This window comes from Stenella coeruleoalba, assembly GCF_951394435.1.
Source record: "Stenella coeruleoalba genome assembly, chromosome: 1".
In the NCBI taxonomy this organism is placed as follows: domain Eukaryota; kingdom Metazoa; phylum Chordata; class Mammalia; order Artiodactyla; family Delphinidae; genus Stenella; species Stenella coeruleoalba.
This window is the reverse complement of record NC_137169.1, coordinates 8987488-9126551: the sequence shown is the minus strand read 5'-3', so window position 1 is coordinate 9126551 and position 139064 is coordinate 8987488. Positions and strand designations below refer to the sequence as shown.

General features: G+C 52.9%; 6 protein-coding genes and 1 long non-coding RNA gene across 17 annotated transcripts; 4 read left to right on the top strand and 3 right to left on the bottom strand.

Moving 5' to 3' along the window:
- The first annotated feature begins 25487 nt into the window (after positions 1–25487).
- Positions 25488–26521, top strand: NPPB (natriuretic peptide B). The gene is made up of 2 exons (XM_079942042.1): positions 25488–25665; positions 25925–26521. Exons 1-2 carry the CDS (start codon positions 25540–25542, stop codon positions 26372–26374), a joined length of 576 nt encoding a protein of 191 aa, XP_079798168.1. The 5' UTR covers positions 25488–25539; the 3' UTR covers positions 26375–26521.
- Positions 26522–35123: 8602 nt separating this feature from the next.
- On the top strand, positions 35124–35891 carry NPPA (natriuretic peptide A; the record flags this gene model as incomplete). Its single annotated transcript, XM_079945732.1, has 3 exons — positions 35124–35243; positions 35342–35668; positions 35829–35891. The coding sequence occupies 3 exons, from the start codon at positions 35124–35126 to the stop codon at positions 35889–35891; spliced, it is 510 nt and encodes a 169-aa protein (XP_079801858.1).
- Positions 35892–39056: 3165 nt separating this feature from the next.
- On the bottom strand, positions 39057–67683 carry CLCN6 (chloride voltage-gated channel 6). 4 transcript variants are annotated; one of them, XM_079924392.1, is made up of 25 exons: positions 67395–67444; positions 66756–66921; positions 66545–66604; positions 61476–61541; positions 61054–61119; positions 60416–60482; positions 58522–58628; positions 57773–57899; positions 57054–57121; positions 55980–56038; positions 54982–55114; positions 54061–54174; positions 53621–53787; positions 52956–53082; positions 52298–52348; positions 50156–50282; positions 49741–49894; positions 49437–49596; positions 49240–49346; positions 48055–48241; positions 47100–47257; positions 46787–46943; positions 45072–45179; positions 44802–44927; positions 39057–42044 (listed from the first exon to the last, which is right to left on the bottom strand). In XM_079924392.1, exons 4-25 carry the CDS (start codon positions 61485–61487, stop codon positions 41964–41966), a joined length of 2463 nt encoding a protein of 820 aa, XP_079780518.1. In that variant the 5' UTR covers positions 61488–61541; positions 66545–66604; positions 66756–66921; positions 67395–67444; the 3' UTR covers positions 39057–41963. The 4 variants fall into 4 exon arrangements, 3 of the variants coding, with proteins under 3 accessions (XP_079780518.1, XP_079780516.1, XP_079780517.1); XM_079924390.1 differs by lacking the exon at positions 66756–66921 and having other exon boundaries at positions 67395–67683; XM_079924391.1 differs by lacking the exons at positions 52298–52348; positions 66756–66921 and having other exon boundaries at positions 67395–67681.
- Positions 67684–67742: 59 nt separating this feature from the next.
- Positions 67743–81100, top strand: MTHFR (methylenetetrahydrofolate reductase). 6 transcript variants are annotated; one of them, XM_079924421.1, is made up of 13 exons: positions 67879–68262; positions 68695–68806; positions 70178–70423; positions 71582–71820; positions 72679–72789; positions 75562–75755; positions 76474–76724; positions 77014–77148; positions 77325–77505; positions 77749–77931; positions 78743–78844; positions 79720–79839; positions 80206–81100. In XM_079924421.1, exons 3-13 carry the CDS (start codon positions 70191–70193, stop codon positions 80422–80424), a joined length of 1968 nt encoding a protein of 655 aa, XP_079780547.1. In that variant the 5' UTR covers positions 67879–68262; positions 68695–68806; positions 70178–70190; the 3' UTR covers positions 80425–81100. The 6 variants fall into 6 exon arrangements, with proteins under 6 accessions (XP_079780543.1, XP_079780545.1, XP_079780547.1 ...); XM_079924417.1 differs by lacking the exons at positions 67879–68262; positions 68695–68806 and adding an exon at positions 67743–67864; XM_079924419.1 differs by lacking the exons at positions 67879–68262; positions 68695–68806 and adding an exon at positions 67744–67864 and having other exon boundaries at positions 70181–70423.
- Positions 81101–81348: 248 nt separating this feature from the next.
- On the bottom strand, positions 81349–103157 carry LOC307198644 (uncharacterized protein C1orf167; the record flags this gene model as incomplete). Its single annotated transcript, XM_079945721.1, is given in 26 exon segments — positions 81349–81441; positions 81683–81741; positions 82469–82608; positions 82966–83035; positions 83038–83074; positions 83078–83156; positions 83505–83637; positions 85669–85787; positions 86566–86977; positions 87122–87233; positions 87939–88116; positions 88963–89289; positions 89880–90046; positions 90131–90305; positions 90874–90941; positions 91924–92010; positions 92014–92120; positions 92515–92736; positions 92739–92800; positions 94926–94980; positions 98569–98701; positions 99916–100074; positions 101041–101442; positions 101484–101824; positions 101827–102009; positions 103088–103157. Coding segments are annotated over 26 exon segments (3990 nt in total).
- Positions 103158–111438: 8281 nt separating this feature from the next.
- On the bottom strand, positions 111439–126444 carry AGTRAP (angiotensin II receptor associated protein; the record flags this gene model as incomplete). 2 transcript variants are annotated; one of them, XM_079920803.1, is made up of 5 exons in its annotated part: positions 111439–113638; positions 115151–115325; positions 116167–116272; positions 118582–118616; positions 126181–126444. In XM_079920803.1, 5 exons carry the CDS (start codon positions 126442–126444, stop codon positions 113535–113537), a joined length of 684 nt encoding a protein of 227 aa, XP_079776929.1. The 2 variants fall into 2 exon arrangements, with proteins under 2 accessions (XP_079776929.1, XP_079776930.1); XM_079920804.1 differs by lacking the exons at positions 111439–113638; positions 118582–118616 and having other exon boundaries at positions 115147–115325.
- Positions 124429–128505, top strand: LOC307186123. Of its 2 annotated transcripts, none has more exons than XR_013828252.1 (3): positions 124429–125677; positions 127761–127861; positions 128408–128505. It is a non-coding gene; the product is annotated as an uncharacterized lncRNA (long non-coding RNA). The 2 variants fall into 2 exon arrangements; XR_013828253.1 differs by lacking the exon at positions 124429–125677 and adding an exon at positions 126566–126700.
- Positions 128506–139064: the final 10559 nt, after the last annotated feature.

The window sequence follows — 139064 nt, the reverse complement described above, 5'->3', positions numbered from 1 at the left end:
ATGTGTCAAGAATTGTGCTGAGCAGTTCACAAGCATGATGTCACTCAATCATCATGAAAACTCCATAGGGCAGACATTCTTTTTACACCCATTTTACAGACTGGGAAAACCGAGGCTGGAAGATCCTGAGAGATTTGCCTAAGAGCACACTGTTGGTGGGTGGTAGAACTGGGATTTGGACCTGCGTGTGTCATTCAGACCTCCAGAGTCCAAGTTCTACTCCCAATGACTCACCTACTAGTGTTCCTACGAATCACATGGTCCTGACGAATTATTCATTACAGTAAAAACCGTCCTGCAGCAAGCAGCCTGGGGTGGTGCTTACTTACAGTGATTGTATGTTATTTAGCAGAGTTATGTTAAAAATGTTAATGAGGGAGTTCCCTGGTGGCGCAGTGGTTAAGAATTCGCCTGCCAGTGCAGGGGACACGGGTTCGAGCCCTGGTCCGGGAAGACCCCACGTGCCGCGGAGTAACTAGGCCCGCGGGCCACAACTACTGAAGCCCGTGTGCCTAGAGCCCATGCTCCGCAGCAAGAGAAGCTACCGCGACGAAAAGCCCGCGCACCTCAACGAAGAGTAGCCCCCATTCGCCGCAACTAGAGAAAGCCCGCGTACAGCAACAAAGACCCAATAAAGCAAAAAAAATAAAAATAAATTAATTAAAAAAAACACAAGAACTTATTTAAAAAAAAAAGGTTAACGAGCAGCAACCCAATGAAACTTCTGGAAACTGTAGCCTTACTTCAAGGGACCTGCCGAATGCTAGGGCACCTGCCCCAGAAGAAGTAATGGAAACATGATCAGAGGCTGCCTGCAGTTGGACAGGTCTGAGCTCCACGGTGGACCCACCCCTAGGAGCTGTGTGACTGTATTAGTCTGCTAAGGGCTGCTGTACAAAGCACCACAGACTGGGTGGCTGAAACAACAGAAGTTTCTTGTCGCACAGTTCTGGAGGCTAGAAGTCCAAGATCACGGTGTCAGCAGGGTTAATGCCTTCTGAGGGCTGCGAGGGAGGGTCTGTCGTGTCTCCCCTGGCTTCTGGTGGTCTCCTGGCAATCGCTGGCATTCCTCGCTTGTAGATGCGTCACCCTGGTCTCTGCCTTTAGGTTTGAATGTGTGCATGTCTCTGCACAAATTTTTCCTTTTTTTGAGGACGGCAATCCTATTGGATTAGGACCCACCCTAAAGACCTCATTTACATTTGATTATCTCTGTAAAGACTTCCAAATAAGGTGATTCTGAGGTACTGGGGTTTGGGACTTCAACATGACCATGACAGTGACCTTGGGTGAATCAGATATCAGCTCTGAACCTCAGTTTCCTTATGTGTAATATGGGGTTGGTAATAATCCCTCCATCGCAGAGTTTCTGTTTAGAAACACAGCCCCCAGATCATAGTCGGTGCTCAGGAAAACAGCCACTGTTATTTCTTGTGTCCTTCCTAGGATGAGATCCGCCAAGGGACTGCTAGTCAGGCTGTACCTGAATCTGATGCCTGAGGGAAGGGCGGGGCCTGGCGCCGTGGGGAGCCAGCCCTGGGGAGATGTTGCGGTAGTTTGTTGGCCTTTCCCCGAGGCATTTCGTACCTGAGGGTAGGATCCCTGCCCTGCTCAGGTCCAGGCTCCCAGGCAGTGCGTGGACTTGGCTTTTGCATCTCTGGGTGAGGCATTTGGAGGTCCAACTTCCAGGCTTGCCCCTGTGTTGTCCAGCTCAGGGTTTCTCAGTCTCAACACTGTTGGTATTTGTGGCCAGAAAATTCTTTCTTGGGGGGCTGTCCTATACACCGTAGGGCGCTTAGCAGCGTCCCTGGCCTTTACCCACTAGAAGCAGGTAGTACCCCCTCCCTAGTTATGACGACCAGTAACGTCTTGGACATTGCCAAGTCTTTCTGGGGTCAAGACCACAGCCCTGGTCTAGCTGGCTGCCTTAGGAAGGGCCAGGATGCTTCTGCACCTCCCTGTACAATCAGAATCCCACACAGACCAGTCTGCAAGTAGGGATCTGAACAGCACTGGGGACAGAATACCTCCAGCACGGAGGACCCACTCCATGTCCTGAGCAAACTGTCCTTCCTGATCCTGCGGCTGCAAGCCTGGCTCCCTGGGGTCATCTCAAGGTGACTGGCGCTGGCCTAGGCACGGTGGCCAGGGCTTGGCTGTAAACAGGCAGCAGGAAGCCCAGAGCAGGGGTGGGCTCGCAGAGGCCGGGCCAGGAGTAGGTGTGGACACAGTGCTGACAGGCCCAACTTATCAGGACTATAAGCCCAGGCTGCAGGCGAGCGGGTCGTGGGCCTTTATCAGCCGTTAGAGTGACAGAGTTTGCAACAATTCTGCTGGCCGCAGGTGCTGACAGCCAGGAGCCCGGCCCAGCGCGGCGCAGCTCAGCCTCGGGTTCCCACTACAGGGCAGAAGGTGCACATTGCAGGGACAGGACAGGAGAGGAGAGGACGGCAAGGATAAAGAGAGATGAGCAGAGGACTTGCTTTGTTTCCTGCTTTTCTTGTCTTCAAAGACTTCAACTTGTGTGTACAGTTTCAAAGCTGATGCCTGCTTACTAAAACAAGTTACATTAGTTTAAAAGGGGTGGGACGTGTTGGGGCGCATTAGACAGAGGCCGGAGGAGATGAGTGAGAGAAGGGTGGGGAAGATGCCCCAGGACAAAATCCGAACCTCTTCCCCCACCCCGCCGCCTCCCTGATCTGTCCTGCAAAGCTGGGCTCTGCCCACTTCCTCCTCCCGTGAGTGAGATGCTTCCCTTTGGCGTGTAGAACTGGTCAGAGCCTGTGGGACGTGCTCAGTAAATGTTAACTAGTTCTTGGCGATTTCGGACGCGTGCAGCAGTAAGGGGCAGCGAGCAGTAGCTGGAAGCGAGACCATAGTTCCCTGACCAGGAGTCCTAACCACTAGACCACAGAGGCCAGCAGCTAGGGCCTAAATCCCCAGTTCTTGCCTGCCTTGTCAAGGAAGAATTCAGGCAAGGAGGCAGAAGGTAAAGAGAAAGGTAAAAAGTTTATTGGGAAAGCAAAGTACATGCGGAAAGACGCACGGGCAAACTCAGAGAGAGAGTTTGCGCCTTTGGGAAGTTTAAATCCTTTATAAGGGGGTTGTTTTCTGGGCTAAGCCAGGGCATTTCTCTCTCCTCATGTGGCCTCAGGGCTTTTCCAGGTGGGCTTGAGACAGGCTGGGACCTGGGACCTGGGGCCGTTCTGTTGCAGAGCTTGCACCTGGGCAAACGTCTCCTTGAGCAACAAAATACAGAGAAACTATAAGGGACTAAAAATAACTGCATGCATGCATAGTTGGGGCAAATTATGGACAACAAGATACAAAAAGACCAAAAAAAAAAAAAAAATAACCCAACTGCCACTTCTGAAGAGCTGGGAGCAAAAATCAGGTGTCAGGAGCAAAAGCAGGGCACTGCGCATGCTCCCTGCACACACCACCACCAAAGGGGCGGGCAAAACACCCAAACCACCTCTCCAGCCCGACCCCTGGACACACCCCTACCCTCATGCCGTATAAGGAAGCAGCTGGCCCCCACCTCAGGGAGTGAGCAAGGGAAATTGTTACTCGTTTTTTTCTCCTCCCTGCTGCAGCAGGGGCCTCAATAAAGCCTTGCCTGAATTTCTTGTCTGGCCTCTTATCAATTTCTGTTGATTGGGGAAGGCCAAGAATTCTGATTGGTATCAGGCTAGTTTGAGCTTCCTCACAACATGGCAGGCAGTCTCGGGGCTGTCGGACTCCTTACACAGCCGCTCAGGCCTCCAGTGCAAGTGTTCTGCTGGGCAAGCAAAGCAGAAACTCCTTCAACATTTTATGACCCAGCCTGAGAAGTCACAGAGCTTTACTTCTGCCATAGTCACAAGCCTGTCCAGGTTCAAGAGGAGGGAACATGGACCCACTTTTCAATGGGAGGAAAGCATGGAGGGTGGAGGATCATGTGGCCCTCTTTTGAGATTCAATCTAGTAAGGGGAGGCACTGAAATCTGAATGCTGGCAGGCTGGCTCCTGGACCCTAAACTCTGCCTTGCTGTACTGTGTTGTCCCATTAAAGGCTAAGTCCGCCAGAGACCTAAGGCATAAACCTAAGGACGCGGGAGCCCAGACCAAAGACGCTTTGCAAATACAAGATGCCCGTGTCCTTTCTTGGGGCTGCTGCAACAAAGTATCACAAACTGGGTGGCTTAAAACAACAGAAATTCATGCTATCACAGTTCTAGAAACTGGAAGGCAGAGGTCAAGGTGTCGGCAGGGCCACGCTCTCTCCAAAGGCTCGAGGCTCTTCCAGCTTCTGGTGTTTGCAGGAAATCGTTGGTGTTCCTTGGTTTGTAGACACATGGCTCCAGTCTCTGCCTCTGATTTTACATGGCTTTCTCCCTGCATGTCTGTCTGTATCTGTGTCTCTCCTCTTCTTATGCGGACACCAGTCACGTTGGATTTAGGGCCCATTCTAGTCCATTACGATCTCATCTTAACTAATTACATTTGCAAAGATGCTATTTCCAAATAAGGTCACATTCTGAGGTTCTGGGTGGAATGAATTTTAGGGGACACTGTTCAGCCCAGTGCAATGCCCCTTTCTGATTTTCCTGTCATACCCTGGCTGTCTTCCCGGTCTCTCTCATTGCTCTGCGCAGCCTTTTAAATGCGGGAGCATGGCTCCAGGTCCCGGCCACGCCCAGGAGGATGCAGCTAGCCCGCATGGGGATGGCCACCTTCCCTGGGGAGTAGCATCGGGAGAAGAGCCAGCCAGGGCGACATCAGTGCCCTGCCAGCGCCTCCCCTACTTCCCACAGTGGGGCTGTCACAGGGCCTGCTTCCCGCACACCCAGCCCTGCTCCTGCGTCTGACCCTGCCCAGCACAGGGTGTCCTCTCCCGGAACGGCTCTATTAATATCCCTCATGTGGACGTTCCGGGACGGCCATTCATGAGCTCGTCCTCACGTGTGGGCCCCCCCAACACCATTCATGAGTGTGACCCTCCAGGCTGGGCTGTCTCCCTCCTCCTCTCCTGCTCTCTCCGTTCTCTGCTCCTTCCCTCCCTCCCCTGATCTGTTTCCAGAGCGTCTGCAGGATCTAAGCCACCGTGTGCTTATTCTTGACAATGAGGCCACCGAGTTAGAGGCACTGTGTTCACATCTTATGCTGAATGAACAGTGTCTGCCTGTGTACGTGCCCCGCGCAGCCCTTCCCAGGGGCTTCAGTGTGAAAGGCGCCCCCTGCAGGTGTGCGAGCAGCAGTGGGAAGCCACTCTTGGCCCCGTGTGCAAGGTCTGCTCTTTCACAGGTGTCCGTGAGGATCCCTGATCCCATTCTCCTGACCCTCGTGAAGAGGCCGTGAACTGCTGGAGGGCCGGCCGCTGGCTGGCATCGAGATCCATGAACAGGCTCTTAGCCTCTAACTCAGTGAATCTCATTCTTGGGCGTTTATCTTGAGTAAAATATCTAAGACCGTGGCTCTCAGTAAGGTGCAGTTTTGCCCCCAGAGGACATCTGGCAACGGCTGGAGACATTTTTGGCTGTGACAATTTGGGTAAGTGGGCAGAGACCGGGGTTGCTGCTAAGTACTCTACCACACGTGGACAGTCCCCCAACCCCAACAAAGGATTATCTGGCCCCAAATGTCTATAGAACTGAGGTTGAGGAACCCTAATCTAAAAGGACAAAAAGCCTACTTAGTTAAAGACTCTTATAGCAGCATTATTGAAACTAACAAAAAAAATCTACACGCTATCAAATTAGAAAATAGTTCATTATATTCCGAATATTAAACTCAGAGAACTATAGAACAGCCAGTTAAAAAGATAACTATGACAGCTCTTTGGAAACACAGAGAAGTAAATTAAAATTATACATGAATATTATATGTAATTATATATATGAATTCCTCAAACAATTGAATGAGCATTACTGTGTGACTCACCGATTCCACTCCTAGGTATATAACTGAGAGAGGCGAAAACGTATGTCCACAAAGAAACTTGTACATGGAGGTTCATGGCAGTATTATTCATAATAGCCTAAGGGGGAGGCAACTCAAATGTTCATCTGTGGACGAATGAATGAACAAAATAAACAAAACGTGATATGTCCACACGATGGAACATTATTTGACTACAAAAAGGAGTGAAGTACTGATATATAATGCTACAACGTGGATGAACTTTGAAAACATTACGCTAAGTGAAAGAAACCTACCACAAGGGGTCACAGAGCTTATGATTCCATTCATATGAAATATTCAGAATAGGCAAATCTATGGAGACAGAAAGATTAGTGGTTGTTTAGGGCTAGAGGTGATGACGGGGCGTAGGGGATAATGGCTAAAGGGCCTGGGGTTTCTCTGAGGTGATGAAAAAGTTCTAAAATTGTCTGTGATGATGGTTGCATATGTCTGCGAATATACTTAAAGCTGTTGAATGATACACTTTAAATGGGTGAATCGTATGGCATGTGAATTACATTCAAATAAAGTTGTTTAAAAAATACAGACACACATGGATTAAAAGATGTAAATGCAAAAAGAAAAGTAAACATATATATGCATCATTCAGTCGTCACGTGTTTGGCGAGGCCCCTTCCATGTGTCCAGCCCTGCACCAGCCATTCCTTGTGCACCTGACTCATATCTTGTGCAGCTCCCACCCCAGCGGGGGAATCAGACAAGCCATGGATAAGGAATTATGCTCCTGTGTGAGGAGCCTGTCCATAGAGGTCCATACCGGTCTCTGGGAGGAACAGGGTGGGAGGAAGCAAAGCTAAAGGAAGGTGAGGGGTGGGGTGTGAATGGCAGGGTCAAAGCCAGGGTCATGGTGAACATGACACCAAGCTGAGCTGTCCAAGTCATTGTGAAGGGCCCGGGGACTCAGGGCCTGTCTGTCAGTCAGTTCAAGGGAGCAGCTTGTGCTGCAGAGAAGAAAAGTGGAAAGTGAGATGGGCCAAACTGTGGAGGGACTCAGGAGACTGGGTAGGAGGTCTGGGTAAAGATGAGCAGAGAGCTGGGGGCAATAAGACCAATAGTGGGCAGTGGGGCATGGAGGGTTGTAAAGGGTTGAATGGTGGCCTCCAGAAAGGTATGTCTGTGTCCCAGCCCCTGGAACCTGCAAATGTGACCTTACTTGGGAAAAGGGTCTTGAGATGAGATCATTCTGGATATGGGGTAGGCTCTCAGGCCAATGACAGGTGTCCTTATAAAAGAAAAAGAGAAGGTGATTTGAGACTCAGAGACCCAGAGGGGAGAAGGTGATGTGAAGCCAGAGGCAGAGATTGGAGGGATGTCGCCACAAGCCAAGGAATGAACGCCTGGAGCCGCCAGAAGCTGGAAGAGGCCGGGAAGGATCCTCCCCTAGAAACTTCAGAGGGAGCGAGACCCAGCCAACACCTTGCGCTTGGACTTCTGGTTTCTAAGAATGGTGAGAGAATCGATTTCTGTTGTTTCAAGCTGAGGAATTGGTGGTACCTTATTTTGGCAGCCCTGGGAAACTCATGCTGCAGTGAACATGAGGGAAGGCGTTTTCTCTCATCACCATCAAGTCATCCTCAAAGCTAGAGATTGGGTCTTGTTCACAGTGGAAGGTCCACCATCGAGGGTACAGCCAGGGGCCAGCTGAAACTGTTGCCACTCCAGTTATTTTAACAGCAAGAATTTAACATATAAAAATGTTAATTAGGCATGAAAACCTGAAAAATTAAGAGAACACTGGGTGTCAAGGAGGGAGACAAGAAGAAGCTGTGCCCCTGGACCGGAGTAACGAAGGGTTGAAATGATTAAAACTAGAAGTTGGGAGGAGGGGCCCCATGGGGCTGGGACCCAGACCCCTGAGGAGGATGGAAAAGAAGCAGAAGAGGTCCTTGGGGCCGGCTCTTTGGAACAGGCAGGGCCACACTGAGTGTGAAATCATGAGTCAGAGAGCATCCCTCTTTGGCCTTAAACACCCCATTGGCCCCATCTTACTCGGAATAAATTTAGCCTAAGTCCTAACCAGAAGGCTCTGCTCTGTCCAGCCCTCACCACCTCTCTGAGCTCATTTCCTGTCTCTCTTTTCTCACCCACTCCACTCCCTAATGCTGGCCTCTTTGTCATTCGTGGACATTCCAACACACTGTAAGGCTGCCCGACCCACTCTTCCTGTAAATATCATTGGGGCACCCTCTTCACCTCCTTTAAGTCTTTGCTCCAATATCACCTCCCTGATGAGTTCTTCCTGAGCTTCCTGCTAACAACTCAACAACCCCTAACACAGCCGTCCCTCTTCTCTGCTTTATTTTCCTCCTTAGACTTATCACCTTCTAATATACTAAATATTTCAGTTATTTAGTTTTTTTAAAATTTATTTATTTTTATTTTTGGCTGCACGCAGGTTTTCTCTAGTTGTGGCCAGTGGGGGCTACTCTTCATTGTGGTGCATGGGCTTCTCATTGCAGTGGCTTCTCTTGTTGTGGAGCACGGGCTCTAGGCGCATGGGCTCAGTAGTTGTGGCTCGCGGGCCCTAGAGTGCAGGCTCAGTAGTTGTGGCGCCCGGGCTTAGTTGCTCTGCAGCATGTGGGATCTTCCCGGACCAGGGCTCAAACCTGTGTCCCCTGCATTGGCAGGAGGATTTTTAACCACTGTGCCACCAGGGAGGTCCATAGTTATTTGGTTGTTTTGGTCTATCTCCTTCTATTAGAACATAAGCTTCCAGGACTTCTCTGGTGGTCCAGTTGTTAAGACTCCACGCTTCCAGAGCAGGGGGCATGGGTTCAATCCCTGGTCTGGGAATTAAGATCCTACATGCTGCTTGGAGCGGCCAAAACAAAACAAAACAAACAAACAAAAACTCCCCCAAACCCCATCATCTTCCCAAAGACAAGGCTTTTGTCTGTTTTGTCCATTGCTGTATCCTCCACACCCAGAAGAAAGCAGACATTCCATGAATGTTTGTTGAATGAATGAGTGAGTGAGAACTGTGCCCAGTTTAAACGCAGCTGCTATAAAAAGAGAGCGAGTGGCTTCTCACCTCTGAATGGCCCGGCTGCCTGGCCTGCCCTTCCCGCCCTTGTCAGGAAGCCGTCTGCTGGGCTTGCTCTGTCCTGGACAGAACTTGAGACTGGCCCGTCACTCCTGACCTGCGGCAATCTAGTGCCTCCAAGCCCCCACCAGCCCCGTCCAGCAGGAAGAGAGTGAGGTTTCCTGGGAGGTGTTGGCCAGAGCCTGCCAGCCCAGGGAGGAGAGCTTGGTACAAAGTATGTGTGTCACCCGTCACCCTCCGAGCCTTCAGGTCCTAGAAACCTTGTGGGAGATGGTGGCTGAGAGCAGGTGACAGGCCAAAGGGCTGCCTTAAAATAAGTTCCTCGCAGGACCTTGTGACTGTCCTGGCTTCTTCTGCCCCATTTTCGGGCCTGGGGTGTCTTCCTCCCCGTCACACAGAGGACTCAGCTGAACCAGCCCTGACCTGGACGGGCTGTGAGACTTGTCTGAAGAGCAGGTACAGCAGCTGTAACCAGGAGGAATAAGCACCCAAGGTCAAAAACATTATGTGATGATGATGGCGATGAAGATAAAGGGTATCCGTGAGGGTGGTAGCAGAAAGCAGCCGACTTAGAATAATTCCAGGAGGTTTAATAAAGGGGGCTCTTGGGACTTCCCTGGCAGTCCAGTGGTTAAGACTCCACACTTCCAATGCAGGGGGCGTGGGTTCCATCCCTGGTCGGGAATCTAAGATCTCATATGCCCCGTGCCGTGGCCAAATAAAAAAAAAAAGGAGGGGGCAGTGTATGAAGGTGTGGACACAGAGTATAAAGGCCTGCACACAAGCACTATTTACAATAGCCAAGACATGGAAGCAAACTAAGTGTCCATCCACAGAGGAATGGATAAAGAAGAGGTGGTACATATATACAATGGAATATTAGCCATACAAAAGAATGAAATAATGCCATGTGCAGCAACATGGATGGACCCAGAGATGATCATACTAAGTGAAGTAAGTCAGAAACAGAAAGACAAATACCATATGATATCCTTTATATGTGGAATCTAAAATATGAAACAAATGAATTTATTTACAAAACAGAAATAGACTCACAGACATGGAAAAGAAATTTATGGTTACCAAAGGGGAGGGGGAGAGGGATAAATTAGGAGTTGGGGATGAACATACACACACTACTATATATTAAATGGATAACCAACAAGGACCTACTGTATAGCACAGGGAACTCTACTCAATATCTTGTAATAAACTATAATGGAAAAGAATCTATCTATATAAAACTGAATCACTTTGCTATACACCTGAAACTAACACAACATTGTAAATCAACTCTATTTCAATAAAAATTTTTTTAAAATAGTAAATTAAAAAAAAAAAAAGGCCTGCACACAGAGGAACCACGGAGAATAGCGTCCAGGGGAAGCAGCAGTGTCTGGACCACCCCACCTAAGCTGGAAGCAGCCTGAGACCGAGAGGGGGGGAGGGGGAGGGGGGTGCCAACCCTAAGAGACGGGGCAGCTGGAGCTGGCAGACAACATACCATGGCCTCCCTCTCTAGTCTTACTCCCTGGGATATTTTGTTGCCTCCACCACCGGGTGGATCCAACACGAAGCCAGAGGGCATGTAGGCCAGTCCATAAAAGTCGGCCTCCTGGGGCACTGAGCAGAGTGAAGGATGCCGGGAAGCTCCACAGGGGCACAGTGAAGATTTCCAGCACAAAAGGCAGCTATAGTTTATCAGGAAAATGTAGCCATCAAATAGATGAACTCAGTTAATACCTCTAAAGTATACTGGCAAGCTTACCAGTGAGCGCCTGCATTCACACCCCTACACACATCCTCTCCTACGTACGTAAGGTCTACAAAGGACGCACATACAACCACACGTGACCCACTTCTTCAACATTATTAGGAGACAGAGAACTCAACAAACTGAAACTTACCTGTAAGCCCCAAACACCAAATTCCAGCAGAGCTACTTTGCCCTTGTAAATCTGTGGTTGGGGACAGCGGAGGAGGGAGGCTTAAAAGATTCAGTAAAAAGAGGAGGACAGGAAGGGGGAGGACAGCAGAGCTCATGGACAAAGTGTAGACAGAGTTGTTCCTAGAAGGAGTAAGTCCAGCTATGTGTCCAAATACTGATCCTGGGTCTGGGACCTTGTGGTTCACGGCATCAACTACAGGGAAGGGGCTTGAAAGTGAGTAGGTCAAAGGTGGCAGCTTTGGGCTTCCCTGGTGGCGCAGTGGTTGAGAGTCCGCCTGCCGATGCAGGGGACACGGATTCGTGCCCCGGTCCAGGAAGATCCCACATGCCGCGGAGCCGCTGGGCCCATGAGCCGTGGCCACTAAGCCTGTGCGTCCGGAGCCTGTGGTCCACAACAAGAGAGGCCACAACAGTGAGAGGCCCGCGTACAGTAAAAAAAAAAAAAAAAGGTGGCAGCTTCGATAAAGCAGTGTTTTTGGGAGAGAATCCCATTAACAGACATGGTGGCTTATCTCCAAGATGCTCGCCATCAATTCCTGCCCTTCCTATAGATGCATGCCTCTCTCCCATTGTATTAGTTTGCTGGGGCTGCTGTAACAAAGTATCACAGATCAGGGGGCTTAAGCAACAGAAGTTCATTGTTTCACAGTTCTGGAGGCTGGAAGTCCAGAATCAAAGTGTTGGCAGGGTGGGTTCCCTCTGAGGTCTGTGAGGAAAGGGTCTGCTCCAGACTCTTCTTGGCTTGTATATAGGTGGCTGCAACTCTTCACCTCCTCTTCCCTCTACACGTCTCTGTGTTCAAATTTCCCCTTTTTATAAGGACACCTGTCATATTGGATTAGGGTCCCCGTGAATGATTTCATTTTAACTTGATTTTCTCTGTAAAGACCCTATTCCCAAATAGGATCACATTCTGAAGTACTGGAGATTAAATTCTGAGGCGACACAGTTCAATTCATAACCCCCACTGGGAGGTGGAATCCATTTCTCCTTACATCTGAGGGGGTCTGTGACTGTTTTAACCAATAGAAAATGATGGAGGACACACCATCCAGGCCTAGCTTATCAGAAGACTGGCAGCTTCCACCTTGGGACCACTTGCTGTGGGGAAAACCACTACTGCTGGGAAAGCTCAAGGTGGCCACACGGGGAGGGAGATGGACTCGGCTGGCCTCCTTATTCCAGCCGCTCCAGCTCAGCTAACAGCAGTGAATGAAGTCTTCAGACCACTCATCTCAGCCATCATCTTTTTTTGTTGTTGTTGTTCCTGCTGCACGGCAGGCGGAATTTTAGTTCCCTGACTAGGGACTGGGGATCGAACCCGCGCCCCCTGCCGTGGAAGCACGGAGTCTTAACCACTGGACCGCCAGGGAATTCCTGTCGCCTCAGCCATCATCTGAGGATAACCCTTTGAGGCACCTCAAGTGAGAGCAGGGAAGCGGAGCCTCATCAACCCCTAGGACCAGGAGACACAATAAAATGATGGTTATTTTAAGCCCCTATATTCTGTGTGGGGGGGGCGTTGTTATGCAGCAAAAGGTAACAAAACGATAGAGAAATGGCCCTTGGAGACGCGGCAGTGACTAGAGGGAAGTAAGGGGGTGTTAGGGTTGAACTGTGTCCCCTCAAAATTCGTATTTTGAAGTCCTAACCCCAAGTACCTCAGAATGTGACTGCATTTGGAGATAGGGTCTTTAAAGGGGTGATTAAACTAAAATGAGGTCACTCAGGTGGGACTAATCGAATAGGACTGGTATCCTTATAAGAAGAGGAAATTAGGACACAGACATGCACAGGCAAAGACCATGTGAAGATGCAGGGAGAAGACGGCCATCTACAAGCCAAAGAGGGAGGACCTCAAAAGTAACCCACCCTGAATGTAACTTGATGCAGCCACTATGGAGAACAGTATGGGGGTTCCTTAAAAAACTAAAAATAGAACTACCATATGACCCAGCAATCCCACTACTGGGCATATACCCTGAGAAAACTATAATTCAAAAAGAGTCACGTGGGCTTCCCTGGTGGCGCAGTGGTTGAGAGTCTACCTGCCAATGCAGGGGACACGAGTTCGTGTCCCGGTCCGGGAAGATCCCACATGCCGCGGAGTGGCTGGGCCCGTGAGCCATGGCCGCTGAACTTGCGCGTCCGGAGCCTGTGCTCCGCAACGGGAGGGGCCACAACAGTGAGAGGCCCGCATACCGCACAAATAAAAAAAAAAGAGTCATGTACCACAATGTTCATTGCAGCACTATTTACAATAGCCAGGACATGGAAGCAACCTAAGTGTCCATCGATGAATGAATAGATAAAGAAGATGTGGCACATATATACAGTGGAATATTAGCCATAAAAAGAAAGGAAATTGAGCTATTTGTAGTGAGATGGATGGACTTAGAATCTATCATACAGAGTGAAGTAAGTCTGAAAGAGAAAAACAAATACAGTATGCTAACACATATATATGGAATCTTAAAAAAAAAAAAAGGTTCTGAAGAATCTAGGGGCAGGACAGGAATAAAGACACAGATGTAGAGAATGGACTTGAGGACACAGGGAGGGGGAAGGATAAGCTGGGATGAAGTGAGAGAGTGGCATGGACGTATATACACTACCAAATGTAAAATAGATAGCTAGTGGGAAGCAGCCGCATAGCACAGGGAGATCAGCTCGGTGCTTTGTGACCACCTAGAGGGGTGGGATAGGGAGGGTGGGAGGGAGACGCAAGAGGGAGGGGATATGGGGATATATGTATACGCATAGCTGATTCACTTTGTTATACGGCAGCAACTAACACAACAATGTAAAGTAATTATACTCCAATAAAAATGTTAAAAAAAAAAAAAAAAGAAAGAAACTCACCCTGCAGACACCGTGATCTCAGGCTTCCAGCCTCCAGAACTGAGAGAAAATAAGTTTCTGTTGTTTGAGCCACTGAGTCTATGGTACAAACATACCTCATTTTACTGTGCTTCAGATACTGTGTTTTATATAAATTGAAGGTTTGTGGCAAACCTGTGTTGAGCAAGTCTATTGGAGCCATTTTTTCAACAGTGTTTGCTCACTTTGTGTTTCTGTGTCACTTTTTGGTAATTCTCACAATATTTCAAACTTTTTTCATTACCCTGTTATTTGTTACGGTGATATCTGATCAGTGATCTTTGATGTTACTACTCCAAGTAGATTATGACTTGCTGAAGACTCAGATGATGGTTAGCATTTTTTTTAGTAATAAAGTATTTTTTAATTAAAGTATGTACATTTTAAAAGACATAATGCTATTGAACACTTAATAGGTGATGGTATAGTGTAAACGTAACTTTTATACGCACTGGAACACCAAAAAATCTGTGTGACTTGTTTTATTGCAATATTCGCTTTATTGCTGTGGTCTGGAACTGAACCCACAATATCTCCCAGGTCTTCCTGTACTCTGTTATGGCAGCCTGAGCAAACTAATACAGAGGGGAAATTAAGGATCTTATAGAAACTAAAGAGAAACAAGATGAGCCAACCCCTGTTCCTTCCCCCATCCCGCTACCAACATCCATTTAAAAACTGCACAATACTGACATAAAGTGTGTTTTTGAACTAAGAATCTGTCCACATAATACCCAGGAATATGAAAAATTAATCTTGCTTTATACAGACTTTAAAACCCTGCAATAAAATACAAAAACTAAGAAGAAAAATGGACACAAAACAGGATGAAATGCAGTGAAAGTTGCTTGAATTCAGGAAAGACATTGAATATAAAGACAAAATCATATTAGAAATGAAGAATAAATAACAAGATGCCCAGAAGCAGATAGATTCAAATGAATATTTTAAAAACACATTGAAGAAAGGAGAGAGAGAGAGAATGAAACAAAAAAGTAAAAAGGGAAAAAGTGGTTGAAATTGAGATGGGCAAAGAAAGTCTAACATAGAGATAATTGTAGCTCCTGAAAGTAAAAACAAAACAATGCACCATGATTAATATTTAAAACCATAATGCGAGAAAATCTTCCTGAAATAAAAGAAAACTTAGATTTCCAAAAAACTGAGAATTGACCTGAAACCATCAACTCCAAGACAGTTACTGATAAAATTATTAGAAAAAATCATCAGGTCACTCAGGCTAAAATAATACACTGAATTATTTATGAGGGTAATAAATTAGGCTATGATCAGACATCCCAAGAGCAACGTACAAAGCAAGGCAACAGCAGACAGAGCGACATTTTCAAGAGACTCAAGGAAATAAAGTGTGAGTCAAGAACCTTCTGTCTAGTCAAGTTGTCCTTCAAGTATAAAGGGTATTGAAGAACAGTTTTGAAATCAACGAATATAGTTAACAGGTGCCCTTTTGGAGAAATCTGCTAGACAGTTAACTTGATCCAACCAAGAGGTAATTGGGAAAACCTAGGTTGAAAAGCTGATGGTGAGCATTTAATATATTTATATGCAGAGCAAAAACTAGAACAAAGTTTGGGATATGGGTGGAAGAATAGTACCAATCAATAGAGAGGAAGTTTAATATATCAAAAGACACTATTTGTACATTTCAACGCACATTAATATGAAAACCTAGATGAATAGATAAATTATTAGGGAAATGTGGTTTTCCAAGATTAACTGCGACTGAGATAAAATGAAATTTTAAATAGACTTATTTCTATAGAAGAGGCAGAAAAACTTTTCTACAAACTACCCCTGCAAAAAACCCAAAACACCAAAAAAACAAAACAGAAAACAAACAAAAAACCAGTCCCATATTGTTTCATGGGAGAAATCCTACCACAACTTTAGAGTCAAGATAGTCCCAAGGCTCCATTCATTGTTTCAGAACACAGAAAATTAAAGGAAATTTTCCATTGTTTTTACTGATATAATTCATATCCAAAAATTTAACCATACATTTAGAATGTTCATAAGGATGTGCAACCATCATGACTAGTTCCAGAACATTCTCATCACCCTGGAAAGAAACTCTGCTCCCATTAACAACTATTCCCTGTTCACCCTCTTCTTCCAGTCTCTGGCAACCACTAATCTCCTTCTGTCTCCATGGATTTGCCTATTCTGAACATTTCATATAAATAGAATTACATAATATGCGGTCTCTTGTGTCTGCCTCTTTCATTTAGCATGATATTTTCAAGGTTCATTTATGTTGTAGCAAGTATCAGTACTTTATTCTTTTATGAGTAGATAATATTCCTGTATGGCTATGCTATGTTTTGTTTATCCATTCATCTGTTGACGGACATATGAATTGTTTCCACTTTTTAGCTATGATAAAACTGCCAGCCGCCTAGCACAGGGAGATCAACTCGGTGCTTTGTGACCGCCTAGAAGGGTGGGATAGGGCGGGTGGGAGGGAGATGCAAGAGGGAGGAGATATGGGGATATATGTATATGTATAGCTGATTCACTTTGTTATAAAGCAGAAATTAACACACCATTGTAAAGCAATTATACTCCAATAAAGATGTTAAAATTTTTTTTTCTTTGGTAGATGTTACCTAAAAAAAAAAAAAAGCTGCTATAAACATTTGTATACAAGTTTTTGTATGGACATATTTTCATTTTTCCAGGGTATATGATTAGGAGTAGAATTACTGGGTCATGTGGTAACTCTATGTTAAATTTTTTGGAGAGCCACCATAGTGTTTTCCAAAGGAGCTTCATCATTTTCCATTCCCATTAGCCACGTAAGAGGGCTCTAATTTCTGCACATCGTTGTCAACCCTTTTTATTTTTCTTTTTAAAAAATTATAGGGCTTCCCTGGTGGTGCAGTGGTTAAGAATCCGCCTGCCAATGCAGGGGATACGGGTTTGAGCCCTGGTCCGGGAAGATCTCACATGCTGCGGAGCAGCTAAGCCCGTGTGCCACAACTACTGAGCCTGAGCTCTAGAGTCCACGAGCCACAACTACTGAGCCCGCATGCCACAACTACTGAAGCCTGTGTACCTAGAGCCCGTGCTCCACAACAAGAGAAGCCACCGCAATGAGAAGCCTGTGCACCACAACGAAGAGTAGCCTCTGCTTGGCGCAACTAGAGAAAAGCCCGCACACAGCAGCAAAGACCCAATGCAGCCCAAAATAAATAAATAAATAATTTAATTAAAAAAAATTATAGCCATCTTAGTGCATAAAGTGGTATCTCACTGTGGTTTTGATTTGCATAATATGTATATTGTCTTTGGGGAAATATCTATTCAAAATCCTTTGCCCATTAAAAGAAAATTGGGTTATTTGTGTTTTTATTGTTTTTTTAATTTTTTCTTTTTTAAAAAATTTATTTATTTTATTTATTTATTTTTGGCTGCATTGGGTCTTTGTTGCTGCACATGGCTTTCTCTAGTTGCGGTGAGCAGGAGCTACTCTTCATTGCAGTGCACGGGCTTCTCATTGCAGTGGCTTCTCTTGTTGCCGAGCACGGGCTCTAGGCGCCCTGGCTTCAGTAGTTGTAGCATGCAGGCTCAGTAGTTGTGGCACACAGGCTTAGTTACTCCGCGGCATGTGGAATCTTCCCAGACCAGGGATTGAACCCGTGTCCCCTGCATTGGCAGATGGATTCTTAACCAGTGCACCACCAGGGAAGCCCTGTGTTTTTATTGTTGAATTGTAAGAGTTCTTTATATATTCTGGACATTTAAATATACGATTCACAAATATTTTCACATTTTCTTGATAGTGTCCTTTGATGCATGAAATTTTAAAATTTTGATGAAGTCTAACTTATCTACTTTTTCTTCAGTTGCCTGTGTGTTAGGTGTTATATTTTACCTAACCTGGGAGAGAGAAAATAAATGTGGCAAAATATTAAATACTGGTTTTATCTGAGTAAGGGGTATGTGGGACTTCTCTGAATTATTCTTGGAACTTTTTTTTAATATATTTTTTATACAGCAGGTTCTTATTAGTTATCCATTTTTTACATATTAGTGTATATATGTCAATCCCAATCTTTCTTATAAGTTGGAAATTAGCTCAAAATAAAAAGCAGCTGGCCTTAGAAAGCCTTCAGTACACTGGGAGTGTAGATGTCATGTGGTGTGATGTGTTTGTGGTATAGACAGGTCCATGCATTCCTATAGCCCCCCTGAATGGCAGATACAGGCCTTTTGCCCATCTCACAGTTGAATCACTGCCTTCCCGTGTGACCCTGGGTAGGGACCTTTATCTTTCCGGGCCTCTGTTTTCCCATCTGTAAAATGAGGAGAGGGGCCAGAGGCTACATTTTCCAGGGCAAGGGTGGAGATGCACTGGGGAGAGGAGGAAGAAGAGAGCTGGGGGGCAGTGATGGCCAGAGATTCCTTTCAGCAGCAGCAGCTCCTGTTTTTCGGGGGCTGACCTGACCCAGGGTGGGTTTTTTTTTTAAATAAGTTTATTTATTTATTTTTGGCTGTGTTGGGTCTTCACTGCTGCGCGCCGGCTTTCTCTAGTTGGGGCGAGTGGGGGCTACTCTTTGTTGCAGTACGCGGGCATCTCATTGCTGTGGCTTCTCTTGTCGCGTCACAGGCTCTAGGTGCATGGGTTTCAGTAGTTGTGGCGCACGGGCTCAGTAGTTGTGGCTCGAGGACTCTAGAGCGCAGGCTCAGTAGTTGTGGTGCAAGGGCTTTGTTGCTCCGCGGCATGTGGGATCTTCCCGGACCAGGGCTGGAACCCGTGTCCCCTGCATTGGCAGGCAGATTCTTAACCACTGCCCCACCAGGGAAGTCCCCCTGGGGTGGGTTTAAGGGAGGGATGAACTTAAACTGCATCCTATTCTTTATTCCGCTCCTACCCAAACATTTCCTTTGCCCAGTGGGAGTGGAACCCTGTCCCAGGCAAGAAGGTGATGGTGAACTAAGTGTGCGGGAAAAGCAAACTCCACCCTGATCTGATGCTGAGCAGAAAGTTCTGAGAAGACATTAAGCTGTTTGACTACAGAAGTTTTCGAGAATGCTCGCTTGCAAAAGGAGCCCCTCAGGACCAAGGGCCAAACATATGCCACACGCAGTTAGTTTAATAAATGTTTGGTGGTGAAGATGTCAAGTCCTAATGTGAAAGATCTCTAGGGAGAGATTCCACAGTCTTTCTGGCAAGGACAGGATGGAGGCTCCAAGTGCCCTTATCTAAGATTGAGCTGCGGGAAGCACAGGGCGCAGAGATTAGAAAACAACCAGCAGGACTTCCCTCGTGGCACAGTGTTTAAGAATCCATCTACCAGTGCAGGGGTCACGGGTTCGATCCCTGGTCTGGGAAGATCTCACATGCTGCGGAGCAACTAAGCCCGTGCGCCACAACTACTGAGCCTGTGCACTAGAGCCCGCGAGCCACAACTACCGAAGTCCGCGTGCCTAGAGCCCATGCTCTGCGACAAGAGAAGCCACCGTAATAAGAAGCCTGAGCACCGCAACGAAGAATAACCCCCGCCCTCCACAACTAGAGGAAGGCCGCGCGCAGTAACAAAGACCCAACACAGCCAAAAATAAATAAATTTATGTAAAAAAAAAAAGAAAGAAACAACCAGCAGAGCAGACAGAATTTCTTAGAGCTGGTACCTGCGTGGCGCTCTCCCAAGCGCTGTATGCGGGTTAATCCCTTTGATCCTCACACAGGACCGTATTGTTCCCATTTTACAGAAGGGGAAGCAGCGGCACAGAGAGGTTCGTGACTTGCTCGAGGTGGCACAGCGGTATCTCTTAGAGCCGAGGGTAGGTTGGTGCTAAACCTCACGCATCCCTCAGCCCCACCTCCGCAGGCTGGGTGCGGAGGATGAGGCCCCCGTGGGATGCGGCTTCCACAGAGCCGGAAGCTCAGTGACCAGACAGGACTCGCATCAGGGGCTGGGGTCGTGAGCCTGTGCTCTTTCCTCTGATACAGGGGGAGGGATGGGGTGGGGGGAGCCTGCGGAACGATGATGACCACGAGTAGGGGAGGTGCGTTGCAGCTGCCGCGGCCCCGTAATTAGCCGCTGGGGCTGGGGTTCGGCGCCACTGGGCACGACCCTCTTGACCCTCTGAGCCAAGGGCCGCGCTGTCCCCGCCCCGGGGGGCCGCGAGGTGGCCAAACGTGGGATGTCAGCGCCTTTGAGGGCGAGCTGCGGGGGACCCTCGCAGTGAAGGCAGGCACCGGGTACCCAAGGGCCGCCAGGTGGAACGGGGTGCGGGCGCTAATGAAATTTGGGGAATGCCCCGCTCACTCTGATTCCCACCTCCAGCACCTGCGGACAGAAGAACCCCGTGCAAGGGAGAAGCGCGCAAGCCCCACCCTCCACTCCCCGTCTAGTGCTGCCAGGCTGAGCACGTAAGAATATAGGACGCCCAGTTAAACCTGAATTTCAGACAACTAGGGACTAACCTTTTAGTGTATGTGAGCCCCAGTCTACTGGGCTGAGCTGCGCCAGCAGGGATTCCGCTTGTGGGAGAGTCCCGGAGTTGGCATCTGGCCTCAGGTAGATACTCATTAATGCTCTCTCTCCCGTCCAGTCTAGATAGGAGACGTTGAATTAGGGAGTCCCAGGCGTGGGGACAGACTCTCCCAGCTGGGCACAGGACACAAGCCTGTCCATGGTCAGCTCCTCCCTCTGAGGTCAGCTGCTTTCCCCCAGTCAGCCAGGGTGGGCCAGGGAGCATCCCTCCAGGGGCTCCCCGACATGGCTGTTCCCCCTGGAGCCCAAACCAGTCCTTTAGTTGGTGACCCACTCAAACCAGACAGGCTGAGTGAAGCCAATGCCCCCATCCCCCCCTTTGAGGTTAAGAGCGGCATCCCGGGAGGACACTGAATGCAGACCCCGTGTCTCTACTGGATTAGCAGGGTCAGAGAGCAATCTCACACCCATTTCCAGGCTCCTGGCTCTGAGCTGAGGTAGTCCTTTGTCTCTTCTCCTGCAGGAAGGAGGCGAGATTCCTGGATCAGGAGGACCTTGGGAGGGAACCGCCTCAGGAGGCAGAGGGACCACTTTCCCATGGTGTCTCTGGCTCAGCATCACAGGCTGCACAGATGTCTGCTGGTGGGTGGGAGGTCAACATGTGTCCTTAGCCCTGCTTCTTAAGGAGCCCTCTTCAGCCTGCTGAAGGGGGAGGTCTGTCTGCTCATTTAGACTGTAAGCAACTTGAAGCCAGGCTTTGGACCTTCTAATTCCTCCATCTATCCCCACTGTGCCAGGACAGAGCTCCTGTAGGATGTGTATTCTGAAGTGTACCTCTCATCCTTCCTCCTGCATCTCTCCCACCAGCTGATCCAGCTCTGACTTTCTAGGCTTTTGGAAAGTTATTGAACATGTTTTATGTTTTCTGTCTGACTATGGGGATAAACTCACATTACAAGAGGAGAGATTTAAATTAGACAGTGCTCAGCAGTTTTGTCTGCAAAGGCTCTAGACCTTGGGCTGTTACCAAGGGCTGAGATATTTTGTTCTCAAGATACATTTCTAAAAGAAAGGCATGCCGTTTCTTTCGGGGACTGTGTCGGTTAGGAATCTTTGAGACAGAAGTGATAGAAATCTAACTTAAATTGGTCTAGGCAAAAAAGGGGGGAATATTTATAAGTTCACATAACCAAAGAGGCCAAAGCAGACTGACTTCAAGCATTGCTGAGTCCAGGGGCCCCAATGATGTCACTAGGATGTCAGCTATGGGGACAAATAATGAGTACTATACTTTTTGGAAGTGGTGGAAGGGATAAGGTGACCCTTTCAGAATTCTTTTTTCCTTATGAGGTTGTAGCAATGTGAAGGAGAGAGGAAAGAAAAGAAAAAGAGAGAGAGAGAGAGAGACACTATTACCCTGCAACACATAAGCAACCCCTCCACTCTAGTCAGATGCTTTGAATATTGCTGGCGAGGCTGCACATGAGATGGGAAGAGTTAATAGCTCTTTTCTTTCAGGCTGCCAAACTCAGAGCTTCCTCTGTTAACCATCAGTCTAGAGATTCACTTCAAGAGCAGAGAAGATCCACACACTCAGACTGGTTTCTAAAGGACCCCGAGCACGCACACACACACACACGCGCGCGCCTATCACAGCTGTGAAGGATCTGATGTCCCTCTGCAGGTGGTTTCTGGCTTTTGGAGAAGGTCTAAGGGTCACAGAAGACGGAGGTATTACTGGGGGCTGGAAGCTGGCAAGCAGACCTAACCATGAACTAGGGGCAGTTGACTATAAGAACACTTTTGTGGCTGGGAGAATTCCTTGTCTAATTCCTTCTTTCTACACAGGGGAAACAGAGTGCCAGGGCAGAGAAAGGACTTGCATAAAGCCACTCAGTGAGACAGCAGTGGGCAGAGGTTGGCCACCAGCTGACTCCTGGGGCAGTGCTCCTTGCTTCCTCTTTGCTACCCCATAGCTGCCCAGGGCTGGGCTAGAGATGGGGTGAGAAGGGAAGCTGCAGTACAATTGCAGCTGGGCCATTCTACCTGACAGGCCCAATTGCCCCAAACATTTCCTTCCCTGCATCTTTCTTCTGCCAAGAGCCTAGGTGCTATAGACTGAATGTCTGTGTCCCCCACAAAATTCACATGTTGAAACCTAACCCCCAGTGTAATGGTGGAGCCCTCATGAATAGGATTAGTGCCCTTATAAATGAGACCCCAGGGAGCTCTCTCACCCCTTCTACCATGTGAGGTTACAGTGAAAAGAAAGCTTATGAATGAGGAAGGGGGCTCTCACCAGACACTGAATCTGCCAGCACCTTGATCTTATATTTCCCAGTTTCCAGAACTAAAAGAAATAAATTTTTGTTGTTTCATCCATCCAATCTACGGTAGTTATTCTATTACAGCAACCTGAATGGACTAAGACACTGGGGGTTGTAGTTGAGCAGTTAACCAGTCCCCCAGCTTTGCCCAGAACACTCCTCATCTTCCCTGTCATGGCTGATTCATTCTTATCCCTCAAAGCATTAGCCCAGAACCACCTTCTCCAGGAAGCTCTCTCCTCAACGGAGTGTTCCTGCCATGTTCCCAGAGCACCCAGGTCTCCGTGCTGGATCAGTCACCACGTCACCCTAGGGGCCTGTGACTGTGTCTGTTTCTCTCCCTACACTGTATGCTCCTCAAAGGTGGGATTTGTCTTGTCCACTCTGCATCCCCACCTCCCAGCAGAAAGCTTAATGTTTTTTTTTGTTTGTTTTTTTGCATAAGGAGTGTGCACATTTTTTTTTTTATAGAAGATGTTGGGGGTAGGAGTTTATTAATTAATTAATTAATTTTTGCTGTGTTGCATCTTCGTTTCTGTGCGAGGGCTTTCCCTAGTTGTGGCAAGCGGGGGCCACTCTACATCGCGGTGCGCAGGCCTCTCACTATCGCGGCCTCTCTTGTTGCGGAGCACAGGCTCCAGACGCGCAGGCTCAGTAGTTGTGGCTCACGGGCCTAGCTGCTCTGCGGCGTGTGGGATCCTCCCAGACCAGGGCTCGAACCTGTGTCCTCTGCATTAGCAGGCAGATTCTCAACCACTGCGCCACCAGGGAAGCCCAGAAAGCTTAGTTTTACCTGCACAGTCCCATTTCATCTCACAGCAACCCTATGAGGTGGACATGAAAAACCATGAGAGATGAAGCAACTTGCTTGAGTAGCAAAAGACTGAGGTGGGATTGAATCCAGGCAATTTGATCCCAGGGACTGGACTGCAGACCACCGTGAGCCCAGACCTTCAATGAAGACTTGCTGAGCGAAGTGAGGGTCTTCCTTCTTCCTTTGTAGCCAGCACGGCCAGCAGCCAGCACCCCCTACCTAGGGTCTGATGCTGGAGAGAACCAACACTGCCGCCACAGCCCCCTTTATGGGGGAGGGTCATTAAGTGCCAAGCACTGTGCTCAGGATTTTACATACGTTGTAGTAGTTTCCTATTGCTACTGAAACAAATTACCCTGAACCTAGGGGCTTCAAATAACACAAATTTATTTTCGTACAGTTCTGGAGATCTAAAGTCTAATATGTATTTCATTGGGTTAAAATCAAGGTGCTGGGGCTTCCCTGGTGGCGCAGTGGTTGAGAGTCCGCCTGCCGATGCAGGGGACACGGGTTCGTGACCCGGTCTGGGAGGATCCCACATGCCGCGGAGCGGCCGGGCCCATGAGCCATGGCCGCTGAGCCTGCGCGTCCGGAGCCTGTGCTCGGCAACGGGAGAGGCCACAACAGTGAGAGGCCCGCGTACATTAAAAAAAAAAAAAAAAAAAAAAGTTAAAAATCAATTTAGATGTAAAAAAGAAAAGAAAGCAGATTAATTTCTCTGAGCTCAGTTTTCTTATCTGAAAAGTGAAGAACTACAATAACAATTTTCTCACTCAATACCTGGAAGATGCTATTTTTCAGGCCAGGTTTGCTTAGAAGTCTCAGCTTCTGCCCTTTGCTGCCTCTTTCTCCACTTCCGTCATGACACATTTCCTTTCCTAAACCATGCTGCCCCCTCATCCTGCTGCTTCTCAGCACAAGTTATCTGGTAGGGGTGGTGACATCGGTCATGCACACTTTAGGGGGGATTTAATCTGCAGTGTCTCTTCCCAGGGCCATTTTTCTATGGAGGCCCTTTTGTAATCGCAGACAGGAGGCGCAGACCACCTGCGAATGGGAATGAGATCATGGCCGACCAGGTGAAGGAGGCCTTGTGGAAGGCACTCCTTCACACCCTTAGTGTCCCACCAAATAGATAACCGTCTTCCAGTCATCCTTGTTTTTTCCGTTATGTTGGCTTGGTGGGAGAGAGGAGGTGTTGGCACCTGCGGGAGCTGTGATAGAAGCATTCCTGAATGACTTCATCTCTGGGCCTTGCCTCTCAAAATTCCTGTCAAATCAGCTCTACACTTTAAGGGATGGAAGAAGGGTCAGCATTCCAGAAGTTCCTTGTCATACCCAGACTTTTAATCAGGTGACACTGGAGAATTAGCATCCTAGTGCAGGAGGTTGTGAGAGGGCGGAGAGGGGTCTCAGACGTCTCTTGCCCCTGCCCCACGCTTGTCTTTCTGGCAAGACCCACGTTGAGGAGAGCGAGTCCTCTTGCGTTGTTGGCTCAGAGCGATCAGAACCACGGACAGCGGTCAGAGCGCCCGGAAGACCCGCCGCCGAGCAAGGTGCGGAGAGTTACAGGCGGGGAGGGAAGACGCGCTGCGGCGCGGGGGTGGCGGCTGGGCCTGTGATTTCTCTGAGTCACCCCGTGCGCCCGGCAGTTGCGTCGGGCCTCTGATCGCTGGGGTTCCCTCTGCCCTCTCCAGGAATGCGGGGGGGAGGAACGAGAAAAGAGACACTCTAAGGCCCCGGGGTTTTTGCAGGAAAGGGGGAAGCGAGAGACAAAGGACCTATAGCGGTGTCTACCCAACCCCGCCAACTCCCCCCCGCCGCGCGCTCCCGTTGTCGGCCAGGCCCATTTCTATACAAGGCCTGCTCTCCCCGGCCTCCACCCCTCCTCGCGGAGAGGTGCATTCCCCCGCCCTGAGCTCAGCGGGCCGGGCCGGAACGCGCCGATAAATCAGAGATAACCCAGAGGGGCAGGGCCGGCCCGGCTCTCAGGACGGGGGATAAAAGGCCGCCGTTGCCCGAGGACCCAGCGGGTGAGACGTGAACCGGGACCCAGCGCAGCGGCAGCGGCGGCAACCTCTCTCCGCCCCTCCAACGACATGGACCCCCAGACGACGCTGCCCCGGGCGCTCATGCTCCTTCTGTTTTTGCACCTGTCGCTGCCACGCTGTCGTTCCTACCCGCTAGGTGGCCCCGGCCCGGCCTCGGAACTGCGCGGGATACAGGTGAGCGCTGCCGAACTGCGTAAACCCGGCTCGCCGGGAGGGCACCGACAGCAGCAATTAACGGGTCCCCACCTACCCCCACCCACCGTCCCAAGAGGTCCCCACCCTCCCCTGGGAATTAGTGATAAGAGAGTGAGAAAGCGGCGAGGCTGGGTGCGGGGACCCCCGTCCCCAAGGCGGTCGGTTTGCCTTGGCGCCATCGAGAGCGGCTGGGCCCAGGTGCGGGTTCCTGAGGCTCCGCCTCCCCCACCCATCGCAGGAACTGCTGGGCCGTCTACGAGGCAGGGTCTTGGAGCTGCAGGCCGAGCAGATGGACCTGGACCCCCTTCAGCAGGGCCACGGCCTCGCAGAAGCCTGGGAGACCCGGGCGGCCGCCCCCGCGGGGCTCCTCGGGCCCGGCAACAGCGTCCTCCAGGCCCTGCGGGGAATACGCAGCCCCAGGATGATGCGCGACTCCGGCTGCTTTGGGCGGAGGCTGGACCGGATCGGCTCCCTCAGCGGCCTGGGCTGCAATGGTGAGCACCCACCCCCATTCCCACCGCGTGCCGCCTTTCTGGGTTTGAAGTCTCGGGACCAAACTTTGAGCAAAGGACACCTGGATATCACTCTTTCTTGCCGTCAGTCCTCAGGGTCAAGGAGCGCCTTTCTGGAAATATTAAATTTTGACAACATTCATTACCATGCCTGTGAGTTCCCACCCACCTTCTAACCCCCTCCTGCCTCTCTTACCAAAAGGGGCAGAATCACCTTAGGATGTAACTCGGTCATCCCATGAATTACATCCGTGTAATTCGGTCAATTGCCTTGGCAGCCCCTTCTTGGCGCAGAAAGAGTATTAAACATTTTTCCTCCTGGTTTCCCCTGAACTGTCTAGAGCTGCAAGGGCGGAGGGCAGGATCACCAGGGGGACGGCAATCCCCAGTTTACAACGAGGAAAGCAAGGTCCAGGGAGGTAGAGTATTCCAAAGCCTCAGACATCCAGATGGACTGAAGGTGGCACATGGTGAGGGGGAGCTCAAGTCCTGCCTGCCTCCCGCCCAAATGTAATCATCACTCTCTCTCTTCCCCACACAGTGCTGAGGAGGTATTAAGAGAAGGTCCTGGCGGCATCCGATTCTCCCTCAACCCCCTGCTCCCCTTTGAAGCAACTCCTATTTATTTTTACTTATTTATTTATTTATTTGGTTGTTTTATATGAGATGGTTCTTATCTTTGAGCACAAATTTTCCATGATGAAATAAAGTCAATATTATAGCTTTTTCCTTTGAAATTGATTTGTCTCAGTGTTCTAAAAAATAATCCGTCATTGAAGAACAGTCAAACCCTGTGTTTTCTTGAAGATCCCAAAGATGTCCTAATGGTGGGGCGGGGACACAGCTTCAAGGGCTGGTCAAACAGTTGGGGGGGTGGGGGGTGGTGGCTGCTTTGCTTTAAGGGCTTTTCATGCTCTGAAAGGTCTCTAAATATCTCAAGCACTTGAGGCACTTCCCAGAAACTACTTTTCAGAGGCCGGCAGTTTCTCCCTGGGAGTTGAATGGGCCCTGATGTATTCCTGTGACATGAGGGTGTGTGTCAAGGTATCTGCCCCTTGACAGTAGCCTTCCCTTTGCCTGGAATTCTGCCATTAGAGGCCCTCTCCCTGTATTTGTCATTTCCAGAAGCTCTCAGAGATTGGGGGCGCTTTGTGTGTGTGTGTGTGTGTGGTGTGTGTGTGCGTGTGTGTGTGTGTGTGTGAGAGAGAGAGAAAGAGAGTGAGAGAAGGAGATATGCCAGCTTATTTGCATTCCTGATGGGGGTGAGCCCTCCATCTGCCCCAAACCTCAGGTTCAAGTCTTCAATTCCTGATGTCATCCTGGAAAGGCGGCTCCTAAACCCTGAGTTTAATAGCATTTTCATTTCCTGAGCCCATAAGTTTAGAAGTGCCTGAAAGAGGCCCAGCATTTCAGGGTGCCTTCCTTCGGGGCCCCACATCTTCACTTCCTCTCTGCCTTAGAGGGAGAAGACCTTTATTCCAAGGCAGAAAAGGAGACAAGCACTAGAATCCTACTGTGTTGCCTTAATCAGCAGGGAGTCCTGGTAGAGGTCACTGCCCTCTCCTCTCAGGGTCCTCCTTCCCCTGCATCTTGGATTCCAGGCATCCCAGGTCATGCTGCAGAGCTCTCTCCTGCTTTCAGGCTCCCAGGCTTCAGCTCATGCAGTTTCCTTTGCCTAGAATGCCTTTTACGATCCCAGCTCTGCAGGAGGACAGGACTATTATTATCCCCTCTTTATGGATGAGAAAACTGAGACCCAGAAAAGGGAAGCATCTTACCTGAAAGCATTCAGCTGCTAAGTGCCAACACTGAGGTTTGAGCAGAGATCCACGTGACTCTCTTATGGCTTTTCTGCTGTTCTCATCTGATGTTTCTTTGAGTGAGAGGGAAAGAGAAGTGGTGGGTCTTCGTGTTATTTCTCATTTTAACCCAGTGTGCATTAGACATATCTAATGAGATTCAGATTTTGAAGGTAAGGTTTTAGGACCAACTTATTTTCCAATAAAACTGTGAGCCATCTTTGCCTAATGTTTTTTTTGTTTTGTTTTGTTTTTTTGGTGCTACGCGGGCCTCTCACTGCTGTGAGTTCTCCCTCTGTGGAGCACAGGCTCCAGATGCGCAGGCTCAGTGGCCATGACTCACGGGAACAGCTGCTCCACGGCATGTGGGATCTTCCTGGACTGGGGCACGAACCCGTGTCCCCTGCATTGGCAGGCGGACTCTCAACCACTGCGCCACCAGGGAAGCCCTGCCTAATGTTTTTGACCCAGGACAGTAATGAGTAATTAGCACAGTTAACATTTATAAAGACCTCACTATGTACCAGGCCCAGTTCCATGAATTCATATTAGTCCTTGCAACAACTATGCAGGAAGGACTCTTATTATCCTTCATTTTACAGATGGGGAAATCGAGGCACAGAGAGGTAATGTGACTTTCTCAGGTCCCGCAGTTAGTAAGTGGCAGAGCCAGGATTCAAGCCCACGCATACTGGTCCAGCAGCCAGGCCCCTAACCACTGCACAACCCAACCTTTCCCAAGCCAGTGAATTAGGCTTGCTGGTGGGTTGGAAGTTCCCCCTCTTAATGGCATCACTCAGTTCCCCATTTGGGGCTGCTGCGTATTGGCAACTTTCTCCCCCTGCTCAGGTGATGAAGACAGACCTCCTCCCAGAATGCCCACTCTACAAACCCAGCCAGCACTTCAGAATTCTTCCAGCTAAGTCCAGCTCTTCCATAAGTAGGGCCCAGGCAGTGGAGTCTGTATGTATGATACAGATATATCCTGTTACTTGAACCTTTTCCCCAAGCAAAAGTCCAGGAGAGAGGACCCCAAAACAAACTGTGAAGGAAGCAAATATGTCTTCTGGAGGATGGGGAGTGGGTGGCCTGATGTACCCAATGAAGTGACAGCTCATTGAGCTCCCCCTGTGTTTGGTGTTTGGGGCAGTGCTGTGGCACATGCATCATCTATGGGTGCCCTTTAGAACCAGCCCTCTCTCACCTGTGACCCTGGCCCCTTCAGACACATCCCCATGTAGCTATAGCCATGGCCTTGTCCTCCCTGACTTTCCTATTATCAAGCTCGTCCTCCAAAGAAGCTGCCAGATTACGTGTCTCCGTGGATCCTTGTCACTGGAATCTACCCAGAAAGACATGTTGGTGGACACAGGCCCAAGGATGCCTAGCCCACGGCTTCACAGCTGGAAGGAGCTTCGGTAGAGGGTAGACTGGCTTTGCTGGGTCTCCAGTTTTGAGGTTACTGAAGTCAGGACAGTGTTGGGCCTGAACGCTACATCTCATGTCACTGATGCTGCATTCCCCTCTCCATCCCTCTCGTGGCAGCTTTGACTTTTTGTTTGGCCACGCCGTGCGCCTTGTGGGACCTGGGACCTTAGTTCCCCAACCAAGGATCGAGCCCAGGCCCTCAGCAGTGAGAGCACAGAGTCCTAACCACTGGACGGCCAAGGAATTCCCAGCTTTGACTCTTCTGAGAATGATTTGTGGCAAGAAAGAAAAGTGCATTCTTTCCTCATGCAGAACCAGGTGTAAACAAAGTCATGAACTTGGCCATTTGTCTTTGTTCGTGTTGCAGTTCTCAACCTTCTATCCCTGTCTCTGTAGGATTTTTCATGCGATCAGTGCTTTTCTACTAAGTGGCCCGTTCCTCCCGTGGGGTCAGGAGCCAGGCTCCATACAGCTGCCTGGGCATCCTGGAACATCTCAGCCATGGGACCTTGGCTCCCACCCTTGTGCCCGCAGTGTCTTGTCTCTGGCACTGCCAAGTACAGCCCCTGCCCTTGCTGCTTCAGTGCACACGAGCCCCAATTTCATCCAGCAGCACTGTACTTTCCTGCCCGAGGACTTTCTCTGGCAGCCAGAGTCCACTTCCTGCGGGCAGGCAGGAAGTGCTGGGGAATTGACACGGACCAGGAACAACACTCAGTCAACACCAAGAGAGCCCTCTGTTCACAGGTGGTGTGTATCTTTCACTGGTTACTGGATTTCTCTGTGGGGGGGCTTGGGATTAAGCTGCAACTGCCCACGGTGATCCGTGCAGCTAAACTCCTTCTCTCCCTGGTCACTTCCCCACCCTCCTGCCAGTATTTCCTGGGATTATCTCCAAAATAAACTACTTTGCTTGAATACTTGTCTCAGATTCAGGAGAACCCAAACTATGACACTCCCGAATGAGTAAACCTTCTCCCAGGGCTCCACCCTTGATGACTTCAGCCCTTGGAATCTTCCTTGACTCCGTTCTTTGGCTGGACCACCCAGGCAAGTACCATGTCCACTCCTCCTTCCTTCCCTCACCACTCATATTGGCACACCAGCTTCCTAACTGGCCTCCCTGCCCTGAACTCCTCCATCTGGTTCTTCCTGCATCGGGGGAGAGAGCAGAACCTTCATGCCTTAGCCAGCGAGTGACTCCCCCTCCCTGTGAGGCCCCTAGGGAGGGCAAGGTGCAGGGGTGGGCCCTCATGTATGTCCTTGGGTGGTATGCTGGAGGGGGTGTTTGTGAATCACGGTCATTGTGGATGTAATTAGTTGAGATGAGGTCATACTTGAGTAGGGTGGGCTCCTATTCCAATATGATTAGTGTCTTTATAAGAAGAAAAGAGAGAAACACAGAGAGGGAAGACGGTCATATGATGACAGAGACAGAGATTGGAGGGATGCATGTACAAGTCAAGGAATGCCAAAGATTGCCGACAGCTTCCAGAAGCTGCAAGAGACAAGGAAGGATCCTTCCTTACAGGTTGTGGAGGGAGCCTGGCCCTGCTGACCCCTTGATTTCAGACTCTAGCTTTCAGAACTGTGAGACAATACACTTCTGTTGTTTTAAGATACCCAGTTTATGGTACTTGGTTACAGCAGCCCTAGGGATCTAATGCAGTGCCCTCATCCTTTTCTCTCTTTGTAGACTGTTCAAAGGTGCTGGGTTCCACAGAGCTATTTGGAGATGTGCAGCACATCCAACCAGCTGACCAACCAACCACTAAGCTGTTTTTGCAAAGCTGTGACCAGCTTGGTAACATATCGCTTTATATTTGCTCTTTCTCTTTCCTTACCTGTGGTGGGCAGCCTCTGAGATGGCCCCCATTGATGCTCATCTCCTGGTATTCACCCCTTGGTAATCCCCTCCCTCTGAGTATGGCTGGACATTATGGCTCACTTCTAATGAACACAGTACAACAGAAATGATGGGGTACCACATCTAAGATTAGGTTACAGAGAGATGATGGCTTACATAATGTTTCCCTCTGTACCTAAAGGAAGTCAGCGGCATCTCTGTGGAGAAGTCCACGCAGTAAGCAACTGACATCTGCAGCCAACAGTCAGTGTGGACCCGAAGACCTGCCAACAGACACATGAGTGAGCTTGAAAGCAGACCCCCAGCCAAGCCTTGAGATGACCGCAGCCCCGGCCAACATCTTAACTGTAGCCTGTGTGAGCTCTGAACAAGGGGCACCCAGCTAAAGCAGAGCCAGATTCCTGGTCCACAGGAACTATTAGATAATAGATGTATAGTTGCTAAGGTTTGGGGTAATTTGTCACGCAGCAGTTGTTGACTAATACACTATCTCACTTCCCTTTGCTCCTCACTCTTACTTCCCTTGAACTAGAACCCTCATAAGCTTTAGCAAATCAACTCATCTTGGGCCTTTTTTCCTGGGGAAGCTGCCCCCAAATTCCAGTCTCAGTGACCTCCATGTTGCACCAGAGAAACAGAACATCGTTTTCAAAGTCCAAAGCAATCATTCCTAAATACGCACCAATGTCCTACCAACTTCTCCCAACTGGGGCTTCTGCTTTAGGCTATTTAGGTCTAACAGACTTGTCCCATGAATGTGATGGGTTTTTCACACCAGTTCTGCCCACATGTGACGTTGCTGGGCCCTCATGGCTCCCCGAGGTAGCCCACAGCATCCCCACGGAGAGTCATGAAACCAAACTCGGCTAGAAACTGGAGTTACCCCATTCTGGATCCTCCCACCCACCTGCAACCTTTGTTCCATCATATGACTAAGATGACTTCTTTCCAGTGATAAGGAAATAAAGTCTTTTGATTTTTCAGCTACTGCGAGAGGTGGAGGTGGAGGGTGGGCCTGGTCTTCCGTACCTTTTGCTTTTCTTCTCTCTCACTCCCACAGGCTGGCTTCTAAACACCCCATTAAATATTAACTCCTCCACACATACCCCCCGAAGTGGAACAGGGGCACGAAAATGAAGAGAAACTGTACGTCAAGGCATTTTCCATTTCAGGGACGAGTCAAAGGCTTTAAGAGGGTTGGGCGGTAAGTGTGTTTGGGGATTATCTGTTTGCCCTGGGCCCTGTTAGTGCAGGGGGTGGTGCTGGTCCTATACAAAGTCAGGGCAATAAACCTAAGTATTCTTTTTTTTGCCACCCACCTTCCACAAAAACCCCAAAACAATAGAAGAAACTCAACAAATGACACTCGTGCCCCACTCTAGTTTCACTCTGGAAGACGAAATGTAACTTTAATAAAGGGAACTGGGAAAATTCTGAAATTCTCCTTCTGGAACCTTGGACGGGATTTCCACTTTTCCTTGGGCCACCAACAGACTTCAGAAGTGGCTCAGGACGCAGGAACCGCATCAGCCCCCAGAGGCCAAGCCGTGGCAGAGGCCACCCGCCACGATGTCCTTCTGGAAGTCTTGCCTGCATCAAAGGTCTGTCTCAAAGGGTATCTCCAGGAGACAGGCTGTGTGACGCACGCAGCGCGGAGCATCAGTTCCCCCAGGGTGACTGCTCACTGAATTCTCTTTGCTAATAATAACACTGCCACCCCAGCTATTAAACTGTGAGCACATTCCAGAGACTCTTCAGGATAGAGCGGTTCTTTGCCCCCAGCGCTCCTACTCAGAATTGCGCTCATTTCAGATTTCAAGTTGAGTTTGGCCAACCCAAATCTTTTCTCCTTTAGAATAAAACCCCCCCAAACACCCCTCATGACCCCTGGCCCCGTAATGCCCGGATTTCCTGCCTTTTCACTGCGTAACAGCCTCTATCTCTGATCAGCCCAGGAGTGAGCACAGTTGGGGGAGGGTCCGGCCAGGACAGAGCTGTCATTCCACCCACATTTCCTGAGCTTCTACAGGGTAGATTGAAACACGTTAGGTGTGTAAATAGGTCATGGGGCTTGGATGTGGTGCTTTCCTGAGATAGTCCGCATACTTGCAGACTTGCCAAGCACGCAAAGCTCAGTCCCAGGGCAGGGGGAAGGCGAGGAGGTGCTCAGAGGCAACCTGAGAGGCTGGGATTAGGGTGGTGTTTAATCAGGAACTGAGACTAAAGGGCTTGTTAAGGAACCTTCGTGCAAAGAAGCAGCGGGATCTGGGAAGTGGGTGGAGAGTACAGGCGTTGGCGTCAGACCTGGGGTCCGAGTCCTGGTTCTGCCGAGTGACATGGGGCAAGTGACAGATGCTCCCAGTCTCAGTTCTGTCCCTCTATGAATGGGGACAATACTACCCACCTTCTGGGGCTGGTGATGAAAAGGAAAGAATCCATCTAAAGCTCTCAGCACGGTACCCGGCACATTCCAACCAACCAGTAAGGACAACCATTGTGAGCATCGTGCAAATATATAGCAATTCCCACTTCAAACTACGTTCACATATTAATAGCTCTTATGAGCCTCACGGATGAGGAGAACAAGGCCCCAAAGATGTATGCAGTTTGGCTTGTTTGGGGCTGCAATGCAGGGCTCTCATCCCTTCAACTGTAGTGTTTCCCCCGGATACGTTACATTGAAGAGTGTAGAGCGTTAAGTCCAGTGCTTAGTAAGTGGAGGCCACTCATTACATGTGGACAGGCTCGCTGCCTGGTACTTCTCTTTTGGGGACCAGGAAAATGGCGGCTTCAGTGGCTCATCCCTTGCCTGGCCTTGGAGAAGGACATGGGAGGCATTAAGGGAAATTCCATGGGTCACAGCTGCATCCCACCTCGCTCCAGCAGCCAACTTCTCCACGGGAGCTTTCCCGGCGAGATGTGAGGCATTACAAGCTTCAAACCAGAGTCTGAGAAGCAGCAAACTTCTATAAATGAAAATGCTGGTATCCTCTTAGCGCCAATCTCCCCCAGCGCCTTGGGGGGAGCCGTGCGGTGAAGCGGGGGAGCTCTGCAGAGGAATGATCGCGTTCCCAAAACTTTTCTTGTGTTTCTATTTAGGAGTGGAGTTCTTGGGACAATTTGTCACATTTGGTTCTGACTTAGTATGCTAAAAAATAACTCCCTCTTCACCTGACCACTGAGAGTGACAGCCAGGTGTCAGGACAGCACTGTGGAGGGAGAGGTCTGCCCTCGCTGCCGATGAGTCAGGTACGAGGCCAGCTCGAGCATCTGGACTAATTTGTCCTGAGCTGAGCTGCCGGCTGCCTGCCATTTCCTCCCCTCCCGCCCTTATTTGGAGTCCCTGACAGCTGAGCCGCAAACCAACGGGGGAGCTGGGCGCCGGCCAACCGTCACCCTCTGCTTCCCCGCGTGGGTCCGGCTGCTGATGAGAAAGAAGCCTGAGGCATCGCTGTGAGATAACCAAGGACTCTTTTTTGCTCTTCTCACACCTTTGAAGTGGGAACCTCTTGAGGCAAATCAACAAGAATGTGGCTCCTGCAGCTGGGGGTCCCGGGCTCGTTGGAGCTGCTCAAGGCGGAGGGGCTGTGACGAGCTGGCTGGACTGATAACTTTAAAAGGGCATCTTCTGCTGGCTCCTCGCTCAGCTGCTTTATCGCTGCAAGTGACAGAATGGGGAGGGTTCCATCCCTCTTGTGCTCTCAGAGAGCCAAGGGGCTATAAAAAGAGGAGGCGCAGGGCAGCTGGGAGACGGAGACGGAGGAAGGCCACGGGTGGGAAAGCAGAGAGAAGAGTCAGCAAGCACCAGACCACCCATTGACCGACGCCAGCATGGGCTCCGCCACCATCGCCGCGAGCTTCCTCCTCTTTCTGGCGTTTCAGCTCCCAGGGCAAACCGGAGCGAACCCCGTGTATGGCTCTGTGTCCAACGCAGACCTGATGGATTTCAAGGTAGGGCCAGGAAAGGGGCACGGTCTGGGATGAGGGGGCTTTGTGATGCTGTGCCAGGCAGTGAGACGTCTCCCTTTCCCTGTTTTCCTTTTGTAAAGAACTTGCTGGACCATTTGGAGGACAAGATGCCTTTAGAAGATGAGGCTATGCCCCAACAAGTACTAAGCGATCAGAATGAGGAAGCTGGGGTCCCTCTCAGCCCCCTTTCTGAGGTGCCTCCCTGGACCGGGGAGGTCCACCCAGCCCAGAGAGATGGGGGTGCCCTTGGGCGTGGCCCCTGGGAACCCTCCGATAGATCTGCCCTCCTGAACAGCAAGCTGAGGGCGCTGCTCGCTGCCCCTCGGAGCCTGCGGAGGTCCAGCTGCTTCGGGGGCAGGATGGACAGGATTGGAGCCCAGAGCGGACTGGGCTGCAACAGCTTCCGGGTAAGAGGAACTGCGGATGGAAATGGGGTGGGCGGGAAGGAAATTGTGGTTTTGTTGAGGTTCAAACCTTGTGAAAGAATACCACCAGGGGACGCCTTCAGCAGGAAAGGGAACAGCACAGAAGCTTACTCCCTTTGAAATTTCTGTCCCAACTGGGTAGGTGCCCCATGAGTCTCAGAACCATGATACCATCCTCAGCTACAGTCTGCTGAGAAAATGCTAAGAGGAAAAGAAGTCACTGCTAGGAGCACCGGGAACTTAATATGTTCACGGGGCCAAGTCACCTGTGTACGGCTGATGGGCAGTTCATGGCCCTCGAGGAACTGTCAGATCCCGAAGGATGGGAATTTACCAGGATTGACTTTTACTAGTTTCTAATGGGCAATTTGTTTACCAGTTCGTGGAACTCAGAGGGTCGTCAAGCTGGAGCGGGGGCTGGTGGGAAGGGAGCACGGTCCTATGAAACTGACTTTCTCCAGTGGAGGCAGGTCACCAAGTCAAACATGTCTCTGCTCTCTTTGTAGTACCGAAGATAACGGCCAGGGAGGAAAAGGCGGGCCAGGCCCCCGGCAGACTTCAAGAGACCCTCACCCCCTGGGATCTCTCATTCAACTTTGTCCCATCTCGTTGCCATCAGGTTGAGTTGTGACGAGTGTCCTATTCAAACATCAGCCTCCTGTCAACATTTCTCACATTTTATGCTAAATGTAGATAAAGTGGTTTAGTTGTGGCTTCTCCACTTCTCCCACCCATGCGTTAAATTTTAATCACCTGTTACTGACATCGGTTTGAAAATGAATAAACTTCAGCACCACGGACAGAAGCTGGAGGCTTGGTGTGATTTCTTTCATTTCCTGGGGAAGGGAGGTCAGCCTGATAGTCCTTGTCATTTTACCTTTTGTCAAAGAGAATAATGCTCAGTTCTTTTCTTCCTCCTTTTTTAAAAAAATAACAAACTTATTTTGGGGAGCAGTTAGAGGTTCACAGCAAAATTGAACAGGAAGTAGAGATTTCCCACCTATCCCTGTCCGTCCCACGTGTACATCCTCCTCCATTATCAACATCCCTGCCAGAGTGGGACATTTGTTACCATGGATGAACCTGCAACGACACATCATGATCACTTAACGTCCATAGTTCACATCGAGTTCACTCTTGGTGGTGTACCTTCTATGGGTTTGGACAACTTCGGCTTCCTTTCATTTCTCCCTCCGTGAGCATGGTGTGTGTGTGTGTGTGTGTGTGTGTGTGTGTGTGTGTGTGTGTGTGTAGGGGTCGGGTCTCAAACCACAGCTCTCAACTTGCTCTCACTCATACTGCAGCCTCACCATGGATCCCGAAAAAGCCCCTGGAGACCAAAAGGGCATTTATCTTTCTATTCAGATTTGCTCACATTCAGGGCACTTATTTATTGAAAAGAAAACGTACAAACATCTGGGCTTTTCTTCTGGTTACATCGAACGTAGCTTGTACTCAATATGACACTTTTTGTACACTTAGTGTTTTTTCGTTACTGTTATTATTATTAATTTTTAGAGGCACATATGTAAAATAAGGGCACTAACTCTTCTCTGACACCTTTTGAGAGGTAGTGCGCCAGCTGAGTGAATTGCACTTTTAATCTGAAGAAGAGTAGGCAGGATATTTGGGTTTAAAAGCTGAGCAAAGTGAAGAAAGAAATGTTTGCTGTGCTGACAAACTTCACGTTTATGTGACTTTGGGGCACTGAATTTAAAAATTAGCCATTGGCTTTCCCAAATTCAGGTCCAAGGTGTTTGGACTTGTAGGTTTTACTAAGGTGGGAGCCACTGGAGAAGTTTTTTTGTATCTGCTTCTGAAAAGGGTGCTGCCCAGAGCAGAAGGTACCAGGCCCTGAGTTCACCTGCAACATGAAGCAGGGCGCTGACCAATTTTCCCAGCCGTTACCCCGACACCACACTCTTCGGATCAGATTCTACGACACTCCTCCGACAACCCTCCACCTTCGCTTCCCCACGCCCTTATTCATGCTGTTCCTTCCACCTAGAATGCCCTCTGTCCAGAGCCCTTGAGACCGTTTTGCTCATTTCTCAAGGTTCACTGAGAATGCCACTTCTTCCCTGAAGCCTTCCCTGACACCACATGCCCAGGACAAATGAAGCTCTTCACTGGCAGCATTTTATAACTATCATATAGCTATTATCATAGACCACAATTTGTCTTGGTATGCAACTGCGTCTGTGTCCCTGAACTGCAAGCTCCTGGAGGGTCAATGCCCCTTCAGCAGCCCCTGCAGCACGTGGCACTTTGGGTGCTCTATAAATGTCGGTCAAATTGTCTTGGTCTGGTACAGAAATTGAGAAAAGAGGAAATAAATTAGCAACGTGCTCTTTGTAGAGGGAAGGGGAGGCCAGGAGTGAATTGATGGTTAGAGAGGGAGGTGGGGAAAGAACAGTAAGGTAACCACTTCTCATAAAGATGTTCCTTACGTGGACTCTGAACGCAGAGGGTGGAAAGCCAAGAACAGAGGACTAACAAGGACCAGGAGGGTGGAGAGCAAGGAAGAAGGGTCTGTCCAAAGCCGGCTCCTGAGGTCCGGCACTGGGGGAGTGGGAGCTGCTGAGAGGAGAGGAGTGGGGACCTGGGCTCACTGCCAAGGTGTCGCAGTGACACAGCGGGTGCTCGCCAATGGAATTCACTGAACGTGCCAAATACCTTAACGCACAAGAGACGCCCCTGGAACTTAGAGGACCCTCAGGGATGGGCGGAAGGGGGGATGGGCGGAAGGGGGGATGGGCGGAGGGACCTGAGCCGACTGAGACCGTTTGCCACTGTGGAGTGGCAACGCGAGGCAGGACAACTGGAGACCAAGAACATCACGTTTCCGGCGAAATAAAATGTGAGCAAAGAGCCGTGGCAGGTGGCAGCGACGGAAGCTGGTTGCAAGGGCTAAACGTCCTCAGGCCCAGCACCAGGTCCATTTGTTCTGGTTGGACATCGGGGAAAGCTGCCTGTGGGGCAGCCTCCTAAACGCAACACCAACAGGAACCGAATGGCTTCTCCACCGACTGCTGCGGGAAGGAAAGGCTGGAAGGACAGGTGGCTTTATAGGAGGAAACGACCTGTAAACTAGGCCCAACAGCATCGATGTGAAGGGGGAACAGGAGACGGGGAACACCGGTGGTTTTTGCTAAAATCCTCAGGACTAGACAGGTTCTTATACTAAGGTGGTAAGTGGCCCCCTGCGGATGAAGAGTCCTGCTGGGAGAGCTACAGAAAAAGACCTGAGACTATAAACCCCTTCCCCAGCTGTGCAATTTTTACATATTAGAAAGAGAGAGGGAGTAAAATGAAAACCAAGTATGTGCCACTCTAAAGAGAGTGCACGGTGGAGACAAGACGATGACAGAGATGAAGACATTTTATTCTGACGTTACAGTTATAGTGAGAACTTCCAAGTTCCAAGAGTTCAAATAAGGATAGAATTTTACAAATTAAAAAAAAATACAATTTATATACACAGTAGAATTAGCTAACATTACCACATAAACAAACAGTGCAAACAGAAAGGAAGCTGCTACTGTTGAAGTGACCAAGGTCCACGAGCCGTGGGGCAACACTGCACGTCAACACTGCAGGCCTGGGAGGGCGCTGCTGGCCTTTCCGGAGGCTTTCTTGTCCCCCCAGGGCCGTGTCAGTGCGTGATTTTGCATCAGAAATGTCATATGGTCAGCTGGGTCAAGTATACAAGTGTCCATTCCTGTCCGGAACTGTTAGTTAAACAAGGTCACAAGCAAATCGTCCCCCAGAGCACAAAGGTCCCCCAGTCGGGTGGGGACTCTTGGCCCCCTCCCCCATCACCTCGGCCAGGGAAACAGGAAACCATCTCTAGCCAACCCCAGCCCCAGCCCCCGAGGGTTTCTGTTTATCCAGGTGCCAGGTTCACCGGGAGGTGATCAGGCTGGCAACAGGCGGGATGTTGAGATGCAGATTTCTAACAGAAATCAAAGGAGGGAGGCTTACAGTTATTTTGTTACAAGTGGAGCCCCTGGAGCCCCGCTTGTCTCTGGGCTTGTCTGGAAAGGGCAAGATGCCAGGAGAGGACAGGAAATAACGTGCCTTCCCAGAGGGGCTGGGTTTGGGTCCTCCTTGGTGGCCGTCCAGTCCGTTCTGGGGGAGGGAGGCGTTTGCTCTCTGCCGTCTATCTCTGGGCTACACTGAAGGGAACAAAATATCTGGTGACTTAAACACGACGTGATGTGCAGGAGGCATAAATCCCGACACCACTCACCCAGGGTGTCCAGGAGGCCAGCAGCCTGCGACCCCGCCCTCTGGAGGTGGGAGATCCTCAAGCAGGACCTCAGTGCTACCAATTTCAGGAGAGGAAAGGAGAGGGAAGAGGAAAGCAGGTTCCTGGTATAGGCGGTCATGCCACTCGCCTGACTTGGGCATTGGTTTGCTTCTCAATAAAATAAATAATGCGGTCAAGTTCCGAATGCTGCCTTAAAATACTGGCAGCTGGTTGAACGCAATCACATTTAGAAGGGCTTGCCCTTTGGTCCTTGTGATTTCCCGAACTACTTACTGGGAGTTTCATCTGTGTTTCATAAGTCAAGTGCACCCAAGGAAGTTGAAAATTTTATAGGTCGAAGTAATCTTGGTCAAAGAGATTAAGAAAATGGAGGAATGGAGGGGCCAGAGTCATTGGCAATGATGCTGACGCAGCCCCCCGGCATAGGTGGAGTTGTTCCCTAGAGTGTGTGGAGCGCAAGACCTGAGCCAGCAAAGCCGGGCGGACACTCACTCCCCAGGCTTAAAGGCGGCAACAGAAGTCGGGAGGCTGAGGGGAGAGAACTGTGTTGCTGAGGCCTGGCACTGACGTCCTCAGGCAAATTCCATGATTAAAAACAAACAAACAAACAAACAACTAACGTAATGCAAATGAATGCCACCTTGACCCTCAGAGCACATCTGCCACATGGTTGCACGATGGGCCTAAGATGTTGCTAAACGTGTAGAGAGAGCACAAGAGGAAAGTAAGCGCAAATGCCTTCGGGTGCCCGTTCAGAGAGGACCAACCAGCCCAAAGGGAAACTAAGTCACTGAAAGGGAGGGAGGCTTCCTCCGCTTGATGTTAAAACCCCGGGGCACGTGCTGGCAGGAGCCACCTCCCTCTCCCCGCTGTTAACCCCTCCTGAAGTTTCCACTGCTGAGCCGCTCGGTAGGCTGCGGATGGCCAGCAGGAGGCCAGTGAGAAGTGCTCGCGAAGGGAAGACACCCTCTTCCTCGAATAAACATCTGCTGTACTGTCACACTCTGGCTTTTTAAGCCACATTGTGGACCTGTGAGTGGACCTGGCTCAGGATTCACTCCTTTCCATCTTCTGAACAACGGCACCATTGCCCAGAGTCAAGTGCAGCAGCTTATCTAGGGGTGCCCTGCTTTTAGGGGTGATGCCAAGATCCTCTGGGCTGGGGTTGCTTCACCAGGAAGATCCAGGTAAAACGTAAGGAAAGTTTAGTAATTCCATGGAGAAGAAAAGGACCAGGGTAAAAACGTGGCACTCGGAGACCACGGGTAATTTGGAAAATGGAGAGGAAGCCGAAATGCTGAAACCTAGGGCAGATGTGAATCTAACCCTACCGTCAGAGTTACTGTTCAGGAACTATTAGCGGGGTTTGAATGCTTTGTGCTTCTAGGGCTCTAGATTCACAGCACAGCGGCGAGACCAGAGCACCAGCTCACACCCAGAAGCAGAACCTCCCTCAAAATGAACTGCTCAAGATGTCAACTTCAGAGTCCCAGTGAGGGCGGGCCTCCCTGAAACAGGCATAGTTTCCTCAGGGCCCAATTCCTCAATTTAGTAATTGACTGAATTCTGCAACTGGCATTCCACCCAGTGTTTGCCTCGGTCAAGGTCCCTCCCATGATGGTTTAAGGCAACAGCTGGGTTCCCTAGGAAAGGAGCAAAGAGGTGGTGGGGAACCTGCTCCGAGCGCCCCCGCCAGTGGGTGAGGCCTGACTTCCCTTCTGGTCCTGGTGCTAGCGGGGAGGAGGGGCTGGGGCCTGTGCCAGCACTGGATGGGGGCGCGCAAGGGGCAGGAAACGGGAAGACACTGGCTGAGGTCACACAAGTCCAGACCCTGATGGCTTGACACCACCCCCAGGAGCTCTGACGGCAAAGTGTTCGATGATTGCAGGCTTTCCAAGCCAGCGGGCGACTGGGAATCTTCCTGGCCAGCCATGGCGGCGGAGCCCGAGCTGCAGCTCCCGGAGAGGACGGGCTGGCACGTGGCGGCGAGGCCGAGCCGGGCCGTCATAGGGTCTGGTAGTGCTGCCGCAGCCGTGCCTGCAGAAACTCACGTGTCAGGTTGTGCCGTGTGATGACCCCAACGATCTAGGACGAAGCAAAAACAGACCCAAGTCACCTGCAGAGTGAACCCCACTGGGACGAAAACATGAGGGACAGGAGTGGACAGAGCTCGCCCGGCCCGTCTCAATAAACGGCAGGGCCAGAATCAGGTCCTGGAAGGACGGGGACAGGCCTGACAACGTGATCAAGACACTCATTTCAAAGGCCACCTAGGGCTTCTCTGGTGGCCCAGTGGTTGAGAGTCCGCCTGCCAATGCAGGGGACACGGGTTCGAGCCCTGGTCTGGGAAGATCCCACGTGCCGCAGAGCAGCTAAGCCCGTGAGCCATGGCCGCTGAGCCTGCGCGTCTGGAGCTTGTGCTCCGCAACAAGAGAGGCCGCGACAGTGAGAGGCCCCGCGCACCACGATGAAGAGTGGCCCCGGCTCGCCGCCACTACAGAAAGCCCTCTCACAGAAACGAAGACCCAACACACCCAAAAATAAATAAATAAATAAATTTATTTTAAAAAAAAGGCCACCTAATTTCTAGATGGGAACGAGATAGACACAACTCGCGATCGCAAGCTGGAGGCCAGTGGGATGAATTCAGCTCCCAACGGTTTTAGTTGGGCCGGCTAGAATCTGAATGTGAATGTCTTTTTAAACAGGGCCCACGCTCTCTAGCTTCTCAGCCACCACACGCAGCCTGCTTGGCGTGCCTGTGCAAGACGCAGAGCCCAGGGAAGGCTTCTGAGCGGCGGTGACCCCTGCTCCAGCTCAGAAATACCATCTTTCAGAGCCACCTGGGATTTATAATAACACATATCTGGACTTTGTCCTAGTTCCTGGCACAAAGCTCTCAAAACTCTTGGCACTTCCTAAGTGATGAGTAATAAGGGTGCCTTATTATTCCTAACAAGCCCCTTTCAACCACCCCAGCGTTTATGTTAATGAAGTAACTTTTAGAAAGCCCTTTAAGGATGGAGGCTGGTTTCCCAGGGAACCAAGTGGGTGACTAGAAGATTGGAGCTTTCATTCCCACCACCCCCTCGCTGTGGGAGGGGAGGGCTGGAGGTTGAATCGAGCACCAATGGCCAATGATGTAATCAATCATGCCTATGTCATGAAGCCTCTATTAAAATCCCTGAGCTACAGGGTCTGGAGAACGTCCAGGCTGGTGAACACGTAAGGTGCTAGGTGGTACCAGAGAGGATGCAGAGCTGGGCACCCCTTCCCATTCCCACATCCCTTGCCCGGTGTATCTCCTCCATCCGGCCGTTCCGGGGTTACTAAATTATTGTTTACTATAAAAGGATATAAGTAACTGTTTTCCGGAGTTCTGTGAGCAGGGGGTCATGGGAACCTCCTATTTACAGCCAGTCAGTCAGGAGCACAGGTGACAACCTGGACTTTCCGTTGATAACTGAAGTGGGGGGAAGGCGGATGTGATGAACAGTCTTGTGGGGCTGAGCCCTCAATCTGAGGGACCCGACGCCGCCCCCAGCAGACAGCGCCAGGGCCGAGGTGAGTTTAGGATGCCCAGCTTGTACCCAGAGAACCAGAGAACTGCTTTGTGTGGGGAACACCCGGCCTCCTCCGCCAAGCCAGTGACAGACGCACAGCAGAGCATGAGAGTCCAGAGAACCAGAGTCTTCCCTAAACGGGTATTTTCCGCAGCCATCGCAGTGACTCACAGCTGTCACTGAGGTGGGTGTCCCACACCATAAACTGCGTTAGAACTGTCAGCGCGGCTGTGTTTCAAGGAACACGATTTGACTCCCTGCCACTAAATCCGTGTAAGGACACGCCGTGCCGTCGGAGGGCCTGCTGTGACCCTCACTTTGGAGAGCCGTCACTTCCTGGAGGGCAACGAGGCGACACCCACCGAAAGCCTCAAACAGGTGACCGTTAATGGTGAAATTTAACTAGATATTGCACAACAGAGGACAACTGAATGAGAGACCGGACTGCCATGCGACGGAATGCTCCCGAGCTGTCAAAGTATCCCAAGTGAACACTTTCTGCTGTGGAAAGTCATTTCCTATAGATTAACTGAAAAATTAAGGTATTAAACAGGATAAATAGTGTTAACATCTTCACTAAACCTTGACATATAAAACCTCTATGTCTAGACACAGAGGAAAAAAACAAGATATACTTTGAAAAGTTAACATGGCCGCCTCTACAGAGATCAGGGTTTGGCATTTCTTTTTCCTGCCTACCTATATTTTCATATTTTCCTACAAACACCAATGTTTGTGGAATAAGAAAAACAATGGAGTTCTAAGAAAGAGAAAACAATGGGAAAATCTGTAGCAATAATTACTAGGTGTTTTACTTTTCAAAACTCTCCAAGTATTTTGTCTGAAACTCCCTCATTTACTGCTACAAATTCCCATAACAGGGGGGGAACTGACCCCCTCCTCAAGGAGGCGCCATCAGGTCAAGGGTGAAGAGGAAGGTTTCAGGACAGACAAGGCCCTAAGCGCTTCTGGGCCTCAGAGGGAAGACCAGTGAGACGCTGGCGACATCTGCCGGCCACACAGGAGACGGCGTAGAAGAAACACCCCGGAGGCAAAGGGGAAGGTTCCCGAAGCTACCGCAGTCTCCCCCTCCACCCCTGGGCCCCTCACCCCCGGTGGGGAGCCACAGAGCAGGTTGGGTCTGAGAAGCCTCCCTGCGGGATTCTGCTGCTCCTTCCTGGGTGAGAGGCCCCGCCTCCCCGGCAGCACTGCCCTTAGAGGGTCCCTTCCAGAAGATGCGGCCACAGGCACACGCGCACTTACGTGCCCTTACGCTCACCTCTCCCACCGCATTCACCACGGGCAAGTGCCGCAGGCCCATCGTTCTGAACAGGTTGAAAACTTGGGAGACGTGGGTGTTGGGGGAAACAGTGAAGGGCGCGGGGTTCATGTACGGGGTGACGTCCTGCAGAGGAGACAACACAGGGGACCTGTAGCCTGTCCTGCCCGGCCAGGATCAGATGCCAACCGTGCAGACGAGCAGCGGTCCACGCAAGACAGGCCCTCGGCCTCCGTGCCTGGCCCCGTCCCCAAGGGAAGCCCGTCTCACCACGATCATGCGCGGGTTCAGCAGGGTCAGGTCCAGGTCGTGGATGTCAGGGTACCGCGGGTAATCCTCGGCCATCTCAGCGTAGGAGAGGCGCGGCTGGCTGGCGCTCTGCAACCCCAACAGAGACAGTCCTCGCACCGAACGCGGCAACTGGCAGGGTCACCTTTAGAGACCCCCTCCCTCTGCGTCTGAGAGCGGGGCGGGGTGGGGCGGGGCAGGGGCGGGGCCAGAACAGGTGCTGCACAGCCAGCTCCCCGCCAAGTCCCAGCTGTGTCTCCCGGGCCAGTCCCCTAATCTCTCTGAACTTCCCTTTCATCTGTAAAGCAGACCTGAGCTATTCCAGAGTTTCAACGAGGAAAGTGCTAACTAATAGTAGCTGTGTGGGGTGACTTGTGTCACCCCAAAAGATACGTCCGAGTCCTAACGCCTGGTACCTGTGAATGTGGCCTCATTGGAAACAAGGCCTTTGTGGATGGAATCAAGTTAAGATGAGGTCATATTGGAGTAGGGTGGGCTCTAAACCCAATGGCTGCTGTCCTTATGAGAGAGGAGAGGACACACGGGGAGAGAGTGGGTGACGAGGAGGCAGACGTGAGTGGGGAGCCTCCAGTCGAGGCAGGCCGAGGACCGCTGGCGCCCACCACAAACGAGGAAGGCGCCTCCGGAGGAAGCACGGCCCTGCCGACACCTGCGTCTTGTCCTGTGGCCTGAGAACTCTGAAAGGATACCCTGCTGTTGTTTGCAGTCACCCAGTTTGCGGCGACTGGAAATGGCAGCCACAAGAGACTCACACGGGAGCTTCGCGACTCCTCCTGCATTGAGTCTTCTGGACTTTCCCTCAGCTCTCACTGCTGCTGACCGTCAGCGGGCAGCTGGGCCGCCACTACCAGCTCTCGAGCGGGGCACAGGAAGCACGGGTGCTAGTCAATGCCCTGCCCCGCTCTCCTCCCCTAACTCCCCTCTGCACACAGCCCTCCCCGTCCACCGCTGACTCGGGCCAGCTCTGGCGGCTCCTGTGTGCAGGCCCTGTGTAGTCTGGCTCACTTAATGCCTCCAAATTCCCCGTCCCCTGTGCTCCGCACGTGACCTTTCCCCCATTCCAGCAGGGCTGGGCCTCCCCACAGGCCACACCCCCAAGCCTGAGCCTCTCCACCCATGGCCTTTTCTGTTCTGCCCATGCGAGCTTCTCTTCTGCAGGCCAGTGAGACCACGAGTGACCTCAGCTGGCTGCCCACAGGCAAGACCCAAAGCAGGAGAGTCAGTTTGGAAACTAGTCCTCTGGGTGACTTTTTCAGGCTCCATCTGAAGGGGTCAAGTGTGTCCCAGGTCGCTATAGGGACCACTTTGAACACAGCCCACCCACGCCTGCTATCTCGACAAAAACCAAAGAGAAAAAAGAAAACTACAGGGGAATCGATGAGAAGAAGGGTATGTCTCTGGATGACACACGTAACAAAGTTCATTCACGGCAGACATTAAAGGCAGAAACTATATTAAGAGCCCACCGGCCAGAAGGACACTCAGCCCCGGGTGAGGAGACTACGGGAAGAGGCGCCGGAGGGCAACTCACAGCTCTGCTCGGGCTCAGCGCAGGGACCCTGCCTGCAGCGGGGGCCACGCGGCCACACACACCGCTGGACGGCAGGTGCACGGACTGTGCTCCTGCCACCCTCGTGCCTTCCAGAATCCTGGTGGGGACAGGAAAGGAGACTCACCGACTGGCTTTCAGAGTAACAAACTCCTCGGACGAGCAGGGTGACGAGCTGCGAGCGCAGGATCAGGCCGTGGAAGGTCAGTGGGCGGAAGCGCTCCTCCATGGTCCAGTCTTCGCTTGGGGACTGGTCAGGGTATAGGTTGGGGTAGGGAGTGTATCTGTTATACAGAAACCAGACGCTGCCTAGGACACCCTCAGCAGGATCACTTCCCGTCCACGTCCCCGACCCCCTCCCCCAAACCCCCCCCCCCACCGGACAGCCCCGGCGGGTGGGCGAGGGGCTGACGGCCCCGCAGGCGGCCACACTCCCTCACCTCCGCTCGAGCATCTGCTGCAGGAGGTCCTCCTTCTCGCCCGGGTCCTCGGAGGTCACGTGCTCGTCGCACACGTTCCGCAGCTCGCTGGATGGGTAGGACTTCATGGACTGGCTCCGTCTGCGCTGCTCACCGGCGCGGGTGAGGATGCTGCACTTCTGTGGGTGGGAGGGGCGGCGACGACGGCCAGCTAGCGCGGGCGCGCCAGCACCCACTCAGGTGAGGATGTGGGTGACAATGCGGGTCAAAAGCACAGGCCTATGCCGGAACTGCAAGAAACCTTCACAGCGGCTCAGGGGCTTGTGATTCAAAGGAGCCTGTTGGAGCCCAAGGTTTTTGCCAGCCCAACACCCCTACTCCTTTGATCTGGGGACAGCATCTCAATGCTCCTACGTCACGTCTTGGCGGTCCTATCAACTGACGTGCCCCCCAGCCTCCGAAGCCAAGGGTGGGCACGTGACCCAAGTGAGGCAGTGGGACTCTCCCTCAGCACAGGTGCCTCCTGGTACCTGCAGAGGGGCCACCAGCCACCTGCTCGCCCAGAGTGCACTGCTCCTGGTGCTTCAGCTTTCCTGTCCATCCTGCAGTTCCCAATGGACTTTTTTCTTTCATAAGTAGGTCAGAGTCCATTGTTGGCAACTCAGAACCCTCCCCGATACAACCTGCACCGAATACTCAAGACTGATGTTTAAAACAACAATCTATCCACGTGCTTGCTGCAGTGGGAATGAACACACGTCCTGACGGCCTAACACAGTCCTTACTCACCGCGTAGTCTATACTATACTAACTGTCCAGTCCACACTCACTGTCGCGTGCAATGAAAAGAGTGCTGACTTTCACAAGAGCCAACCAGGGCCACCCCATCTACGGGTGTGACAAGCACGGCATCACTGTGGGCAGCAGGGAACCACTTGTCCATCGCCCACCTCCCCTCCGGGGCCGTTTCCTTTACCTTGTATTTGATGTTGTTACTGATGAGCTGGTTGCCCTTCATGAACTCCTTCTCATTGCCCCGGTTCTCCGTGACCACTGGGAAGGCGTGGTGGACAGTGGTGCGCAGGATGCTGACCAGAGACTGGATGCGGGTGTGCGGGTAGACGTAGGTCAGGTTGGGCTCCATGATGTCGCTGGCTCGCAGTCTGGGGGAAGGAGGGAAGCGGTCCGCACTCGTGACAGAGTCCACGGCACCGGGAGCAAGCCATGACGGAGCTGCGCTGCCTCTCCTGCACTGCCTGGACCACCTGGGCCCCTTTTCTGAACCATCTCTAGCAGTTCCTGGAACACACCCGTTCCTTGGTGTGTTCCGTCCCCTTCGCACATGCTGTTCCCTGTGCCTGGAATGCCCTTCCTTGCTCTGTCAGACGTGTGGGCCAAGACCCTCAGCTCAATATGAATGTCCCCCCTCCACAAACCTCATCCAGTTGCTCAGGGGTTTGGCCATCGCTCCTCAGCACCCCATGGCACATGCCAGTATCACCACTGAACTGCTAATTATACTGGAATTACAATGTTTGGGCGTCCCTTTAGACCAGGGATGGCAACTGTCACCCACAGGTCCAATCTGGTCACGCTCGCTCGTTTACATGTTGTCTGGCTGCTTCTACACTAAAGCGGCAGGACAGAGAGCACGTGGCCTGCAAATATTTACCATCTGGCCCTTTCCAGAAGTTGGCTGACCCCTACGTTAGACTTTAAGCACCTTGCACGATCCCAGACACGGAGGCCTGAACTATCTGTCGGCTGATGGATAAGCTGGTGATTATGCCCAGAGGAATCACTGCTGATAGGACGACACCTCGCTGGGCACACACGAGGCAGCTAGTTCTCACTCACAGGGCTTGGAGCCTAAATTTAAACACTCAATCATAACACTTCCTATTTAACCAGAATGCCACAGCGGCCGAACCATCCACAAAGCGGCCCTGCCCGCCCCAGTGCCCAGCTGCACGGGGCCGCTCCACCATCCCGAACACACTTGGGTACAGACGTGCTTGCTGTTGGAAGGACCTTGCTGTTGTTACTTACCTTCTTCCAACCCAAGAATCTGAATTACCGTTTCCTACCTAATACAAACATTCCTGGGCCCTAAAGTCTGTAAATTCTGGAACTAGGACATGAAGAGAAATCCTGGCCTTACTTGTCCATTTCCACCTCCGTCTCCCATTCTAGAAGCGGCACGCCTCGCAGGCCCACGTGGATGTCATAAATGCCCTTATTGAAAAAGTCCCCTGTCCATTTGGCCACCTGAAACACAAAGCAAAGACTTGAAAAGAGGCCGCTGTGGGGGAACGTGGCCCCGAACCTGAAGGAGGCCTGGACGGGGGGCGTGCTCACCATCAGGGTGACCATGATGGGGAGGCCGTACGTGATCTCGCTGGTGGACTCGATCAGGATGACCGTGAGACTGATGCTCATACGGACGACCCCGCCCAAGAAAGCCGCAGCACCGATCAGGGCAAAGGTTCCCGAATAGATATGGCCCAATCCAATGTAGCTGGGGAAGAAAGAAACCAAGAACACGCCTTAGAATCACACTGGGGTGCGGGAGGGAGTTATGATTTGCACACTTGTGCATACGTACTCAAGTGCACGCTCAGGCGCATACACACACACACACACACACACACACACGCGGTACCTTTTGAGAACGTTGGCAACTAAACGTCCAAAAGCAGCTCCACATAGCAGGGAAGGCACAAAAAGGCCGCTTGGAACAGAAATGCCGTAAGTCCAACATGCAAGCACGAAATAGAGGACGAAGAACAACGCCAAAGTGATGGGGCTAAAAGTACCTGCAAAGCCAGAACAGACCGACCTGAGTCCCGCTAAGATGCCTGCCAAGGCCCACCAGACTGCGTTGGCTCCCACCAGGTCCTTCTGCGCGCTGACCGGTTCACCTCCAGCACCGGAGGCAGACACCCCAATCTTGTCTGGGTTGGCATTACCAACGAAAAGCCCTGTTCTCGCTTAGAATGAAGGGCAAGCCTGGCTCTGTCTCACAGAGGAGTAACCATTTGTTTCCTGCCCCAAACCCCGCCCTCCCGGATACTCACTATCCTGGTGGAAAAGCTGAAGGATGCCAGACTCCTGGGAGTTGAAAAACAGTGTGGCCATGTCATTGTAGGTCTCATTGGGACAAAAAAAGGTCTTGATGCTGGAATTCACTTCATCTGATGTGACCTAAGAAAAAGGAATCAGAAAGTCAAATAAGGGCCCCTGAGGAGGGCATCTGAGACTTCAAGTGGGATGTCTCCAGCGAGGTCGAAAGAGTCTGGTTTGCAAGCTTTACCCGTAAATTAAACAGGCAGCAGAAAAAAGACCGATCCCCAAGAGCAGCCAACCGTGATACGGTATATTCCTTGCGTTTTGAGAAAGAAAGAATCAGGAGGAGGGCCCTGTTCATGCACATTCACAATAAAAACGTAACTACACTTAGGGTTCACCATGGTCTGGCTCTGCCTCCTCTCCCAGGGCTAATTTTGTCAGTGGTACTGCGGGAAGCCTGGCCCCAGAGCACCATGGGTGGTGGAGGACGAGGCAGGGGACCGACAAGTGGCCGGGAGTGGACAGGCGTCTGCGGAGGAGAGTCCAGGGCACGGCCTGACCTAACGCCCCAACTTTGTCCCAAATGGAAAAAGCCTCCACCCGAGTTTGCTGCAGAAGAAAACCCATGTACATGAGGCCCGATGCAGACACCGCGCTCCTGGCTGCACAAAGCCCAAGCTGGGAGGAGAGGTTACTTCTCCACATCCCAGCCCTCTCATTCTCTTCACCGTTTTGTGTGAGCAGATGAGCTCCGGGCACTGCTGGACTCGTTATAGGGCGAGGGTATCTGTTTTCTGGTTGGCGATGTACAAGGAGCACAGGGGGCAGACCTCACACCTCTCACTGGGCAAACAATTAGAGAGTGCTTCCGGCAAAGTTAACTAAGCAGACTTTTCCTGGATTCCATTCTATCGATATTAATGACACGGTAAAGATGCCCTTATGTGGACCCTGTAACAATACCAGGTGATGGGTTTGTATAACCCTACCAGGTGGACCTGGCTGGGCAACACGGCCGGATGAAGGCTGCTGTAGGAGACAGGAGAGCGCCCCCTATCGGCAGAACCTGGCAGGGAGGAGCTGGCAAAGGAGACGCGTGTGCGGAACAGTGAAGGGGGGACAAGCTGAGGCGACAGCTTAGTCACCAGCACATGCAGTGTTTCCCAAACTATGCCTGGAGGAACCTAGTCCTGAAGGTGCTCTGGAAAGAGTCCTGTGGTCAAACGCATACAGAAGGATCACAGCACTTGCTGGAAATCGGTGGATCTGTGAAAAGCAGAGAACAGGCTCCATGATCAGGTGGATTTGACTCTCACACTGCCACCCTCTAGTGACCTTGGGAAAGGTCTTTAATTTTGTGAAGCTTCCGTTTCCTCATCTATGAAATGGGAATAATACCCACCTCATGCTATATATGACTAGCTGGGTGATCTCGGGCGAGGCCTCAGTTTGCCTCAGTTTTTTCATCTGTAAAATGGGGACAATACTAGCCAACGTGGCAATGGTAAGGACTAAATGAGGTCATGTATGTCAGTGCTTAGTAGAACACCTGGCACACTACGAACATTCCAAACATTCCTAACACTTACTGGAACTTTAAAGGCCCTGAGAAATCCTGTATTAAAGAAACCTACTCAGCTCTGGTTAACCCATCTGACCACAGAATCCTTTTCCATTTGTTTGCTCTTGAATCACGTGTATCAATGTTCCTTAGAACACACTTTGGAAAATATTGGTCTGGTGAGAGGTGGCCTTGGGGAATAGCCAGTAACAGGGATCAACAAACATTTCCTGTGAAGAGCCAGACAGTTAATATTTTAGGCTGTGCAGGTCACATACAGTCTCTGTCACACGTCCTTCTTTTTTTTTTTTCCCCCAACGCTTTAAAAATGTAAAAACCATGGACCGCAGTTTGCTGACCTCTGACCTCTGACCTAGTACATTCTAGCCGTTCACTGACTGTTCCTGGGGACAAGGAAGAGGCAGCCACTCAAGACAAAAGCCCAAAGGGGCTCAGAGGGACTCGAGTGGCTCCCCGGGGGCAACAAGACATGTACTTAGAGAACCTCCAGCCTCCACCCTAGAGACCGGCTCTCAGACCCACCGGACTGGACTGAAAAACACAGGGTACAGTAAGCTCCAATGCCTACCTCACTCAACCGGCTCTTTCGGGGAAAGGTGCTAGAAAACATCACATACTCCTAGGAAAGGAAAAGGAGAAATGCAAAGAGGAGGCATGCCAGTAAATGGCCCAAAGCCAGAACAACTGGAAGACGCAGGACGAGCCAGGACCACCGTGTGCCCTGAGGCAGGCACTCCTTTCTCCCGTCTGAGGGGTGCCTCTTACATCCCGAGGGTGAGGCTGGCGTGCACCTTTCAGGGGTGGGAGGGGGTCAAAGAGTAAACTGAGGCTCGGAGGAGAAGCAGACAGTCAGCATCCTGAACGTCTGTTTCCAATTAGTTTTGTTCAACAAAGAGAGAGAGGGAGGGAAGGAAGGACGGGGGCGGGGCGGGGGGGGAGAGGGAGGAAAGGAAGGAGGGAGGGGGACGGGTGGGGAGAGAGAGGGAGAGGAGTTCCCTCTATGAGAGCCAGGACTGTTCACAAAAGTGAGAAAGAGAAAGTTTGGTGCACATCCTCTCTTAGGTAACAAGACTACTACAACGCCCGCCCCACCCCGGGCAATCTGAATCAGGTGTGGAACAATGAACCCAACATGTCTATTAGCTCTAAACTGAGGCAAGCCATACATTTCCGGATTCTTCTGTTTCGCGTGTGTAGGACAAAGGTAGCAGGTGCACCAGGGTTACCTGGAGTGCGAAGGAGTCATTACCAACTTGACTTGCGGAAGACATCTGTCGGCATTCTCCTAACACCATGGAGGCCACAAACACCACCACGGTGGTCACCAGAGACACCAAGAGGCTCTCCAAGACTCTAGGAGGCAAAGCGCAGCCGTTACTGTGGATAAAAAGTCACCTGGTCCTGGGACCTCAAAAACTGCCTACCTCCAGCCCTCCTTTCCCCCAAGAGCACGCACAGCAGCCCCTGCTGTTAGCACGTGAGCAGAATTTATCAGTGACTCGCTGCATTCCAGCAATTTCCACGTAAAAAGTGGGCAGCCAGTAACGTGGGCTGCTGCGGCCACATCATCTCTCTCCGAGGAATGAACGGCCTTCCGTTTTAAGTCCTGGGGCGAGAGTCTAGTGAGAGTGCACCCCTCGCAGGGCCAATACTGACTTTGCCATGCGTCCTGGCGGCCAAGTCCAGAGAGGCTGGGAGTGAGCCAGTGGCTCTGATATAAATTAAGCTCAGCCTCAGTCTTTTGGCCCATCTGACAAACAGGTTTCCATTTTCAGTCTTAGACATGACATGAAAGCTGGTGTGGGAAGTGGGGTCCATTCCCCGGGAGAGATGGCCTGGTCTACACAGGGCCTGGGGGCCACGGCAGGAGGGGAGGTGACTGCGTGGGTACCTGACGAGCTTAGGTTTCGGGTGCACGTTTCGCATACGGTACTTCGCAAGCCTCTTGTTCAGACAGTTGAATGTGGCTCCCAGGAGGCCCCCAACGACCCCCATCACGACGAAGAAACCCAAGTCCATAGCTGTCCAGAGATGACATTTTTTATCAGAGTCAGAGCACTGAGAGAAGGGGCAAGGGAGGGAGAGAGAAAAACCGGAGTGCCCATGAGAACAGGAAGGGACAGGAGCAGAAAAAGACAGAGACGAGAAGCGATCCTGCCTTCTCCCTACGAGAGCCGAAGCAGTGCTGGAATCCCGCCCATACTGAGCACAGGGCATGCGGGAGACGACAGGGGCAGGGACGCACCTACCCTTCTGACAGCTTCTCTCTGGCACTTAAGAGCAATTTTCACGGGTCAAAAAAGAAATTTGGGGGGCAAGGACAAAACGTACCTTAAACTCGCCAAAGTTCAGCAATCCAGGGAGCTGGAAGGAACCCCAACTTCCAAACTGAATCCCAGAACGGAAGAAGTTGAGGGTGAAGGTGGCAGACATGGAGCAAAAGAGCTAGGGGATAGGTGAAAAAACAAGAACACTCGATAGCGACAGGTCCTGCCTCCTCCCAGACGTGTCCCCACCAACCTCCTGCTCCGCACAGAGACCGGCCAACTCCAGGTCTGGACACAGGGCCCTGGTGACCACGGCAGTAGATACATCACAAGTGTGAGAAGTTGGAAATCAGGCTATTAGGAGTTTTCATTCAGCCTTTTGTGAAGGACTATTCATTTACAGCCTACTATGCACCAGACCCTGTGCCAAAAAAGGAACAGTAAACACCAGAGGAAGAACGTGCTCCCCTGAGGCAGGAGACGGGGGTTCACATCAGGACCACAGCCGGTCTCACCTATCGGGTCGGATGGTTCGTCAGGAGAGAAGAGCAGCAGCTTGACTAAGGATGGGAAGGGTGCTAATATGGGAAGTACAGAAAAGTCCACAGTTTGGAGGTTATGGGTGTCTAGAGCAAAGGAGTTTCCAGTAACGTCAACTCTCTTGGTCTCATCAGAAGCACAGGTTAACTAAAACTATCGATTAAATCGAGCCTTTTATCACCGTGAAACGTCCCTCATTCACTTTGGTAATTCCCCTTGTCTCAAAGTCTCCTTTAACGTTAAGAAACTACTACACCAGCCTTATTTTGGTTAGTGTTTGCATGGTATACCTTTTCTGCTCCAGACATTTGTAACTGTATTTAAAGTATGACTCTGGTAAACAGTAAAAGAGGAAAAAAAAAAACTACTGGTAAATGTAACGGGTAAGAGGTGTCCAGTTTAAATCTGGGGGGTGTGGTTAAGCTCAGGGGAAGGTCTTCCTCACCACTTTCCACGTGAGCCCTTGGTTCCAGAAGGATGAGCCCTCCTCCAGACTGAACAAGGTACCCCCAATGGGGGCCCCGAAAGCTGCAGCGACTCCAGCGGCCGCCCCTGCTGATACGAAATCCCGCTTGTCTCTGAGGACAGAAAAGAGAGACGGTTTATCTGAGAAACAGCCCTCAGGCTGCGAAAGGCAAGTTTTCACTTCCTTATGCACTGACATTTTAACATCTCGAGACCCACGAACAGTCAGGGCTCATGAAGGGCAGGTCTCTGGGGAGGCAACTCGGCAGCCAAAGCAGTTCACCTATGAGCCAAACGCTCTCCCCAGAGGAGCTCCGCCAGGTGGGGGGACTCCCTGACGTCCGTTGACTCGCAACATGGATTCTCAGGAGGCAGGCTGGAGGGTTCTGGTGGCACCGCTGAGCCACTGGCTCATCAGACCTTCCTTCCAGAAAGCTCAGCACCAGAGAAAACGTACAAGTGTGGCTGTGAGCAGAGGGGCAGGTGACAGTGACCGGCAGGAACGCCGAGGCGAGAAGGCGGACCGCAACCCGGCCCCTGGGCCCCTGACTGCAAGGGCCTTGCCAGGTGTGCAGGTCAGTAACACACGCAAATCCCACGGGCTGAAGAGTGCCCAGAAGCAGCCTTCCAAACCCGAGACGTGGCTGACCAAGCAAATAAACTCCATCCTTGATAATATGCCTGTGGACTTCCCTGGTCGTATGTTCGATCTTGGACCACATTCTTCGTTGTCTGAGATGCTTCTAGAGGCCCTACGTTACGACAAAATGGAAGCCATGATGCCTGCTTGGCCCTTGTGCTCCTAACCTTCAGAAGAATAATTCAAAGCCCACCTCCTTCTGGATGGTCGGGTTCTGCACGCAGCCCGCCCAGCAGGGGAGAGTGTGAGCCGGACTAGAGCAAGTGTAGGGTCTCAGTGGCAGTAAATGAACGGCTCGTTTTTTCCAAAAAACACCCCAATTTCCAACCTTTCCATACCTGTCACTTCGAAAATAGGGGAAGTTAAACTGGATCTTCCGTAAAGAGAGGCTCTGAAACTAGAACAAGAGAAAACAAAGTCAGAGAGGGGCCCGAAGCTGCAGGCATCCACAGCGCCGGGGAGTCCCTGTAGCCTGAGCGTGCCTGGGCAGGGACTGCGAGAAGGAGTCCGGGGCAGCAGATGGGAAGAGAGGCGGCTTTGGGGAGGAACTGCTTTTCCTGCCCCCCAATTTCTAGGCCCCTCAGAAACTGCATTTTGTCCATAGCGAGTCCAATAGGAAAAGGGGAAATTGCTGAGCGAAGGGTTAGGCGGAACTGAAAGCTGCTGCAGACGTCATGGGGCAGAGTCACCGAGGAAGGGCCAAGGGGGCCAACTCGTAACCTGCTCGACAAAATCTCAGGCCGCCGCACAGCAACTCCCTCCCCTTAGAACATGAGATGTAAACGTCCGTAAGCGACAGTTCATAGGGAACTGAGACTTCTCCACATGGACCAGCCCGTGAGCACGGGAGCCTGGGGTCCTGAGCGAGCTCCTTGGCCTCCCTAAACCTCAGCTCCTCATCTCAGAAAGAAGATGATAAGGGCAACTCCACCCTTGAGGTGGCTTTAAAGGAGCCAGTATATGAGAGTCTGGCCCGGACAGCACCTAACACTAATGAACAGCAGCTGCTACTCCCGCATTGCTTCCAAAGGAATCAGCATAGACCTGCGCCTGAGACCATCTCAGCCAAGGCTTCCAGCCTCTCCCGAGACGCTCCACAAAGCCACCCTGCGTGGATGTGCTTGGCAAAGGCTGTGGGAGCACAGGGTGACTTTCATTTGAACAGACTTTCTCTCTGTCCCATTCCTGCTCCTAGGACTCAGCAGGGCCTCGTCAAAGCCTCGAGGTACCAGCTACCTGCTCTCCTGGGAGTCAGACCATATCGTTTTCTCGTCAACCCAAAGTGACAGCAGATTCCAAAGCCGTGTTGGGATGCTCCCGATGGATTTTTTCCAAATTCAACCACAGACACGCCCCTGTGCAGGAGGCCCACTCGCAGGGGTAACCCGCCCCCGCAGACCATCAACCCTTACCTGCGGGAGGCCAGCCCCTACCACTGCTCCACTGTGGATCATGGGGCCTTCCTTCCCCACGAAGAGCCCTGGAACAGGTGGAAAAGGGGGAGGCCATCAGTGAGCACAGAACGGTCTGGGTCAGGAGACCTTTGTTACATAGACCTTTCTCTTGACAACTATAAAACAAAGATGATCCTATGACTTTGTAAGAGAAAGGGTGAGTCAAATTCCCATCAAACAGGAGAAAATAATCTTGAAATTCTACATCGGGGGTCAGCAAACCATAGCCTGTGGGCCAAGACGGCCTTGCTGCCTGTTTTTATACAGCCTGAGAGAGCTCAGAATGGTCTTTACATTCTCACATGGAAACATTTTAAGCGGTCATGTAAGTTTAAGCACCTACCTAACAGCTTCTTTTCTTGCCTCTTGGCCCACGAAGTATAAAATATTTATTATCTGGCACAAAAACTTGCTGACTTTGCTAAAAGCCAACTCCACAAACCAATTAGACATTCATTCTACTTCAAGACTCAGTGGTGTGCTGGTCAGATATCTCTGAATGGTAACTAATTCAGAGCATCTGTATTTAAAAAATAACCCATCAACAAACAGTGCAGAAACCTGTTTGAGGCCGGGGCCTTCAAATCCGAACCTACTCAGTGTACACACATGATGCTTCTTGTCATCTTCGTCCCCTGAACGCTTCAAGGATAAAGGTCAGAAAAGACCCTCCTTACCTCCAGCCACACTGAACAGCACTCCAAAGACTTTGCAGAGCAGGGTCCGGAGACGCACGATTCCGGGCACCTTCACACCATTCAGATAGCATTTGATCTCGGGTATCCCAGAACCCGCTGCCACTGGCTGATGGGGAGAGCAGGTACACCCAGAAACTCAGACTCCACTGGGTCTACGGTTCACCCTGGACAGCCTCACCAAAGAGGGCGAACTGACCCTCTTCACCAGAGCAGCACCCACCCCCCTGCCCCCCATGGGCCTGTGAAACCAGAGGCTGCCCCTGCCCCCCGGGCTTCTGACTCAGTAGGTCTGATGCATTTCTAGCAAGTTCCTGGTGATTCAGCATCACCTGGGGGGCCTTTCAACGATCGATGCCCTCCTTCACTACCGGAGAGTCTTACCTCATTCGTCTAAGCTGGGTATCAGTCACTTTTAAAGTCTTTTGAAGTTTAAAGCATTTAAGTTTGAAGTATTTTAAAGTTATTTAAAGTCATTTTTACCGTTCCCCAGGTTATTTCTAACGTGCTACCAAGGTCGAAAACCAACCTTCTCGTCTAGATTGTTCCTCTTTAATCTCACCAGAGGCTGAAACCACTTTCAGAAAACATCTCTAAGTGAACGAGAGACCACTTTTTCTACGGGAATCTATATTCGAAGTCTAAATCAGTTTCTTGACATTTCGAAAATGGAGATGGAGAAAATGAGAGCAAAACCTCATGAGCAAAAAGGCGACACCCCACCGCCTCACCTCAATTAGGACAAGAAGGCTCGCGAAGAAGACGAAAGTCAAGTTGAAACCCAAGAGTTCAAGGAGGGACAGGGCGAGGCAGCCTTTCTGGCTGCACTCCTCCACCGCTACAGACATGGGGTTAAGGAAACCGTGCCCGCTAGCTGGGGCGGTCCTACCGTCACTTGAAGTGAGGCAGCTTCTCCTCTTCTGAAGCACGGTGGTTGCTTACTGCACACCCTCCTGTTCTCCGTATATAAACTTAAAAAAAACACAACTGCCTGAGATGTCTCCTACGTTAGGAACCATTTTTAAACTATGAAATACTTCAAACATTATGAGAGGTAAGGTACAGGCACCTGTACTCCCACAGCCCACGCCTTGACAAATCTCAGTGTTACGCCACATTTGCTCCAGGTATTTTTTTTAAATGAAAACATCAGATACCATTAAAAACAACGACGACAACAACAAAACCCTTTCTGTTTCCCTCCCTCTCTCCTGGAAGAAACCACTAAGCTGAAACTCTTGCGCATCCTCCCCTGCAAGTTTCCATGTGCGTCCACATTGTTCTAGGTGCTTCTAAAATTAAAACAATGGCATTGCACTTGATGCACATTCTACAGCTGCCTTTTTCCTCTCCCTCAACGCTTTCTGAGAATTAGTCATGTTGATGGAAAAGCTCTGGTTCATTTACTTTGACTTCTACATAAAACTATATCATGTGAACATCAATTTTCCCACTCTCCCATTTGGTGGGATTTCAATCCTTTGCCAGCACAGAGCTGCAATGAACATCTCTGTGCATGTCTGAGGGCCACATTTAGAACAGAAACTCAGGAGTTAGGAAGGTGCACCTTCCTATGTATTTGATTTTCATTTCCCTGCTGGTGGTGAGGTGAGCACTTTTCCACAGGTTTATTTATCGGCTAATTTTCCTCTTCTGAGAATTGCCTGTTCACATCCTTTGCTTGCTTTTCTATTGGGCTGTTTGGACTTTTTTTCTTACTGAGCTGCAGTTCTCCCTCTATTCTGGATACTAATTATTTGTCTCTTAAATGCACGGGAACAACCTCTCCTAGGCTGTAAACTTGTTTTTTAGTTATGGTGTTTTATTGTTGTTTGGGGTTTTTTTGTGTGTGTATAAATAGAATATTTACTTTGATGTGGTCAAGTTTATTGATCTTTTCCCCTTCACTCTGTGCCTCCTGGAGTCCTTAGAAATTATTCTGTACTCTCAACATTACATCGTCTCTTCAAGTTTTGTTTCGCCTATTGACATCTTCAGTCCATCTGGAATTAATTTATAGTACAAAGAATCTAATTTTGTATTTTTCCAGGTGGATAACTGATGTCCCAGCATCTTTTATTAACTAATCCATCCTTCCTAATTTATAACACTAACTCTGTCAGTCACCACATCTCTATATGCGTGTGGGCCAGTTTCTGCTTCTCTATTATTTCCCTAATTGGGTATTCCCGCACCAATATGATACTGTTTCAATGACTGTATCTTAAATTATATGTCTTGACATTTAGCATGGCTATTCCCCTGTCTGTTGTTCAAAACTGTCTCAGCTACTTTGGGCTCTTTACTATTCCACACAAATTTAGGAAGAGACTTTTCGAGTTCCAGCAACAATCTACTGGAATTTCCATTGGAACTACAACGAATTCATAGATCGATCAGGGAAAATAGGCATCTGTGCTTCAGGTCTTACTAACCATGAACATGAGCACCTTTCTATTAAAGTCTTCCTCTCATGTCCTTCGATGATAATGAAAAACCTCAAACCCAAGTGGCTAATACGGAGCTCTTCAAAGATCACGTCTGCTGTTAAACTCACTTCTAGACAGGAAAGCAGAGTCAGCAACTGCTGACGTCCGGAAACACCAAGACCCGTGAAAAGGATACACGCCTGCACCACTCCGAACTTGAGCTGGGTGAAGAGCCGTACAAAGAAGTCCACAAAGAGACCCACCTGTGAAGAGCACGTGGGCGGTCACCCAGGTCTCCCCGCTGTCACAGGCACTCCCCTTGAGGCACCGCCCCTTCCCCCCACTGCCTGTTCTCGCTGGTCACCTGCACCAATGTTACCAACAGGCCACGCGTGAACAGGCTTTCCTTAGTCACTGTGGCTACAGGAGGGTGCCACCTGAGCCTGGCGCCACGGCCCCTCCAAGCACAAAAGAAAGGGGTGCAGCTAAGTTGTCAGAAGGAGGGTTAAAGCACAGAGGGAAAAGGATGGTAAAAAAGATCGGAGACCAAGGAAGACCACTGGTGCTTGGAGAGGAACAGTACAGACGTGTGTGAGGGCCTGCTCCGCTCTTTCCAAACGCAGTTTCAAAAAGCCTTTGCGTGCTTTAAAGGGCATCAGAGTTGCGTGGCAAGAGAAGTATGAAAAAGTGTCAGGATTATGATTTTAAAAAAAGGAGTTGGGGGGGGGGTAAGGCAGTCTCTGTTATAAAAACGAACTTATTCGCCGGCTGGAGCTTGCCCTCTGACCCCCTCCGCCCCTTGGCCCATAGTCTCCCCACGCCCCGCCTGCTCACCAGCCCTGTGCAGACTCCAATGGCAAACACCATCATCCACTTCACCGCCTCATACCTGCGACCTTTCTGTTCACAAAGGAAAGAAATGATTCCGTTTATTGCAGGCTTATGATGACAGCAGGGAGGGAATACATCTCAGCCAACCAGTTTTAGACTAAATTCCATATGGACAGCAAGCACGGTGATGATGTCTGGGGTGGCAGGTGCTTTACAATGCAAGACTGAAGAACGCTAAGGGCCGGGCCAGGAGCACTGACAGCGGGCACTCTGGTTGGCAGGTTGAACGACTAAGTAATAAATGCAGATATCTCATGAAAAGGGTTAAGAGGCCAAGGGGTAAAGAAATTTACTTGACTATTTAGAACAGAAAAAGAAGCTGTCCTAAGACCTACTTGGTCCCAAGAGATCAATAAAGGACTCACCTTATTATCCATGGTCTCCAAAACCTCCAGGTAAGGGTCATTGATACAGCGATCATAATCCAAACTCTGAAAGAGGGACGTGTGAGTTAAAAAAAAAAAAAAGTCCCAAGCCAATAGGAAGAATTACCAAAACCTGGAAAGGGATAAAACTCCCAGTTCCTGCCACTCAAAGCACAGGTGGGCACAGCAGCACCCAGGAGGAGCTTGTTAGAAACACACACCCTCAGCCCCTTCAGACCTGCAGTATCGCAATCTGTGCTTTATACGGGCATTTCAACAGCACTGCTTTAGGTGTATACTTCACGCTTTAGGAAGTTTTTTGCTTAATTTTTAATTAAATTAAATTAATCAATTAATTAATTTTTGGCTGTGTTGAGTCTTTGTTGCTGCGCACAGGCTTTCTTTAGTTACGTCGAGTCGGGGCTACTCTTCCTTGCGATGCGCAGGCTTCTCATTGCGGTGGCTTCCCTTGTTGCGGAGCACGGGCTCTAGGCGCATGGGCGTCAGTAGTTGTGGCTCACGGGCTCTAGAGCTCAGGCTCAGTAGTCGTGGCACACGGGCTTAGCTGCTCCGTGGCATGTGGGATCTTCCCGGACCAGGGCTCAAACCCGTGTCTCCTGCATTGGCAGGCAGATTCTTAACCACTGAGCCACCAGGAAGTCCCAAGAAGTTTTAAACTACATATTTTTAAGTGTCCTGTTTCTGCCAAACATTAAAAGACCTTCAGCTGTCACTAGTGTTACCCAACTTACTCTATTAGATGAACAAATCCTTCAATTAACCAAAACCAAATTAATTTAGAAAGTCTAATTTTAAGTACCTTCTGCAGTTTGTGTCTGTGAAAAAGAGGTTAGTCACGAGACAAACGTGGAGACTGTTTTCCTTAAACTTCGCAGAACACAGCTGTTCTGCAAACGCTTTGCAGGTGAGCCAGAGTCATTTCAAGAAACAATTCAAAGTAAATAATTTTATTTCTACATCTTGCATGAGAAGCAGCAGTTTGGCACCAAAGGAAAACAGTCTTCTGTGTGCTCTCTCCCCATAACCTGTTGCTACCTACATGTCAGCTAGTGAACAAACTGGACACTGGCCCGGCGGCCACACTCCCAGACAGGAGTTGAGTCAGCCAAACAAACACAGGTGTGACACGTGACAGTTTTTTCCATTTATATGACTACCCAAAGTCCAAATTCCTTTTGTTAAAGGGTCCTGGAGTAACAAGAGCCGACTGATTAAATCAGTTATCATCCACCCAGATACAGAAGACTATATAGCTATAAAATAATTCTGACAGGTCTACAAAGACAGATGGGGAAAATGTGCAAAAATTAAGTGAAAAAGGCAAGATGCAAAATAAATAAAGGCAGATGCAGAATAAAATGTATAATATAATCCTATTTTGATTAAATAAAATTAAGATTTGTATGTCAGCATACAATGCAAAACATTTGGGAAAACTGTTAACAGTGGTTATCTCTGGTGTTTTAGGAGGCATTCACATCTGGATATGATTTAAAATTCTCCCAGCAAACATGGTGTGCTTTTTATATTAGAAACAAAATTGTTTTCCTGATTACAAAACAACAAAAACTCGATCTGTAAACTATACTTCTGCTGGGAAACTAGACCCATCCGTGAATGACTAAATATATATATGTATTTAATGATTATACATATATACACATACAGATCCTACACATATACGTACATATAGTAGACACTTGAACAACGTAGGGGTTAGGGGAAGCGACTTCCCACACAGTCGAAAATCCGAATTTTGCTATTTCTGCCTCAAAAATGAAGAAACTGATAAATGACTCACCCAAGGGCAAGAAGCTGAAACAGTTTGGATACTAGCTCTTTCGATTCCACATATTGTGATCTCTAATGGAACACAAAGTTTTCCCCACACTTAGTTAATTTAAATATCTGTAAAATGAAAATACAGGCACTGTATTTATTGGAAAAAACCTGCATATAAGTGGACCTGAGCAGTTTAAACCTGTGTTGTTCAGGGTCAGCTGTCTGTATACACACACATACGTTTGTGCATATATACACACACGTATATATTTTTTAATCAATTAAGTGACATCACATTCTAGGAACCAACAGAAAAAAACTGACATGTTGAAAATATGACTATCCTTCATACCAAATATGTATAAAAATCACTGGCAATTAACTATTTGCTTGATGGTTCTAATAACACTGTGACTCCATAAACATTGAAAACGCTTGCAGATGTCCAGAATAGGCAAAGGTATAAAGATAGGAAGTAGATTAGTGGTTGCCTACGGTCAGGGGCAAGAAGAATGGGCAGTGACTGCTAACAGGTGCATGGTTTCTTTCCGGGTGATGAAAATGTTCTGAAATTGCTTCGATGATTGCACAACTCTGTGAATATACTAAAAAAACATTGCACTGTACATTTTAAATGGGTAAATTGTATAGCATGTGAATTATGGCTCAATAAAGCTGTTAAAAGGGACATTTAGAAACAACTGCAACACCAGAACACCAATCTTTTTTTCTTTTTTTTAAATAAATTAGCTGAAAGTTTGACACTTGGTAAACGGGTACCAATGAACTATATGATCTGTTATTAAAATCTGATATTGTCTGGGCTTCCCTGGTGGCGCAATGGTTGAGAGTCCGCCTGCTGATGCAGGGGACGCGGGTTCGCGCCCCGGTCTGGGAGGATCCCACATGCCTGTGCTCCGCAACAGGAGAGGCCACAACAGTGAGAGGCCCGTGTACCGCAAAAAAAAAAAAAAAAAAATTTATAAAATAAAAAAAAACTACAAACCTCAATTAAAAAAAAAAAAGCAACAGGGACTAACATCTTGTAAGACCCCCAACTTATCAAAGAGTCAAGTATGTGCAATGAACTCTTTCTAAGGCAAGAAAGAACACATTTTAGAAAGAGCTTCAAAAGAAGGGTTTTCTAGTTGATCCCTCATAAATAAAATCTGGGCAGGCTTTTCTGATCACGTGCCTAGCTAAGTTTGCTCTTACACATAGCAAATGCTCTCAAGAAGCTCATATGCAGAGATGGTTAACTGAGAAATATTAATGACTCACACAAAAGAACATTAGCCCATAAAATTCTCATAAATATGCATATCAGCTGAAAGTAAATGCATTACAAATATGAGTGCAATATAGTGAAAGGAGTGAAGGAGCCGGGGATACAGTAGGTGAATGGAGCACAGATGCCGTAGTGAGCTCCCAGGAGTAGAATGAAAGCTGAGACAGTGCCAGTCATAGCAACAGTCAGGATGATATCACCAGGCTCAGGCTCAATGAGGGAATGCAAGATGACAGCACAATATGGACTGTCTTATACTTATTCCTGCAAGTCTCTCAACTATGTACAAGCAAACAAATATTTAAGAAATATGAGACAATACATCAGTGGATACAGTGCTTTTTGATTGATTAAATGCACTCAGAGCAGCACATTACACTATACCACTGTGGTACAGTTGGCAAGTTCTAGACTCCTGAAGTTATTTTAAGTCAACTGCAAGGGGAAAAAAAAAGATGAAGGTGGAATCTACTTCATCTTAAACCTACTTGACTTAAAAGACATATCACACAAATGCAATGTGAGGACTTCATCTGGAACCTGATTCAAACAAACTATTAAAAAGTACATATGACGTTTATAAGACAACTGGAAAATCTGAACACTGGTTATTTGATATCAAGGAATTATCGTGAATTTCTTAGGTATGAAGATGGTATTGGGTTATGCTAAAAAAAGTCTTCATATACTAGAGATACGCACTGAATTACTTACGGGTGCAATGATGTGATGTATAGCATTTCTTTCAGAACAATATGGGAAGGGGGAAGTGGATGGGAGCCTACATGAAACAAGGTTAGGCATGAGCTGAATGACTGCTGAAGCTGTGTGATGAGTACAGGGGGTTTCAATGTACTATTCTGCCTATTTTTGTCTATGTTTGAAATTCTTTATAATAAAAGTTTTTAAAAAAATTCCATGCGAAGCTGTAAATCATAATAGTTACACTAAATTCTACAGCCAGAGTAAGATAAAATATTAGAAAGAAAATTAGTCTGGGTATGTTATTGCTCTAGGATGTTGATTTTTTTAAGTCTACCTGACATTTTCTTTAAAGCATTAAACATAGACATGACTAAGCCCACTTCTTGGAATTGATCCTAAGAAAGCAATTAAGGATGAACAAGAAAGGATGGTCACAACGATGCAGTTCATAATATAGAGAAGGCAGATTCAAGAAACGGTGGCACAATGAAATGCTATTCCCCTATTTAGAAAGATATTACAGAAAAGTATCTATTGCTACAAAAATTCTTATCAACTGGGAGGGGAAAACATGTTAAAATAGTGTATTTAGTAGAGTCTCACTTTGTTACTTAAGAAAAAAACATGGAAAAGGACGTTTAGTAAAGTGAATAATCATCTTTTAACGAGCAGTGTTATGGGTTTTTCCCTAGCTTCTTTTTATAAATCATTTACGAATCCTCTATCACAACCATGGCTTGTTTTTGCCATTTCAAAAATCATAGAAATGTCATCATAAACTGATTAAATGATAAAGGCACTCCCTCAGCACTGGCCTTAACACACACACACACACTTTCAGAATCTGGAACTATAACCAAGCACTGACAATTCTGAGAGAAGCTGTTTGGGCAGGAAACAATCATCTGAAAACCCAGTTCTCTTAGAAGAGAACTGGCCCACACCTGTTACTAGCAAACACTGTCAGTGGCTTTGACTCTGGGTCTCTACAAGTTGTAAAAAAGCAAACAGTCTAATGGCAAACACATGCTCTATCCAGGTTAAGGTGCCACAGATCTATGAGAGCCTGGAGACACACCCAGACCCTGCTTTGGGGCTGAGGTGAGAAAAGCGCTTCTTAAACAGGCCCCTTCCCACAAAGAAGTTACATCTTACCCACTCACTCCCCGGGAGAGAAGGTCAAAGAGCATCTCTGGCTGGAATCCTAATGCTTCGCTCTGAAGTGAGGTCACTCACTACTTACGTTACCCAAGACAGCATCTAAGAAACTTACCTCATAGTCTTTCCTTGGAAGGATCTCATCCTCCTCCTCCTGTGTTTCTCCAAGGATGGTCTAGAAAAACAGATCCAGAGAAGGAAGACCTTTTTAATGGTTTTAAAAGTGGAAAGAGGCAGAAGTATTTACTGAAACCAGCTACTAGTTTCTAAATCATCTGGAGCCATTATCATCAAATGGGAAAAAGACCTAAAAAAAAAAAAAAAACCTTTTGGGATGGGGGTAGTGTGGTGGGGATCCACAGTCGTCAGGTGACCGCTTCATTCCTACTTATACATTCTCCAAATAACCTCTCATCGTCAGGACACTTCAAAGATGTCACTTGCCAGTTTAAGGGGGAAAGAGTTCAGGTTCCGTCTGATAACATGCCGAGTCTGAAATCAGGAGGGACTTGTCAACTCTGGGGACACAACTCAAGTTTTCCCAGGGTGCTTTGCAGAGGGACGCTGGATTATCAGTGACCCAGAAAGGGTGAGGGATAGAGTGAGAAAGGGCTGGAGAAACTAAGCCAGCTGCATGATATGCACAAAGTCCAGCGAGGGGGCTCACTCCGAAAACGCTCGTTTCATTCAAAACTCCATTCAGATGGAAATAAAAAAATAATAAGGATGGGATTAACTGAAGCTGGCCTGGGTTCTCCCTCAGATTCCAGGGAGGGGTTCTGAGAAATGACCCAAGACTTGGGCACGTGAAGCCGGGCAGATGCTTCGAGAGCCCAGGCTGCGGTCCCCAGGCCCCACCCGCTGCTACCTGCGGGCCCAGCTCGGCCCGGCCCCACCCCCGGCAACGCCTCTCGCCGTCCCTTAGCAACCGCCCCCTCCCCAGCCCGGCTCCACCCGCTTCTTACCAGCTCCTCTGGGGTGCGGGTCTCACGCTCACCGCAGCAGCAGCACCACCTGCAGCAGCAGCACAGGGACCCCCTGCACCCCGCCATCTTCCTCCTTTACTGCCACTCTGGACCCCTCCGCCAACCCCCTCCCACCCAGGATCCGCGCCTCACGTGACTGGCCTCGGGAGTGTCACGTGGCCCTCTCGAGCTTGGGACGGAGACTGGGAGTGGCTGTAGACGGGTGAGGCGAGGGCTCGCGTCACATGACGGTGGAGGGACGGCTTCCAACGAGACTTCTGGGCGCCGCCATGTTGGGGGCGGGGTTTCCGGGCGCCCGCAAGGGTGGTTTCCACCCTCTGGCCCCGCCTTCCTAAGCAACCTGACACCGGCGCCGCGCCCCCACCCGAGCCACGCCGCGTCTGCTGGCAACTCCTTATCGGCCACGCAGCTGCGACGGGCGCGCGCTCTGAGTCATCCGCGACCAGAGGGTGAGTGACACCGAGGCTTGTGGTCGCCGGGGAGGGAGACCAGGACCTTGGGAGCCTTGGGGGCCACCTACCCGGGGGCGGGCTCTGGACGGGGGGCGGGGAGCGGTGGTGGCCGGTCGGCCCGCCCCCTCTGCGTGCACGCCCCCCCCGCGATCCTCAACCGTGAAGCGGAGACTTACTTTCGGCCCCCGGCCTGGACTGAAGGACCTGAGCTGGGGGTGGACTTGGGCCTTCGCTTCCGCCCCCGCCCGTGACCTAGTGACCCGGTGACTAGATTCGTGGCCCTCGAGCCCCCGGCGCCAGAGGCATCTCTCCGGCTCCCTGCCGAGCACCTGGAGAAGAGCCGTGGGCCGCTGGCACTGCTGTCCCCGACGCCCACTGCATCGGGCGGCTCACAGGTGCACACCGGGACCCCTCTGGGAGTGGTGGGCTCCGTATTCCCCCACTGCTCGGTGCCTGGCACCGATTAAGTGCTCATCAAATGGCAGAGGGTTGCTTTGAGGACGGGATGACAGCGCCTGGCCCGTCGGCGCTCAGTGAGTGCTGGCTGTTACCGGGTGCCAGCGCGGAGATACCATAGGCAGAATACCCGGCCCTGGTCTCAGGGAACTGGGAAGAGGGAGCGGAGACAAATATGTGAAGCCACAGTTGCAACCCAGGGTGCTATGGGATCCTAGCTTAAAATGGGTTAAGTGGTAGCACGTGAGAAATGTTGGAAGAAGGCTAATGCCTGGCACATACTAGGAATGCAGTACGTCTTAACGAACAGATGAAAGAGGATTTAGTTTGTGGGTGGTTCAGCCTCCTCTCCCCTCTTGGTTTTGTTCCAGCAGGCAATTAATGAGGCACTCTCTGGAATTCGGAAGAAAGGCCAGACTAGGCTGATCTTGACACTCTCCCCTTTCTTAGTCGTTCATCCCCACAGAGAAACTGGAATTTTAGGTCAGAATCAAAATGGGCATCCCTGGCGGTGGTCTGGTCTCAACTCTTTGACGTTGGGTGTACCAGGGTATGTTACGTGCACTTGTGTGTGTTTGAGGGGAGAGGAGCATTGGATCTCATCAGTTTCTCAAGAGTCTAGGACCCCCAAAATGGTTAAGAACACGGGCTTAGCAGTGGACATTCCCTGAAAGACGTGAACTCGGCCTGGTTGCTCCTCCAATGCTCCAGGTCAGCACACCCTGGATTTTCACTACTGTGTGTTTGCATCTTGCTGTGCAAGAGTAGTGTTTTGTTTTAGTTTTTGTCTTATTTTCCCCACCAAACTGCCCAACGGCGCTGTGCCCTCTCGTCGGCCAGCCTGTGGTTGCCATGGTTCAGGGCTTCCACCGTGGTGGCTTTGCAGTCGCTGTAATCGCTTGAACTGACTTCACTGGTGTGTGTAAGGAGAACAGCCTGGAAGGCAGGCACAGACTTAAGCCTTTGTTCTGAGTTGGACACAAATTCATGCTCTTATTGAATTGGGGTTTGGCTGTTTTTGGAACCCAGCCAATGTCAAGTTCTAACCCATGACATGGTCTTTTCAGAGAAGCACAAACTCGGGAGAAATCAGGCTGCTTTGTCAAGCCCTCACCCCTTACAGCTTGCATGCGTACAAACTGTTCCAAGTAACAGGAGATGTTTCCATGGCTGAGCCGTTCCTTCCTTGGCATGTGATCCAGTCACCCTGAACATCTGTTGGCCTCATCACACCCAAACCCTGCAGTCTGCAGCCCCACGTCCCCCTCCTTCCATCCGCCTTCGGCCTCTAGAGCCTCAGCCCTCCCTCTCGCGGGGAAGCCTTGCCCCCGCCCCTTCGCTCCGGCCCCAGCTGCTGCTCTCAGCTCTTCCTTTGTCACAGCTCCGCCCAGTTGGACACACCCGCTGGGGAAGTTTCCTCCATTTCTTCCCCAGTGGTCTGGGGTCTGAGTTTACACTGGCAGAAATGGACCGTCCAAAACCCAAGGTCCTCCCGGCGGGGCACTGCTGCCCCTCCCTGGGAATGCGAGCCTGGGAGGCCGGCAGCGCGAGGTTCTCAGTGACACCCTCCATCAGGTAGCGGTCACGGAGGATCCACGGGCTGAAGGAGCATGTTTCTGTGCTGGGTGGGGGCTGTCATGCGGAATCAGGCAGCAGCGGAGGGCAAAGCTTGGAGCGAGGCAGCGCAGAGAGTCGTAACTGGCGTGTGGAGCCACTGGGTGGGCGCGTTGTCACCCGTACCCTCACCGGCCTTCCTCGTGCGTGGAAATGCAGCATCTCTCGCTTGATCCTGCCTTGCTGGGGCTTGGCTGGCTGCCTGCCTGCCGTCTCACGCCCCCGCCTCACCCCGTGCAGCAGGAGCTCAGCCATGGTGAACGAACCCAGAGGGCATGGCGGCCCCAGCCCCCGCTGGGAGGGCAGCAGCAGTGGCAGCGAGAGCTCCAAGGATAGTTCAAGGTGTTCCACACCGGTGCTGGACCCTGAACGACACGAGAGGCTCAGGGAGAAGATGAAGCGGAGGATGGAATCTGGTGACAAGTGGTTCTCCCTAGAATTCTTCCCTCCTCGAACTGCTGAGGGAGCTGTCAATCTCATCTCAAGGTGAGTCAATGTAAGATAAGGAGTAGGGCCAGACTGGGGGATGGGGGCAGGGGGAAAAGATGAACTGTCAGCCCCGAGGCTGGGCTGCACTTTGACCCAGCAGGAAAAGGCAGCCACAGGGGGTGGAAAAAAGCAAAGCCAGGGTAGATCCTTTGATACGCAGCTCCTGTTGTCTGTAAAAGCCCCTCCGAGCACCTGGAATGTTTAGACGCTCTCTTCCGTGTGCTGAAAATGTTGATTCTCTCAGACTAAATTCTTTGGCAGAACTTGGGGCTGGAGCCGTGAGGAGAGTTTAGGAAGTTACAAAACGGCGGCTTGGAGAACATTTTCAGCAAGTTAGGAATTTGGATTATGCATCTTGAAATCTAGAAATGCCAACCGGATTATGTTAGCACTTGATGAATCACAGTTCCTTTTTTAAAGTTTATGCTTTTTATCGCTTGCACTTCTTATGTGTCACTCCCAAGGCTGTGAAGTTTGAAGGCACAAAGATGTTTCAATGCACCACGTTATAGCTTGTAACACAGCGCATGCGCGCACGTATAGCTCTCGATTCTAGTTATGGAAATGTGGCCGTGCTCTGCAGGACTCCTGGCTGCTGCGCCGGAACTAGGGGGCGGCAGGAAAGAGACTTGTGTCTGCTGACCCTCTTTGTCCCTAGAACGAGGCCCTGCTTTTGCCACTCTGAGGGGTCCCCGAACCCTTGACCATTGAAATGTCTTAACTCACCAGAGATAATAAACGTGCAAGCACTTTGCAAGGCCAAAGTGCTGCTCTCACACAAACTGGTTTCATTGTCATTATATATTATCTCCACAATAAGAGTAATCGTAATGATAGCACATTGATTGCGTGTTTGCCGTGTACCCAGCGCTGTTTTAAGAGCTGTGGAGCCATCTGTCATGATATCCTCAGAGTATTATTATGAAGTAGGCACTGCCCTCTGCCACATTATAGAAATCAGGAAACTGAGGCTCAGAGAGATCAAGTAATTCTCCCAAGATCACACAGCCAGTGAGTAGCAAAGCCAGGATATGAATGCAGGTCGGTCTGATTCCAGCCTGCATATGATGCTTCTCTAACTCCCAGACCCCATGGGAAGGTGGTGAAGGGTGGTGTACCCCCAGGAGCCCCTCTTCAGAAAGAAATTCCCCACAGGTTTGACCGGATGGGGGCAGGTGGTCCCCTCTTCATAGATGTGACCTGGCATCCAGCAGGGGACCCTGGCTCAGACAAGGAGACTTCGTCCATGGTGATCGCCAGCACCGCCGTGAACTACTGTGGCCTGGAGACCATCCTGCACATGACCTGCTGCCATCAGAGCCGGGAAGAGATCACGGGCCACCTGCACAAGGCCAAGCGTCTGGGCCTGAAGAACATCCTGGCGCTGAGGGGAGGTGTGGAGTCAGCACTCTGCTCTCTGGGGTCTTGCTTTCCCGAAGACTTCTGTCCCCAGAACGGTCCTTTCCTTTTCTCCAGGTCCCACACTGAGTACACTCAGGGTCCCGCCCCTGCCAGTAGCGTCGAAGGGCAGTGTGGGTCAGGAGGCCACGGGCGACACACAGATGTGTGGAGTCGCTTCCTGACCTCGCAGTAGGAGTTCAGCTGGGCCTGCGGCCGGGGCCTGACAACCCTCTGTCCCGATGTACACGATCAGTTGATTAATCAAGCAATTAATCAATCCCTGGCTGCACCTGGCCATTGGCCCAGTCAGAGTTCAGCTCTGGCATGTGTCCTAGGAGTGAGAGTAGCTGGCTACGCCTCTGGCACGCACTGTCACTGGGCCACACAAGTGTGGGAAGCGGGAGCCTGATGGGTGGGCACTTGTGGCCTCACGCTCACCACCCGAAAGACCACTTCTCACCTGAGATGAGTGGAAGATTCTCCCGGGAGGTGAGGGTTCCGAGGGAGTGGGAGAACGAGCCGTGGGCTTGGGTGAGGGTGTGTGGACACACCCAGGTGTGAGTAGGGAAGGGATCGCCGATGCTCCAGGCTGAACGCAGAGCTGCAGCTGCTCCCTGTCTGCTGCTGCCAGCACGGGGCCCTCGGAGTCGGTGCTCAGTGACTGATGGGTTGGCTGCTGTCTTCCCTCCCACTGTTTACCAAGTGCTACGCTAGAAAGTGGAGACACCAACTTGAGTAATAGGAAGGCTCTGCCTTCGACGTGCTCACGGTCCTGGGCGTGGGGGGAGAAGGAACAGAGAGGCTACCTGGAGGTTTGGTGAGACCCAGCACTGTGACCTCCAACCCTGCAGACCCCATAGGTGACCAGTGGGAAGAGGAGGACGGAGGCTTCAACTACGCCGTAGACTTGGTGAAGCACATCCGAAGCGAGTTTGGTGACTACTTCGATGTCTGTGTGGCAGGTGAGAGGCTGGGGTATCCCAGTGGGTGGGACCGGAGAGGGGAAGGAAGGAGAGGCACAGGGAGCCCCTTCGGCATTCAGGTCAGGACCCGCTAGCTCAGCGCACCGCCGGCCTGCCTGCGCCAGGTGACAGAGGTGCAGGGGTGAATCGAGCAGCGTCTGCCCCCTCATCATTCTGTCATCTGCTGCCCACCCAGGCGTGCCACCACCCTTAAGTTTTTGTTCCTCTGCCTTTTCTTTTTATTATTTATTTATTTTTCTTTCCTTTCTTATTTTAGGCTGCGTCCGGTCTTTGTCGCGGCACGCGGGCTCTTCATTGTGGTGTGCAGGCTTCTCTCTAGCTGCGGCTTGTGGGTTTTCGCTCTCTAGTTGTGGCGCACAGGCTCCAGGGCGCGTGGGCTCTGTAGTTGCGGCGCGTGGGCTCCGTAGTTGGCGGCACGCGGGCTCTGGTTGAGGCGTGCGAGCTCAGTAGTTGTGGCTCGCGGGCTTAGTTGCCCCGCGGCATGTGGGATCTTAGACGTTGCGAGGCATCCGGATTCTTTACCACTGGACCACCAGGGAAGTCCCTTCCTCTGCCTTTTCTTGCTCTTAGCCTGCTTCCCAGCCCTATTCTTCTTTAAACAAAAGAGGTATATTTATTAAGATTCCGGGGGCAGGGAATCTCAGAACAAGGTCAGGAAATGGCATCAGACCTCATTAAGCGCTGGAACCAGGAGGCAGGCAGAATCCAAGGCCCTCCCTCGTTCTCTCTGCCCACCCCCCCCCCCCCCCCCCCCCCCCCCCCGCTGCTTCATGCCTCATCCAGTAGACCTGATATGTACGGTACACATGTGACCCGCCGCCTGCTCCTGGCTCGCCCAGACTGATTGACAGGTCTCAGCATCAGTTCCAAATCCTCAGGAGAGAGAACTGCGTCGGCTCAACTCTAGTTTCTTTAGCTACAGCCAGGAGGCAAGGTTCACCTGCTGGAAACAGATGGCGTGGCCTTCCCTCTTGCCCCGACTCATGGGGTCTGGGCCTTCAGCTTCTCAAACGGGGGCTTGGGTGTGGTGAGGCAGTGTGTGCCAGGGACACAGGAAGTCCGGGGATTAATCTGACACATCACCTTGGCATGACAATTTTTCTCAAATATTTTGGGCAAAATCATATCATTCTTATTAACATGGCTACGTTATGGAGTAGCAGATCAAAGTGATCTGAATTTAAAAATACAAGCCACGTGGCTTCAAGGAAATTACTTGTTGTGGGGACTTTGGGCTGCGTCCCCAGGCCCCCATGTACACGTCCGCTGTTCTTAGTGTTGAGAAGAGGGCGTTGAGGTGAATGAGTCTAGGAGGCCCCGATGAGGAGGTAGGAATTGAAGTGTCGTTGGTCGTGTGGCCACGAGACAGTCGGTTGATTGGGGAATGTGCCCACGTGTGGTGGGCATTGGACGGTCACCAAGGGAAACCAGCAGAGCTGTGAGCACACAGTTGCTGAACGGTTTGGTGCTTTGCTTATGGTAAAGTGATGAAAAAGAGGGCCGGTGGATTAGAAGGCACCCAGCTGGCCGTGACAGAACAAGAATATAGTAAAACAGCAAAATCCAGAGGTAGGCAATTGCTGGATTTGTTGGGTGCCGCTGAGGTTTTATAGAGCTGCAGCTATTAAAACCTCTGTTTCTGAAATGTCTGCTGGAAAAGTAGTATAAAGTATAAAAGCATAGTATAGTATAGTATAAAAGTATAAAGCTCTAGTGTTTAATCCTCCCACGCCCATCCCCAAAACAGTCGTTTTTATATCCAGTTTTGATGATTCAGGGTTTCTTAAGAACGAAACTGCATTACCACAGCAAAGCAGCCCGGCTACCCAACAGTGTGGGTTCAGGCTTGCCCCTTCCTGGCTTGGGGTCCTGCCCTGGCCTCAGGCTGAGGAAGCTGGCACTCTGCTTGCAGTTCATGAAGGCCTGTGGTCTCTCCTGTGCAGGCAGAGCCGCTAGTAAGTTCAGTCGTGTAGGGAAGGGAGCGCGCCGTTCCTGGAGCTAGTCGGGAACCTAGGGGACGTCTGGCCCCGCCTCCCAGGCATCCCCGGCACAGGGTCATCGCCCTGCCGCGTTGTTTTCACACACTGGGAGTCCATTCCTTTGTGGGGTTGCTCGTTCCGCTGTCAGGCAGCTCCCTGAAGCTGATCCTACTTCTGCCATCAGAAGCAGCACAGAATATGAGGAATAAGGAACTCGACTAAGGTGACTCCTTTTTCCCAGTGACAGACTTGTGGGCGTCTAGAAATAGTTACCATATTCTCTGCGTTCTTTTCTTCAAGCAGCACATCTCTACTCTCTTCATTTATTCCTTGTGTAACATGGTTCTGATTTTGCACTGTCTGGGACCCCTGAGTCATTTTAATGTGAAATTCCGAGCACTGTTGTAATCCAGTACCTAGAGTCAAGCCCATTACCCCAAGGCTGGCTGGCTGGCGCGAACGTAGCATTTCCTCTCTTCCGTGGCCACAAAGTGCAGGCCAGATTGGCCCAGCTGATGGCAGGACAGCGTGGGTGTTTGGGGGCAATCCGTCCCCACTCTTGGGAGGGTGGCTCTAGGGCAGCGTTCACCGAGGGTCACCTCCAGGGTGAGGGGCACATCAGACGAGCCCAGCCATCACTGCTTCAGCCTGTCCGTGCCGTGGGGTTGGAAGGTATGGATCCGGAGCTCTCCGTCCCCAGCTCTCTGGTTGCTTCATCACTCCCCTCGAGCAGGTGGAGCCAGTCTCTCTCTACTGTCATCCCTGTTGGCAGGTTACCCCAAAGGCCACCCCGACGCAGAGAGCTTTGAGGCTGGCCTGAAGCACCTGAAGGAGAAGGTGGCCGCGGGAGCCGACTTCATCATCACCCAGCTCTTCTTTGAGGCCGACACTTTCTTCCGCTTTGTTAAGGCTTGCTCCGAGATAGGCATTACTTGCCCCATCCTCCCCGGAATCTTCCCTATTCAGGTGAGGGTCCCAAGAGGGCTCATGGACTCCCACCGCCCCCGTCCTAGCACAGGCCAGGGCCTTGGTTCAGGCCAAAGTGAACCTGAAGTGCCGCGTTCAGGCCAAAGTTCTTCTTTGACGCTCATTAGATTTTCGTCAGACAGGTGCTCGGTCCTTGCAAAATGTTGTCTTGCCCCCCTCTTTTGATTACCTCTTATGTCTCCCCAAAATAGCAACGGTAACTGTCAGAGGGGCTTATTGATAAGTGTCAGTAAAAGAGATTATTACTCTCATTATAAATTTGGGTTAAATCAGTGTTTCCCAAACTTGGCTGTCACCAGAATCATTTAATAAGCTCTTTTAAAACGTGGATTTCCAGATCCCATGCCTAGAAGTTCTGACGTAATAGATCTGAGGTGGGACCTGGGAATCTGTACGTTTCTGAAGTTTGGCAGGCGATTCTGGTCACTGGTCAGGCCTGGGAACCACTGGCTTAGGTGACCACCATTTATCAATAGGTACATCTGGGGGCCAGAGGGCTGGCTCAGACCAATGGCAGCAATGCTGTGGGCGGCTGCTGCAGCCTGCAGAGTACAAAAAGTGCTGCTACAAGATGGTCTGACTTTCCTGGGTCAGTCTGTGTCGCACTGCAGAGCCAGGAGGCCTGGTGGGGGGATAAGTATTTGGGGTGAGAGACGGGCAGGGAGATGGGACCCACAGCCCCCTGTGTCTTGGGCAGGGCTACCACTCCCTCCGGCAGCTTGTAAAGCTGTCCAAGCTGGAGGTGCCGCAGCAGATCAAGGACGTGATCGAGCCAATCAAAGACAACGATGACGCCATCCGTAACTATGGCATCGAGCAGGCGCTGAGCCTGTGCCGGGAGCTTCTGGCGAGCGGCTCGGTGCCGGGCCTGCACTTCTACACCCTCAACCGCGAGGTGGCCACCACAGAGGTGCTGAAGCGCTTGGGCATGTGGATCGAGGACCCCAGGTGAGGCCAGCGGCCCCGAATTCAGGCCCTGGAGCCACAGAGGAGAGTCGGGTGGGCAGGGAGGTCAGAGAGAAGTCACAGAAGGAGTGCGCCCTAGCTGGCAGTGCTGGCTGCCAAGGGGGCACAGAGGGGATGTCTGTGCCGCGGCTAGTGGCACCCTTAGGGCTCCGGTCTCAGCGGGAAGGCCATCCGGCTTGACGTTTACGAGTCAAGGTGGGAGAACCCAGGTTCAGTGGTGCCCCCTCCCTCTGGCCAAGCCCTGACCCTTTCTGTCTCCATTCTCACCCAGACGTCCCCTGCCCTGGGCCATCAGTGCCCACCCCAAGCGCCGGGAGGAAGATGTCCGTCCCATCTTCTGGGCCTCCAGACCAAAGAGTTACATTTATCGCACCCAGGAGTGGGATGAGTTCCCCAACGGCCGCTGGTGAGCCATTGCAAATGAACTGTTTCTTGGGAGGAGGGAGACCAATCATGGTGGAGCCCTGGGGACAGGATTCACAGGAATACCCCCCCCACCCCTCACCCCAGGGCAGGTGGATGCTACTGTCTGGAGCCCAAGGTCAGGGGTGTGCCTTGACCTCCCGGCACCTCCTCCGCCAGGGGCAATTCCTCCTCTCCGGCCTTCGGGGAGCTGAAGGACTACTACCTCTTCTACCTGAAGAGCAAGTCCCCAAAGGAAGAGCTGCTGAAGATGTGGGGGGAGGAGCTGACCAGTGAAGAAAGTGTCTTTGAAGTCTTTGTCCACTACCTCTCGGGAGAGCCGAACCAGAACGGCTATAAAGTGAGTGCTGCTGGGATGGGATCCCTGGGTACCTGCCCTCGCCCCATGGGCCAGATGCGGGCGTGACTGCCCCACCCTGAGCCTCATCGCTGTGCCTGGAGGTGGCACCTCAGCAAAGGGAGAAGGTGAGTTGGGGGGGTCCCCACGTGGGGTGCCTGGAAGGGGCTTACGGAAGCAGAGACAGGCTGGGCCTCTGATGGGGACCGTGACAGGGAGGGACCCATCCCGGCTTACCCTCCCCAGGTGACTTGCCTGCCCTGGAATGATGAGCCCCTAGCGGCCGAGACCAGCCTGATGAAGGAGGAGCTGCTGCGAGTGAACCGGCGGGGCATCCTCACCATCAACTCCCAGCCCAACATCAACGGGAAGCCGTCCTCCGACCCCATCGTGGGCTGGGGCCCCGGTGGGGGCTATGTCTTCCAGAAGGTGTGGCAGGGACGCACAGGGCTACCCTCCCTTGACCTGCCTGCAGGGGTTCCCCAGAGCTGGGGAAAGAGGTCTTCATCTCAGGGGCTTTTTGTTCTGAGCGGCCGGGGATCAGATGCGATCTCAGGCTCGGAGTGAGACAGACCTGGGTAGCTGGTCACTTGACCACTCTGGGCCTCAGCTTTCCCTTCTGTAAAATGGGGATATGTCACGTCGTGCTCTGGGGATGAAACGTGACAAAGCACATAAAGCGCTTAGCACGTGGGAAGCATCCCCTAACTGGGAGCTGTTATTACTCTTCCTTGTGGACCCCTTTCTCCTGGGGCTGCTGGAGTTAAAATTACATTCTAAACTAAAGCCTGAGGGCTCTGGGAAGTGAATTTAAATAAGCCCAGCTTAATCCCTGGTGGCCAGGTGGTGCTGGAGAAGCCCTCCCCGCAGCAGACAGGGGGATGGGGTGTGTCACGCCTCCCTTGCCTTACTTGCCAAACTGGGCCCCCTGTACAGCTTCTGGAGCGACTTTTCCATGGAACCTTTCCCAACTGGACGAAGGGTTGGCAGACGTCCCTCAGACCTGTGCAGACCGAGAAACCTCACGTACCTGCTCCCCTCCCTTTGCTTATGGGTTCAACTCCCAACTAGTGGCCACCGCTAGTCCCGACGCCTTAAGTGTCCTCGTGGATGCCTCCCTGGGACGGTCAGGAGGGCAGGCGTCTGGTGTTTCAGAGCACATGGCCCACTCAGCAGCGCCCAGCGAAGACATCCAGCAAGGACTGGGGGTTGCGCGATGGCACCTGTCTCCCTCCCGCAGGCCTACCTAGAGTTCTTCACTTCCCGAGAGACAGTGGAGGCGCTTTTGCAGGTGCTGAAGAAGTACGAGCTCCGGGTGAATTACCACATCGTGGATGTGAAGGTGGGCCGGCCCTGGGTCAAAGGGCGCTCAGCAGGGCCGGGGTGAGGGCACCAAGGTTACTCCACCATTCAGCAGTCACGGAGCGCCCAGTGGGGCCACGCATCGTGCCAGATGGATATGCAGACAGAGCCAGGCCCCTGCCCTCCGAGAGCTCCCGGCCTGGCGAGGGCAGCCGTCAGTGAATAATTATGCACGGGTGAAAAGGAGTTGCACTGCATAACAGTGAAGTTCAGCGTAGGAAGAAGCTGGGGATCCGTAGGAAGAAGCTGGGGATCCGAGGGAGGGAAGTCCAGCTCGAGAGATCGGGGGAGGTGTTTGGAGGGTTCCTGTGTGGCCTGAATCTTTAAGGATGGGGAGTGAAAGGGCATCCCAGGGACAGGGCCGAGGGCGTGCAGAGGCTTTGCTGCCAAATGGGGTGAGTGAGGCTGAAGCGTTGAGCCGGCCGGCTCCTCAGGGGTCTCAGTTGTCCTGCCTGGAACTTGGGTTTTACCGTATAGGCAAGAGGGAGCCTTGGCTCCATGTTTTATTTTGGGCAGGTCCCAGGGGACAGCTGTGTGGCTAACAGGGCCAGGGGGGACTAGAGTCAGCAGCCCTGGTGGTCTGAGTAGCAAAGAGAGGCCTGGCCAGGCTGGACACGAGAGGAAGTGAGCAGTACCAGTGGGTGTGGAGCTGATTGGAGCGTAGGAGGAGGAAGGAAAAGCCCCGGGTGACGTCTGGGTTTCAGGCTCCTGGCCGTCACAGAGCTGCAGAGGCGGGGCAGGGGTGGGGCGGTGACGGCGGGAGGAGGGGCGGAGCACACCCCCGGGGAGAGAGGGCTGGAGCTGTCTGCACCCCAAGTCTGCCCCTACTCACTGCGCCACCCCCCCGCCCCGCAGGGTGACAACATCACCAACGCCCCCGAGCTGCAGCCCAACGCCGTCACTTGGGGCATCTTCCCTGGGCGAGAGATCATCCAGCCCACAGTGGTGGACCCAGTCAGCTTCATGTTCTGGAAGGTAAGGGGGGGGCCGGGAGCAGGCCTGCCCTGCCCACCTCCAGAGCCTTGGGCGGGTGGGTGGGGCGGCTGGGGGCCGCACCCCCAGGGCTGGCAGCGCCCTGACTCTGACTCATGGTGTTTACTTCTGGGCTGGGAAGCAGGGGTGGCACTGGCAGTGGGCCAAGTTCTATTCTTGGAAACGTCTTGTCGGGCGGCAGCAGAGGCCCTTGGGGTGCTGAGTGTGGAGGCCTGGCCCTAGGGCAGCCCTGTTAACCTGGCCGGCGTGTCTGTATGTGGGGCCGCACACGTACCTGTGTCTTTCTGTCTGTGTGTGTGCTGGTGTCTCCGTGTGTGTGCGCGTGCGCGTGCCTGTGCGTGCGTGCAGGACGAGGCCTTCGCCCTGTGGGTCGAGCAGTGGGGCAAGCTGTATGAGGAGGGGTCCCCGTCCCGCACAATCATCCAGCACATCCACGACAACTACTTCCTGGTCAACCTGGTGGACAACGAGTTCCCGCTGGACAGCTGTCTGTGGCAGGTGGTGGAAGACACGTTTGAGCTTCTCAGCGGGCCCCCCCAGAGCAAGAGGGAGACGGAAGCGCCGTGACCCTGAGCCCTGACAGCCTTAGCTTGAGGCCACTGTGTCCCGCCTTCCTCCTCTCCATCCTGGTTCTCTGGGAGACCCCCGTTCTCCTTTGCTTCCCCCCACCCCCTGACACGATGATGGCAGCTAGACTGGTGTGAGGATTCCAGGCTCTGGCTGGACCGGAGTCCGCCCCACACGGGAGCCAGGTGTTCCCTGCTTAGCCGAGAGTCTGTGCTCCGGTGGGAAGCAGCCCCATCCCCCAGAGGAGCACGTGGGCAGAACGCATCCTCCCTGAGAAGGGTTGTCATTGACGGAGCCCCTAGGAGCCAGCCTGGGACTGCCAGTGACCTTGCTCTTGGGGCCTATGGAGGACAAGCAAAGCGAACATGGCAGTGGGCTCTGTGGGATTGCAGAGGAGACATGGCGAGGTCAAGGCGCTGCAGCCTTCCACCTCCAAGGCGTTGGCAGCCAGGCACGACCCACTCGGGAATGAAGGGGTGGCCCACTGCCCTGCCAGGCCCTGGCCCCTGGATGGGCCTTGGCCTGAAACCTAATAGTTGTCGCCTCCTAGCCGAGAGCTCAGCTGAGTTTCTCCCTTTTATACAGCGCTGGTTTTTGTTTTGTTTTGTTTTTTACATCTTTATTGGAGTATAATTGCTTTACAATGGTGTGTTAGTTTCTGCTTTATAACAAAGTGAATCAGTTATACATATACATATGTTCCCATTATCTCTTCCCTCTTGCGTCTCCCTCCCTCCCACCCCTCCCTATCCCACCCCTCTAGGTGGTCACAAAGCACCGAGCTGATCTCCCTGTGCTATGTGGCTGTTTCCCACTAGCTGTCTACCTTACGTTTGGTAGTGTATATATGTCCATGCCTCTCTCTTGCTTTGTCGCAGCTTACCCTCAGTTGTCTCCTCACATGCTCTAGAGAGAAAGTGCCTCTTAAGGGATAAAGGTGTCTGAACCTTTGTGCATGGTGGAGCCCTTGGCCTTCCCTTGTCTCCCCTGGCTCTGAGGGGTGAAGGGATGCCCTGCCTGTTACCATGGAGGGCGAAAGTGAGGTTGGCCCGAGCAGGACTGACTTCTTCCTGGCTTATTTTTCGGGCAGGACCTCCTTCTGCCTGCCGCTCCCTCCCCTCCATGCACCCTGTCCTGGAAGCTGTCTGTCTGGCACTGCTCCCCAGGCATCAGCCCTCAGGCCCCACCGCCCAGGGGCTGTGACTGACACGTGCACGCAGGCTGTTCCCTGTCCCAGCCCCTGCTTGCGGGGCTTCACCGGCTCCGGGGGGGGGGGGGGGTGGGGGGGTGGAGGGGGCCGGTTGTCCACAGGGCGGCCTGATGGCAGAGGAAGCAGGTCAGAGGGGCTGGTTGGGTGGGGCAGGGGGCAGCCTTTAGGAGAGACAGAGAGAAGCAGCCGGGGCCAAGGAGGGTGTTTTATTGTCCTTCAGAGCTCTTGGCCTGAGCGCCTTGTGCCTGAGCCTGTACTCCTCAGGTGGGTGGGGCTCCGATCTGCTTTCCTTTCCAGGGGAACGGGTCACAGCTGCTGCTGGGCCCCCTGCTTCTCCCCAAGTCCACCAAGCACAGGGGCTCTGGTGGCTTCCTGCCTGCTCCGAGACCTCCCACTGCTGCTGGCTCTGCCCCTCAGGCCCCTGGCTGCCAGACGCTGGTGCTGTGTTTCAAAGGCCTGGAATCAGGGAGCAGGAAACTCTTTGGCTCCCTCCTGGGTGTGTGCTGTCAGTGCTGGAGGAACTCCAGGGGCCCAGCTCCTTCTGCCCCTGAGGGAAGAGGAGGCCCTTCCCTCTGCCCTGGGCCAGATGCACAGGCCTGCGATCAGGGAAGCTGGGTTCTGAGTGCACATCACGGGGCGGCGCTCAGCGACCCACACCCAACACAGGCGGTGTGAGCGGCAGCTGTGCCACAGGCCAAGCCCGTCCCCGGATCAGTGACGGCCACGACTGTGCTCAGCACGCGGTCACCAGCTGGATTAAGGGCTCTGGAATCCAGGCTGCTTTCTCTAACTGAACTGATCCCTCCCCTGGAAAAGAAGGGGTTCTGGGGGCACCAAGCAGGGAGGGCCGCAGCTCAGGAATGTGCAGCCGTGGCATGGCTAGGAAGGGCCTGCTGGGGGCTGGGGCCGCCCCCTCTCCCCCAGTACCTGGGAATGGACCCAGCGTCTTGTTATTGCTGTAATCGCTGAGACACCTGCAGCCGCAAGGCCCACCGTCACCAGGCCCGCCTCAGGTGCCACTGCCTGAGCTATGGGGACAGTCACGAGGAGACCCCGAGCTGGGCCCACCACTGTCCCCGGCCCGGCAGCCCCCAGCCCCTCTGCTGCCTCTCCCTGCCTGCAACTCTGCGGCACCAGGAGGAAGGGGATGTGACGAGGAGGTGTCACCTGAGGTGTGTTAACAATGCAGATTCCTGCACCTGTTCCCGAGGTTTCAGGCTTGGTAGGTCCAGAGTCCTGAACTTACTTTCAGAGACTGCGTTTCCATGGGTTAGGGCTGGGAATGGGACGTGATGGGAGGTCAGCGTGAGGGTGGGGAGGGGCCGCCCCACTCGCCAGTGTGGGCGCCAGCTGCTCCGTCCCCTGAGCATCTACCCAGCGCTGCCATGCAGCTGCCCGGGCCTGGCCTGCAGGGAACCCCGGAGCCGGCGAAGCAGTGCCTCAAGGCGCCAGCGCTGCAGGTACTTCCTCCTGAGGGGAGAGGCCCTGGTGTGTGTCCTGACAGCAAAGGGCATCACGACCCCTTCATGGCCAGGAAAGAGGGCAGAGCCACGGGCCTAGGCCTGGTCCGCAGAATGCTGCGGGACGAGCACCGGCCAGAGAGGGCCCAGGTCAGGCAAGGCCCTCAGCCCAGCCCACACCCTCAGCCCTCCCTCTCCACCCCTGCCCTCAGCCCTCCCTCTCCACCCCTGCCCTCAGCCCTCCCTCTCCACCCCTGCCCTCAGCCCTCCCTCTCCACCCCTGCCCTCAGCCCTCCCTCTCCACCCCTGCCCTCAGCCCTCCCTCTCCACCCCTGCGCTCAGCCCTCCCTCTCCACCCCTGCGCTCAGCCCTCCCTCTCCACGCACACACTCTGCTCCCACCCCAGACACCTTTGCTCGGCCTCGCCTTTGCCCTCGAGGTCTTTGGTCTCAGAGCTGGGTCCCCTTCTGGCCCCGTAGGGCGCTGACCCTCGCCCCAGCAGCTGGAGCTGGGAGGCAGGGCCGAGGGGAGGCTCTCTGTCACCTGGCAAAGGGGCGTCAGAAGAGGTTAACACATCATTCAGGGGAGTAAGCTCTCCCCCGGTACTTCTGGAAGCTGAGCCCTAGGAAGAGAGTTAACGAGAAATGGTGTTGAGCCTGTGTCCCTGCTGCCGCCACCTGTGCCCAAGCCTCCTGCAAAGGCTTGGGCTGTGGCCCCAAAGGGTGGACCAGGAGAAATTGTAATTGTTTTCTCAAAATTGTGAAATACTCCAGAAGAGGAGATGGGTGGGGAAAAACAGTAAATACATAAGACAGATTCGCCAAGAGTTCAAAGCTGATTTCCAGGCCCGTGAGGGCTGGTGACGGTCTCATCCCTGCTCTTCAGACATTGTTTACTCCCTGAGGGAGTCCGGGACGTTCCTCTCTGCTTCCTCTGTCCACTGGGGCTGTGGTGCCTGGGGCTGGGCGGGCCAGGCCCTGTGGCCTGTGGCCTGCAGCTGCAGGCCTGAGGGAACAAAGAGGAAACCCTGAACCAATGGGCTTGGACATCTAGGGGCCCAAGTGACCTGGCAGGACTCCTTTCCCGACCAGTAACAGGGCCTCGTATTTACGTGCACACAAGTGGGACGGATTCTCCCGCGAGCCCTGAGGCTCCCAGAGGAGACAGGAAAGGCCCGAGAGTAGTGTGGCCATCAGTACACGCCACTGCCTCTTTCCCCACGCTCCCACATGGCTCGAGACTCAGGAAGGTGAGTGGACCAAAAATGGCTACCAATCAGAGCTTACCTGTGCCAGGTACACCCTGTGAGGTGGACATTACTCTCCCCACTCAGCCTCATAAAGTCAAATTACTTGTCTGAGGCCTCACCTCTCCGGAGTGGTCTGACTCCAGGGCCCGAGCCCCCAGCGACTGCACTCTACAGACACCAGGGGCTCTCTAAGGGAGTCTGTGCCACCGTGAGGTGGCATAAAACCCGCCCCCGTCGTTAGGTGAGGGCTGCCTGGGCGCGCGTGTGCGTGCGGTAGAAAGAGGGGGGCCTGGAATTCAGCCCCCTAGTTACCATTGACCATTCCTGACATTCACTTTGTTTCTACAAGTCTCAGTTTCTCCATCAGTAAACGGGATCCCTGCCTGCCTTTGCTGACAGAAATGGAATGGAAGTGTTTATAAACATACTCTGAAAATAAAATTCTCTTGAAACACAGATCTAGAAATAAAATACCCTGAGACCCCAGAATCTGCTGTCGCCATAGCCCCACATAGGTAAATATGTGGATTCTGCAAATAACCAAAGCCAGTCCGTTTCAATTCCATTGAAAACAAACCACTTTAATCTTTTTTCTTAGAAACTTTTCTAGAGTCTATGACATATTTTGTTTGAATCCTGAAACAGGATTCTTGATGATAGCAGTTCATCTTGAGGAACACTCTGTGGCCTGCCGGTAACTCTGGGGCTATGTGTCCCGCAATGACGTGTCCCGCAATGGACTGCCATGCAGCGTCACTCTTTGTGCCCGGATTTCCTTGTGGCCTCTTCCCTCGTGCTAGGCCACCCAGCTCTTTGTCACCCTTTGCAGGTATCAGAACTAATGCTTCTGGTCTGGAGACGGACTGGCAGTCATCTCTGGGTAGAGAGAGTCATGAAAGAATATTTTTTCATTTATATTTTCTGGGTTTTCTATAATGAGCATGTTTCATTTACTAATTTAAAAAAAAAATGACAAAAAATTGCTACTGACCCCAATTACCTCTTTTGATCCTAGACTGTACCAGGACTTATAATGAGTTTAGGTGTCTGTCTCCCTAACAGATGCAACCCAGGGTGCTTCTTTGTAGCAGACCAGCACTGGGCTGGCGCTCAGTGGGTGCTCAGTAAGTGCTGATGGACCCGTAATTGGGTGGCTGCCCGGCCGGGAGGCTGTTGAGAACCCATAGGGGTGGTGTCCACAAGGCCGCTGGGGTCCTGGAAAAGCATGCAACCACCCTCACCATCGGGGCTGAATCAAGCTGACTCTGAGGCCAGTAGCCCCGAGGTCATTTTGGACCTCCCGCCTGACCTGCGGCGGGCCTCACCTGCCTCCGCAGGGCTGGAGCGCTCCTCAGCAGAGGTGCCCTCTGGCGGCCAGCCTAGGCCAGTGCCTGAGGCTGGCTCTGGGCCTGGGGTGGGCTGTGCTGGCCTCCTGGGCCTCGGCCTGTGGTTCCAGCCACACTCTGAGCAGCGCTGTCCGCCACTGGGCCCAGTGGGTTCCCAGGAGGCGCCTGGGCCCAGCCCGCTGGAACTGGGCGATGGCAGCTCACTGGACACGGCCCCTGGTAGCTGACTGGGCGCAGGCCTCTAGGACCCTGGCGGCGAGGGAGGAGCCCACACCGAGGCCATCAGGGCCAGGACTCTACAGCGGGCTGTAGGGAGCCCTCCTCTGCCCCCGCCAGTGCACCGCAGGAGGGGGACCTCCAGGCAAAGCCCCATGCCTGTGTTCCTCGTCCCCCATCGCTCTTCTGGGGAAATCACGTTCAAATGGGCACAGAGAGCAGCAGAATTATCTGTCACACGACGGGGACAGGCATCCTGTTTAGGGGACACAGAGAAAGCAGTCCTGCCAACTCCTCCTTCCCTCCCATCCCGCCACGAGCACTGATTTATATCATCCAGGACCTGGTGTGTGTCTGGCCCGAGCTGAGCGGAGAACTTGCACACGTTATTTCTTATCCTAATCCCCGGGGCCACCCTGCAAGGCAGGCCTGTAATCTTCCTTGGACCTTCGAAGTTAGACTTGCCCAAAGAGGGGTGGCATAGCTGGAAAGTGCAGAGCTGGAATTTGACCCCAGGGACCAGGACCTCCTCTCCCCATCACCCCTAGCCCCCTGAGACCTGCCACCAGCCGTCAAATACCCTGTACCCTGGCCCCACACGAGCTCAAGGCCTAAGCTGGAAGCACAGTGCGGGGCCGCCCTCAGGCCATGGGCACCCACCTGGCGCTCAGCTTCGGGACAGCAGCCAGCACAGGGCCTGGCCTGGGTTCTCTCTCCTGCCTGCTGGCGGGCCTCACAGCACTGGCCCGGGGCCACTTGCCTTGCAACGCAGGCCGGCTGGGCCCGGCCCTCCTCAGCTTGCTGTCCACCTGGTGTCCCTGTTCTTGGCTTCTCCAGCAGGAGAAGGAGGCCTGGGCCACGCGCTGCTCCTGAGGCCGGGCTGCAGCTTCTGGGGCTTCACTGGCAAATGTGGCCCCTGGTGCCCATCTCCTCAGGCCATCCTGGAAGGCTGGACCCTTGGCCCGGGGCATCCCTGTGTCTCTCACTACTCCACACCAGGCCTGGAAGCGGCTGCAGAACAGGTGCAGAGAAGGGGCCCAGCCGACTTCCCAGTCAAAAGTCACATCAATTCAAAACTACACCTGAAAATTCCCCACAAACCATCACGGGTTCTTCACAGTTTTGGCTACACAGCCCTGTGCCTTAAGAACGTATGGATCGATGTATAACAGGTGAGAGCTCTGGCTTTCGCTTAGGGGCCTTGGCATGCACTCACCCCCGCTCCGGGGGCAGGTGCTGCCCGGGAGGGTGTGGGAACCTGGCAGTTGTGGGTTCAGGTCCCCCTCCACCAAGAGAGCATCCACACCCTGCTTGCCCTCACAAGGCCGCTGTGGGCCAGGAGGTCAGTGAGGAGAATGTGGTCCCCCGCTCCCAGATGGACCAAGAAAACATCAGCCACTCTGCGGTGAATGGTTCAATGGCCCCGTGGGGACGCTGTGAATGCGTGTGAGTTTGTACAGAGCCAACCGTGGGAGAAGGTGTCATCTGTCCCCTCTGCTTTTAAACATGCACCCATGAACGGTATATGTGTGTCACTAGAACATCTCTATTTCAGATTTCTCTCTCTTTGTGGTGGCTCTTTGAGGAGTTGATTTCCCCATCCTTTTCTTTTTTTTTTTTTTTTGGCCTCAAGGCATGTGGGATCTTAGTTCCCTGACCAGGGATCGAACCCATCCCCCCTGCAGTGGAAGCGCAGAGTCTTAACCACTGGACCGCCGGGGAAGTCCCTGATTTCCTCATCTTAACTGTGAGCTCTGAAACCAAAGGGCTGACCTGGCCAGGAGGTGGAGACCTGGGGCTTGTCAGGGCATTGGGTGGGGTTAGGGGCTTGCCACCCCGCACCTCCCAAACAATTCATATAATGGAAGCTTGGTGGTTTTGACTCCAGGCTGGGGTCTCCCTTCACGCCCATGATGCCTGGGTCCCAGGCCTCCAGCCTGGCCTGCCCCTAGAGCTGCAGAGGCCACCCAGCTTCCCATCCCTGGGCTCTCTCCCTGCTTTTCCAGGGGTGGGGGTGACCCTCGCTCTCCCACCCCCAGGCCCGGCCACCTCTGCAGTAGGAGCTGCTCTGGACCGGCCACCGTGGGTCTCTGACAAGCTGCTGCCTCCTGCCAGCCCCGGAACACGGCCCTGCGCAGGCCCTGGAGGCGGGCCCGCACACACCGCTGGTACTTTTCACGCAGGAGCTGCTGTCCTGTGGCCAGAGAGATGCTGAGGTGCCCCTAGGCGCTCATTGCAGCCTCAGCCTGGGCCCCAAGGAACCGTGGGCCCCTGCTCTGCCAGCTTCTGCCCTCTACCCAAGTGGGAACCAAGGAGGCCACCTAACTGTCTGGGTTAAGATGCTCCCATTACAGGCGTCCTACTGGTGACCAGGACTACCAACTCAGAGTTTTGTTTTGTTTTGTTTCTTTTAATTTCTCGACGATGTTTAGGAGTCAGGAGAATTCACATAAAAATACAGATTTCCAGCTTTTCTGTAAAAACAGAGGTCTGGCAACACTGGGTCAATGTTCCTAGGCAACGATTAGGCTGGGGAAGCAGCTGTCCCCAGTGGACAGGACACAAACTTTCCAGAACAACCAAATCCCCACCTGCCAGCCCACTGATATGATAGCAGTGGAGTGAGAAGCCTCTAAAATTGCTCCCAGTGATCCCCGCCTTCTGTGCTGGGCTCCTGAAGGCCAGGTGAGGATGCCAAGGATGAAGATGAAGGTGGTGATGATGATGGTAGCACCCACGAGGAGCGGGGTTCTGAGCCAAGCCCTTAGTGTGGATTGTCTCACAGAATTCTCACAATCACTCTAGCGGGGGCGGGGGTGGGGTGTACCACTGTTATCCCCATTTTACGGATGAGTAAGCTGAGGTTAAGTAGCACACTTAAAGTCCACACAGCCAGGGAATGGAAGAGCGGGGAACGTTAACCCGAGCCTACAGCGTCCACGCCCCCCGGTCCTGCTCTGCCACCCAGACCTGGGGTGGGGGCGTGGGGGGTTGTGGGAGTGTCCCATCACTGGACTCTGTACTAGAGGACCAGAATCTTGGGTGTCCCTGACGGACCTGGGCCCCCCCTCAGCCCCGGTGCCCCGTCCCAGTGCCCGACTCACTCTGCCAGCAGCAGTGCCAGTGGCCCAGTGCACGTCGCTGCTGTCCCCATCCCACTCCCGGGCCCACTGTTCCGTCTCCTGCTGGTGCACCAGCTGCTGCCGCCACAGGCCCAGCACGGCCCTGCAGCTCTGATTCCAGGCCCGGTAGGCAGCCAGCTCTCTCCTGGCCCCCTGGGCTGTTGCCCAGTGGCTCCAGCCAAGGAGGATGTTGGGAAGGGGAGTGTCCACCCTCAGGTGGTCACTGCCACCCTGGGCCAGCCCGGCCCTCCCCTCCCCTCCCCTCAGAAGCAGGGAGGGCTTGGGGTGACTCTTCTCCCTCCATCCATCATGGGGGAGGGTGGGTTGCTGGGGGCTGGAGGGCTTAAATGCTGCTCCAAGGGTCACAATGACAGGTGGTCGGGATACAGTGGGACCCCAGACCCCCGATGCCAAGTGCTATGCTCAGCTCCTAGTGAGGAACATTGCCACGGGCTGAGTGTTTACTAACGCCAGGCACTGTGCTAGGGGATGTGCGTGCCCCTCCCTAGCTGATTCCCATTGGAGTGAGTCCTATTATTACCCCCATACGAACGGAGAGATAGAGGCAGAGGGAGGTTAAGCAACTTGCCCAAGATCACACAGCCAGTGAGGGACAAAGCTGGGATTACCACAGCCGTGAAATTTCTGGGAGACATGAATACTTCACACCTCTCAGCAGGGCAGGGTAGGAGGGCAGGAGGCTCTGAGAGGATCTGAGTCTGGGGTGTGAGGGGAGCCCTCTGGGATGCAGACCCCAAGGGGGTGCGGTGGGAAGGGCAAGGATTGATGGGAAACAGTAAATCCAAGGGTGGTGGGCAGCATGGCTCCCCCGTCCTGGGGAGGGGTCCCTACCGTCTCTGAAGGGTGCGCTGATGCCACCTTGCCACGCCCTGGGACTGCTGGGCTTGCGCCTGCCAGAGCAGAAGGTGCCGCCCCTGCTGCTGCCGCCCAGCTGCCCACAGAAAGCTCACCCGGAACACCTCCAGGAGGGCGGGGGCCCGGGAAGCCTGGGGAAGGAGCTGTGGAGTCCTGGGTGCCCTGGGTGCTGCTACCCCTCCCCCCTCCCCTCCCCTTCCCAGCCCTCCCCACCCTCTCCCCCTCACCTGCTCCAGGGAGCTGCGGGGTGTCCTGCAGCCCGGCAGGGCCTTTCCTCCCAGGACACCGCCCAGAACCGCTGGGGCCAAGGTGGTCCTGGCGCTGCCCGAATCCCACGCCCTCAGGCGCCAACCCCTCAGGCTGTGACGCAGCGCCCGCTGCTGCACGCCCTCGAAGAAGGAGCTACTGGAGGGGGCAGGTGAGTGCCGGGGCCCCCCGTCACCCCTGGCTGGGGGTGCTGGAAGGGTGCCACCGTGAGCCAAACGCTGGGCCAGAGCTGGGCAACCCCACCTCCCACACGGGCCACCCACTAGGACCACCGGGGGCTCTAAGAAATACCGATGCTCACTGGGGCCCCAGCCCCGGAGATTCTGATGTAATGGTCTGGGTGCGGCTTGGGCTCCCCAACTTTTCCAAAGCCCCCACGGTGACCCCCGTGAGCAGCTGAGGCCGAGACCACAGCTCTACTTGCCCTGATCACCTGGCTGATCCTCGCCACACTCCCTGGGTGCATGGGGGCCACGCAGTTGATGGGGAGTGGAGCCGAGCCCAGGCCCAGCGACCCAGGACTCAAGAGCCCACACCAGTATTTCTGCCTCCACTCGGTTATAAAGGTAGGGAAGCTGAGGCCTGGGGGGAAGGTCATTTCCTCAAACTCCAAACAGCAGCAGACCTGGGATCCAAGCACTCATCTCAGGCTACAGGGCAGCCTCAGATATGTTGCAGGGAGCTATGGACTGTGACCCGGTACCCAAAGGCCAGAGGATAGACTGGGGGAGGGAGGGCTACATTCTGAAGGATCATGGTGAACTGAGTTTCCTTAGAGGTCCAGGGACGCATTAAAAGAGACTGAGGGTCCAAGTGGACCAAGTGGGTGTGGGGCTGATGGATGCCAGGTGTATAGCTTTTTTTGGTTTGTTTTTATTTTTTTCTTGTTTTGTTCTTTTTTGTTTGTTATTTTGGGTTTTTGTTTGTTTCTTTACAATCCCTTGTGTTGAGGGCTGACTTTCAATAGATCGCAGTGTGGGAGCTCCTCTGCTAGGTGCATAGCTTTTAAGGACAGAATTCTTAACCCTGCAGCTGCTGGCTTACGTTCCTGCTGACATTCCGTCAGTGAAGCTGGCCCCTCCTGACCTCCACTGGCTCTCTCACCCATAACCATCAGCCTGGGCTCTGAGTCCCAGCATCCCATCTTGTATAAAAGCATCGCAAGGTCTCACTATAGGTCTCACTTCTTGCTCCTGATTCAGCGTGATTTAGAGCAAGCTGCTTGACCCCTCTGAGCCTCAGTTTCTCCAGCTGTGTAATAAGGCAAATGGGGGCACGGGAAAAAGTGGCTCCTTCACTGATTCATTTATGGTATTTGTTCTGTGCCTTCGGCAGCCTGGGCCTCTGCAAGACGCTAGGAGACAGTGGTGAGGAGACATACAGGGTTTCGGCCACCAGGGGGCTCCCACTTAGCCAGGAGATGGGTGAGAGGTGGGTCCAGATTCTGGGGAGGGAGAAGAGCATTAAACCAACCTCCCCGTTAGGTTCCAGCCACCTTGGCAGGACTCCGTGTCTGTGCCCCTGACCACTCCCTGTCCCCCACAGCTCTCTGCTCTATCACTGACTCAGCGTCCCTAGGCTACCTCCCCCGGCCCCACGCCTGCTGGGCACCACAGGGTGCCAGGCCCCATGCTGGGTCCACAGAGAGGAGTAGGATGTGGCCCATTCCCTATGGGACACTCCATCCAGTGCTGAGGACTGCTCACCTTCCCACTCCATGTCCTCCAGGCCCAACCCCAGGTCACAAACTCACAGACACCTGCTCCGCCCGCTGGCGCTGGGAGAGCTGCGTCCTCCAGAGCAGCAGCGCCCAGTGGAGGGCCAGCCTCCGGCCGGCTTCCTACAAGGAGCCCCGGCCTTGCTCCCAGGGCAGCGCCTGGGCCTGGGCCACCACCCCCAGGCCGTGGGCTGTGGCCCCCCCAGGGGCTGAGCTGGGGAGGGCCATGTTCCCTGAGAAGCAGACAAGAGATGAATCAGTGAGCACCCTCTGCTCAAAGCCATTGGTGGACGCTGCCTCGGGCCCCTTAGGACCTCTCCCCTTGTGGCTACTGCCCCCTCCCACCACCCCCAAACCCTCCCCACCGGGACACCTGGAAGATCCCATGTTCCTCTGTCACGTTTTTGTCGGTCGGGGGCAGGAGTTGTGCATCCCCCTAAGACCAGAAGCTTCCCAGAAGCAGGGGCTCCATCTCTTCCAGGTGGAAGATTGAACAGGTCTCTCGCCTAGAGGAGCTCATGATGGAGGTCAGGATGGGGCCCACCAAAGCCTGCTGCTCCAGGGACCCCTCCGGACCCTCCCAGGCCTGCCAGGCTGCATCCCCGAGAAAACTCCCGATCCCATCACCTCCCACCACGAGCATACATAAATCAACTGGGCGACTGCAGAAGGAGCTTAAGTGACGCTGTTTGCTGGGGTGGGAGAGAGAGGGAGCCCCTCGGCCCGCCACTCGCTCACCTGCCTCCCGCCAACAAAGGGACAGCTGGGTCACCTTCGCCCCATCTGAGGCCTGGAGCTGCTTCGTCTGCACCCACTGCTGCAGGCACATCCTCAGGGTCCCTGCCCGCGGTTGGCCATGTGGTCCCGGTACCGGGTCCCCCCTTGTGCGAACCGCTGCCAGGCCCCAAAGCACCTGGAGAGCCAAGAGAAAGTGCAGGTGCTCATTGTAATGACTGCAGCTACAGCCTCCCGCCATGTGCCAGACACACCACTGAGGCCTTGGGCAAGCCACTCACCGCTCTGAGCCTCAGCTTTCTTGTCTGTAAAATGGGGCTGCTGTGGGATGGTGCAGCATGCCATCTGCTCAGGCCACACTGTCACTTCTGGGTGCCCAGATGGCCTCAGCAACCTCCTACCTGCCCTCCTGCATCCACTGTTGCCCCCGCCCCTCCAGTCAGTGCCTACACAGTAACCAGAGTGATATTTTTCAAATCTCAAATCAAATTATCTTACTCTCTTGCTAAAATACGCCAGGAGCAGTCCCCTTGCTCTGATGATCAAATTTCGACTCCTCCCCACTGACAACAAGGCACTCTCTGCATGGTCTGTCCCCCACCCACCATTACACACCTTTCCAACTTCATCTCAAAGCACCCCAGCCCCCAACCCCATACTAACAGGGCTCCGACTGGACTGCCGTTCTTTGCATTTTCCATGTTCCTCTCCCTGTCAGAGGTCTTTGCACATGCTGTTCCGTTCCCTCTGCCTGGCACTCCTGTCTGCTGTCCCTCCACCAGTCAGCCATGCACCCTTCCCATCTCTGCTGAACCCTGGTCGAGGTCAGCTCCCTTTGTCAAAAGTTCTCATAGAAAACTCTATCGGGGACTTCCCTGGTGGTGCAGTAGTTAAGAATCCACCTACCAATGCAGGGAACACGGGTTCGATCCCTGATCCGGGAAGATCCCACATGCCGTGGAGCAACTAAGCCTGCGAGCTGCAACTACTGAGCCGTGTGCCACAACAGCTGAAGCCCACGCGCCTAGAGCCTGCGCTCCGCAACAAAGAGAAGCCACTGCAATGAGAAGCCCATGCACCGCAACAAAGAGTAGCCCTCGCTTGCTGCAGCTAGGGAAAGCCTGCGCGCAGCAACGAAGACCCAACACAGACAATAAATAAATAAATAAATTTATGAAAAAGAAAACTCTATCGGGGGATGCAATCAGCAAAATGCAGACAGTAGGAAACTCTACCTGACAAGCAGCCTGGTTTCTTCAACAGATAACTTGCAAGGAAACAAAGAAACAAACAAAAACAACAGAGGGGAGTCCCTAGATTAAAAAGAGCTTAAGGACCCCTCAACAAATGACAGCAAGTGGGCCTTATTTAGGTCCCAATACAAACTAACTATAACAACAAGGACTTCCCTGGTGGTCCAGTGGGTAATACTCCGTGCTCCCAATGCAGGGGGCCTGGGTTCGATCCCTGGTTGGGGAACTAGATCCCGCGTGCCGCAACTAAGAGTCTGCATGCCACAACAAAGATCCTGCGTGCCGCAACTAAGACCCAGTGCAGACAAAATAAATAAATAAATACCAAACCCCAAAAACCCAAAAAACTATAACAACATATTTGCTTATAAAACAATTGGAAATTTGAATGCTGACCAGATATTTGTTGGTGTTAAGGAATTATTCATTTTTTAGGTGTGATCCTGGCCTGGTGGTTCTGTTGTTTAAAAGACACTTTATGTTTTAGAGATGCTACAGAAATATTTACAGATGAAATGGTAGGATGCATAGGATTTGCCTCAAAATTATGTACTGGGGGAAGTAGCCAGGGTACAGATTAAACACATTTTCTCAGGAGGTGATTTTCGTGAAACTGGATGATGGGTACACTGAGGGTGATTATCCTATTTCCCCTACTTCTATGTAAGATTAAAAGTCCCATAATAAAATAGTTAACAAGGAAAAAAACTACTTCATGTAGATCTGTGTTTCTTCCCTTCACAGCACTTAACTTTGGTGGTATTCACACACACACACCCTTTGTGATTGTTAATTTCCTGCCTGTCTCCACACTGGGCCATGGGTTCCATGAGGGCCAGTGACAGCGGGCATTAAGCTTTGCTTATAACTAAATCCCAGCCCCTGGGTGGTGTCTGCCAGGTCTTAGCATCTCAGTAAATGGCACATGTATTCATTTCTTATTTTCATCATTTCAACACTAGGAGTCAAGAACTGACTTAAAGTGCATCTCCCAGCTGCATCTCACCCTCTGCCTCAGGGGAGGCGGTCCCCATTCCCACCTCCCCGTACCTGCAGAGCCAGGCCCTCTGGCACCAGGTGTCCAGTGGGGACACCCAGGCTGCATCTGCAGCAGGAGAGCACCAGGCCTGGGGGGGGGGGCCTCTCCATCCTCTGAGCCCTCAGCACGGCCCCGGAGGCCTCTCCCTGGACCCCCTTCTCCTGCCCGTTCCTTCTGACGGCACCACAGGAGGAAGACTACAGGGAACGAAGAGAGGGGGAAGAGAGAGTGAAGGGAGGGGAAGTCAGGGCCAGGAGGGACCACTGACTCCTGGGACCCCAGGCCGTGTGGCCTCTGGCCAGTCCCTCTCCATCTCTGGGCCTCAGTTTCCCCACGAGTGAGTCATGTCTAAGGACTTGCCAATTCTAACACTCAAGCTTCTGTCCGGCCTGTGCCAGCGTCCATGGCACACAAACACAGGATGCGCGCCTCTCATACTCTGTGTCTTTGAGCTGGTCACTTCATGTCTCTGTGCCTCAGTTCCCCATCAGTAAAATGGGCACAATGCCTTGCTGAGGTCCCCACGAGAGAATCAAGTGAGATCTTGTCTGGGAAGTTGCCAGAGTAGATACTCGATAAACACTCATTCACTCACTGAGGACCCCCTGCCCGACCTGGCTCCATCTCCCCCGTTTCCCAGCGCCCCACATCTTACCAGCCAGCTGTTGCACAGCCTGCAGGACCTGGACTCCCCTGTCTCCTCCATCTGGCCTCGGCCCAGGACACAATGGAATCGGCTGGGCTCCCGCCTCCTCCCTCCGACTCCTTGGACTGAGAGTAAAATTGCCCAGAGAGAAACGGATGCCAAGGCAGAGGGCGGGCACCTGGTCCCAACCCATCCACCCCAGTCCTGCAGTGCCGCCTGCCTGCAGGAGCAAAGGTGCGCTGAGCCACTCCCTGTTCTGTTCCAGACAGTACGTTCTACTCCTGATTATGTAAGTGATCTGGGGGGAGGGTTCTGCTTTTGCTGAATTCTCATCAATACTATTAGGGTTTTTTACAGCACACATGCATTAAAAGAAATATTACTTAAATAATTATTTTAAACACATTTGTTTCATTTAAAGATAGGAACAAAAACAATATATCACTGGAATGGAAAATTGAGGAAAAGAAAATAACCACCTTTAATCTCACCACTCCAGAGATGACCACCATTTTAGCATTTTTTGGGGGGGGGATGGGAGATGACATTTATTTATTTGTATTTTTAATAGTGGTAAAATACACGTAATATAAAATTTACCATGTTAACCATTTTTTTTAAGGAATGCTGATATGATTATTGTGACTTTCTTTTTTTACTTTTTGAATTTTTTTATACATCTTTATTGGGGTATAATTGCTTTACAATGTTGTGTTAGTTTCTGTTGTACAACCAAGTCAATCAGTTATATGTATACATATATCCCCATATCCCCTCCCTCTTTTTTTTTTTTTTTGCGGTTCGCGGGCCTCTCACTGCTGTGACCTCTCCCGTTGTGGAGCACAGGCTCCGGACGCACAGGCTCAGCAGCCATGGCTCACGGGCCCCGTGGCTCCGCGGCATGTGGGATCTTCCCGGACCGGGGCACGAACCCGTGTCCCCTGCATCAGCAGGCAGACTCTCACCCACTGCGCCACCAGGGAAGCCCTCCCCTCCCTCTTGAGCCTCCCTCCCGCCCTCCAGGTCATCACAAAGCACCAAGCTGCTCTCGCTGTGCTATGCAGCAGCTCCCCACTAGCTATCTGTTCTACATTTGGGAGTGTATATATGACAGTGCCACGCTCTCACTACGTCTCAGCCTCCCCTTCCCCCACTGTGTCAAGTCCATTCTCTACATATACGTCTTTATTTCTGCCCTGTCACTAGGTCCATCAGTACCATTTTTCTAGATTCCACATATATGCGTTAGCAGAAGGTATTTGTTTTTCTCTTTCTGACTTACTTCACTCTGTATGACACACTCTAAATCTATCCACCTCATTACGAATAACTCAGTTTTGTTCCTTTTTATGGCTGAGTAATATTCCATTGTATATATGTGCCACATCTTCTTTATCCATTCATCTGTTAATGGACATTTAGGTTGCTTCCATGTCCTGGCTATTGTAAATAGTGCTGCAATGAACATTGTGGTACATGACTCTTTTTTTTTTTTTTTAATTTATTCTTGGCTGCGTTGGGTCTTTGTTGGTGCGCGCAGGCTTTCTCTGGTTGCAGCGAGCGGGGGCTACTCTGTTGCAGTGTGCGGGCTTCTCATTGCGGTGGCTTCTCTTGTTGTGGAGCATGGGCTCTAGGTGCCTGGGTTTCAGGAGTTGTGGCTCACGGGCTCTGGAGCGCAGGCTCAGTAGTTGTGGCACATGGGCTTAGTTGCTCCGCGGCATGTGGGATCTTCCCAGACCAGGGATCAAACCCATGTCCCTTTCATTGGCAGGTGGATTCTTAACCACTGCACCACCATGGAAGCCTCACATGACTCTTTCTGAATTACGGTTTTCTCCGGGTATATGCCCAGTAGTGGGATTGCTGGGTTATATGGTAGTTGTATTTTTAGATTTTTAAGGAACCTCCATACTGTTCTCCATAGTGGCTGTATCAATTTACATTCCCACCAACAGTGCAAGAGGGTTCCCTTTTCTCCACACCCTCTCCAGCATTTGTTGTTTGTAGATTTTCTGAGGATACCCATTCTAACCCATTTTTAAATTAATTAATTTATTTATTTTTGGCTGTGTTGGGTCTTGGTTGCTATGCACGGGCTTTCTCTAGTTGCAGTGAGCAGGGGCTACTCTTTGCTGAGGTGCTGCGGGGCACCTGCTCTAGGCACTTGGGCTTCAGCAGTTGTGGCACTCGGGCTCAGTAGTTGTGGCGCACGGGCTTAGTTGCTCCACAGCGTGTGGGATCCTCCCAGAGCAGGGCTTGAACCCGTGTCCCCTGCATTGGCAGGCAGACTCCCAGCCACTGCGCCACCAGGCAAGTCCCCATCTTAACCATTTTTAAGTGAGCAGTTCAGTGGTATTAAGTAATTCACATTGTTATGCAACATTTCAGTATTTTTGCTTCTGGTTTTTTTTTTCTATGCACTGTTTTACATTCATAGGAAAAAATATTTTAGGTACTATTTTTGTATTCTCTTTTTGTTTTTCATTGAACATTGCCATAACCCTTTTCCTTCTCATTAAAAATTCTATGCAAATGCCCATAAACCTACTTCCAGGAAGGGGAATAATATACGTAAGGAGGGAGGTGAAACTTTCAAATTGATTGAAATACTTCCATCTATCTCGAATGTTTTTTCAAATCAAACATGCATTACTGTTATGATTAGAAAGAACACCAGTAAAGCTACCGAAACAAAAAATAAAGAAAAAAAGAGTGGGGAGGAATTTTAAAAATCTCAATAAGCATCATATTGAACTGTTGCCAAATGTTTATCACATGGTTAAACTACAATTTTCTCTCTCGCTGTTGGGTATTAGGCTGTTTCGAAGTTTTCACGAAGTATAAATAACACCATGATGGACATCCTTTTGCACAAATCTTGGTCCACATGGGCTGGCTTTATCCTCATTCTCTTGTGGGGGAGGGGAAACGGGGGACAAGGAGGGAGGGAGGGCCACCAGCACTTCCCAGGTCACACTGACTGACCTGGGGTGTCCCAGACCACCTGCTTCTCCAGGCGGTGTCCACCACCTGCTTCCTTCCTGAGGGGTCTCGGTCCTGGCCTCCCCCAGAGGATGGGGGTCCTGGCCCAGCCTGGATGTGAAGCCGCCCTTGTTTCTGCTGCTGAATCAAGTTTCTCCACTGGGACAAGAGAGAAGGGGAAGAAGGACGTTGGCTGTAGCCTCAAGTGTACCCTGAGCAGCGGCGGGGGCGGGGGGGGGGGCGGGCACCAGGAAGGGTGGGGACACGAGTCAGACCTTATGGTTTTAACCATACCATTAGACTCCCCTGCCTCTTTGGGAATGAATGAATGAATGAATGAATGGAAAGATAGAGCCCAAGAGGCAGGGTTTTCCTTGGGAGGCAAAACCTAGAGCTGGGTCCTCCTAAAGCACTTTTCCCAAGGAGGGAAGAATATAGAAGTTCTCTCCTAGTCCTGGCTGGCAAACCGCTAGTAAAAAATAACAACCAGGGCTTCCCTGGCGGTCCAGTGGTTAAGACTCTGCGCTTCCACTGCAGGGGGCATGGATTCGATCCCCGGTTGGGCAACTAGGATCCCGCATGACACACAGTGAAACCAAACAGAAACAAAAAGCAAAACAAACAAAAAGTAGCAACCACTGAAACAGTAGAGTGCTTGCTATGTGCTAGGCAGGGTTCTGAGTTCCTTGTATTTATTAATTTAACCTCACAACAACCCTGAGAGGTATGTACTACTATGATCCCTTTTTTTTTAAAAAATCAATTTATTTATTTATTTATTTTTGGCTGCGTTGGGTCTTCGTTACTGCATGCAGGCTTTCTCTCTAGCTGCCGCCAGCGGGGGCCACTGTTCATCGCGGTGCGCGGGCTTCTCATCGCCTTGGCTTCTCCTGTTGTGGAGCCGGGCTCTAGGTGCACGGGCTTTAGTAGTTGTAGCACGCTCATTCAGTACTTGTGGCTCGCGGGTTCTAGAGCGCAGGTTCAGTAGCTGTGGCGCACGGGCCCAGCTGCTCCACAGCATGTGGGATCCTCCCGGACCAGGGCTTGAACCCGTGTCCCCTGCATTGGCAGGCGGACTCCCAACCACTGCGCCACCAGAGGAGTCCCTATGATCCCATTTTAAAGCTAAAGAGACGAAGGCACAGAGAGGTTAAGTAACTTGCCCAAGCTCACACAGTGAGAAAATGTGGGGAAAAGGAAAGTGACGGAGACAGAATTTGAATTCAGGCAGAGCTCGGTCATGTCTGGGCTGACACTGCCTCCCCCCTACTGCCAATCACTCAGGAGGAACAACCTGCGCCCCAGGAGAGCCTCCTCCCCAGACACACGGGCACTTCATCACCCCCCCACGGTCCAACCTGGAGGCCCCTAACCTTTTGGAAGGTCCGCGCCAGCAGGGCCTGCGTGTGTCGTCCCCACGCCGCCGCCAGCTGGGCCTCCCGGAGCCACAGTGTCCACCGCGGCGCCCGGAGGCCCCTGCGCAACAGCTGCCGGCAGCCCAGCGCCATGGCCGCTGCCACTGGCCGCCGCCTCTGCACCCAGTGCCGCCACGCTCTGAAACGTCTGGACAGCCACTGCCGGCTGGGGACAGACCAGGCTGACCAGGGGATGGGCCCGGTCCCCAGTCCCAGGGAGAGCTGGGGGCTCAGCAGCACCCGCGTCGCCTTTCCAGCATGGAGGGTGATGCTCCACGCTGCGGCAGGAGAGCTGGCTGCACCCCGGGAGAACTTCCCTCTATGGAGGGCTAGCCTTGGAAATCCCAGACAGAAGAGCTCCTGGGGGCAGGGGAATGAATGCAGGACAGCCTCACAGGTTTAGGATTCCCGGGAGCGGCAGTCCCCGCGTTCCTGTCCTTGGGGCCTTCCCTGCCCCTGAAATTCTGCAAGGATCTGCCATCCGGGCCTTATCTCCATCAGGCCCGAGTCTGCAGGCAAATGGGAGAGGAGGCGTCCCAGGAGCATGGCCCCGGCTCCCACCCCCAGCCCATGACTTCACCGGCCTATCTCAGACTCCAGGCTCACAGTGTTTCTGGCTGCGTTCTTGGAAAACAAAGGGACATGACACAGCACTCAGGCCAAGAAGCAAGCAGGACTGGACACCCCCTGCTAAGCCTGCCTGCCCACAGCCTCCCTTTCTGAGGGAGGGTGACAGAGGAGTGACAGCCAGCTTGGAGCGAGAATTCCTGGGAGGCAGCCCTCCTCCCCCAACCCTGAGTCCCCCAGTTCCCATCTCAGACCCCTCTGGCCTCTCCCTGCAGGGCACTTCTCGCGGGGGCCGTGTCTGGCAGACCGGAAGCCGGCCTCTCTTCTTCGCTGCCGACCTGCTCCCACGGGGTCCTGTCCCCTCCTTCCCGCCCAGGGAGGATGCCCCGGGCTGAACTGGACGAGGCTGAAGAGCAGAGTCTGGCCTCCCTGCTGCCCGCCCTTGAGGGAGCAGGGGTCCTCCCTCTGTCCCCTGCCGTATGTAGTCCCTGGGGAGCACTTCTCTCCTCGTCTTACAGGGTGGGCAGGAAGGACCCCTTGCTCAGGGTCAAGGGCAACCCCGGGAAGCATCTCCAAAGCAGTCTCCAGTGATGCAGACTTGCTGCTTGCCTGAGAGTCTGAGAGACCATCCTGGACCCCCGGTGCTTCCGGGAAACCTGCAGTTTCCCTGAAACCTTGGGTATGTTTCCTCCTCTCATCCCAGGAAGCAAGAACAGGCTGGCTGGGCTGGGGGTGAGCAGGGAGTATCTGGCCAGCTCTGGTCCAGGACTCCTGCTGCACAGGGCCTGGGGGTTCCCAGGATGCCTGGCACCTGAGACGGACTGCCTCACGCTCCAGGCGTTGCACAGAGGCCAGCAGCTGGTGAATGGCAACTTGGGACGGAGCCCGAGTCCGCCTCTGGGCAGGGGCAGCCAGGTCCTGCAGGATGAGGGGTTCCCCCATCCTGGGAACCAGGCCACACTGGGATCTGGGGTCCGGCCGTGTGTGCCCTTTGAGCGGGCCCAGGCCTGCAGCGGGCCCAATGTCTGGGCAGGGGGTATTGGTGGACAGCAGCCGGGACCACCTCGGGCGGGAGGCTGGGGAAGCCAGTGGCCCTCGGGGTAGAGGGCTTCCCCCGGGCATCCTGTGCGGCCAGAAGCTTTCCTGAGCCCCGACCAGAGGCGACGTCCCCACTCAGCCACGCTCGTCTCCCTGACACTCAAGTCGCTCTGCTGGATGGCAAACGCCTGGGGTCTTCCTTGGGGCCTCCCGGCCAGGGGCTGAGAGTTGCTCTGCTGTCGGAAGCTTGAGTTGGTCAGCTGCCAGGCGTGTCCCTCAGGGCGAGGCCCAGGCTGGGGCTGGTCAGGTTGCTCTGGACTCGGCAGGGCTCCTGGCACAGCGCTGCCCCCGGGGATGGTGTGGTGGCAGCCCCCCTGCTCTCGGCCTGGCCCACGGGCACCCACCGGCCATGTGTACTGGCCAGGCTCTTCCGGAGTCTCCATTGCTCTAAAAAGAGGACAGACAGTTATGTCCTGGGGGAGAACTTGGTGGTCAGTGCTGGGGAGGGACAGGGCGCCACACGGGAGGGAGCCCAGCTCCAGAGGTCTGCGTCAGCTCTGTCATCCCAGGTGGACCAACGGATGCACCCGGGGGTCTTGAGCCAGAGCAGCGACCTGGTGACCGTGCAGGGACTCAGAGCAGGGACAGGGCAGGGGCAGGGAGGAGGGCAGAGGGAAGCAGGGAGATAGTTGGGAGGCTGCTGAGGGGTCCCAGGCGAGAGACGATGGGGCTGGCATGGGGGCGGCAGGAGGGTGGAGAGAAGGAGACAGATCAGCTCTGCTGAGAAGGCCTAGAAGAGGGTGAAGGGAAGAGAAGTGTCGCTGACGGCTCCCTGGTGTCCAGCTTGAGCAAAGAGGTGCTGGGGCGTCCGCAGCTGGGGTGAAAGCAAGACTCAACATATCAAACAGCTAACCGTGGGCTGCTCTGGCCCCGAGGTGGTGGCGCTCCCTCCCTGCCGGTCTCCCCAGCCCCCAGGCCATTCTGCAGCTGGGAGACAAGGCCTCTTGGGGGCGGGTGAGATGCCTGGGAGGGCCTGGCAGGTAGTGTGGGCATGAAAGTTTGTAGATAGGAACTAAAGGTCAGAGAAGTTAAGCGCCTTGCCCCACGGCCACACAGCTAGAACACAGAGAACCCGGCAAGTAAACAGGAATCTGAATTTGTTCTTGGGCTACTCCCACTCCTGGCTGCACCAGCTCGGTGGCCTTCCGGAAGCCCCAGGAACCTGAGCAGGGAGGTTCCCAGCCCACCAGCGCTGTCAGAAGACCGCCCTGTGAGGGCCCCTTCTCTGCCAGGGGCCCCAGACAGGCCCCCTCCTGCGCCTCCCTCCTCACCTCGTGTCCTGACTTCCTGACCCTCCCTCGCGCCCCAGGCTGGAAGACTTTGTCCTGGCCCGGCTGGCCCTGAACAGCTAATCTCTGGAATTAGCAAGGCCCTGGGCTGGCCTGTCTGGGAAAGGGCCGCTGGGCTGCTACCCGAGGGGACCTCACTCCTGCCACCTCTGACCCAGATCCCCTGAGCCTCTTGCCTGGCCTCAGGGGGGTGGCCGGCCTGGGGGGCACATTCTCCTTGTGGCTGGTGTCAGGTCTCAGCTCCATGGGTTCCAGGGCAAAGCCAGGGTGGCAGTGACCTTGGTCCACACCGCAGCCAGTCCTGTTTGATTAGGGGGACTCTGAGGGGTGAGGATAGGGTGCCCGCCTCCTACCCAGCCACGCCCAGCCCTGGTCCCCACTCCCACGCTTCCCCAGCATCCCTGGTTGCCCTGAGGTCCAGCCCCGGCTGTCCTGTTCAGGGCCCCTTGGGGTCTCCTCTCCCCAACCCCTGTACCACCCCTTTCCCTTGTAATTTTCTCATGTCTTCCGGCACCCACCCTTAACACTGATGACAGATCCCTGTGGACCCTGCTTCCTGAGCAGACCTGTCAGGTGAGGGCTCTTTCTCTCAGACCTCTAGGCAGGAGGGGGGGCCCTCTTTGCTTCCAGTCGCCCCTTCCCGACCATTCTCCCTCTCTCCTCTCTAAAATGCTCTGGTTCGAAGTTCCAGGCAGGCCAGGAAGGAAGTCCTCGTCATTTATTCCTTGACGATTTCAGCTCCCAGCTCACTGTCACTTTCTGCAGCACACGCCTAACTTCTGGGTGGTTTCACCCTGCACGTGGGCAATCCCTCCAACTCCTGGTCTGCGAGTCCTTGACCTTCTAACCTCCCACCATCCTGTCCTTCACCCAACCTCAGTCACCTGCTCCCAGGGTCCCCCCAGACTTTGTCATCCTCAGAAACTGCACCTCCCCCGTAGTTTCAGTTTTAGAGCCCACACCCATCTTTCCAGCTCCCTCCCTCTGGTGCCCCATCCTTCCTTCCATGAGACCCGACCCTCTGCCCCTACCACCCTTCGTCCTCCGACCCACCGGACCCACCGTGATGTCTCTCTTCCGCCTCCTGCAGTTTAACCATCCGGCGTTATAACCATCCCCTTTGCACACCCCCGGCTCCCTCTCTCTGCCACTCATGCAGCAAAATCACAACATAGGTTAAAGTGACTAAAGGAAACCCTACAACTGCACTGGTGGCCTCGCTCCGAAATTACCACCTTCAACCTCAAGCGGCCCCCAAGGCTGCTGGAGAATCAGACTCTAGTCCCCTCCTCCCCACCCTCTTAGAAGCTATTTCACGCTTTCTCTGCTATCCTCAAGCCTCTGTCGCCTCTTCTCCTCTCACCCCCTGCAGCAGACCTTGTTCCTGTTTCACCCACCAAAGAGGGCCGTCAGAAGACAATAGCCACAAGTGTCCCTGCCCACCAGCTTCATGTCCACAGCCTCTCCCGCCCCCCCTATCCTGTGCGGTACCACCCCCAGCCTGACCCTCCTCTGTGCCCTGGGGGCCATCCCATCTCCCCTGCCCAAGGTCAGCGCCCAGGGCCACCACCGGCCTCCGATGTCCCATTCTGTGAATCAGGAAAAGAACCGTCGATCCCCACAGCTGACTCAGCCCCCCACGCCCACCGGGGCACAGAGCGGGGTGGGGGGTGGGTGGGACACAGGCTATGATGTGTCCGGGCCCTGTCCCTGCTCCCAAAGTCACTTCCCCATCGTCAACACTTCCCCTTGTCTGACGGATTCATTCCCATCAGCACTTCAACAAGCGGTTATTTTTTTCCATCTTTGAAAACAAAAAGCAAGGGCTTCCCTGGTGGTGCAGTGGTTGGGAACCCACCTGCCAATGCAGGGGACACAGGTTCGAGCCCTGGTCCGGGAAGATCCCACGTGCCGTGGAGCAACTAAGCCCGTGAGCCACAACTACTGAGGCTGCGCTCTGGTGCCCATGAGCCACGGCTACTGAGCCCACGCGCCACAACTACTGAAGCCCATGCACCTAGAGCCCGTGCTCCGCAACAAGAGAGGCCACCGCAATAAGACCGCACACTGCGGCCAAGAGTGGCCCCCGCTCGCCGCAACTAGAGAAAGCACAGCAACAAAGACCCAACGCAACCAAAAATAAATAATAAATAAATTAAAAAAAAAAAAAAGCAAAACACCAAAAAAAAACCCACTCCTCTCTTGAGCCTCCAGGAAGGACTCAGGCCATTTCTCCCCTTCTCATCACCCCCAAATCCCAATTCCTCCCCCACCTCCATCTCTGCTGACCTCAGTGCAGTTGGGCTCCCCTCACCCCAAAGCGCCTTTCCTCCAGGTGATCTCCGCTGTGCCAAGCCTCTGGCTAGTTCTCAGCCTTTGGCATGTTGCAGGATCTTAGTTCCCTGACCAGGGATTGAACCCGGGCCCTCGGCAGTGAAAGCGCAGGGTCCTGACCACTGGACCGCTGGGGAAGTCCCAGCCCTCAGTTTTCTTGGGGCAGCAAAGGCTGCAGGACAGTGATCGCTCAGCCTCCTCGGAGTCCCTGCCTCCCTGCCTCCAGGCTGCCACCTCTCAGTACCCCTCCCTCCCTCCTGCCTGCCCGCTCTTTCCAGCGTCTTCTGCTGGTTCCTGTTCTCCACGCTCATCCCTGGGTCCCCCACTTCCCTGATGCTCGCACCCCAGGTGACCCCAGCTTCAGATGGTTCTCACGCAGACTCCCATCCCGCTCTTCTGGACATCCTGACTCCTCCCTCCCTCCCATCACATGCAGTCCATCAGCTAATCCCATCTGTTCCACCTTCCAGACACCCAGAATCTGCCCCGGCTCACCACCTCATCCTTACCTCCCTGGGTCAAGCCACCCCCTCCTCTTGCCTCCTAACTGGTCTCCCCTCTTCTGCCCTGTCTCCACATCCAACAGCCTCCTCCCAACAGAGGGCAGAGTGGCCCTGCGGACACTGAGATCAGGGTGTGTCCTGACTCACCTCAAACACCCCCAAAGACTCCCCAGCCCACTCAATCCTCAACCAAGGCTTCGAAGCCCTCTCTCAGGGACCTTATTATTATGTACAAAGTGACGTCGGAACACAGCCTCATCTCTCTGGTTATGCCTGTCTATGGCTACACACATTTCCCCTCTGGCCTTTAAGAAAGCTGGCTGACCCCTGCTCCATGCTATCTGCTCCCCACCCTTACCTAACCCACCGTCCCCCTCTACTCCCTCCCCTTTTGCTCTCTCTGCTCTGAACACACTAGCCTCCTCACCGTTCTTCCAAAATGCTGTGCATGTTCCCACCTCAGGGCCTTTGCACTTGCTGTCCCCTCCGCCCAGAACCCTCTCTCCCTCTCTCCCTCATTCCTTCCAATCCTGCTCAGACTTCACAGGGAGCCCTTCCCTGACCACTCAGCCCACGCCCACCCTCAGCACTCCTGCCTCTTTTTACCCTGCATGATTTTTCTCCATGACTTATCACCACCTGATAGGCTGCAGAAATTAGTGTTTGCTGTTCTCTCTGCAGTGAACTGTGAGCCACTGTCTCTTTTTCCCTGCTGTATTCACAGCACATAGAATAAATAGTATGTGGCACACAGTAGGGGCTTATACGTTGTGCTAAAGGTGTGGCTGGGTCGCGTTAAGCATCACGCAGCCTTTAGGACGTGTCCTGTCATTTAACCTGCACCGCAGCCCTAAGAAGTAGGCTGCTCGTTTTAGAGATGAGCTTAAAGAGACTACCCGCCCAGCCCAAGGCGTTATAGCCGGTTAGCAGTGGCAGAGGGCTACCCCGGGAGCTAACTCCGCAGCGCATGCTCCTAACCAGGACCGCCCCGAACCCCACCTCTTTCCAAAGGAGACTTGAGACAGCTCAAGCCGCAGTCTCCCTTCCTACCCCTAATTCCCTTCATCCCACGCCTGGGCTCATCGGCCCATCTATCTGCTCTTCAACCCCCACCCCGTCTGCCCCCCCGCCACTCCACCCTCATCCTCGTCCAGTTAAGGTGATAAGAGTCTCTCTTCTCTTCCCACTAGGACTCAGTTTTCTGCCCTCCTGGACCTGCCCTCCCGCGCCTCTATCTTCCTCTGGTCCACCTTCACCCAGTCGAATTTGAACCTGGAGGGGATCTCAGGCGGGACGGCTAACGATCCAGGCAGGTGGAGGCAGGGGAGCGGGGGCGGAGACATTAAAGATCGCGCCTGCCCAGTGCGGGGCTGCCGCGTGGAGGGTGCCCCCTGTGCCTCCACGCGAGCTGAGAACTTGGCGGCAGGAGTCTGTGCGCGTGCGCGCTCGGGGATGCGGGTGGCCGTGGGGTGGGTGAGGCTCGCGGTCCTCGGGTTCTGGCCGCACGAGGTGTGCCCGGAGGCAAGGCAGGTGGGCCTCGTGCAAACTTCTCCACGTGCAAGACAGAACTCTGCCTGCCTTCGGCTCCCTCCGAAACGGGCTGGACTCCGCCGTAACCACTCCCCTCCGCGCTGTGTCCTTGGCGCAATCATACTTTTCTCCGGGCATTTTCTACCTGCCAAACCTCTTTGCCCATGCTGTTCCCCACCCAGACCTGCCGTGCTCTTTACTTTACGTTTTCTCTTTTCTAAACAGGGAGAGCACTGGGCCTGGAGTCAGAAGACCTGTGATCAAGATCAGTTCCCTTGCCCTGTGACCTCAGGCAAGCCCCTAAATTCTCTGAGCCACAGGCTCCTCCTCCGTAAAAGGGGAGTGGTGACACCTACTGTACTATCTCATGGGTTTGATGGGAGAATCAGACGTTTAATAAATAAATGCCAAAGAGCCTTTAAACTCTAAGGCAGTTCTTGAAGGAGGGGATGATTATTACTTCCTCTTAAGTCCTCTTTTATGTCTAGTAATACTTTTTGCCTTAGAGTCAAGCCGATCTGATATTAATTTAGCTATACCAGCTCTATTTCAGTCCTTATTTGCCTGGCTTAACTTTTTCATTGATTTCCTTTCAGCCTTCCTGTGTCTGTATATTTTAGGTGTGTCTCTTAAAACACAATGTGGCTGGAAGTTTTTCGGTTTTTGTTTTTTGCGGTACGCGGGCCTCTCACTGTTGTGGCCTCTCCCGTTGCGGAGCACAGGCTCCGGACGCGCAGGCCCAGCGGCCATGGCTCACGGGCCCAGCCGCTCCGCGGCACGTGGGATCCTCCCGGACCGGGGCACGAACCCGCGTCCCCTGCATCAGCAGGCGGACTCTCAACCACTGCGCCACCAGGGAAGCTCCTAAGATGTCTTTTGAACAAAGTGTTTGAAATAAAACAGACTTTGCAAGTCGCTGGGCTGGGGAGCTCTAAGCTCCCTTCAAGTTCAAATCTGTTATTCTGACTTTAGATCTCTGATACAATGTTTTATAACAATCTGTTGACCTCTGTCTCCTGACAAATTTTTCAATCTTTTGAAAACTCGTAGAATGCATTCAATAAATGTTATAGAATTAATAATAAACAAATAGATAAATGGTCAGACATGCTACCCCCAAATATGGCACCTTGGCATACTGAATACTTTAAGCTGAAGTTTTTTAAAAACTATTAATTAATTAATTTATTTTTGGCTGACGTGGGTCTTCACTGCTGCACATGTGCTTTCTCTAGTGGCGGCGAGCAGGGGCTACTCTTCGTTGCGGTGTGTGGCCTTCTCACTGCAGTGGCTTCTCTTGTTGCGGAGCACGGGCTCTAGAGTGCAGGCTCAGTACTTGTGGCACACGGGTTTAGTTGCTCCGCGGCATGTGGGATCTTCTCGGACCAGGGCTCGAACCTGTGTCCCCTGCATTGGCAGGCGGATTCTAAACCATTGCGCCACCAGGGAAGTCCCTGACGGAGTTTTTGAGAAAGCAGCAGAAGCAGGAAGGCCCCTCTGACCTTCCCCCACCGCCCTGCCCTTCTTCCCTGAAACAGGTCATAAAATTCCCATGTGCAAGGAACACCCCCTGTATCAGGAGAAAAGAAGACATTCTTATCACCAGAGACAGGGAATTTCTGGCCAAAAAATTCTGTAAAAACAGACCTTGTTAAACCCTTATCTTCCTAGTTACTTCTTTACCACTTACAGCCCCAAGCCCAAACACCTTTGTCTTATCAACTCTTCACAAATTTCTTGTTTTTCTTTGTCTAAAAGCTTCCTGCTCTGGTCACGTCTTTGGGTCTCCATTCTCTTGTATACATAAAAATTCAAAACCTTTGTATGCTTTTCTCCTGTTAATCTCTGTCAGTTTAGGGACTTCCCTGGCGGTTCAGTGGTTAGGACTCTGCACTTTCACTGCCAAGAGCGTGGGTCAGGGAACTAAGATCCCGAAAGCGTAGCCAAAAAAAACCCAAAAAATAAAAAACTGTCCGTTTAATTTTCAGACCCAGCGGGGACCCTAGGAGGGTTGAGAAAAACTTTTTCCTCCCTACATTGGCCATCCCTCCCTCTGAATAATTAACACAGGCAATGAGATGTACCATTTATTTTACCTAACTGAAGCTCAGTGAAGCTAAGAGACCATCCAGTCACTCACACCGCCAGTCAGAGGCTGCATTTAGGATTAAATCCAAGGCTCGCTGGCCCCAGAGCTGGTTTGGAGAGTTGGAATTTCCAGACTGATTTGGAGACTCTGAGGACGCGCCTGGCGGGCCCCCGCTCTGGTCCAGTTTTGGCCAAGGGGAAAAGACACTGACTCCTCTGGCTCCTTCATCTGGAAGGCTCAAGTTTTGTGAAGACAAGAGATACAAGATTTGCAGACAAGATAAGTGACTTTAGCCCTAGCCAGCAGGAGACCAGAGACAAGAGGAATTTGCTTCCTGTGGTTGACAGTTTCTAGAATGTGAGAAAACCCTATAGACTAAAATATGGACTCTTTCCAAATCCCTTTAGAAACTGGCCTTTTAAAGAGAATGTGGGGGAGTTCCCTGGAGGCCCCGTGGTTACGGCTCGGCGCTTTCACCGCTGTGGGCCCTGGTTGGATGCCTGGTTGGGGAACTAAGATCCCGCAAGCCACGCGGTGTGGCCAAAAAAATAAATAAATAAAAAGAACACGGTAATGAGAATGTCTGGCTGGAAAGCCCTGTTACCTCAAGTGTGGCCCACTGGAGACTTGAGTTCCTGGCCTTGCCCATGCTGAAAACTCAGCCTCTGTGCACCGGGGCCAAGTCATATCTCGGAGACAGTTTTGGGCGAAGTAGAAAAGAATAGCTTTATTGCTCTGCCAGGCAAACGGGGCCACACGCATCACTGCCCCAAACCTGACCTCCCTGTCTCCTCTTGGTGAGTGGCAGCTCCAGCCTCCATTTGCTTGAGCCCCAAACCTTGCAATCTTGATCTCCTCTTTTTCTCCTACATCCAGTCCATGAGTGAAGCCTGCTGCTCTGCCTTCAAAACAGATCCGAGAGCTGCCACGTTGGGAGAGGTCATCTCCGTCACATGGCCTTTCCACCCTGCCTGGCCTGGGACACTTCCTCACCGAGAGACAACGAGCCCACACAGCCCAGCTGAGCTCGGCGCCTGGCGTGGGAGCATCTTTCCCTGTTTCAGGCCCAGCGTGTGCTCTTTTGTTCTGCTTAAGTCCGTGTGTCATATGGCACCCGGCCAGCCCCACTGCTCTATCTGTCCTCTTCGGGGAGGGGATGGGGTCCTTCCACTGCGCCCTGAGAGGGCCGAGCACAAGCAAACTGCCTGTCAGCTGCCGGGAGGGACCCGCTGGTCCCTGGAAGACCGACGCCACTACTGAAGCCGATCTTGCTGTCTCTTCTCAGCGTGAGTCCAGCGCCGTCCATCAGTGCTTGAGCGTCTGATGTTTTCCTTGACGCCTCCAATACCAAGCTGCCATGGGCAGAAGTGCCTGGAGGACTCCTCTGGATTGATAACCGGTGCCCGGTGCTCTGCCTGACCTGACCACGCGTCACCACCTCCACCTCTCCATCCAACACTGTCCTTTTAATGTTAAGTCAGACCACGTCGGACTCTGCCCAAAGCCCTCCAGTGGCTCCCATCTCACACTCAACCAAAGTCCTTGAAATGACCTTCTGACCCATCTGCCCCTGCTGCCTCCCTGACCTCATTGCTTCTTCCCATCCTCGGCTGCAGCCACTCTGGCCTCCTGACCGTGCCCCCAAACAGACTGGTCAGGCACACGCCCGCTCAGCCCTTCCTCCGAGCTGTGCCCTGCCTGAAACCTCCCAAGCAAAATGGAATCTCCCAGGTACTAGGGGCTTTTCCCCTCACTGGGGTATCCCCAGCATCTAGAACACGGCCCAGCTCCCGTCAGCTCTTGACTGCTTTTTGAATGAATGTTAGACACTCTCCCTTATGAGACCTGCTGTGTGGAAAGGGGCAGCCACCCTGGTGGCCCTCACTGTTCCCATGTGCCTCTGATGGCCTCTGCTTGCAGGATGGCCCTTGGCTTCCTGGGGCCACCTTGCCCGCATGGGCAGGGAGCCAGAGCAGCCTGAAAGTTTAAGTCACTGTCCCCCAACCCTGGAGTAGCTTTGGCAGATGACCAAGAAAGCCCAGCTCCCCTGTTTTGCAACACATCACACGCTTCCTTTCAGGGTCTGCTCCTGGGGAGCTCCACCTCAGACAGGGGCCTTCCTCTGCCCTCTCCCCAAAGATCCGCTCAACTTGGGGGTCTGGGGCTATAAGGAACTGGGGTCTCTGAATATACTCTCTGTTTGACACAGCCTCTCCTATCTGTACCCCCCCACCCCGCCTCTTCCTTCCTTGAGAAATCTGACGCGCTCAGGATCCAGATGCAGGAGTATATACGCTGCGAGCCTCCCACGTGCCAGGAACCGGTACAAGCGAGAGAACTGGAACTTGAGTGTTAGCCTGTTAGCCTCCTCTGCCCCACCCAAGGCCACAACCATGCGCTTGACACGGGTCCTTCTGCCTGGTGCTTTTACATCTTACCACATGTACGCCACAAACAACACAGGGTATTGCTGAGAGGTTTTAAAATTCACACTAACGCTCTCATATCACGTGTGCCATTCTGCAACCAACGTTCGGCGGGAACCAACATTGATAGAAATAGGCCTGGTTTATTCATTTGAACTGCTGAACAGCATTCCTTAGAATGAACGGACCACGGCTTATCTGTCCGCCCCCATCTGACTATGAGGCTGTTCCCGGTTTTCCACAGCTTCAGCCACCCAGCATCCCTTGGCCCCAGAGCACAAGCTCCTTCCCCGGAGGCCCATGTTCTTTCTTCCAGGGCTCTCGCCACCTGACAGAGGACTCCTAATGCCTGTTCCCCCCCGAGAGCAGGACCTGAGTTCACCCCTGTAGCTCCAGCATGTGGCAGGCACCCAGCTTCTTTGGATGGACGGATACAGAAGAATGGGGGGAGGGGACTGTGCACCAGGCCTCGACCTCTTTGTGCCGGGGACGAGCCAGGATGGCCTGAAAGAGCCCAGGTACCTGGGGCCCAGTGGTCAGTGCCATCCCAGGGGAGTGGGGGGGGGGCCCTGGCCATGGGATCCTTGGAGCTTCTGGACAGGTGTCCCCATCTGCTCTGAGGCCAAGACACAGGGTCTGCCAGGAGCAGACCGCCCCGGCCCACTCACCCAACAGCATCATGGGCTCAAGGAACAGCCCCGCCGACAACCTTGCTGTCACGCAGGGAGCCCTCCCGAGGGCCAGGCACCGTCCATTTCAGCTGCATCATCGCTCTCTGGGCAGGCATTAGCCCTCCTCCAGCAGACACGGGGGTCTGAGGGGCACACAGTCAGGGGCAGGGCAGGATTCAAACCAATACCTGAGCCATCTGAATTCGGAGAAATGGACACCCACTTGCCGCAATGAACAGTGCCCTCCTCTGCTGGGGCCTCGGCTGTGCTGGAGCTGAGCACAGAGCAGGCCCAGCTGGTCGTGAGCCCCTGCTTCCTCCTGCCACGAGAGAATGGGCACCTAAGGCCTGGTGCCCTGGGGATTCGCCGGAATCTTCCCAGGAATGGCAAGTCCAGGCTCCAGCCCTGACGGGAGATTAAACGTGGCTCAAAACACACTCAGCTAGACGATTCCCTGAACTTTAATGCCATGGCTCTGAGAAGGGCAGCTGGAGGCTGTGGCGGACCTCTGAGGCTGCAGACACCACCAGCCTCCAGTGATGGGGTCCTGGGCCCCAAGTGACTAGGCAGTGAGAAGCCGTGGGGCCTCACCCCTGCACTCCTGGGGCTTAGTGTGACCAGAAGCTCTCAGAGCTCCTGCGAGAGGGCTTGGCCAACTTCGGGAGAGGCGTGGGGTAGGGGCATCACTGGCTCTTAGAGGCCTGACCCCGCCAGGCTCAGGCACGGCTCGACCCAGCGCCTGCACGGAGCAGCTAAGGGTGGAGGTGACAAAAGCGACCACAGTTCCCAGCCTGGCACCAGTGAGATGCCTGGGAGGGAGGAGAGGCCTCGAGGAGTTTGGGACAGGTGTGCACAGGGGCTCCTGGCCTCTCAGGGCACTTGATTCAGGCAACCCCTGAGATGGGGAACCGGAAGGCACATCCCACATTAGTTCTGAGAAAGGTGGGGGGACAGGAGCGCCCCGAGGATGACATCCAAGGCACCAAGAAGGTGATGCAGCCTCCTCCCACCCCTCCCCACAGTTTGTCAAACTGGCCCCTAGGCTGGGGCCAGGTGCAGCAGGGCTGGCTTCAGTATCCTTGGGGGACGTGAGCCCTGCTCTCCAGGTCGGCAGGGGCTTCTGGAGAGTCAATCGTCTGGTAGGCACTGTGATCCTGTGAAGGTCCGAGGAAAGCTAGGGGGCGGGGGAGATGGGGGGAAAGAAAAACTGAAGGGTGAGGACTTAGGACATTCCAAAAGGCCAAACCAACATCCCCCTACCCCTTGACCAGAAAGGCCAGAGCTGGGCATCCCAGCACCCAGGAGTGACAGTGGCAGCAGCCCCAGGCATCAAGCCTTTAGCATGTATTATTTATTCAATCCTCCTGTAACCCTACAGAGGTTTTTTATTGTCCCCACTTTACAGATGAGGAAACTGAGGGTCACAGAGATGAACTGACTCGCCTGAGATTCTAAAGCTTGAAGCAGAGGACACCAGGGTTCAGACCTAAGCAGCACGACCCCAAGGACAGGGCTCGTAGCCATTATGCCTCAGTGGTTCTCTGAGCAGCACATGCTCAGGAACCTGGCCAAGGGACGCCCAGCCCTGGGCCCACGGGCTCCTCTCCGGCTCCTCTCCCGGACAGAGCGGATACAGCGTGACTGTTTCCAGAAGGCCCCAGAGCTGGCACAGTTGCAGAGCCCAGAGGGTGCAAGGCAGGCGGTAGGGCTCTCAGTGCCACACCCCTCACTCCCATCTGCACTCTGCACAACTGTCCTGAGCTCCTGAACGGGCCCCAAGGGCCCTGGGCCTCAGTTTCTTCATCTGTCTAATGGAGGAACGTCACTGGCTCCTCCCCGCCCCCGGGCAGGCCTGGGCAGTGCTGAGGTTGCCCAGGGTGGGCGGCCCCGGGCCATTCCGGCCCTTAGCCCAGCAGCTCTCCCAGCGGGTCACGGGCCACTCTGGACCTCTCTTCTCAGAAGTGAAAGGTGGAAGACCACACCTCTCTCCACTTCTCTCAGAGAGAGAGAAAGGAGGTGAGAATGTGCATCAGAGAGGGCAGGGGAAGGGCCACCACGAGAAGGGGTACAGCTCAGAGAGGCCGTGGGAGCGGGCAGCAGGTCTGGGCTAAGGGAAAGCACCTGCAGTTCAGGGCTGGCTTTGGCCGGGGCCCCCACGGCCTAGGCCACAGCACCACCCCTCCCTTGGCCACCCAGACCCCGTATGTGGCAGGAGACGGGGGTTCCAGCAATGGGGCTGGAGGGAGCTGAGAGGGGAAGCTGGCCCTGCAGGTGCCTACAAGCCTCGGGCCACAGACTGCCCAGAACCGCCTGGGGCACTGGATCACGCCCAAAGCTGCACCCGTGTCTGAGCTGACAGGGGAACCTGGCACTGTAGTCTGGTGCCAGGGAAAGGTCATAACAGGTGGGGGCGGCCAGGGGGACCCCTGGGCTCCTGCAGCAGAGACCAGAAACTTGCACACGGTCCAGCCTGGCTCCCAGAGCCCACGCCAAGCCCCGTCCTGCACCTCGAGCCCTTCTCTCAGGGGGCAAGGTTGGCTCCCTGGGGCCGGGGGCTGGGGGGCGGGCAAGGTGGAGACCAGGGAGAGGTGGGGAGATGGCAGCGTGCCAGCACCTGGGCCAGCGAGAGGGGAGTCGGGGAGCTGGCGGGAGGCGCTGGCCTCACCAGTGTGGAGGAGGTGCTCACCCCCGCGCTCCCGGTGCATTTGGTAGACGAAGCAGCAGGAGACCGGCTTGAGGAGCGCGCTGACGATGGCCATGCCAGCGCTGAAGCGCTCTGTGTCCGAGAGGCTGGTCCTTGGGTAGAAGATGCTGATGTGGATGATGTCCAGGAAGATGGTGACCACCAAGCCACCCAGAAACTGCAAGACAGGCCGGGCGCAGGGCCCAGGGGCGACCACGTGTCATCCGCGTTTACGAGCCCGCTGCCCCCCTGCCCCACCCCCTCACTCTCCCACCATATACACCAGGCCGGAAGCTCCACTTGTGCCCTACTGTGTCCTTGGGGTTTGCTGGACAACAGATCAAGCCAGCAGGCAGGACTCTGTGGATGAGATGCCCGACTGGGGGCTGTGAGGCCGCGAGCAGTGGTGTGGGGCCAGAGCACCTTCCCCCACCTCCTCTCATGCTGAGGCCACGACGAGGTACAAGACTTGGGTCCAGAGCCTCTGAGATGGAAGGTCCCTCAGAATTCACTTGCTCCATCTTCACCACCAGAGAAATCCCTTCTCAGCCATCCCGAGAGGCCGGTCGGGTGCTCACAGCCATCTGGGTCTGAGCGGGTGTCGGGAAGCTCCCCCATGGGACAGTTCAGCCAGACGGTGTCCACTCTGACCTCACAAGGTGGTGGAGTTCCCTCTCCACAGGCCTCCCGGCCACATCCCTCCCTATTAGGAGGGCCCTAGAGGTGGGTTACTGGCGTGTGCTCCACTGCCCTCGGGGAAGGGCCAGTCTGGGACACTGGTGGGAGCCCACGCCATGCCCCTCTTGGGGAAAAAATGAGCAGACTCCGGGCTCTCTGAGCCAGGCAGGCAGGGAAGCAGGCCAGACTAGTGAAGGTGCACGTGGGCTGGTAGCCTGCGTGGGCTTACTTAGCAGAAAGTGGAAAACGGGGAAAAAAGAAGGGAGAGGAGATTGGACGAGTGAAGGGGAAGACGGAGCCGGGCCCACGATCACCCTCAAGCCAGTTCTCCCCCAGCTCACCATACTTATGGCGTCGATGGAGTCCCGCTGCGCGACGGCCCACACGCCCAAAGCCAGGATGGTGAAGTTGGACCACGCGTAGGCGCCCGGGAACACGATGCAGCCCCTGCGGGAGAAGGAGGCATCTGAGTCAAGTCAGGAGGTGGCCGCCGCACAGGCGCCCACCCCTCCCACAGGTCACCTCCTAAGGCTCTCAGGTCTCAGGGCCCCTACGAGCAGAGGCCACAGTCCATGGCCTTGTTCCTTCCCCCCACGCCCCCGTGCTCCAGAAATGTCAGCACTCTGCCTCCGCTCTGCCTCCGCGGAGGCAAATGCCACCGCTCTGCCTCCCAAACGGATCCGGAATCTGGCCACGTCCCTCCAGGTCCAAACCACCATCCTCTCCTACTAGCCTCTCCCCACTGGTCTCCGTACTTCCACTCCTGCCCGCTCCTGGCCATTCATAAACAGCAACCAGTTAGGTAAATCGGGGACGTCACTCTGCTAAAAGTTCTCCAACAGTTCTCTTGGAATAAAATTCAGATTCTTGACCATGGCCTATGGGGCCCTGTGGGATCTGGTGACACAGCCCAGCCTATACCTCCCATTCATTGCCTTGCTGTCCCCTCTACCCTGAACACTCAGTCCCTTTTTGTCATTTTAGCCTCACCTCAACTGTTAACTCCGAGACTCCTTCTCTGACTGCCCCATTTCAAGTACCACCTCACCGCTTTCTAACACAATGCCCACCCTCTTTTATTTTGTAGGGTATTGCTACTAACTCAACTGTTTACTTGTTTGTTAACTCAAAGAAAATAATAGTTAACCCAGAGCCCTTACTAGCACCTGGCACAGTTATAAGTGCTTTAAATTCGCTCATTTATGTGCATTTGTCTTAACAACCCCAGTAAGGAGGCACTATTGCTATCCTCATTTTACAGATGAGGAGAGAGAGGCACAGAGAGGTCAAGTAACTTGCTGAAGGTCACACAGCTGCTAAGTGGCAAAGCTGGGATTTAAACCCAGGCAGTCTGGTTCAAGAGGCTGCGCTCTTATCCACCGTATTCGCTCAGCTTGGATGGCCCCAGCACGCAGTGGGGTGCCTCACGAATTTAAATGGCGTTCCCTGAAGTGTACCGTACAGAAAACATGTGCAAAGCACTTGAGCGTAGGGCACAACGAGGCTTACTCAGAATAAGTAATCTCATTTTTTGGTTCTGGAAAGCAGGCCTCACCAGCTCAATCTTGGGGAGCGTCACTGAGAAATCTGGATTTTGACTCTGCTCCTCGAGGTCATTAACCATGATTATCACTGTTCCCATTATTCACACCCGTTAACGTGTGCACTGCACTTCCACAGCTGCAAAACGCACACGTGAGCTCAATGGTCTCCAGTCTCGGTTTGGCAGACAAATCTCCCCAGAAACTCAACAGCTAAAGCAGACGGTCATGATGAAAATCAATCCTGAGTCCTCAGGCCTCCCTTGGGCAGGCCTGGGCAGTGTCCGGTGAGCAGAGCATCGCCATGCTTCTCTCTCACAGCTCCTGAGTGGCGTGCTTCCTTGTACCCATTTTACAGATGGAAACCAAGGTCCCAAGAAGTGGAGTCACTTGGTCAAGGTGACCTGGCTGGAATATAGCAGAGCCAGGACCTGAACAGGGTCAGTCTGAATCCTGAGCCTGCCGTCTCTGGGCAGGGGGTGTGAAGTGAGAGTGAGGGTCCACCCCTGAGCAAGTGACCTCACCCCTGTGTCAGGCGTCTACTTGCTGAGCCGCTGAGCTAACCCCCAGAAGGCGACCAGCCTGGCAGCTGGCCTCTGGACACCCTCAATGGAGGTTAGCAGTTTTACAGTTTCAGAAGTTACGCTTTCACCTTCCGATGACCTTACAGGACAAGTGGGAGGGTCAGTAATGCTCTCACTTTATAGGTGCGAAAATGACTTAGGGGGTTTAAGTGACTCACCCAAGGTCACAGACACACAGAGCTCTACCTGACATCCACCCCAGCACTGTATAAGAGAGCGGCCCCCAGGCTTCAGCACCTCAGACCCCCCAGATGTGAAGGCCTCGGGGAAGAACGAGAGGGGTGACAAGCCCAAAGGGCTCGGGCAGTGTCTGGAGGAAGGTTGAGCGGTTGGTACTGCCCTGGGCTGTTGCCTCCCTGAGGATGAGGGCTCGAAGCTCCTAGGGCAGTGATGGCAAAGGCCTCTGGGTACTGCCTGCCCCTCTGACATCCTTGGAACATGGGGAGCTTGCTGGTGATGTTCCTGACAAGGTGCTATTCAGTCTTGGAACGGGCTGGGAGACGTGGACAAGGCCCGTGAGACACATGGATGCAGACCCAGGACACACATGGACAAGACCCCAAGGAGACACGTGGACCCAGATCCTGGGAGACAGGTGGACACAGAACAGGACACTCAGAGAGTCACTCACCAGATCGCCAGCAGCCAGTGAACCAGGAGGATCGCCTGTGACACACAAAGAAGAGGGAGTGGGTGGAGAGGAGATCTGTGAATGTGACCACCATGGCGGCAGGGGGGTGGGCAAGAAAGCTTATGGAGCCAGAAAACACCGGAAGCCCCCGCCTAGCCCCTAAGAGGGCTTCAGCAGTGTCTGTTGAAATGAAACACCACCAACAGTGACAGAAGAGAAGGTAGAGAAGGAGGAAGAGCACAGGCCAGGCGACGCTGCCACGTTGCCCTCCCCACTCCCTCGGGGCAGCTGACACCTACAGGCCTTCCTGCTTCCAAAGGCGGGAGGCTCCTTTGGGGAACCTGGGAATCTGCTCTGGAATCAGAGGAGCCTCAATGGGAAACTGGGGTGGGGGGGAGCTCAAATGAGGCTGATTTCTTAGGACACTGGAGCTGGGGTGCCGTGTGGGGACGGGGGGATGCCGGGTGCGTCCAGGGAATGGGAGAGCAGCCCAGTGGCAGAAGACCAGAGGGGAGAGGTGGGCCTTGAGGGCCTCCGCAACGAGCATGGATTTCAGCCCAAGTGCACTGAGGGCTTTTCTGCAGGAAGGTAACACGCTATGATTTGTTAAGAAAAGAAATCCCCCTGGCCTTTTTCTAGAGTTCTGCGCTATCCCACCCTTTTTGTTGCCCCATATGTCCTTCAAAGACAGCCCTCTTTACTGGAGCTGGTCTCTATTCCTGGTAATCCAAAGGGCCCTGATTGCAAAGCAAGTAAAGAAGGAAGGAACAGATGCTACAGGGAGGACAGGGCAGCTGCCAGCTAGAGCTTCCAAAGAAGCAGGGAACTCGGAGCTGGTGCTAAAGGGGACGCAGGGACCAGCCAGGCAAAGGAGAGGGAGAGCGGGGCGTCCCAAAGTGGACACCCGGAAGCACAGGCAGGGACGCGGGACCCAGAGCCCCGGGGGGGGGGGGCGCTGAGGCTGCGGGAGGCCAAGAGCCCCAAGTCGGGAGCTTCAGTGGGGCCTGGTGGTCGGTGGGGGCCCTTGAGGGGGTTTGCTCCCGGCACTGAGCAGTCAAGTTGGGAAGGGGAAGCCAAGAGCCGGGGGCGGGGACGGCATGCTGGGCCCAGAGAGCAAGGGCGCACGGCCAGGATTGCAGTGGTTTCTGGTCTGGTGCAGTGGTTTCTGGTCTGGTGCAAGGGGCTCTGGCTGCGTTTCTAGAAGGGTTACTATTCATGGCACATTCCAGGTCCTGGGCCCAGCGCCCCACGTGACCTTCTCTGGGCCTCACAACAGCCTCTGGAGCAGATATTAGAATCATTCCCATTTTACAGTCAAGGAAACTAGGCTCAGAGGTAAATTAAGTTGATCGTGATTCCACTGATGGCAAGACTCAAATGAAACTGTAAGTATGACTCCAGAACCAGGGCTCCTCGCCTTCACGCCGGGGGCACGGCCTTCAGCGGAGGGGAGCTATTTGGGCTTGAGACAGACGCAGACGTTTTCCACATGGGGGGCAGGTGACATCCGGGGCAGACGCCCGGGATACCCCACCTTCACCCCCAGTGCTCAGTGAAGTGAACAAAGCCCAGAGTACGGTCCACGGCGCCCGAAGAATCCCTCTTCCGGCTACAGAGGACTAGATCGATTCTGTAAGGACCAATGCACCTGGCCTTACACAGGTCTTGAGACTCCGAAAAAGTTGAGTCTACATGACAGCAGGCTAGCTCTGGAAGGAATCTTTGCCATCACCTTCCCTCGTTTATGACCGAGTGCCTCCCACGCGTCAGGCAGCATTCTGAGATTTTTGTGCATAGGAACACATTTCATCCTTACAATCCTCTGAGGTACAATTTTCCCCATTTTACAGTTGAGAAAACTGAGGCTCAGAGGTAAGTAACTTGCCCCAGGTCGCACAGCTGAGCCACGTTTCAAACCTGACTTAGCCAGGTGTTGTCCGACCCAGGGCCTGGGCAGATGTGCCCTCCCGTTACAAAGATGGGGAAACTGAGGCAGAGGAGGCCTAATCTTCTGAGGGTTTCTCTTCCCAGGGGCTGAAGGGGAGGGATCACACAGCGCTAAGTTTCTGAAACACGTACAGTTTAAGCCGGCATCGCTGGCACCTGCTTGGCCTCCACCCTGGGGATTCAAAGGCGAGCGAGGCAGATGCAACACTGGGCTGCCCTCCCAGACCTGACACCTAGGGTGGGCGGGAAACTGTGAACTAGGCCATCACCTTAGGAGTGTGGATTTCCAATGAGACAGCCTGCTGTGAAGGAAGTTACAGCAAAGGAGAAGGAACCTCACCCTGCGTCAAGGGAGAGGCGCTTAGGAGGCTTCTCTGAGGGACGAAGGGGGTGAGCAGGGGTTAACCAGGGGCAGAGGGGAAAGAAGAGCATTTCAAGCAGAAGGGACAGCACCTGCAAAGGCTCTGTGGCAGAAGGGAGCATGGAACATTCTGGAAACGGAAAAGAAGCCAGTGTGGCTGGAGTGGAAGAGGAGAGTGGAGAGGAGGGACAGGAAGCTGGGGGTGGGGCAGGGCTGGGCCTGGAGGGTGTGGGGAGAAATCCTGATCTTTATCTTAAGAGCAAAACACTGTCCCCCTCTGTCTAATAGGAAACCCTGCCCGCAGAGGGGAAGGGACCTGTCAGAGGCCATGACACGCGGCCAGCCACGGTGGTCCTGGTGTCGGGTTTTTAACTAAGACAAGACACCAAGGAAGGAGCCACAGGGGAGGCAGCTCACGTCACCACTCCGGAAAATCAACACCAAATCCAGCCCTCCCTTGACTTCTATTTCAGAAACGGCCTTCATTTCCAAGGACTCTGGTTCCCACCTCTAGACTGTGCACACTGCAGGTCTTTAATAAAGGGGTGCTCTTGGCGTGCAGAGCCCAGCTTTACCATGGTAAGAGGAAAGGCTGAGACCCAGGGAAGCCTGTGGGGAAACCATTCTGTTTAACCTGTGGGATAAAGTTTTTCCTGGAGCCAGAAAAGCTTGTACTATGGAGTGAGCACCTGCTAAGGTCCAAAACTAGGCCCTCTCTTTTGGGCAGAACAGAGTATAATCTGGAAATCCTGCAGACCTTTAGCAGACACACATCCCCTCGGTGTGACATCACTTTTGTTTTCTAAATATTTAGGAAACATAGCATTAGTGGATCACTTCTCTTCAGCCCTGGGAAAAGAAACCCACAAAGACGAAGCCTCCTCTGCCTCAGTTTCCCCACCTTTGTAATGGGCGGGCGCACCCACCCAGGCCCAGAGGGGTCTAATGTGCAGGAAAACTCCAACAAGAAACCCAGCCAAGATTCTAAAAAAGAGTGGCTATATGTGTATGTATAACTGATTCACTTTGCTGTACACCTGAAACTAATGCAACACTGTAAATCAACTATATGCCAATAAAAATAAAGAAAAGAAAAAGAAACCCAGCCAAGCTGGCTCTGCCCTTCCTGACAGCCCTCATCTCAGCACAAAAGAACTGTCTGCTGACTCTGGGGGAGGTTTCTGGTAACCAAGGGGATACTGGGGATACCCAGGTACTGCCATAGAGAATGAGGGAGGGAGGGGCCTGAGAATGTGCCTGGGCAGCCTGACCGTTCTGACTGGGCAAGAGGAAACAGACTTGAGCTCCTGGACTCTTCCTATAGACTCGGCCCAGGGGGGCTGCCCCGCCCTTTCCACCGCAGAGACAGGCATCTGACGGTCACTGGATGTACCTACTTACTAACCGTAAGTACTGTTATGGAACAGACATCCAGAAACAGTGTCAACCACATCAATCCCTGCTACTGAGGAAGATCTGCCTGTCACGTGTCTACACTACCCTGAACACTCGGCCCACGTCATCCTTATAACCGTCTGGCGTAGAGTTTTAATCCTGTTTTACTTATGAAGAAACTGAAGCTGTGAGAGATTAAGTAAATTGGCCCAAACGGTAATGCTTATAAACAAGAGAGCCCAGATGCTAATCTCAGGTCTATCTGGTCTGAGTTTTCCTGCTAATAAAAATGTGATGAAGGGGCTTCCCTGGTGGCGCAGTGGTTGAGAGTCCACCTGCCGATGCAGGGGACACAGGTTCGTGCCCTGGTCCGGGAAGATCCCACATGCCGTGGAGCGGCTGGGCCCGTGAGCCATGGCCGCTAAGCCTGCGCGTCCGGAGCCTGTGCTCCGCAACGGGAGAGGCCGCAACAGTGAGAGGCCCGCGTAACGCAAAAAAAAAAAAAAAAAAAAGTGATGCTACACCACCTCCAGGACCACTAGATCCTCCCCTTATCACCCTAGAAGGTAGGGTCTAATTTTATGCTCTTTTTATGGTGAGGAAACTGATACTCAGAGAGGTTTAGAAATCTGCTCCAGGTCACACAGCTAGTAAGCAGCAGAGTCTGGCTTTGGACAGAAATCTCTCTGGCCCCAAAGCCTGTGCTCTATCCACTGTGCTGGAAGAGCAAGGGAAGGGTGGATGGAAATGAGGAGGTTTGACCTTGAGAAGAGAAGGCTAAGGGGGAAACCGCAGGGTCCTGCGGACCAGGACTTAGACCCTTCGTTTGCCACTAGAGGGCCCACGGGGGTGGGGGTGGGACTTCCCAGACGGGTGGTAGACAGACCTGAGGTCACCGTACAGTTTTGTATTTTTTCAGCTTGCAGGATTGAACCTGTGCCCTGGGCAGTGAAAGCACTGGGTCCTAACCACTGGACCGCCAGGGAATTCCCAGGAAAAATATATTCTCTATATTAATCTGTATGGAGGGAATTCCCTGGCGGTCCAGTGGTTAGGACTCTGCACTTTCACTGCCGAGGGCGCGGGTTCAATCCCTGGTAAGGGAACTAAGATCCCACAAACCGCACGGCACGACCAAAAAAAACCATAAACAAACAAAAACAAAAACACCCAGAATATATTTTCCTGGTCCTGTGCAAACACTCGGTGGCCTGTTGCATGAGGCAGCAAGATCCCCGAGGACCCCCGAGGGCTGAGGCTAGGGGACAGCACTCAGGGCTGCTGGAGAGCAGAGGCAGAGGTGGGCAGTGGTTAATGGTGCGGGCATTGCAGCCAAATATGTGGATTGGACCCCAGCTCTGTGACTTAGAGCTGTGTGACCTTGGGCCGGTCACCTGAGCTCTCAGAACTGCTGCTTGCTCTTCTATAAAGTGGGACTATGATGTTTCACAGGGGTGTTGTGTGGCTACAGAGAGGTGGAGGGATGTGCGAAACATTCAATGCAATGCCTGCCAGGTAGTCAGCTCCCCAGACGTGGCCATCCTCATTACTACTACACAGTCAGCTTCCAGAGTTCTTAACCCTCATGCTACACTACCCCCTGCACCCTCCTCCAAAGGGCCTTTCTCCCAAGACCTCATGAACCCTAGCCTATTGCCTTCGAAACTTGTCACAGTGACATTCCTCCAGCTCAGGACTTGCGTCACGGGTGGGGCTGGGTTAGCGACTGCCCAGAGGGCCTGGGGCACTTGCTTCTGCTCACCTGGCACCACTGCCCACTCCAGCTGGGCTGGGCACAAGCAGGCATTGAGCCAATGCCCAAGGAATGTGTGAAATAAGGGAGGGGGTAGTGCAGGGCCACAGGGGTGCATTGCCCCCGCTCCCAAGGGGCTCTGGTCTCAGAACACCCCACTCAGACGGCGGTGAAAAAGCACCAACAGCTCTCTCCACAGGGTGGCCAGGTTTAACAGCAAAAACACAGAGCACCCAGTTAGTTTTCAATTTCAGATAATGAATAATTTGCTAGAATGTCCCAAACATTGCCTGGGATATACTTATACTAAAAAATTATTTATTGTTGATATGAAATTCAAATTCAACTGGATGTCCTGTATGTTACCTAGCAACCCTAGCTGCTCAGGCCCTCCCAGCACTTAGTTGTCTCTGATTGGTATCAGTTAAGACCCTCTGAGATATGATGTTTTATTTCCCAAGTCAAGGGAAGGACCAGACATTTCATTCCGGGCACCCAAAGCCAGCACAGCTCACACCTGGGGTCGTGTGTGGCCTGTCCCACCCATGAAGTTGCTCCCCAAAAAGCCCCAAACAGACTAAGCCCTCCCCGTGGACAGAAAATGTCAAGGCAGAAGTCAGTCCTAACTAATTGGTGGCCAGGAAAGGACACAGCTTTGAAGTCTGACCCTGATGGATTCAAACCCTGACTCTGCCACTAAATCTCTGTGGGACCTTGGCAAGTTACTTACCTGGTCTGAGCTGAAGTTTGCTCATCTGTCAAAATCTCAGAAGGTTGATGTGATTAAATAAATAACCTGGCACCCCACAGATGCCCCCCAAATGCGGGCTCTCTCCCCTCTCAATTCCTGTGGCTCTGTCCCTCATTTCATTCCCTCTTAGCAATTATTTTAGGCAAATCTCTAATTAGAGAAAAGGCGGTCAACATTAACCCCACACAGGCTGGAACAGAGTATCGACACCAACAAACCTTAGTTGCCCTCATGTAAATTTCTTCCCAGCTAAACCTTCAATCCAAGTCCATTCCCTTGTTCCAGCCATCTCTCCGCCTAGCCGTTGACTGAAAGCTTCGGGGAGGTTTACTGAAGCAAGTATTAAGGAAAGTATCAAGGGACGTCTTCCCATAAGAAGTCACAGCACAGACGGTGTCTAATAATCCAAATATGGATCATGTATTGTGCTGTAGTCATCTCTTAGATTCCTTCAGTACCAGACACCACGGGTGCTAAATTCTTTGTCATGCGTGAGTAAAAGGCCATTCCTGGATACTACAGTCTCGAAGGAAACTGCACTGAGACCCAAAATGGCAGGTTTGGTCCAAGGTTCATACGTTCCTGACCAAAGTTAAAGGCTTCAGCCTCTCAGTGGCAAACAGAGCCAAGAAGCACTGGGCTGGTGGGGCGGGGAGGAAAAAAAAGAACAGCCGCTGGCATCCTGACAGCTGAGGACACGGCTCAGGAAATGAAGACACCCCAGGAAGCTCCAGTGTTTCCCTAAATGCGCAAAGTTGGCGTTCTCTGCTTTTAAGTAACTTCTATTGGTGTCTGTGCTGCTTACGAAATAAAGACGTTGAATTCATAAACTTTGAAAAACCACTCGTCCGGGATCACAGCTTCGTCTGCCAACAAAGGAGGCTACCAGGTTGGTGTCCGGGGTGCAGGTGAAAGGTTTAGCCCCTCTCTCGGTGAAAGGGAGGTGGGCCGCCTCTAAGTCCCCCTCGGGCTCTCGGTGGGCCCCCCGCCCCGCGCCTTCCTCTTTCCCCAGGGGAATTCTGGGCGCGCAGGCCAAAGCGAGCCTCGGGGGCCCGGCGCTCCCAGCTGGGCCGGTCTGACTCCGGGAAGAGGGGGCCTCTTCCCTCCCTTCCCTCCTCCAGTTTCCTCTCGGTCTTTCCTGCTGGCCTTCTGTATCCCTCTCCTTGCTACGGTCTATCCACCCACCTCCTTCTCAGCTGGACTCTGTACGTTCTCTTTCTCCCTACCACCCCTCTTTCCCCAAACGCTCGGTCCTCTCACCTCTAAATTCCTACTTTAAAAGCGCAAACGCCCAGCACGCTCGGGGAGACCCGCCCCGCGCCCGCCCGCCAGCCCGCCAGCCCGCCAACCCCAGCGGCTGGGCCACCCCCGCCCCGCCCCGCCTATTGCCACCTTCAGGTTCACGGCGGGCAGCTCCATCTCGACGAAGCTGGAGGGAACCTGCGCGACAACCGCGGGGGCTCCTGGTCTACGAACTCGGGAAACAAACTTGCCCGGCTCCGCCCCGCCCGCGGCCCCGGCTCCAACCCCCCCGGGGGGGATGGGCACGTGGGTTGGGACACGTGACTGTTGCCCGGTTGCTAGGCGACGGCGTCCGGCTGCTAGCGCCTTAGTCCCGCAACTGCCCAGGTAGTTCCCGGCACCGCTGGAGAACATTCAGATTTGCGTCGCAAAGGGCACAATATCTCGCCGAGTTGAAGTTCCTGCAAGTGGGCTGATGGGAGAACTTGGGAGAACGTCCAGGTACAAACTGCAGATGCGGCAACAGCTGTGTCTCATCCCAGAGGGCACCCTCTCTCCTCCCTCCTTCTCCGGTGAAAGTGGAGACAGTTGCGGACCTCAGAGGATCCTTGTGAGGATAAATGAACTAATTCATGTTGAAGAAAAAATGATTCTGACACTTGCTAAAATGGTAAGGAAAACTTATTCAAGACTACTGGGGCAGGGGTTCCACAATAGGGAAGGGAGAGATCAAGCCCAACTCGGAGAACCCCAAGGATAAGTGGGGGTTTATAGGCAAGCAGCAGAGTGAAGGGTCAGTGGATGGCAAAAGTATCACTACGAAGAAACATCAAGGCTAGGGTGATTCTTGCTAACCTGACCTAACAGGATTCTTGCTAAAGGTAGGCCAAAGACAGACCTCAAAAGTGGGGAATGGGGAACTTGATCAGATATGGAGGGTGATCAGATATCAAGGGTCGGAGGGATTCTTGCTAAACTGACTTAGCAGGATTCTTGCTAAAACTGGGCTGTGCAGGATGCAGAAGGCTGGGTTGAGGCCTAGTCAAGAAGAGGGCTCAGAGGAGCCTAACTACAGTTTGGTTAAAGATACAGTCTTTGTCCGGACTTCCCTGGTGGTCCAGTGGGTAAGACCTCGTGCTCCCAGTGCAGGGGGCTGGGGTTTGATCCCATGTCAGGGAACCAGATCCCGCAGGCATGCCGCAACTAAGAAGTACTCAGGCCGCAACTAAAAAAAGATCCCACGTGCCACAACTAAGACCCGGTGCAAACAAAATAATAAATAACTCAATAAATATTAAAAAAAAAAAGATAGAGTCTTTGTGAACATAACGTGCCCAGAACAAATGCCTGGCACTTCGTAAGTGAGCAATATACATAAAATATTGTTATTATCAATACACAAGGGGCCTATGGTTGGAGCCTTCTTGAGTTAACATACTTAAAGCTTCAGAAAAATCCACCTGGAAGACCAGCAGAAAACCTATAGTCACACTTGTCCCCCCCCCCCCCCCCCCCCCCCCCCCCCCCGCTATGAATGGAAGGGATGGAGGGAAGAAAGGGCTCTCCCTCCTGGCATCTCTCTTAAAGATCGTTGCCCTCCAAAGAGTCCCTCCATCCTCCTCCCCAGCCCATCCTCCACCCATAACCAGAGAACACTTTCATTTGGATAACTCCAGCTTTCATTTAGAGGGTCCGCCTGAGTCTGTCTGAGTGTTTATTCTTATTTCCAGGAGGGGAGAGACCACGTGGAAACTTGAAAAACTGCCTGGGTGGGTCCTGAGATCATATCAAGACACATACTCTCTCCAGATACAAAGAAGGACTTTTCTAGGTGAGTGTGGGAACTTTTGCAGGGCTGCAGGGTCCGCTGGCCTAATTTAATGCCCCTTTTGGAGACACAGTCATCCAGCCGGGGGGCAGAACAGCACAACATCTGCCAGAGTAACCGAGAGCTGGTAAGCTTTAGAGACCAGACACTGGGTAGGATTGTTCGGGATTCAGAGCCCAGGGGACGAGCTGGACCAGAGTAGCAAGAGTTTGAGTCCTATCCTTGTCCACTTACTGGTTCAACTTGAGTAAGTCACTTTGCCTCTCTATGCTTCAGTTTTCTGATCTGTAAAATGAGGATAATAATAGTATCTTCCTCAACGGGTTGTTAGGATTTGTTAATACACAAAAATGTTTAGAGCATTGCCCGGCAGACAGTAAGCACTCAATCAGGATTTGCTTCTATTTTGTTGTTCATTATTAGTTAATTATCATTAATTATTGCTACCGGCATAGTACCTAGAAAAGAGGAATTCCTCAATAACTGATGGGTATTATCACATTATTATCATATTATTTCCTTCTAAGAGATGTTCCCCATCCACCCCAGATCCTAGAGATGTTTAATCCAGACCTGCAGGTGTGTAATAAAACCGTGATCACCTCGTAAGGAGAAAATGCAAAACAACTCCTGGGATTAGCGCTGACATTTAGTAAGTACTATTTTGTGGCAGACAGTGTGAAAAGTGCTCATAATAAATGTTCACAACAACTGCTGTGGTGTAGGTGCCATTCTCCTCCTGATTTACAGTAAGATGACCGAGGCTAAGAGGAGTTAAGACACTTGCCCAAAGGCACATCACTACTTGGTGTGAAACTGGGCTGGGGACCAAGGAGGTCTGGTTCCACGGCTGTGACATTCAGCCACTCAGCTCCACAGCCCACATCACAGGAAAATACAGCCCAGGCTGAGATGCAAAGGATGAAGCAAGGCAAGGAGGGGAAGACAGATTGGAGCCAGATGAAGCACAAGGCTGGGCCTGTGGAATGTCCCTGCAGCTCACACAGTGACACTGCATTCACCCCGACCAGCTGGGGCCAGAGGCACTCCGGGATGGGGGTGGGGCAGAGTGCGAGCAGACCCAGCAGGGGTGGGGAGGGAGCCCACAGGGAAAAAGGAAAGTGAAACTGTTCTTAAAGCCAGAGTTCCTGCCATGATCTATCCTGACTGTGGAAAGACAAGGGGACCCCCACAAGGCACATCCCACAAGGCTTTGGGGTCATATTTTTAAGGAGTACACTTCTGGAAGTCAAGTTTAAATTTTTCATGTCCCTCACCAATCCTGTCTGTCTCAGCCGAGTTTTATCTTCATACCTTCAACAAAGAAAATGACATCACACAACAATGTGAATGTACTTGACATTACTGAACTGTACACTTTAAAATGGTTGGGATGGTAAATTTTATGTTATGTACTTTTTTTTTACCATAATTGAAAACAAAACAAAAAACTGACATGCAGAATAGATTCATTCATTTATTCATTCAGTCATTAAGGGAATAGTTATTGAACACCTACTTGGGTGAATATCTAGGAATGGAATGGCTGGACCACACGGCACGTGTATACTTAAATTTTTAAGAAATCGTCAAACCGTTTTCCAAGGCCGTGGTGCCGTCCTATTTTTTCTTCGTAGCACTTATCAATACATGACGGTATTGCCCTATCAATTTACTTGTCACCTTGTTTATTGTCTGTCCCCCCATCTAGACTGCAAGCCCGAGGAGGGGCTTGCAACCTTGACACTCGCCTGGTGCATAGCAGGAGCTCAGGGAATACACCAGCTGAACCAGTACGTGTGCACCACTTCCTCCCATCACGGGCACCAGGGAAGACCTGCCACCCAACTCTCCGCTTGTCCTCAGGGTGCCACTGATATAGTCCAGGTTCTGCCCTGGAAGCCACTCAGTCAATGTTGTTGGTTATGCAAATGGCCGATGAAGCAACCACTGCCGTTTCTTCCCCATAGTTGCTTGTGTCCTTCAGATAAAGATATTATTTGGATCCCTGCTCTGCCTCGCCTCCTCCTAGCAGAGTGATCTTAAAGCTCAGGGTGATGGTGGGGGATCCTGTGAGATAGTTTACACAGCATGCCTGGCACAGCTCCTGGCACTTTGTAAATGCTCAGTAAGCAAATAGTTGCCCTGCTGCTATGAAAAAACCACAGCATCTTCCAGGGTCTCTCAGGATCTCCTGGCCCCTGATAAACGCCTGCTGAATTGGAGCAGCAGAGAAAGGCCCCTTGGATGGGGAGAAGACGCCCATAGCCCTTTCCTATGAGCAAAGCCTGGGAGATGGACCTCAGTGTTTCAGCATGCTGCCGCCTTCCCAACCTTGACCCCCTCAGCACTGCCACTCTGTATCTATGTGACCTTGGGTTAGTTGCTTAATCTCTCTGAATTTTTTTCTGCATCTAGAAAATGGGGACAGTGATAGTCAGTCCCCAGGCAGTGTGAGGCACAAAGGAGGCACTGAATATGAAAAGGCTTTGAAATGATTTCCAACTGTCCTTTGGTCCACAGTGTACTAGACACCCAACAATTCTGATGTGATCCGGCCACTTCCTTCCCTGAGTGGGTACATCAAACTGGAAGAAACAGAGCAGAGAAAATAACCCAAACACCGTCTGAAAGTCACAGGCACCTGTGAGAGAGCAGGCCCTCCGTAGGAAGCTCATCAGAGAGGGGCCTAGAAGGCAGAGCCGTGGACCCTGGGTGCCACCAGGATTCATGCTGGATCGGGATTCGATCTGGAGACCTTGCCTCCAGTGCTTCTTGGCTTGACCCAGACACACTGGCTCTGTGTTTCCTGGCCTAAGGTCTGGCAGGATGGGGGAAAGCCCGGGTGTTGTTGGTCAGGGTTGTTCCTTGTATCTGAGGATGTGATCTTTTCTCTTTCTGAGCAAAGACAGCAGGAAAGGAGGAGCAGAAGTGAAGGAACCGAGTGGAACCCTGTAGGGTTAGAGTCGGGGCATCTCTCTTAGGCTCTCAGATCCTGCGGCCCGTTCTCTGGTTGATGCCAAAATTCTGAAAGTATCGGAGATCATTATGACTTGTCAGTAAGATCGGCCGTGTCCACACATCATTCACTCGGAGCCGGGCAAGGGATGTGATCCCGCGGAAGCACATGCCCGGGGGGCATTCGGGTGGGCGATTCTGCTCCTTTCCTCTTCCTGGGTTTTCTGGAGGAGCGTGGACATTGCTGGGAGGTGTGAGAGCCCCCTCTCCAGAGAGGCATTTGTGTGTGTGACTGGTCAAAAGCCGGGGGGGGGGGGGGGCTGATTCTGAAATACTTGTCCCGCCGGCACAGAATTGGAACTGATGGCAGCGTCCACCGCTGACTTTTATAGACCACAGTCAGGCTCCTCAAATACTCCTCCTTGAGCCTTAAAACACAGCCAATAATTCCTAATGTTCCTGTTGCTTTGCTGCCTCATCAGGGTCCTATGAAAATCACTGCTGGGTGAGCCCCATCCTGGGACGGCCTCACCGAACACTTAATGATATTACCCTGTCCCTCCAGAGGCCGGTGTGCTCAAGTCAGGCATCAGAGAACCCATCGGAATGCCCTGTGGGACCCCTTGGTGAGCGTGGAAAAGGCAGAAAGGAAATTGCCTGTGCCCTGCCGTGTCCCAGGAAACAGTGGTCGTGTTAGACACCAGCCAGAAAGAAAGCGATAGAAGTGGATGTTGCCAAGGACAAAGCCAGCCCCCCCGCTGCACTCTAATTCTCTGTCCTGTGGCATTTTCTTCATCCATACTCCAGCAATCCTCTGTATTTTTATTGAAGTATAGTTGATGTACAATGTTGTGTTGATTTCTGCTGTACAGCAAAGTGATTCAATTATATGTTCAATTATATATATACACATTCTTTTTCATGTTCTTTTCTATTATGGTTTATCACAGCATGTTGAGTAGAGTTCCCTGTGCTCTGCAGTAGGAGCTCCTTGTTCATCCATCCTGTATATAGGGATTTGCATCTGCGAATCCCAAACTCCCAATCCAGCAATGCTCTCATGTCACCGTGTGTGCGCATGTGTGTGTGTGCACGCGCGCACACGCACGAGTGAGCTCCCAGGCCGTCACTAAATGCGTGTTGACTGCCTCTCGCCTCCCCCTGCCTGTGCCGGTTCTGTCCCTCTGTCCCGGTTCTGTCCGGAGTTCAGGCTGCTGCCTCCGCTCCTCTGTCGGGCCTCCCATCTCTCCACATGGGTAGGTTGGAATTCCAAAGGAGGCATCTGAGGGCTCCGGCCGCGCCTGAATGATCGCTCAGAAGCCCAGACAAGGCCAGTTATGGCTGCTGAGGCCTGCGGCCCCCAAGATACCTGTCTGCAGTGGGGTTTATCTTGGTGTTTGCTTTCACCCGCTGCCCGCCGCTGGCTCACCGCCGATGGCCTTCAGTCTCTGCGGCAGGCAGGAGAGATAAGAGAAGAATGAGGACGCCGTGGTGGGGCTGGGCAGGGTGCCTCCATGGTTCCACCAGTTGGAAAGCCCCTGGGAGGAATCCCGAACTCTTTCCTCTCTGAGGAGTCCCCCAGGAGGCGGCCTGAAGGTGAGTGCGTGACCTTCGGCTCAGGCAGCCCAGGGCTGGGACCTGCCGGCAGAGCTCCTGCCCACCCCGCCAGATGGCCCTGACAGCAGCCTTGATGGTCCTGGGTGAGCTGCACAGTCCTGTGATGGGCGGAGTGGTGTGGTTGGGGGCAGGGGTGAGGATCGGTGACCCACTCCCAGTAGGTGCTCAGTGAACTGCTGACCTTTGAGAGGAACGTGGGGTTGGTGGACATAATCAGGTTTCAGAGAGGCTCGGGTGGGGTCCCTGGCACTGCCACTAAGTAACTGTGTCACTTTGGACAAGTGGCCTTTGTTTCTTAGTGCCTTAGTTTTCCTCCTCTGCAGAATGGGCTCTAACAATTTCCGGCTACACCAGAGGATGGGTGCCCCATGCAGGGGACTCAGCTCAATAAACAGAGGTCGGGGTTTTCTTTGGATGAATGCATTTCCTCTCTAACCCTGGATTTCACTCTGTGCTGGGCGCTGACACAAGGTCAAGGCTGGGAACACAGCGGGACAGTTCGGGACCACAATGTGCAGAACTGACTAACCTGCCCTGCTGCTCTGACCAGTCACCAGTGTGGAAGGAGCCCGGGTGTCCTGAGGCTGGTCCAGTGGCACAAACAGGTGGGTTTCGGGATAAACCATTGTGAGGGGTGTGATGAAGGGAAGGGGCACCTCTGTTAGCCACTTGCTTACATGGGTCCACTCACACCACCCTACCCCGCCCTATGCATCCCGACCAGAACTTCACGTCCAGACACTCCTCCGGGCACACCAAGGCACCCATGCCCACATATGTGACAGATGGTGGCCGCTGCTGCCACCTGATGCTAAGGCTAGCAAACAGACTGTGGAAGCCCAGTGCTTCGCGACACACCACAGACAATGCTACCACACACCCAGGTGTTGTGATCCATATCTGGAGCTGGGGAGCCCAGCTCCAGGAGCCTTCCTGTGATGGCGAGTTTTCTCTGTCAACTTGGCCAGGCTGTCGTACCCAAGGATTTATCACACACTGATCTAGGTGCTGCTGTGAAGGCATTTTGCAGATGTGGTCAACATCGACAAGCAGTTGACTTCAAGTAAAGGAGGTGGACGTGCCAGAATGTGGGTGGGCCTCACCCAATCAGGTGAACGCCATCAGAGCAAAAACTGCGGTCTTAGGGAACAAGAAATGTGACCTTGGGGCTCCCCTGGTGGCGCAGTGGTTGAGAGTCCACCTGCTGGTGTAGGGGACACGGGTTCGTGCCCCAGTCTGGGAGGATCCCACATGCTGCAGAGCGGCTGGGCCCGTAAGCCATGGCCGCTGAGCCTGTGCGTCTGGGGCCTGTGCTCCGCAATGGGAGAGGCCACAACGGTGAGAGGCCCGCGCACCGCAAAAACAAACAAACAAACAAACAAAAAAACCAGATCTGTTGTGGCTACACAACACTATGAAGGTACTAATGCCACTGAATTATAAAATGGTTAAGTTTATATTATGTGAATTTCATCTCAATTTTAAAAAACATAGAGGGGGCTTCCCTGGTGGCGCAGTGGTTGAGAGTCTGCCTGCCGATGCAGGGGACACGGGTTCGTGCCCTGGTCCAGGAAGATCCCACATGCCGCGGAGCGGCTGGGCCCGTGAGCCATGGCCGCTGAGCCTGCGCGTCCGGAGCCTGTGCTCCGCAGCGGGAGAGGCCACAACGGTGAGAGGCCCGCGTACCGCAAAAAAAAAAAAAAAAGAAATGTGACCTCAAGTGTGCAACGTCAACCTCTGCCTGAGCTTCTGGCCTGCTGGCCAGCCCTACAGATTTCAGACTTGCTGGCCCTACAATAGAATGAGCCAATTCCTTAAAATATATCTATACAAATACATATATGAAGAAGAGATAAATACATAGACACGTAAAGATACATAAATATATTGGGACTTCCCTGGTGGCGCAGTGCTTAAGGATCCACCTGCCAATGCAGGGGACACGGGTTCGAGCCCTGGTTCCAGGAAGATCCCACATGCCACGGAGCAACTAAGTCCGTGCGCCACAACTACTGAGTCCGCGCTCTAGAGCCCACGAGCCACAACTACGGAGCCCGCGTGCCACAACTACTGAAGCCTGTGCACCTAGAGCCCGTGCTCGGCAGCAAGAGAAACCACAGCAATGAGAAGCCCGCACACTGCAACGAAGAGTAGCTCCCCCTCGCCGCAACTAGAGAAAGCCTGTGAGCGGCAACGAAGACCCAGTGCAGCCAAAAATAAATAAATTTTTAAAAGAAGATACATAAATATAAATATTCTATTTGTTCTGTTTCTCTGGAGAACTCTGAGACACCCCCAATCCAGCCACCTGATCCCCTGAGGGGCAGCACCCACGCTGCCAGGAAAAGCATCAAAGTGACTGTGGCCTCGGGTTCAACAGGTCTTGACTTTTCACTTCAGACTGCTCTGACTCTCGTTAGCAGAAATGGGTTTGAGTTGACATCCCACGACAGAAGGGGTTTTTAGAAGCCCAGCGTGCTTTCTGCAACCACTGACCCCGGGATCAGCAGTATAGACTAGGGGTTGGCAAACTACAGACCAATGGCAGATCCAGGCCGCTGCCCTTTGGTGTAAATAAAGTTTGGTTGGAATACAGCCGCGCTCATGCGTTTGTGCTCATCTATTTCCGTGTTGTCTGTGGGGGCTTTTGCACTACAACGGCCGGGTTGAGCAATTGGGACAGAGAGGGTGCGACTTGCGATGCCTACATGAAGGGGGACCTTCTGGGCTTGATTCCTGAGACCCATCCCCAGTGGGAGGTTTGCCAGCTCCCTGGGGCCTAAGCAGGGAGGAAAGTGAGTTCTCAGGAAGGTTTGGTGCCGTAGTGCTCAGACCTGGGGGATGAGGGGGTGGTTATCACACATGCAGAGTCCCAAGCCCACCTCTGGGGATTCTGAGTCAGAGGCCCGGGTAGGCTCAGAAACCTGGGTCTGCTCCCCAGAGGAGCCTGATGCTGGTACCCCAGGCCCGTGTTATAGGAAACCCTGGATTAGGGGGGTTTCCCTGTCCCGGCTGTAGGAGCCAGTCCCTCAGTGGTGCCTGGGCATGGAGATCCCCACAGGTACACTAGGCCTTTAAGGGCTTCCCACACCTGTGGTTACCCTGGCCCCCAGGAGAGTCTGGACCCTACCTTGGCTTTAGGATGCAGAGCTGCTGAGAGCCATGACATAGCCTTGCTCTGATCAGATAGGCTTAGGGGGGTCTGGTCTGCAGAGCTGGGTGGTGCTGGCTGGAGCTGCTGGCTGGAGATAAGGGACGTCTTCCCTGTTGCTAAGCCAGGCTGCCCGTCGCCAGTTCACACCCTTTCCCAAGACGGCATCAGAGCCTGCCCAGGCCTGGCCTCAGGCGGTGGTGCTTTGTTCTTCCGCGTTCTGCCCAAGCTGGCATCTGCTTGTCTCTGCAGTCTGCCTGGAATGAGCCTGCCAGCCTTGTATGTGGCCAGCCTTGGAATCTCTGTGGGACCTTAGCTGCCCCAACTCTAAAATGGGAGAGAAAAATATGAAACTCCCACCCAGGAGGTCTGGTTAAAGGACCATGATGCAGTCCAGGTGAGGGCAGAGACCCTGTCTGCCTGTTTACTGCTCAGCCCTGAGCAAATGCTCAATCCAAGGTGTGGAGTGAATGAGTAAGTAGCTGGAGAAATACCAGGCTCAGAGTCCCCTCCAAACACCCTGACAGTGCTCCCTGCCTGCACATCTCTGGAGGGGCAGAGAGAGACGACACGGCAACTTATTAATCATCATCTCTTTATTTACAGCTCAAGAGAGCGCATGCAACACGCCATCACAGGACTACAAGGGCGTAGCACCTCCCCCCTCCCCTGCTGCCCCAACACCTTAAAGAGGAACGACAGCCCCCCCGCCAGGGAAGTTCCCAAGAGTCAGAAAACCCAACGACTGAGGCCCCAGGCCCAGGTGCTTCAATTCATTTCCTCTAAAAGTAAAGGCCGTTCCAGCGCGGGAGACAGGGCCTCAGAGCCTGCAAGGTGGTCATTGCTCGTTACTAACTAGGCAAACTGGATCTCAGATTTGCCAACTCACACCTGAATGCAAACGCCCCCAAATCATCCAAATGTCCCTGACCGTCCGACAGTCCTGTCTCCCCCTCTGCATCCTCGGCCAACGCCTCTGATTCTTTATTGTGCACAAGCACGGCCTGGAGAACTTGCAGTTCAGCAGGTCCCGGCGGGACCGGGATCCCACATTTCTGCCAAGCTCCCAGGTCTTCGTTCCTTTTCCCACAAGAATGTGGAATGGACATTGACCGTGGGGAATTGTAATAGGGAAGAGCCTTCTGTATCCTATTACAAGTTAATCACTAAAGGGATGTTGCCTATAAGCTCAAATTGTACACAATGGCCCATCTCTGGGAACCCTGCTTCCCAGATAATGAGGATTAAGCTAAAATACCTTTGTTTAGCTCACAAGAAACATTCTGACCAGGCCCATCTGTGAATGACTGCAGGGAGGAAGAAATTAACACATCCCTTCTGGAGGCTGATGGGAACCAGGAAGTGTTTGACTTTACTCGCTCCCCTTTTCGTATAAAAGGAGCCTGAATTCTAACTCTGGCAAGATGGTTCTTTGGGGCACGCACTCACCATCTTCTCGTTTGCTGGCTTCTCAATTAAAGTCATTAGTCCTCGCCCCAGCAACAGCAATAACAACAAAAAAGGATGGAGGGACCACAAAGCCTCTTGCTTCCAGAAGAGGCTCCTTATCCTCCATCAGACCACCCATCCTGACTTAGGATTCAGAAAATACACTCCCTGCGATGGAAGCCCCTGGCTCTTCAGATTGGCAAATCCTGTCACCCCTCCCCAGCACACACCCTGTTGTCTCCCATAGGAGTGAAGGTCATCTCGAAGGTCATGGTGCACCTTTCAAGCCCATGAAACCCCCCATGAGTAGCCTAAATGGTTTGATCTTCCTGCCCCTTCCCGCTGTCTCTTCCAGCACGTATTTTTTCCCTGCTGTTCTGTTGTTTTATAAACATGTTCCTTGCAGGTTGCATATATGTTCGCTGTCTCTCCAGCTGCAAAGCGGATCCCCTTCCAGGGAGCTGATGCCCACCATCTTGACATCAGATTTTATTGGATGTGTTGAATATGGCTTGAAGGAAGCATCCACTTGCAGTTTCTCAGTGGTGGAAGGGATCGTGGCTTTGGGAGGTGACTCGTGGCTCCGTGACTCCACAAGGGGCAGGTAAAGCTGTCACGTTCCCACGTGGCATGGCTCTCATGTCCTCTGACCCTTCACTCATTCCCAGCAGGCTCAGGAGCCCCTCTTGGCATCGCCAGACAAATCCCAGAAAGGCAGCCTCATGGGAACGGTGGGTATCTCTGGGGAGTGGCTGGAAGACTCCTGCAGGAGGAATGCAGGGGTCACAGGTGACCGTCCCTGCAGCTATTGGTTTCCACTTGGCCTCCCGCTTGGCTCTTCCCGGCCCCGGGGGGGTGGGGGGGGTGGGGTGGGTATTTTTAGAAAGCTCCGATCTTGTTGTTATTGCAAAGCCACTGACACCTGCAGCTCTGCCTCAGTGGCCAGAATCTGTACATGCTGCCTCGGGCTGAGTCCAGAGCAGTTTCCCAAACCTCTTTGACCCAGAACCCCATCCCCTCTCTCCTAATGGAGCATCTCACGGCCCCCGTGTTCCTGGGGACACGCCTTGGGAAAGGAGCCTGAATGGTGATCTCTGAGTATGTGACGGATTGTTATGTCAAAAAACAGAACACCTACTAAAATCATCCTAAAAATAAATCAGCTAACACTGAGGGCTTATTATGTGCCGGACACTGTTCTAAGCATGTTACCAGGATTTTGTGTTTACATCTCACAGCACCCCTATGAAGGAAGATTTATTATCTCTATTTTACAGATAAAGAAATCAAGGCACAGAGATCTTAACTAAGTTTCCTAAGGTCACCAAGGTGGTGAGCGGTGTAGTAGGCCGTTTGTCGGCAGCTGTACCTGCGCGGTCAGCAGGGCGAGGGAAGGGTCCCGGGCCCAGTGTACATCAGAGTCACCTGGACGCTTTGCAAACGCACAAAGCCCAGAGACAACCCAGACCGATTAAACCAGCATCTTCGCAGGTGGGCTCGGGCGTCGGTACATTTGCAAGTTTCCCAGACTGTTCTAAAGCGCAGCCCAGGTTGAGACCAGCAGATTAGAGCAGCGATCTGCTAACTGTGGCCCGGGGGCCAAATCCAACCCACGGCCTGTTTTTGTGTAGTCTGCAAGTTAAGAGAGGTTTTTGCATTTTAGAAAATCAAAAGAAGAAGAATGGGTCTGTGACAAGTAACAATTACATGAAATTCTGTGTCCATAAACCATTTCATTGGAACACAGCCTAAAATATTTACCTGGCCCTTTACAGTAACAGTTTGTTGAACCCTGGATTAGAGGAAATTGGCTTATGTCCCAGCAAAAGAAATTTAAGATAGACCAAGGAAGAACTTCCTGGTAGAGAGGTCTGTTAAACACACAGGGGGCTCTGGGATCCCTGACTCTGGAGTTATGAGGATTCCACGCACCCTGCCTTTGCAAATGCAAAATGCAAGTAGCTAGGGCAAAGAGATAGGCCTTGACTTTCTAGCTATGGAGCTCCCTTGGTAGTCAGTGGTAGTTCTGTG

Bases quoted from the DNA above. Each gene is read 5' to 3' on its own strand.
- MTHFR (XM_079924416.1), top strand. From the start codon at position 69,789: ATGGACCGTCCAAAACCCAAGGTCCTCCCGGCGGGGCACTGCTGCCCC. The intron at 70,424-71,581 runs GTGAGTCAATGT...AATTCCCCACAG, and splicing joins GCTGTCAATCTCATCTCAAG to GTTTGACCGGATGGGGGCAG. The intron at 79,840-80,205 runs GTAAGGGGGGGG...GCGTGCGTGCAG, and splicing joins TCAGCTTCATGTTCTGGAAG to GACGAGGCCTTCGCCCTGTG.
- CLCN6 (XM_079924390.1), bottom strand. From the start codon at position 67,481: ATGGCGGGGTGCAGGGGGTCCCTGTGCTGCTGCTGCAGGTGGTGCTGC. The intron at 61,542-66,544 runs GTAAGTTTCTTA...TCCCTCTTTCAG, and splicing joins TTCCAAGGAAAGACTATGAG to AGTTTGGATTATGATCGCTG. The intron at 49,895-50,155 runs GTGAGTATCCGG...CTGGCTTTGCAG, and splicing joins TCAGCTTTTCCACCAGGATA to GTACTTTTAGCCCCATCACT.
- NPPB (XM_079942042.1), top strand. From the start codon at position 25,540: ATGGACCCCCAGACGACGCTGCCCCGGGCGCTCATGCTCCTTCTGTTT. The intron at 25,666-25,924 runs GTGAGCGCTGCC...CACCCATCGCAG, and splicing joins CGGAACTGCGCGGGATACAG to GAACTGCTGGGCCGTCTACG.